General features: G+C 35.1%; 2 protein-coding genes across 2 annotated transcripts; both read left to right on the top strand.

Annotated features, from left to right (window-relative positions):
• The first annotated feature begins 5,586 nt into the window (after window positions 1-5,586).
• Window positions 5,587-57,211, top strand: LOC106621909 (casein kinase I). Its single transcript, XM_014240931.3, has 4 exons — window positions 5,587-5,773; window positions 47,592-47,702; window positions 52,704-53,478; window positions 56,847-57,211. Exons 2-4 carry the CDS (start codon window positions 47,624-47,626, stop codon window positions 57,022-57,024), a joined length of 1,032 nt encoding a protein of 343 aa, XP_014096406.1. The 5' UTR covers window positions 5,587-5,773; window positions 47,592-47,623; the 3' UTR covers window positions 57,025-57,211.
• A 6,869-nt stretch (window positions 57,212-64,080) lies between these two features.
• Window positions 64,081-64,469, top strand: LOC138857337 (uncharacterized). Its single transcript, XM_070109725.1, has 2 exons — window positions 64,081-64,183; window positions 64,294-64,469. Exons 1-2 carry the CDS (start codon window positions 64,081-64,083, stop codon window positions 64,467-64,469), a joined length of 279 nt encoding a protein of 92 aa, XP_069965826.1.
• Window positions 64,470-125,383: the final 60,914 nt, after the last annotated feature.

Genomic DNA, 125,383 nt, shown 5'->3' with positions numbered 1-125,383 from the left:
TTACATTCCATCCGAATGAAGCCAGACAAGGCAGAGGAGTGGCCATTGCTTTTTGCCAACTTTAAAGACACAACAGAAGCATTTCGCTACAGCAACCCCCAGTATCTAACGAGGTTCCATAAATGCTAAGTCGGTCAAGCCAAGTACACAGTAGCCGCGATGCTTGTATATCCAGAGGACGAACCAAACGCGATTACTGAACAAGAGTTTCATTTTGACCGATCAGATGCGCTAGTTAGAGCCAAACTAGCAAAATTCAACAGTTCGCCGAGCACAAGGTGGAACAAATATTGGCATTCTAAATCAAGACAAGAAATATCGTAACATTCTTGTGAACAACATCATGTGAACAATATCTTAACAACACCACGCTTTTGAAGCAGTTAGTATTAAAGGTGCCACCCAGCAAACAGTATGAATGGACGCGGCAAGTGGTAACTATAAAACGGTATGCAACAGTCAGGGATTATTCATAGTTGCTAAGCCGTTTCGCCAGAAAAGTGTGTCTAACGCCACCAGCAAATGCAAACAATCGAGACCAAACAGTAAGTCAGCAACAACAACATCCGCGCCGTTTGATGCTTGTTGGAAAGGAAGCGTTAAAAGGATAGTCAGGTTTGAGATGGTACGTCTGTCAAGGAATTCACTCTATTTCTAACTGAACCACTTTTAAAGGATTAGATTTTCGAGATAGCAGGCGAAAGGACTCTCGTGTTTACGAAGAGGACATAGTACACTTCATTACCTTTCGAAGAAAAAGTGCATCGTTACCTACATGAAGAACCAAATCCAAGTAAACCGCCAGACACCATCCAAAGTCAAATCGTGTTGAACTGTAGAGATGTGGAGTGCACCAGAGCACATTATAGTATAGATTTGCGAGTTCAGTCTTTTAAGAGATTACGATTGCCCCCATTTTAAGTTCTTGCTAACCTACCTTAGTTCTAAGACTACTAGCACATTAAGCCGTCATTGTTGTTGGGTCTGGACATCGCTTGTTTAGTGCGCCGTTATCAACCATTCAAGTAGACAACATCCGCGTACCATAGCCATTAACACGAACTGGGTTGAATTGTGTATAGTCCGACTGCATCAACAGTATCAGCTTCAGTCGTATTACACCTCCGAGTGAGAGAGACACATCGCTTCATGAGTTAGTCACTGGATATTTTGCCGCAGAAAATTTTGGAATGAGTGAGCCACTGAAGGAGATCGAGGCAAAATAGAAGAGCACGCCAGACGCTAGTAAAAAACACACATCGCATATGTAACGTTTTGAAAGTGAACAAACAGTTACGATATGGCCTATAAACGTCTAATAGGTATAAAAAGAAATATGAAAATAGATCCAGAGTTTAACGTCAATTACACAGAAGAAATTGCCAAATACTGACGTAGTGGTTATGCTCGACAGCGGTCACAAGAAGAAATAGGTAAAGGAGCTAATATTAATTTGTATTTAACACACATTACAGTACAAAACCAACACAAGTCGCATAAGAAGCAAATCGTGCAGCAGCACAGGTCAGTGGGGTTTCGTTGAATTCCATGCCGCTTAAAGGACCAGAATATACGAAAACATTGCTGAACATTTTATTTCGATTTCGATATGAACAAAAACCGATACGTGAATTTTGAGAAGGAAGCAAATTCTGAAAAAGTATTGGGAATTCGGTGGAACACGTCGTCAGACTCATTCGAGTTCTAAGTCAACATTCACTGTATTCGGAAACCAGTTTTGGAAGGTATTCGCCCGGTAACGAAACATGAACTTCTGTGCATCGTAATATAGGTATTCAATCCCCTTTGGAATACATGCCGACTTTCTGTTACTTGCTAAAATTTTGGTAGCAGATGTATTGAAGAGTTTAACCGAGGACGATGATACAATGGCGTTCGATACCAACCGACCAGAACACAACGTACGAAGTGGCCACCTATCGGTCGAGCGTTGCAGTCCATGGGAACAAAGTGCTGTGTTTCTGAGGTACCACGTCGAACGTTAGCCATTCGCACCATATATTATATATCTATCGGGTAGTTTATATATTTTTAACTCTCTGTCGGGACCACAATAACAGCGGTGATGTCAACTGAGGTATTCCATTAGGCATTGAGGAAATAGCTGAGGCCGAGACATAAATTGTAAGAGCCGTGCAGTATGAAGTTTACACAAGAGAACTGAAGACGTTAGGTAAGAATGAAAGTCATCGGAAGATTTGCGAGATCTCTCCATTATCGCCGTATGTAGACGACAAATGGATCATACGAACTCGAGGGGGCGAAGTCATTGTACTACCAGTTGAGGAGACCGATTTTAATACCGTATAACCTTATTGTCTCTGAACTTTAAATCCGTAATTATCACGAATCAGTCCTTGGGTGGAAACCATATTTATCTGCCTCACTACAAGACCAGCTCATTTGCAGATCGCGTATAATCTTTCGACGGATGCGTTTCTACTGTGTCTGCGAAACCTTGTTAACCGCCGTGGTACATTCATCAGAAACGACAATGACACAAACTATAATTGCGCACAAAGAGCTACAGGAGGCAGAGAGAATCTAAGATTTCGGACGTGTACTGAACGAAGTCACCACACACAATACCGATTAGAAATTCAATTGTCACCCAATCCAAGCCCTGGAGAATGCTGGGAGCGATTCTAAGGAAAGAAGACCCAAAGGAGCAAACATACAAAGCGTACTCATCGAAATTAAGAATATAATTAATTCAAGGCTGCTAACGGATAAACTGTTGTCATCGAAGGAAGATGATCCTCTAACGCCGAACCATTTCTTAATAGAGTGTCCTAACTCGACAGAAAGATGGCAGACGAATTTGTCGCAGAGAACAGTGGCGCATCGCTCATTATCTCAAGGATAGATTCTGGAAGCAATTGTACAACATTATTTGCCACAGTTACCACTTCGCCAGAAATAGTATAACAAAGTAGAGCCTATAAAAACATCTGAGTTGTTTCTAATTTGCAAGTGGAACCTATAAAACATAACCTATAACTTATTTTGCGAATTTTCGATTCTGCGACATGGAACCGAAAACTTCGGAGCATCTACTTCTAGACTGTGTAGCGCTTTGCAGATGCAGAACAACACTTTAGTCAACTCTTATTTTTGTCATGTATTTTTAATTGATACATGATACTAACTTACAACTTTGGAATTTAATATGGGAAACTTTAGTATACCATCCCACGATAAAGAATATTATAGCCGCCGGAAACTTATAGTTTTCGAGATATTTGTATTTTAAGTTGAAAGTTTCACAAATTTTTTCTCACAATTTTCCGGTTTATTTATTTTTTCTTTTATATTATGCACTTATACACTTACACTTCAGTACAATGTTTCTACATATTTATTTTGTATTCATTATTTTAATATTTGCTTTAAATAAGCACTTTATTTTTACACAATTTTCGTTATATGTGTTATATATTCTTTATCTGGAGAATCTCCTCTATTCAACCATCCCCCTTTTAACCTTGAAATAGTGGGATGGTATACCAAAGCCGACCCATTTAATAATATGTGCATACATTATTATATCGGCTACAACGATTTTCTCTCTTTTCGTTAATACATTATAATTAAACGTATACCTTAGTCCTACGAACCCGTGGAGGGAAGTTCAAGTATTATTATTATATACAATATAATAATTTTGTGAAATCTAGCATAAAAGTTAAGAAATATGTTAATCTATATATTAACACATTTTAAATTCTTCACCGGGGACGAAGCTCTTTTTGTCTAAATTTATATTGCCTCATAGTTTTTATCATAAAACCTACAGAAATCATAGTGCATCGAAAATTAGACCAAATTTTTGGGCATATATCAGCGTACCTAGAGAACATTACCAACATCACCAAATTCTTGTCGCGTGGCAAACAAATAATGATAAGGTTGAATGTCGAACAACCTCTGTCGCACGATTAGGTGCCACCCCGTAAATATTTGTTTGTCGCACAAAACGTGTGACAGCGCAACCAATGAGTTAATATTTTTTTATTTGTTTTGTTTGTTTAGCACATTTCCTGGCCTTTTTTAACGTTTATTCTGTGAAACGCGATGTAGCGGAAAAAAGTATATAATATATTTCTAAAGTTTATGGCGTTAGCGTTTCAAAATCATCGTTTTTATAGCACATCGTTGCCAGATCAAGAATTTTTGTTATTTCTATTAATATTTTACTAACATAAAAATTTTGTATTTGATTTTATACTTAGTTGAATCTGTTGAAATATTATTTTGGAATGATTTTAATACGACTGTCCCATTTTTATCGATAGAGAAACGTTAAACCTACCCGATCTTTACAACTGTCAAAATTGAGTAGGTAATTCAGGTTCTTGACTTATGGTATGAGGGTTGTATCTCTTTTTATATATTGTAACGGATTTCTCGATAAATCGTCTACCTGTAACTCACTCTTGAGTTCGATCACTGGATTGTTAAATAAAAGTCCCAATTTAATGGCTACACACTAATCTTTATTCCAACAACTTAGCACTTAGTGCTCGATATTCGAGTTTACAACTTATTGCTTATAGCTTAATTGCTTTTTACACGGCAGAACTCTAATTAGAACTGTGTCTCTTGCAAAATCCGGCACCCCTTATATAGTAAATTTTTAACAAAAGTTCGCCACTAGAACATTCTGGCAACTTCGAATTCGCTGTCTAGTTGCTTCTGGCAGTTTATCTTCGATTTTGATTTGTTCTGTTATTCGTGTTCGCAACAATATATACAAAAATTTTCATAACCCTAAACACACTATACAGTTCATTGTTTTTACGGTACATTACCGATTTCTATTTTTCTCATTCAATTTAATTGACTGAAGGCAATATATTGAAACACACCGTTATTGTGTTAGTTATCAGAAACTCTTTTGCCAAAGACAGACATAAAGTACATATTGTAATTTTTCTACGAAAACAACATGTTTGCCAACCGTTTTTTGTGTTTTAGTTCCAAAGCAAATGGAGTTCTGTACTACTATAACCTTCTAGAAACCATTGAAATTATGTTGTATTGTGTAATGTACTACGATGGATTACATTGAACACACCCAAAGCTTTAATCTTTTCTGTCACAATCATATGCTTTTTGTCATTTTGACATATGTCAAAAAATTTAAATTCCAAATAAAGCTAAAATCAAAAACAAAAATTGAATAATTGTTCCTCTCTTTAAGGCAATCTTCTTGTACTGTTTGCTCCTGTTAATTTCTTCTGCTAGTCTGAAATATTTACATCTTTTCATAGTACAATGTTATATTTTGATATTTTTTGCAGCTATAGCTAATATGGGGTCCATTTTTCAGATCCATCTGATGAGTGTCAAACTCTTAGAAAATACCATCTATGTCCCACAAGTTTTCCTGAGATTTTATAGTACTACACATTGCAGTATTGAAAACATATGTCTATCTCTAGCATAAATTATTACAGTATGATCAAACATGGAATATTCTCGGTGTATATGTTATAAAATGTATTCTCGGCCTTATGTTGAGTGTGTTGATTACCAAATTTTTTTATCATTACTATTTAGAATGGTATTGGCAATCCTGTCAGGCATGAACAATTTTCATTTGTGTGCGGTTAGAGGAAATTTCATACCCTAAAATCTTATTGCATATGTGTACACATCTCCGAAGTGTTGAAATTTAATTATTAAAAAGTGTAATATTTTATCTACAACGTTTGCAGATAGTGATCTGGGACGAAACACGGTTTGTGTGGTAAGAGTATATGTTTTGAATTCAGAGATGCAGAAAATATGAAGTTTGATTTTTCATCATTTAATAGTATTATTGTTTTTTTCTTGGAAGTAGGACCAAGTGAGTAATATTTAGATAATTATTTCATTATAAATTTTTGAAATAATTTAAAGTTACTAAAAAAAAAAAACTTGTAATCAATATAAACAACTGGTCCCTTGCTGTAGAAATATTTAATATGGACACATATTGATACTGATTGAATAAAATTTGATATACCTTATACCCTGTGGTATAGAAAGTGAATCGAGTAACTTTTATATGGTTAGTAAATACGTTCAAAATAACCTACTTATGGAAAGATGGGGTCGGCTTTAGAATAATGTCCCACGCTTTCGTGGATAAAATGGGTATGGGCGGATAGAGGAGAACCTCCAGATCAAGAATATATATAGATATAGCAGCGGGAAACTTATAGTTTTCGAGATATTTACGTTTAAAATTGAAAATTTCAACTATTTAAAGTACGTATTTTTGCGAGTTAAAATGAATTATACACTTATATTTTTCACTTTTATATCCACTAACACTTGACTAATTCGTTTTTAGAAATTATTTTTATTTTAGATGCTGCAAAAATAACTTTATTTCAATATTTAAATCATTCTTCAATTTTATTAATTTTGACAATAACAAAATGGTTGTGAATGTCAAAACATCAGTGTTGCCATACTAATATATTTGGTAAACGAAGAAAAATAAAATAAACAGAGAGATTGTACCCTAGATACAGGAAACAACGCAAAAAGAATTTCTGCGGTGTTGGATCGACCAGGGTTATTTTTTTCAAGCGCGGCCGAAGGCCGCCAACGCAAAAAGAAGTTCTGCGCCAAAAATATTTTGATACACCCCGGTGTTCGACCGGCCAGGGTTATTTTTTTTGAAGCGCGGCCGAAGGCCGCCAACGCAAAAAGAAGTTCTGCGCGAAAATTGTTTTGATACACCCCGGTGTTTGACCGGCCAGGGTTATTTATTTTGAAGCGCGGCCGAAGGCCGCCAACGCAAAAAGAAGTTCTACAAGAAAAAGTAATATTGTCATAGAGGGTATAACATAATACTTAACATCAATGCTTTGTAATAGTTTATTTCTCTAGGTTTTGGATTCCTGTATTTGGGGTATTGTCTGTTTTAATTTCTTTCAGTTCAATTACAAAAGATGTCGATAAGGTAACACTGGTTATTTGAAATTTTGCAACCCTTCTGTTATTGTCAGAATTAATAGAATTTAACAATAATTTAATTATTGAATTAAACTATTTTTGCACTATATAATGTAAAATAAATGTGTACAAACGAATTAGTGAAGTGTTAGTGGATATAAAAGTGGAAATTATAAGTGTATAACTCATTCGAAATGGGAAAAATGCGTACTTTAAATAGTCGAAATTTTGAACTTCGAAAACTATAAGTTTCCCGCGGCTATATCTATATATATTCTTGATCTGGAGGATCTCCTCTATCCGCCCATACCCATTTTATCCCCGAAAGCGTGGGACGTTATACTAAAGTTTTCCCGAAAGATGAATGTATGAATTATACAAAATGTATTCTAAAAAATTTTGGGAAAATTTTAGTATACCGTCCCAGTTTTTCGGTGATAAAATGGGTATGGGCGGATAGAGGAGATCCTCCAGATCAAAAATATATATAGATATATAGTTTTCCAGATATTTGTATTTGCCATACTAATATATTTTGCAAACGAAGAAAAATAAAATAAAAAGAGAGATTATATCCTAAATACAAGAACCATAATTGTTAATGAACACTAATAAATCTTTTAGTTTCCTTCACTTGATAAACCCTGGTGTTGGACTGACCAGGGTTATTTTTTTTTTGAAACGCGGCCAAAGGCCGCCAACGCAAAAAGAATTTCTGCTCGAAAAAAACTTGGACCACTCAGGTGCTGGACCGACCAGGGTTATTTTTTTAAAGTGCGGCCGCCAACGCAAAAAAATTTCTGCGCAAAAACATAGTGTTATACCCTGGTGTTGGACCGACCAGGGTTATTTTTTGAAGAGCGGCCGAAGGCCGCCAACGCAAAAAGAAGTTCTACAAGAAAAGGAACATTGTCATAGAGGATATAGAATAGAATAGAAAATGATTGAGGTATGCACCGCGACCTATGATCTATTGTGCCCTCCCCTAAGTCACAGCGACTCATCTAGCCCCAGCATATTGATGAACTCCAATATACTGCTAGGTGCTAGTGAGGCGATGCGATCCCTGTTTGGAAACATGGATCCTAGGGCCTTAACTCTACGTCTGCAGACTGCTGCGCAGTCCACTAGTAGATGTTCTGGGGCTTCCGAATCCATGTCGCAGAACCGGCAGTTTGAAGAGGAGACCAAACCCATGTTAAATAAATGCTTGTTGAGCCTGCAATGTCCGGTGTAGAACGCGATCAGAAGTCGGAATTTGTTCCTCGGGAGATTGATTACGGTTTTAAATCGCCTGAGGTTATAACCCCCCATTAGCAACTTGGCATGGCGCATTCCTTGGAGATGTTGCCAATGTCTCTCCCTGCCTGCTCTTTCCTATTTACGGAGCAGATCTTAGGCTGCAGAGCGGGTCAACTCGTCAGCAAGTTCATTTCCTGCTATACCCCTGTGACCAGGCACCCAGATGAGGTGCACTCTGTTGAGACTTTATAGGCTGTTGATCCGTTCTATACACTCCTGCACTAGTAGCGATTTGACCTCAAAAGTCGAGATCGCTTTAAGTGCCGCCTGACTATCGATGAGTATGGCGATGCTCTTATTGCGATAGTCGCGTTAGAGGTTTATCTCTACACACCGACTTATAGCATATCCTTCCGCCTGGAATATGCTAGGAAAACTTCCCATGGGAATGGAGAGCTTGGTGCGTGGTCCTGTGACCCATGCGCCAAACACCTCCGCCGTTTTCGAGCCGTCGGTGTACCACTTGATAGTGCTGTGCCTTAGCAGTAGGTCCAGCGTGGAATCGTTCCATTCTGCCTTACTGCCAAAGGTAACTCTGAACTTCCTAGTGGAGAGGGTATAACAATCCTTAACATCAATGCTCTCTAATAGTTTGTTTTTCTAGGTTTGGGATTCCTGTTTTTGGGGAATTATTGTTATTATCTGTTTTCATTTCTTTCAGAAATAATAGAATTTAACAATATTGTAAAATATTGAATAAAACTATTTTTGCACTATATAATGTAAAATAAATGTGTACAAACGAATTAGTGAAGTAAAAATGAAAAATATAAGTGTATAATTCATTTTAAATCGAAAAAATGCGCACTTTGTCTTTTCCCCAAGAGCTGCCGGCAAGCGACTTGAGGATTTTGTTGCGGCTCTGTATTTTGGCAGTTATCGCGGTTGTGTGAGGAGTGAATGAGCGGAATTTTTGTGCCATCGACTGAAATGTTCAGGTCCAGTCTGTACTCCTTCGTCCAATTTGTAAAGATAGTCGCTGTGGATTTAGTGGGAGAGAGTGTTAGGTTCCGGAGCGTTGATTGTTCTAGGTCCTCAAGTAGCGTTGTGTTATTGACTGTGCCAAAAGCTTTTGACAAGTCCAACGCTACGAGGATCGTCCTCTCGCAGGGTGGCTTCTGGTTCAGGCCATGAACTATCTGGGCGTTTATGACGCTAAGTGCTGTGGTGGTACTGTGCACTTTTCGGAAGCCATGCTGATGATCTGCTAGGCTCAGGTGGTGAGTGAATGACGGGAGTAACAAGGCCTCAAGTGTCTTCAGTACTGGGGAAAGGAGAGCTATCGGGCGATAAGACCCCCCTTTTGTTGGCGGGTTTCCCAGGTTTCAGTAGTGGGACCACTCGTCCGACTTTCCACACATCGGGTATTTAAAGAGTGGATATCGACAGGTTGAGGACCTTGGTGAGATAATTTACTCTCGTTGGGCCTAGGTGTTTTAGCATCAGCATGCTTATTCCGTCAGGGCCAATGGATTTAGACGATTTCGCCTTTTTGATGACGCTCTGAACCTCCCCATCGGTGAAAGTAAGTGGTGCGCAGTCTTTTGGCATTTTGCGCAGCCGTCGGGTAACACATCGTTTGGCCTTGTCAGTCGAAGGGTGCAGTGTAAATTGTCGGCTGAAATAGCTCGCGCACTTCTTCGGGTCCGAGAAGGCATGACCATCGAAAGGGCCTTGACAGTAGTCCAAAGCTTACTCACACCGGTGGAGAGGTTGCAGGACTTCAGGTGCTCTATCCATTTTGTCCGCTTATGATGATTTACCATTTGCCGAATCTCCAAATTGAGATCCCTTATTCGGGGATCACAGGGATCGGCATGGCGTAAGGTGTCGCGCTCGTTTGCTAATACAGCTGCTTCGGCTGGGAAATTAGGGCGGAGTTCCGCGATTCTTCCAGCCGGTATGAAACGAGCAGTAGCAGCAGCGATCACCTTGCGGAATTGACGCTCGCCAACGATGACGTCCGTAGGAATGGGTAGTGCGTTGAAGGTGCTCTCAGTAAATTCCGTGAAGCCGACCCAGTTAGCTTTGTTAAAGTTAACATAAATGGGGTTGTCCACAGAAATAAAGTCAGGAGGTTTCTCGATCGAGATAATTATGGGCAGATGGTCTGATGCTAGAGTTAGCATAGGTCGCCAGGTTATACTACTTATCAGACCACCGCTAGCGATGGTAATATCTGGCGAGCTATTACAGGTGCCCATAATTCTGGTGGGGGCTTCGTCATTCATTGTGCAGAATTTCGAATCGTCTATGTTCGCCAGCTCCATCCCCCTACGATCGTTTGACAGGCAGGAATGCCAAAGATCGTGATGCGCGTTAAAGTCGCCTAGCACCAAACGGTTTTCACCACGTAGTAGCGCATCTATGTTCGGGTGATATCCTGTTGGGCAACATGTAACTGGGGGGGATGTATATATTAAATATTTCGAGCTCGACATCGCCTGACCGGACAGCTATACCCTGACATTCTAGGGTAGTGTCCCTACCATCGATGTCAACATCGATAAGACGATATTGCACGGTGTTGTGCAATATGAAGGCTAGGCCTCCACCATTATCTCGCTCGCGATCCTTACGTAAGACGTTGAAACCTGCATAACTCAGAAGATCTGAGCGGCTGTTTAGCTTGGTTTCTTGGACCGCAGCTATCGATACACGTTTCCGGCTAATAAATGCAACAATCTCCTCGATCTTGCTCAGGAGTCCGTTGCAGTTAAATTCGGCGAATTATGCGCATTTCGGCGATCTAACCCTGTTTGGATCGGTAAGTGTTAGTCTTCAAAAAAATAACCCTGGTCGGTCCAAAACCGTGGTGTTCATAATTCAATCGCGTCAAACTCCTTTTCGCTGCTCCCAACCTCGATGATAATTTTCATCACGATGCAGAGTATGTGTTATTAATATCACAATAAAAGTGCACTAACATTGATATTTTAATATAAATTTTCAGAAACGTTTATGAAGAAGAGGAGTAAATACACCAAAAAACTTGAACAATATGTGATTTTTTCAAAGAAAAAAATAAAACAATTAATTGAAATATATCACAATTTTTTTATTTTGAATGCATATTTAAAAAAAATTAATGAAACGTTTTTTTTTTGATTTTTGTTTTTGAAAATATTAAACAAAAATAGAAATATTGAAAAAATTCGCTTTCCGTTCACGGATTTGTAATCTACGCGTAAAAATAAGACGAAAAAAATTCAATTTTGAGGCCTCCTTAGTTGGGGGACCTAAACTATACATTTACCTTTATTTTTTCTAGGTTTTGGATTCCTGTATTTGGGGTATTATCTATTTTCATTTCTTTTAGTTCATTTAAAAAAGATTTCGATATGGTAACACTGGTTATTTGACATTTTGCAACCCTTTTGTTATTTTCAGAATTAATAGAATTTAACAATAATTAAAATATTGAATTAAACTGTTTCAACCATATAATGTAAAATAAATTTGTACAAACGAATTAGTGAAGTGTTGTGGACATAAAAGTGAAAATTATAAGTGTATAATTCATTTGAAATTGAAACTTTGCGTAATTGAAATAGTTGAAATTTTCAACTTTAAACGTAAATATCTCAAAAGCTACAAGTTTCCCGCGGCTATATCTGTATATATTCTTGATCTGGAGGATCTCCTCTATCCGTTAAAACTTATTTTATCCCCGAAAACCTGTGACGGTATACTAAAAATTTAGCAATTATTCTTCGATTTGCTTTCAATCAGATATCATTGGCTTTAAACCTTGCTCCTCTTTCTCCTTATCACGTTCGTTGCGCTACTCAGCTTGTCCCAGTAAAATACCTGGATTTGGTTGGCCCTGATGTGTTGTTGCCTCAATATGGTCCAATAATTTACATAATCATAATGATGATTTAATATTCTAAAAAGTTTTTTGAAAGCAAAAGGAGTAATGTATTAGAAATCAAGTTTAAAATCAATATTAGTCATAATATACATCTTTGTCGCCAACAAAACGCCATTTGTGCACTTCTAATTTTTTTCAAATATTTACGAATTAAGTAAAGCTTACAATTCCAATCACAAGCTTTCACGAAGAGATATTGAGTTGAGATATGCAGATTTGCGGATTTGCGGATTTGCGGATTTTATGGCTTAGAGGCAATTACATTTGGTTCAGTAATCGAAATTACTTATTAGTCTCGTTATTCTCTGCTTTTTTTCATTTTATCATACTGTGTGGCACTAATTGCTCAATTAGAATTTAATTATCAAAACAAAAACATTGAACCTAAATTTAAATTACTCTAAGTATGAAATGCCTTTAGACAATTTAGATCTTAATTGGGCCACTGGAATGTGTTGATATATAAATTAATTGATTTCTAGAAATTACGTTGGAACTGTTCTGTTATATTATCATCACTCAATTACACAGATATTCATTGGAATATTCGAATCTTACACTACAGCTTTTAACGGCTAAGTATTACAAAAGTTTATTTTCAGCCCAAAATACTTGTAAATTGAAAGTGCAGATTTCTAGTACCCGAAAATAAAAAGGAATCCCCTACTTTAATGGATCAGTTTCAATTTCATTGCAAAAGTCTCTACCTTAATCCATATGTTAATTTTTTATTTTTTTATTTAATAACCCAACGATTACCCTCCTCCCGCCCAACCGACGCGAGGGGCGCAATCCGCATACGTGCGGAATTAGCCGAGTCAGAAAAGACAAGAGAGTTTTTTAATTGTTGAGATCTAAAACTGCTCAGCTACAGAAACAAAAATTTCAAGAGCTAAGATCTAAAGTTACAATATAATAAATTGTTACATTTTCATTTATTAAGAGAAAACAATAAAGTCTTTTTAATTTTGAAAAGTGAGTCAGATAAGTCAAATGTGCTGGAATGAGAATTAAAATCATGACATATACGGCGGAATGGCTCGTTTAGTTCAAAATTTGATCTACAGGATTTTAGCAGTAAAGGTATAAACTGCCTCGAAAGGCGAACCGGGATATTAAATTTAATTTCAGACAGGAGAAAAGAACTGCAAACAGTTACATTCAAAAGTTTCACTAAGAATATAATGCCAAGCATGTCCCTACGACTAGAAAGTGTAGGTAGATTAATAAGTTTTTAACGACTAGTGTATGGAGGTAGACTTACCCTAGCATCCCATCGGAAATGCGCTAAGGCGAAAAGTAAAAATTGTTTTTGAACCGACTCTAACTTGTCAGAATGGATTTGGTAGCTAGGGTTCCATACCACAGAGCCATATTCCAATATAGGTCTAACCAAAGTTGTATAAAGTGTTTTAGTAATATACGGATCTCTAAATTCTTTAGACCAACGTTTAACAAAACTGAGGACAGCTTTTGCTTTTAAGACCATGGTATCAATATGAAGACTGAAATTAAGCTTAGGGTCAATATTAACTCCCAAATCAACATAGTTAAAAACTTGCTCTAGAATATGGTGTTTTATTACATAAGAAGAGGGGTGCACAGATCTACGGGAAAAGAACATCGTCTTATATTTATTGAGATTCAATGGCAAATCATTTCTATCACACCATGCAACCAAATTGTTTAAGTCTGTTTGCAACAGACACCTTTCCTCAGTTGAAGTGTATGATTTAAAAAGCTTTACGTCATCAGCGTATAATAAAATTTTTGAGAATTCTATTACTGAAGGGATATCGTTAATAAACAACAAGAACAGAATCGGGCCAAGATGACTACCTTGCGGAACACCTGAAGAAACATTAATTGTATCTGAAGGTGTATCCTCAAATATCACTCGTTGTGTTCTATTATAAAGATAGGAAGATACCCATTGAAGGAATCTTGGCTGAAAGCCCAGCAGATCAAGTTTATGTATGAGAATCGAGATATTTACTTTATCGAAAGCTTTGCTAAAGTCTGTGTATATAACATCCGTATGCTTATGTTCCCTAAAACCCAATGATACATGGTTTACAAATTCAAGTAAGTTTGTTGTAGTCGAATTCCCTTTACGAAATCCATGCTGAGATGAGGAAATTAACGGAGAAATCGAAAAGGTTATATGGTCAGTGATGATAGCTTCAAAAAGTTTAGGTATAACTGATAGTTTTGCGATACCTCTGTAGTTTTCAATGTTGGATCTAAATCCACTTTTATGCAAAGGGATTCTAAAAGACTGTTTCCATATTGCAGGAAATATACCGTGTTTAAGAGAGGAATTAAATATCCTTGTCAAAGGCAGGTAAATATATTTGGCACTATTTTTTAGGAAGCATGAGGGTATCATGTCTGGGCCATAACTAAAAGATGGTTTTAACTTATTTAAATTAAGTAGAATGTCTTCTTCAGAAATAATTGGAGCGTTAATTAAAGTATTGTTGTTGTTGTTGTAGCGGCAGAATTCTACCGAGTTGACAGTCCTTGGCCGGAATAAATCCGGGTCCGTTCCGGTTACGTAGACCCGACTGTCGCGGGAACGGTTAATTAAAGTATTCGAACACAGCACTTGCTGATAAAAAAACGTTTTGGAAGAATTATTACAGTAGTTTGACTTGAAAAATTCTGCAAACATATTGGATATAATATCATTGTCACTTGAAATGATAGATTTGTAAATTTGGAAATCCTGCGTTTGGAGTTGACGAAATCATAAAACGATTTTGGATTACTTACAATATTTTTTTTAACTTTATTTGAGTAATTATTATAACATTTTTTGTTTAGGTCAAAATATTGTCGACGCAATAGAGAATATTTAGAATAGTCGACAAGTAAACCGGTTTTTTTTAAATGTTTAAAGGCTCGAGTTTTTCTGTTTTTCAATTTATATAACTCTTTCGAAAACCACGGACTTATACTTTTGCTTTTATTAACAATTACTATTGGAACATACTTTTCAAATAATTTCATAATAATGTTATTAAAATGAGAGACACTCAATTCAATGTCACCATTATAATAAGCCATGTTATTGTAGAAAGTTCTGTATTTAACTTTTTAAAATTAGCTTTTGCAAAGTTAAACCGAGTACAGAAGCACGAAGTTTGATGATTATTATCCCGTACAATGCCTGAGATTTCGACAGATATTTCCAAAGCAGGATGATATGAGTCCTTTGGTAGAACAAGAGGATTACTCTGAATAACGGAACACTTTGCAGAGGTATCAACGTATACTAAATCTAAGCATTTACCAAATTTATCCGGAATCAAATTAATTTGGTTCAGACCCAACTCTACTATTTATTAAAGAAGCATGCTGCATGTATACAGATAAGTCCGAATGGGGTGGTATATAAGATAGGGTTAAATAAATAAAGCAACTATTAACGTATACTCTAATACATTTAAATTCAAATGAGTCGGTCCCTGGAACAAGAATTTCAGATGGGATAGAGGAATGCACGCAAATAGAACACCTCCACCGATTCTGTTCAGTCGATCACATCTAAAAATTTGAAATTCGCTGTTTAAAATCTCATTATCAAAAATGTGAGGTTTTAACCAAGTTTCTGTAAATCCAATTATATGGAAATTAAAATTGGAACTGTTCAAATACAAGTTGGTTAATTTTGTATTAAGACCTCTAACATTTTGATAATAAATGCTTAGCGAATTTCTACCAATCAGTTTTTTATAGCGGTGGTTGCTTTTGGTAATTTAACAATGTTTTCCTCAGTTTGACTTCTAAGTTTAGGTTTAAATTCGCGTACAAAAGCCCCAGGTGGCCAGAATGAACTATCTAAGATCTTTTTGAATGTTTCAAGAGATACGTCTATTTTAAACGATGATATACTTCTATCATAATTGAAGTTAAATTTACGTATATTGATATCATCGATTTTTAAACGTGACGAAATGTAAAATTTAATGTCCTCCACCAAGGTATCTTTGACAATTCTGGAAATAAATATAGACTTTTTAGGTGGAATAACTATCAAATTATTAACTGATGCTACTATGTTATTAGGGGGAGCCTCTGGAACTGTGAGACACTTATTACTATTAGATAGCGCTTTAGGGGAATTGAGCTTTTTGGAAGTTGACGGCTTATCACCTTGAGGGCAAGGAGAAGACAGATTTATAAGGTCATTGGGAGGAGACGTTCTTTTCTGTACAGAAGAACTAAGTGTTACTTCATCGGAAAGACGTTTACGCTTAGGAGCAGGTTTAGAGGATTCGTGAGAATCATTCAGGCACTTAAAAGATCTGAACAATTTTTCATAGTGCTTAAATTTTTCAGTGAGGGTTACAAGTCACGACCGATCTCGTTAAAGCCATTGCGTGTCTCCCTATAAACTTTAAATAGATCGATTTCAATAGATCTACAATTTAAACAGGACCAACGCAATCCCTTACAGTCGAGAATAGAATTTAAGATTCTACCTGTCAGTCCAGCGCATTTAATATGGGCAAGCCCATCACAAAGCCAGCATGAAACGTAGCGATCTGACTCGCCTTTAATGTTACAATTGGGGAAGTTACAAGTCATAGCGAGTAGTTTTAGAAGCACTGTAACAAATAAAAAGCTAAACGTTATAATCACTAAATATTAAACTAAATCACAAAAAAATCAATTAAAGTTTAGGAAATTTTGCAAAATTACACACAATAGTTCAGAGCAAAAAAAGTACAACTTTACAGCTTGAAGTGTTGCAAATCAATTTGATTGAATTTGTTATAATATAATATAAACCAGATATGCTATTTTTCGAAATATCTTGAACCGTGTGCTCTAGAAAATTTAATTAAAAACGACTTAATGCATTCTACGTATTAAATATATTTATATATATAAAGATCCTAGTGATTTCGATAAATCGCATCTTTGTTGAAATACAATTTAAAGGGAGGATCACTCGCTTGTATGTAACCCAATGTATAATTATATATGAAAGTAACGAAATATAAGTATATAAGCAATGAAAGTAACGCAATATATATTTATATATACATTGAGGGCAGTGCGATGTATGAAAATAAATGTACCGCAATATATAAAATTGGAAATAGCGGCGAATGTCGCACGTCGATCCAAAGGACGGCAAAACTGATGTGAGAAAAAGCCTTCGCGATCACTAAAATCCATTGGAACACCAAGTAAGCCAAATTTTTATTAAAAATTGAATAGTTTTTAAATAATGCGTTTTGCAGATTCATAAGTAATTTTCGTTTAAATTATCAGTTTTTTTTTAAATCAGATGAAGGAACATTACCACAAATTCAACATATTCTTCCTGCATTTAGTTATCAAGAATACATTTTAAATGATTTTAACTTTGGACTGAAGAAACCTACGATAACTATGGCTGTTACAAAACTACTTTAAATATTATGAACACCATATTTGTGCGTTGTGGATAAAACACAAATGACTGAAGCGAAGCAAAACGCTTCAAATTTTTACTTTTACTCAAAGGTCTTTCCCTAGAAGCAGTAGATTGTATCGACTCTTTGTGTTCGAAACACTTCCCACGGTCCCTTAACTTTATTTCTACTGTTTCCACATTGTAGCTTGACTCCGCCAGTTTTGGGGCAAATTTTTCACCTTTCTAGGGATTTGTACATAATAACTGATTGAAGTAGTTTAAAATTATAAATAAAGTAGTTATTTACCCATTTTCTATTAATATTTTTCCTAAATAATGTATGTATATATATAGTATTTATATTAGAATTCAAAAAGTGCAATTATCCGCTTGATGTACATGTTTGGGCGTTTTTGGTAATACGAACTGCGCAGTATGCATGATGCAACCAGTTCGAAAAAGTATCACAACTGTGCTAGAGAAAATTCAATCTTACTGATTTACGTTAAATATAATTTTAATATCATTGTTCTATTATGGATTAAAGTATTAAAGTAAATATTATGGATGGAAGGATTTCTTAAAATTTAGAGGAAGTAACTGCGTCAAGAGTACTAAAGCTATCACATTTAAAAGTATCAATTTGACTTTAAAGGTATTCACAATTATTATTTTATTTTTTTCATTCTCTTTTGGTAGCTTTCTAATAGAAAGAATAGCTGTTATAGGCTACCCTAAGGGAAATTTGAATATTACTGTAATGAAACACTTTAATGTAGCCCTTGCGGAAGTGGCACCCGAGCGTAAAGCTTGTTTCGATCAGCCTTGCTCGATTTTAGGTACTACAGAGTCGATGCCAGATTCAGCACTGAATTCCACACGTACTTTGCTATTATACTGGTAGATATTTTCTTTTCAATTTGTTAAATTCATTTGTGCTTATGCAAGTGAAATGAGAAGAAATGGGGGCTCGAAAATACAATTTTTTTATCATCTTATTTTGACGCAAAGATTACAAATTCGTGAGCGGAAAGTTAGTTTTTTCAATAACTGAATGTTATTTTTATTTTTTACAAAAAATTCAAAAAATTACACACTTTGCACACGCTTTTTCGCGTGGTAACTCCTTTCTGCATAGGCGGCCTTCGGTCACGCTACAATAAAATAACCCTGATCGGTCTGAAAGCGTGCCGAAAGGAGTTCGACGCAAAATAAATTATGAACACCCCGGTGTTGGACCGACCAGGGTTATTTTTTTAAAAGGAAAGGAGTCGACGATCTCTTATATTCGTCCATACCATCAGATCGCGAAGTAAAAGAAATTGTGACTGTTACATATCTTCAGCATTTTTTTTTTGACAAGAAAATGTCCAACTCGTTGAACGTGTAAGTGATCTGAATTCTACAGAATTCTCCTGCTACATCAACAAAAACCACAACTAAGTTATATTTTTATATAAAAGTATACATTAATTATTGAAAAAATTCACTTACCGCTCACGGTTTTGTAATCTTCGCGTCAAAATAGGACGATTAAAAAAAATTTTTTTTTTGGGCCTCCTTCGTTGGGAGACCTAAATTATACATTTTGTAAACTGTAGGGAAAAACTTTAGGTGAAATTACGATTCCTTTGTCGACGTAATCAGATGGTACGGACGGATAGAGGAGGTACTGAGGATTAAAAAATGTATACACATATACCCGCATCAGACTCATAGTATATATTTTGGTGCTAATTTGCACAAAGACACTCACCATTTTCACTTTGACATTTAGTCCCGAATAAAATGATATGGTGGGAAAGGTTTTTGGATTTAGAATTTATTCGCTTGTTTTACCAAAATAAATTGAATTTTAACAAAATTAAATTGAAGATGTAGCTTTCCGCAGAGAAAGACTCGGAAAAAACGGTTTTCAATTCACAGGTTCATTTCTGACAGCAATCGATCGAAAAAAGAGAGCCGGATCCAGTCGTTGATCCTTTTTGTTGATTCGGCAGAGAGAGTGGTGAGATCGTGTGTGGTGTATGTTAGTTTCCTTCGGTGGTGGTGTGGAGTTGTATGTATTGGTGTCTGGTGTTTTCGGGAGTGGATTGTATTGTTGTGGTGTGTTGTGTTTATTTATTTATTGACTACGCCAATCGGCAATAGACATAATAAAAAATAGTTAGTTGAGGGTACTTGCAAAAATACAAATATATCTCTCTATTATATATAAAAGTTTTCTGCTGCTGTCGAGAATCAACTAACATAAGAGCGAGCTAGCTCGCGCTCGGCGGGGGGCGGACGTAGGCGAGCGAGCGAAGCGAGCGTCCCGGAGCGCAGCGGAGGGCGCCTAGTACATATATATATATATATATATAGTGCGCTGTGGTAGCAGTTTGGGGGAGTTGCATAGATCAAAATCCTAGATTACAAGAGTAAATGTTTTTTGGTGTTATCGATGAAAGCCGTGTATGTACCTCCGTAGAAGTCGATCTCACCCTGAAGTGAATTGATAGATTTGGCCAGTCTATGGATCACATAGTTTTTCTTGGAGTTGGAAGTTTTTAGTATGCGATTACGTTGTTGTTGTTGTAACGATTACCTAATCCCCTTTTGGGTGAGACTCATTGCACGCAGGACATGTGTTTAGTATGTCGGGGTCTATTCTGGATAAGTAGGAGTTTAACCTGCTACAGTATCCAGAACGAAGTTGCGCGAGGGTCACTCTGGTTTCGCGAGGCAACTCGAGCTCTACGTCTGCTATGGGTGGTGGTTTGACTCGTACTACGCCATTCACTGAAAGGGAGTCGGTGAAGGTGTTGATGGCTCCACTGTGAATGGCGGTCAGTGCCTGTCTGAAGTGCGTTGCGTCCGAAGTCCGGTCGGCGTACTGTCTAATCTCGTCGACGTAATCAAGAAAAGACCTCTTGTTGTTCCTAGGAGGCGGTTCCGCTACAAGCAGACGACTGCAGAAGTGGTTACTACGAAAACAACCCAGCAGAAACTGCTTGGAGAGTCGCCAGCAACATTTCTTTGTCATTTCCCAAAGAGCTGCGGGCAAGCGATTTAAGATTTTGTTGCGGCTTTGTACTTTGGCAGTTATCGCGGTCGTGTGAGGAGTGAAGGAGCAAAGACTGTCTAGTGTAACGCCTAAAATTTTAGGGTTGTTTACCGTCGAAACTTAGGTGCCAGCGACTGAAATGTTTAGATCTAGTCTGTATTCCTTCGTCCAGTTCGTAAATATGGTCGCTGTGGATTTAGTGGAGGAGAGTGTCAGACTCCTTGCAGAGAAGCGAGAAAAATCAGAGAGATAGTCGTTTATTTTCGAGCACATGCCATCCATTCCATTGCCCGACGTCAATATCGTGCAGTCATCAGCGTACGAGGCCACGGATATTCCCTCTGATGGTTGAGGGAGTTTCGAGATGTAGAAATTAAACAGTAAAGGGGAGAGGACACCACCCTGCGGAACCGCTTGTTTAATTCTTCTCTGTTTGGAGTTTTGACCTCGAAACAGTACGCATGAATGCCGACTTCTCAGGTAGTTCAGCCCTGGAGTGAGCGTTGTTCGATGTCCTCAAGTAGCGTTGTGTGATTGACTGTGTCGAAGGCTTTTGACAGGTCAAACGCTACGAGGTCCAACGCTCTCGCAGGGTGGCTTATGGTTCAGGCTTTGAACTATCTGGGCGTTTATGACGCTAAATGCTGTACACTTTTCGAAAGCCATGCTGATGATCTGATAGACTCAGGTGGTGTGTGAATGTCGGGAGTGGCCTTGCTCAAGTGTCTTCACTACTGGGAAAAGGAGAGTTATCGGACGATAAGACTCCCCTTTGTTGACGGGTTTCCCAGGTTTCAGTAGTGGGACCAGAGTGGTCCGACTTTCCACACATCGGGTATTTAAAGAGTGGTCATCGACAAGTTGAGGCCCTTGGTGAGGTAGCTTACTCCCGTCCGTTGGAGAGATTGCAGTACTTCAGATGCTCATTTTGTCCCCTTATGTTGATTTACCATTTACCGAATCTCCAAATAGAGATCCCTTATTCGGGGATCACATAGATCGGCATTCAATATTTACTCTGAGTTGCAAGCTAAGTATTCAATGTTCTTAAGTTTTGTGTATTATTAAGAAGTTTAAAATTTTGAATTTTTGGTGTCGAGTCAGCTTTTTGTTTCATTTTGTTTTATTTTATTCTATTTTCTCTTTATTTATCTCATTTACTTCTTTATTCGCAGCTGTGTTGCGTGTAGCTTTTTATTTGTTCCAGTGCATCTAAAACTGCTAGCTATATTGCATTTTCGAACTGTCTTGGTTTTGAACTTTGATTAAAAAAAAAAAAAATTGCTATTATTTTTGCCTTTGTTCTAAATTAAATTTATTATTATTAATATTTTATTAACACACTAATTTATTCTACATCTATTAAATTTTCTTTTACTTACTCTTTTATTTGATCTTCATTCTTGTTGTTTATTATGTCTTGTAACTTCTCCAATTGTAACATCGCTATGTTTCATGCTGGCTTTGTGATGGGCTTGCCCATATTAAATGTGCTGGAATCTTAGATTCTATTCTCGACTGTAAGGGATTGCGTTGGTCCTGTTTAAATTGTAGATCTATTGAAATCAATCTTTTTAAAGTTTATAGGGAGACACGCAATGGCTTTAACGAAATCGGTCGAGATCTTGAAACTCTCACCGAAAAATTTAGACTCTACGAAAAATTGTTTAAATCTTTTAAGTGCCTGAATGATTATCACGAATCCTCCAAACCTGCTCCTAACCGTAAACGTCCTTCCAATAAAGTAACATTTCGTTCTGCTGTACAGAAGAGTAAGTCTTCTACAATTGACCTAATAAATCTCTCTTCTCCTCACCCTCAAGGTGATAAGCCGTCAACTTCCAAAGAGCTCAATTCCCCAGAAGCTCTATCTAATAGTAATAAGTGTCTCACAATTCCAGAGGCTCCCCCTAATAACTTAGTAGCATCTGTTAAAAATTTGGTAGTTATTCCACCTAAAAAGTGTATATTTATTTTTAGACTTGCCAAAGATACCTTGGTGGAGGCCATTAAGTCTTACATTTCGTCACGTTTAAAAATTGATGATATCAATATCCGTAAATTTAACTTCAATTATGATAGAAGTATATCATCGTTTCAAATAGGCTTATCTCTTGAAACATTCAAAAATATCTTAGATAGTTCATTCTGGCTACCTGGGGCTTTTGTACGCGTATTTAAGCCTAAACTTAGAAGTCAAACTGAGGAAAACATTGCTAAATTACCAAAAGCAACCACCGATATAAAAAAACTGATTGGTAGAAATTCGCTAAGCATTTATTATCAAAATGTTAGAGGTCTTAATACAAAATTAACCAACTTGTATTTAAACAGTTCCAATTTTAATTTCCATACAATTGGATTTACAGAAACATGGTTAAAACCTCACATTTTTGAGAATGAGATTTTTAACATTGAATTTCAAATATTTAGATGTGATCGACTGAACAGAATCGGAGGAGGTGTTCTATTTACCGTACAATCCTCTATCCCATCTGAAGATGTTCTCGTTCCAGGAACCGACTCATTTGAATTCAAATGTATAAGAATCTACGTTAATAGTTGTTTTATTTATTTAACACTATCTTATATACTACCCCATTCGGACTTTTCTGCATATACGCAACATGCTTCTTTAATAAATAATGCTACCTCGATGGACAATAATGCAGATTCTATAATCGTTTTAGGAGATTTCAATTTACCGTGTGCTTCGTGGAAAGCTTTCGATGACTATATCGTACCGATTTGCAATCGGTCATGGTCTAATGAGTTTTTCGATAAAATGTCCGAGTTGGGTCTTATTCAAATTAATTTGATTCCGAATAAATTTGGTAAATGCATATATTTAGTATACGTTGTTACCTCTTCAAAGTGTTCCGTTATTCAGAGTAATCCTCTTGTTCTACCAGAGGACTCGTATCGTCCTGCTTTGGAAATATCTGTCGAAATCATAGGCAATGTACGGAATAGTAATCACCAAACTTCCAGCTTCTGTACTCGGTTTAACTTTGCAAAACCTAATTTTAAAAAGTTAAATAGAGAACTTTCTACAATAACATGGCATAATTATAATGGTGATATTAAATTGAGTGTCTCGCATTTTAATAATATTATTACGAAATTATTTGAAAAGTATGTTCCAATAGAAATTGTCCGTGGCTTTCGAAAGAGTTATATAAATTGAAAACAAGAAAAAACGTTAACTTCGGTTGCGCCGAAGCTATAATACCCTTCACAAATACAAAGGCCCCTTACAAGAACTTGATTCCGAACGTTCAATTTGTATGGCAGCTATATGATATAGTGATCTGATCTGACCAATTTCTGTGGAGAATAATTTGTTGCCTTAAGCAATAACTCGTGCCTAATTTCGTGAAGATACCTCGTCAAAAAAAAATTTTCCATGCAAGCACTTTACTCCGATCGTTCAGTTAATATGGCAGCTATATGGTATAGTCATCCGATCTATACAATTTCTTCGGAGATTAGATTAATGCTTTAAATAATAATACATGCCAAATTTCGTGAAGATACCTCGTCAAATGAAAGAGTTTTCCATACAAGCACTTCATTCCGATTGTTCGGTTTGTATGGCAGCTATATGCTATAGTCATCCGATCTATACAATTTCTTCGGAGATTAGATTAATGCTTTAAATAATAATACACGCCAAATTTCATGAAGATACCTCATCAAATGAAAGAGTTTTCCATACAAACACTTGATTCCGATTGTTCAGTTTATATGGCAGCTATATGCTATAGTCATCCGATCTATACAATTTCTTCGGAGATTAGATGAATGCTTTAAATAATAATACACGCCAAATTTCATGAAGATACCTCGTCAAATGAAAGAGTTTTCCATACAAACACTTGATTCCGATTGTTCAGTTTATATGGCAGCTATATGCTATAGTGGTCCGATATCGGCCGTTCCGACAAATGAGCAGCTTCTTGGTAAGAAAAAGATTTGTTCAAAATTTCAGATCGATATCTCAAAAACTGAGGGACTAGTTCGTGTATATCCAGACGGACGGACGGACGGACAGACGGACATGGCTAAATCAACTCAGCTCGTCACGGTGATCATTTATATATATACTTTGTATGGTCTCCGGCGTTTCCTTCTGGGTGTTACAAACTTCGTGCCATTTAACCAACAACATTTAAAAAAAACGGGTTCAGTTGTCGACTATTCAAAAATTCTGTATTGCGTCGACAGTATTTTGACCTAAACGAAAAATCTGATAATAATTACTTAAATACGGTAACAAAGAATATTGTACCGAATCCAAAATCGTTTTATAATTTCGTTAACTTTAAGCGCAGGATTTCCAAATTCCCGTCCGCTATGAAATACAAATCTATCATTTCAAGTGACAATGATATTATACCCAATATGTTTGCAAAATTTTTTCAAGTCAAACTAATGTAATAATTCTCCTAAAACTTCTTCCTATCAGCACGTGCTGTGTCCGAATACTTTAATTAACGCTCCAATTATTTCTGAATAAGACGTCCTACTTAATTTAAAAAAGTTAAAACCATCTTTTAGTTACGGCGAAGGCATGATACCCTCATGCTTTCTAAAAAATAGTGCCAAATATATTTTCTTGCCTTTGACAAGGATATTTAATGCCTCTCTTAAGCACGGTATATTTCCTTCAATATGGAAACAGTCATTTATAATTCCTTTGCATAAAAGTGGATTAAGGTCCAACATTGAAAACTATAGAGGTATCGCAAAACTATCAGTTATACCTAAACTTTTTGCAGCTATCATCACTGACCATATAACCTTTTCGATTTCTCCGTTAATTTCCTCATCTCAGCACGGCTTTCGCAAAGGGAAATCGACTCTAACAAACATGCTTGAATTTGTAAACCATGCATCATTGCGTTTTAGGGAATATAAGCATACGGATGTTATATACACAGACTTTATTTAACAAAGCTTTCGATAAAGTAAACCTCTCGGTTCTCATACATAAACTTGTTCTGCTTGGCTTTCAGCCAAGATTTCTTCAATGGATAGCTTCTTATCTTTATAATAGAACACAACGAATGATACTGAGGAAAGGTGTCTGTTGCAAACAGACTTATACAATATGGTTGCATTGTGTGATAGAAATGATTTGCCATTGAATCTGAATAAATGTAAGACGATGTGCTTTTCCCGTAGATCTGTGCACCCCTCTTCTTATGTAAAAAAAACACCATATTCTGGAGCAAGTTTTTAACTATGTTGATTTGGGAGTTAATATGGACCCTAAGCTTAATTTTAGTCTTCATATTGACACCATGGTCTTGAAAGCAAAAGCTGTCTTCAGTTTTGTTAAACGTTGGTCTAAAGAATTTAGAGATCCGTATATTACTAAAACACTTTATACAACTTTGGTTAGACCTATATTGGAATATGGCTCTGTTGTATGGAACCCTAACTACCAAATCCATTCTGACAAGTTAGAGGCTGTTCAAAAACAAATTTTACTTTTCGCCTTAGCGCATTTCCGATGGGATTCTAGGGTAAGTCTACCTCCATACACTAGTCGTTTAAAACTTATTAATCTACCCACACTTTTTAGTCGTAGGGAAATGCTTGGCATAATATTCTTAGTGAAAATCTTGAATGGAACAGTTTGCAGTTCTTTTCTCCTGTCTGAAATTAAATTTAATATCCCGATTCGCTTTTCGAGGCAGTTTAGACCTTTACTGTTAAAATCCTGTAGATCAAATTTTGAACTAAACGAGTCATTCCGGAATGAAAATGTAACAATTTATTATATTGTAACTATAAATCTTAGCTGTTGAAATTTTTATTTCTGTAGCTGAGCAGTTTTAGATCTCAACACTTAAAAAACTCTCTTGCCTTTTCTGGTTCGGCTAATTCCGCACGTATGGGCGGGAGGAGGGTAATCGTTGGGTTATTATTATTACAGGCGCCCATAATTCTGGTGGGAGCTTCGTCATTTATTGTGAAGAATGTCGAATCGTCAATCTGTTCCGCCAGCTCAATCCCCCTAAGATCGTTTGACAGGCAGGAGTGCCAAGTTCGTGGTGCGCGTTAAAGTCACCAAACGGTTTTCACCACTAAGCGGCGCACCTATGTTCGGGTGATATCCTGTTGGGCAACATGTAGCTGAGGGGAAGTAAATATTACATATCTCGAACTCGAACTCGCCTGACCGGACAGCTATATCCTGAGATTCAAGGGTAGTGTCGCTGCTGTCGATGTAAACATCGATTAGATGATATTGCACGGTGTTGTGCAGTATGAAGGCTAGGCCTCCACCATTACCTCGCTCGCGATCCTTACGAAAAACGTTGAAACCTGCACAGCTCAGAAGATTTGAGCGGCTGTTTAACTTGATTTCTTGGACCGCAGCTATCGATGTGCGTTCCCGGCTTATAAATGCTACTATCTCCTCGATCTTACTCTGGAGTCCGTTGCAGTTAAATTGTAGAATTCGCGTTTGTCTTGGGTGTCCGGTGGTAATCCTAGGGGTCATGGAGGTACGTGAAGGTGGTGAATGTTGCAGCTGTAATATACGCATGGGCGATTCTCGCACTGTGGGTTTGTTTGGCGACGCTATTATACGGGATTGTAGGGGTAGACTACTACAGCACGGGGCAACTCGACTGGAGTGGCGGCGCAGTGGGCAAACATGGTGCAGATTGCACAGTCGTTGAGGCAGATGTCGCAGTATTGCGTTGACAGCATAAGGCCACGTAACTCGTGGTCCACGCCCTATGTGTCTTAAGGCCTGAACAGGTTTTAAAATGGCTCCATCCATTGCATGTATTGCACCTAACCGAGGTGGAGTTTGGATGGAGCCTTCTAGCGCAAATGCATCAGTAAAATTCCTCGGGACCCGGGTTGGACTCGATGCCAGCACGGGTCAGGAGGATACGGAGCAACCCTGCTGCTAGGCGTTACTCCAATGACGACAAACTTAACCTAGAACTTACCGATCCAAACAGGGTTAGATCGCTGAAATAACAGCCCTTGGTCGGATAAAATCCGGGTCAGGTCCGGTATCGTAGAACTGGCTGTTGTAGGAATTGCGTCTTTGCGTCGAGGTCATCTAATGGGAGGCCCAGGAAACGAGCTGTTTCGTCGGACCATAGGGATTCGATTACGTCTGAGTGTTGGGCCGACTGAGGCAAATTCAAAACAGCCGAGAATGTCGGGAGCATCAATGATGTTGTTAACAATTTTGTAGAAGAAACTGAGATCAGCAACCTGTCGACGTGCAGGAAGTTTATTGATGTTAAGCGCTGGTATATCTCATCAGTGGAGTAGGTGTGAGTTGATGATGATAGTTTATAGGCCAGTGACTTGCAAAATTTGCGTTGGACCTTCTCCACTTTGTCTATCATCACATTTGAGAAAGGGGACCAGATAACTGACCCACATTCAAGGACAGGCTGGACCAAAGATTGGAAAAGTCTAGTCAGGGTGTAGGAGCTGCTGAAATCTATATCGTTTCTTTGGATGAACTCGAGGGTTTTGTATGCCTTGGATGTGATTTGATCAATATGTTTAGAGAAGGTGAGCTTAATATCAACTATGATGCCCCGGTCTTTTACGTCTTCAACCTCTGTAATCTCCAAACCGTTGATCTTGTAGTTTGCGTGAATTGGTGAATGCGAGCGGGTGAAAGATATAGCAGCGCATGTGTTGACGTTGAGGTCAAGTTTATTCACACGGCACCAATTACCAAGATTATCAATATCTTGCTGAAGCGTTAAGATGTCAGTCATACAGGCAATGGGTCTGAAGATTTTGAGATCATCTGCATACAGCAGATGGTCTGAAACAATATTATTACCAATGTCGTTAATGAAAATATTGAAGAGTACCGGGCCTAAATGAGACCCTTATGGTACACCAGATATCACTTCATATTTATAAGATAGATAGCCATCGATTCTGACCTGAAGACGTCTTTCTGTAAGGTATGAATGTATCCAGGACAATGCACTACCTCCTAGGCCGTAGCTACTCAACTTGTGCATAAGTATTTCGTGGTCAACACGATCAAATGCTTGCTAAAATCCGCGTAGATGCAGTTGCCGGAGTCCACAGTATTAAGCAATTTGTTAATATATAGAAACAAATTTGTTGTAGTGGATCTGCCTCCATTGAACCCATGTTGTTTGGTGGTTATGATGTGTTCAAAAGACTGTAATAGCTGGGGTAGCACCAATTTCTTAAATAACTTGGCAAGGGCGGACTGAATACAGATCGGACGATAATTGGTGACCATCGCTTTTGATTCTTGTGTATTGGGGTTATGTATGATAATTTCCAGTATGATGGAAAGACACCACGGCTAAGGGATTCACTGAATATATGTGACAAGGGTTTATATAGACCAATCGCACAGTTCTTTAGGAATATATTGGGTAGATCATCTGGTCCAGCACCCTTTCTGGGGTCGAGTGCAAGAAGGTGTTAAGCACTTCGTCGAAAAATACTATCAGATCGTTCATATGAGTGCATTGCGATCCCGGATTGAAATTTGCTGTATCTGGAACGATGCAGTTGTTTGGTACATAAATGCTGTGGAAAAAAGAAGCAAAAAGATTGCAGATTTCAGGCCCAGAGTCAGCCGACTGATCGTCCCATACCATGGATGGAGGTATGTCCCTACTGCAGCGGTTTTTGGCTTTAACAAAATTCCAGAAGACTTGAATATCCGATTTAATTTTACTTTCAACATTGTCTACGTAGCTCTTGTAGCACTCGGAACTCAGCCTTTTACAATCAAGTCTCAGTTTGCTGAACCGATAATAATTTGGCTTAGTTTTTCTTATCTTATACAACATTTGCGCTGACTTCTTCAATTTAATTTTGTGACTGAGATCTTTTGAGAACCAGGGTGGGTAGTTACTGTGTTTATGCGTATGTATTGGAACGAACTAGTTTACGCCTTCAAAGATTTTTACGTAGAGAAAGTCTAGCTTACTATCAATTGTTTCGAGTTTGTAGAGATCAATCCAATTTGTTCTCAGGTAGAAGGTGTTGAGCTTAACGTATTTAGCCTTTTTGAATAAGTAGGAAGAAGAGGTTTTTGGGACCAGTCCATGCTGAAAGTTAAGCGTGATATCTAGGGCAGGATGATATTTCTCTTCTGAGACCAGAGCAAGTGAGTGTTCTGGAGATGAGTCAATATCACTGAAACATAAGTCAAGGGCAGAGTTACGAGCATTGAGATTATAATTGCGTTGAGCACAGTTGAGCGAGGCGTATCCATCGTAAAGTAGCTTTTCACAGTTCACACGAGGTGAGCTGCTTGGGAGGTTAAAATCGCCGATTATCAGAGAGTTAGATGCCTGGTATTTGTCCATAATGAATGAAATGGTGGCTAGGTGGTTATTAAAGATGTCGTAAGGTGATAGAGGAGGTATGTAGATACAGCCGATGATTATGTCACGTGAGGCGCCCTTGACACGGATAAAAATTTGCTCTAAGTCATTGTTTGCAATTGATATTGGCTCAGTATGGAGATAACGTTTACAGGCAATGAAAACACCACCACCACGCACTTGTTCACTAACTTGAGATCTACGGTCTTTACGGTAAATGTTATAAGTTGAATTAATGACTTCACTATCACGTATAGATGAGTGAAGCCTGGACTCAGTGATGCAAACAATGTCGAACTGGTTAGCTGCCGTTGCGGTCTGAAAGGCGCAGAGTTTTGTGCGCAGACCTCGTACGTTCTGATAGTAGAGCTGGACAAGGTCCGGTGTGTTTTACGTGATTACCTGCCGGCGACGGCCTTACCTCACGGTGCTCCAAAGCACAACGTATTAAAACAACGCTTTGATAAGCGCCCCAAATAATACGAGCTATTTGCAAGTATTAATTTGGTTACCAGTGGTCAGTGTGTAGGGGCACACTGACCATCTTGGTAGGATTCGAGGTCTACTTAAAACCTCTTCCGTTTTAGGGTACGGAACCCAGTTGCATGTGCAACTTCGTTTTTTGAACTGAAAATTCAGTTCTTCCAGTATTTAGGTTTAAACCACACCCACCACGATACTCCCCAAAAGGCCAAACCCAATGAGCAGATTGAACCGAAGTCCAAGGGCATTCTGCTCCCCGTGGTACCAAAGTTGACTCTCCGGTAAGACTGTGTAGCCGAAGCTACTGCCAGTTGAGCTCCGCTTTACTCAATGACTGGTGACATTTGTCGCTTGAACTTCAAATGTGTTTTTATTTGGAATCTCATTTAAAGTCTATAATATCAGTTCAAGCTGAGTATTATAGCACTATTTGGGACATCATTACTATGCTGATATTTCTAGGCAAGGTAAAATAACAGTCATAGTGCATTTGGCTTTTAGTCGCCTCTCGACAGGCATGCCTTACCGCGGGTAAATTCTTACCCCTACCAGGGGGAAGTACAGCTGGACGTAGGATACCTTCTTGCTCACGATCTTGGGCACACCATGAATATACTTAATTGTCATGCTGTCGTCCCCACCTTTCACCATAGAGTCTAGATCCACTCGTAAGTTTATTAGGTGCTGTTGTTGCGAACAGGTGAGATCAGCCTTAAAGATGATATTTGTGTTTCCATCAGGAGGTCTATACTTGATGGTGGAGAGTGCGTCGGCTGCAGAGCGAGTAGTGACGTGCAGAGGACGTATATGTCCCGGTGTATGTCGTCCAAGTCTGCGTAACTTGAGTTCAGTGGCAACACTCATAAAGCTAGGAGGCAGAGCAGCTATTAAATTCACCCTGTTATCCTCTAAACGGTCTTTACCCACAGCTTTGTCTGTTTCAGGAATGTTCAGAGCGATAACGTTGGCTTTACGGCGTTTCCGTTCAGACATTTCCGTGAAAATGTCTTCTTTGCTCATGAGTAAGTTTGTCCTCGACTGATGTAAGCCTGTCATTAAGGGCAGTACATTCATTAGTGAGTGTTGTATTTTGTTCAGACAGCTTGCTTACCTCAGCCTTTAGATTTTTTACGCTACTTACGAGTGAATTTTTTAGATCTTTAAACTTACGGCCGTAATCAGCAGTAAAGCGACCAAAATACTTTTTGAAAAAAAACTCAATTTCAATAGCAGGTGACTGGTTATATGGTAGTTTGCCATCATCAGATTTCCGGAGGTCTTCACATGTCTTGACGCTAATATCATTGAGAAAGGGGGTGTAGTTCCAGACAGACTCTTTTCTCTTTATGCTAATCGCCGTAATTTTAAACTCTTCAGGTGTGAGATCAGTACATTTCGAATGAAACCAGTGACGACATGCAGCACATTGGATACGCGGCTGTGTTTTATCCTGTATTAACGCGGAGCAATAACCACAAACTTGTGATGTTGTGTTTATTTTTTTGGGTGGCATGTTTTATTTTATTTTATTTGAATTTCGCTTTTATAAGTTTTTGGAAGTTTATAAACACTTTCACAACTATATTATGTGTAACTCAATCACCATCTGCTTCAATAATGCCAACACTTTTCAAAGCTTTTATAGTGTCAGAAACAAATACCGCGAAAATTGTATACAACTTAAGTTTTTTATATGTTTCTTTATTTACTTTAGCTATTATAACATATGTATATTGCTTTTCATCAAAAATTTGACTAAATAATGTTTTTATTTTCACTCATCAATTTAGTACCCACATGTATCACCATATCATCCAGTCGTCGATCCTTTTTGTTGATTGGACAGAGAGAGTGGTGAGATCGTGTGTGGTGTATGTTACCATCCTTCGGTGGTGGTGTGGAGTTGTCTGTATTGGTGTCGGGTGTTTTCGGGAGTGGATTGTATTGTTGTGGAGAGTGTTAGTGTTGCTTGGGAGGGATGTTTGATGGGAAAGCTTATAGCTCATTTAGCCTTTCCGGCTCCCCTAGACGAATGTTTAGCCTAGTAGTCGTTGCATCTGTTGCAGCGTTGCTACAACGTTGCACAGTCCCGTGGATCGGCGATATTGCGGCCTAGATTGCCGGCGCTTCGTTTTGCTGACTCCTTAGTCGGGACGCAGGAGGTCTGCTGGTCGTTGGTGTCGTATCGCCCGAGTTGTTGGTGGTTGTCTGCTTAGAGGGCGGTTGCGCGGAGCCTACCGATGTCGCGTCTCGGATTGTGATGGAGTAACGTATGATGCAGCCTGCCGCATATTTGCCACAGATTGACGGTGCCGCTGTCAAATAATTGAGACAATGTCCATGAGCCTGGGCAATCTGCTGGCGTTGCATCGGTTGCATTCCCTGAAAATGTTGACATGATGCACCGGACGCGCTGCGGCTCCATGGTTGGTGTTGGTGATGGTCGCGTGCCACTTCGAGGAGCGGTTGCAGTTACAGCTGGGTCCGCTGGAGTAACCCTCGGTCGCGTTCCATTGATATCCGACCGGATAGCAGGCATTGCCATAGGTGCATTTGCGTCAATAGTTATCTGTGTAGATAAGGTAATCGGGTTTTATAAATTTTTTAGGTATAAGTTGAAATGGGCATTCTACACCTTTTGTGGAATGAAGGGGTGGTCATATTGATCGACGCGTTAGATTATATACGGATTGTTGTCGAGTTTACAAGTTTTTGCCTTTGCGTTTTTTTCGGTTTATTGAATCGGTTATTAATTACGTTTTCGGGATTATTATCGGTTTATCGTTAATCAATTGCTTTGCCGTTATTATTTGCGGTTGGGAGAAAGCACAGCTTCACGAGCGGTCGGGTCAGCGTTCCGTAATGTAGCTTTTCTATGCGACCAATCCGCCATTCCAGACTTTTAATTCTTTCCCAGCGATTTAATAAGGATAGCGACTTCACGCTTGGCTCAGGTATGGCCAGAATGGGTGTTCCTTTGAGAAAGTTCCTTTTAGTTAAGGCTCTGAAGTCTAAGGGATCTTGCGAGTGGATTGTGAGAGGCCGTAAATTGAGAACGGCTTCAATTCGAATCAATAATGTAGTGAATTCATCATAATTGAATTGGTATTTTCCAGCTTCTTTTTTTAAGTGGGATCTGAAGCTTTTTACAGCTGATTCCCATAAACCACCCATACGAGGATCGCTTGGGGGGATAAACTGCCAATTAATGCCTTGGGGCGCGTACTTTTGTACAATCTCAGGTGAGACTTGTTTGATGAAGTCCACAAACTGTTTTTCGGAGCGCCGATAAATATTTTACCATTGTCGGTCATTATCTTCAATGGAAAACCGCGTTGTCCGACGAAGTGAGCAAATGTCGCAAGGAAAGCCTCCTTTGTCAGATTAATACAAAGCTCAAGGTGCACTGCATTTGTCGTAAAACAGACACTCGTATGCTTGTGAAAGACTGACAAACATACGTTTGTGATTTTAATACCTGGGTTGCCAGAGGAAATTCTGACTTGGTATTTTCGGCCAATTCGTAGGATGTTCGAAAGACTAAGAATGGAGCACAGTTAACGCCAAAGGTCACTGTTTTTAATTTGTAGTCGCGTAATAGACTATTGTCTTTATGTACGACTACTTGTCTATACATTTTTTCGACGTCTCCGTTGAATACGTATTTGAATATACGCCAATTTGAAATAAGTAGCATTAAATCTGGTTGGAGTGTGGGTCCCGTAAATAGGATATCATTTAGGGAATCTTGAGGCATTGAAGTCAAATCTTACTTTAGTTGTTTTCTTGTCTGGCTTTACTACTGCATGATGTAGCAAGTAAAAATGAGTAGTATTTTCCGTTGATGATTTTTTCGCATGGGCTTACTTCCTCCATGTGGTACAAATGGAGGTATTTTTCCAATACACCATCGGTTCTGGTTTAAGCTCACATATTTTAAGTAAGTTTTTTTTCCATACTTAAAAACTGCTGTATTGCAGAGGTGCGAGATTGACCTAAGGCGAGTGTGTTGGGAAATTGTTGGTTTAGTGGTAGTCGTACGTCGTACCGACCATTATATGATATAGTATTGTCTTCATAATACTGATCTTCAGGGGTTGTAATTGAAATGGGGGGAGTTCTTCTAACTTAGGTGTGAAACCTTTTGCCAATGCTTGCTATGTATGTGATAACTTGGAAGCATATTTGTTAGTTGCGGTCAGACAATAGCTTCTGCTTGAATGCGTTTATATTTATTTGAGTTTTGAACTACTCTTCCGCCCAATCCCGTTATTTCAATATTGGCTAATTTTGTTTTCAATTTTAGCCTATTTTGTGCCCTAGACGCTATAAATGATCTTGTGATCCTTGGTCTATTAAGGCCCTAAGCTTAAATAGTTCTCGGGGTTCGGTGGAGACGACTGCTGTCGGTAGTAACACTCTACTTTGATTTTCGCTGTGAAGCGTTTGAGTTTTTAATACCTTTGAGCAACATAACATGATGTCATTTGGAAATTTTCGGAATTTTGGTTTTCGGGATTTGCTGTTGCAACTAAACCCGTAGCTCTTTTCATATTTGCGCTGTTTGGTGGTGAGTTGGAAAATGTGCTATAATGAAGCATTGAATGATGTCGTTTATGACAATAAACGCAATTAAATTTGCTTTGCACTCATTAAGTGCGCGCATGTGACAGGCAGTTTCTACAAAGTCTTTTTGTTTTTACAAAATTGTTTCGGTCGATAATATTAAATTTTTGTGGCATATGCGGTGCATATGTTTACCAGTATAGGTCCAAACTGTCTGGGAGATTATTCTCGTGACGATAAACCGACAAACAATTTGAAACAGTGGATTAAAGTTTGATAAATTCTTCACTTGTTTCCTTTTGAATTTATGGCAAGTTCATTAATATCCATATATGTTTATCGATCAATATTCTTTTCTTTTCGTATCTTGATTTAAGAGCTTCCCAAGCCAAATTGAAATTATCCTCATTTAGGGCGAACTGTTCAACTATTACGCCTGCTTGACCTTTTGTTTTGTATCGGAGGTGATATTTTTTGCTTTGTAGCACCTTGTCTTGAGCGTGTAGCTTTTGCAGGCGTACATGGGCTTTTATCATTCGAAATCATCTTTGGTACTTTTACCAACTGTGATATTTTTGATTCTTTTGAGTCTGAGCTCATTTAAAAAGGTATGCCGAAATAAATTAAAATATTTTCAGTGGAAGAAATATATACAAATGGCAGAAAAAGTCTGCGTTCACTTACGCAAATTTCCTTTGTACTATGAAAAATCGGAAAAAAGATGATCAAAAAAATTTGTTTACAGTATTTTATTTAATTGAATAGAAAGTAACTATTTTACAAAATAACGTACCAATAACGTAATTGAATTCAAAATAATTTCATGTAAAAATAAAAAAGTCAAGCCGAGCAGAAAAAGTCTGCGTTCACTTCAAGAATAAAGGAATAAAAGGCTAAAGGTTAAAAAATATATAAAAAATCAGTAATTAGTTGGATATCCACGTCTTTTAATGACTTCTAGTAGGCGATTTTTCATTGAACCAACTAATTTGGCTGTTGTTTCTGGACTTATAGCTTCCCATTCTTCTTTAAGCATTTCTTTGCTGGTGATAACACGCTGCCTAATTTTTCTCTCTAGTAGGTCCCATAAGTGTTTAATCGGGTTGAGGTCAGGCGATTGCGGGGGTGTACGAAGTTGTTTTGGAATATTATAGAGTAACCACAGCTTCACAATCTCTGCTGTGTGCTTCGGGTCGTTGTCTTGTTGGAAAATAAATCGCTCACCTAGTCCCAACTTTACTGCACTTTCTTTTAAATTTATTTTTTAAATATCAAGATAGCCATATTTATTCATTATCGACTCAATAAACTGAAAATTTCCAACTTCCGAACTTGCCATACACCCCCACATCATAGCACCTCCACCACTATGCTTTACCGTAGGTACGAGATTTTGCTTATCCAGTGCTGTTCCACTTTTCCTCCAAACAATCTTATGACCTTTTATTCTAAAGATGCAGAACTTACTCTCATCTGAAAAAATAACGCTTTTCCAAAACTTTGGAGGCTTGTTTAAGTGCTCTTTTGCAAAAGCCATCCTCTTAAGTCGATTTACTCTCGATAGGAAAGGCATAGGGCTTTCTACGTGCCACTATGCCGTAAAATCCGGCTCTTTTTAGAATTTTTCGTACTGTATCTGGTCATAACTTCTTTTGGCATTTAAATTCTGTCTTTTGAAATTTGGCTTGCTGTCAGTGGTGGATTACACTTCACAGGAGAGGTTATATTGTAATTCTACAAAATTTCGCCCATACACTCATCGAACAATTGTCTTCAAAAAGAAAAGAAATTAATGAAACTTTTAAGTTGCACATATTTTTTTTGCTGAATGCTTAAATACAGTGGATGAACGCAGACTTTTTCTGCTATGTGTATGTTTGAAAACTTTTTTAAGGAAAGAAGATTTATTTTTTTTTTGAATAAAATTAATAAATCAATCACGGTTTTAATCTTCATATATACTCGTATGAGTAACTGAAAAATTTTAAGATAATAAGAGTTGTTTAATTTGATTATTTTTTTTTTAATAAAATATGTTCCAATTGTATGTAATTTAATTACCAACCCGCACTTTATTAACAGTTTTTATGTCCTTATATAGGGGTATATAGATGCACCCTAATATTAGGTAAAGTAAAAAGTTCGTTCGGTTTTTTATTGATTTTTCAAAAGATGACAACTTTGTGTACATTTGTCCGATTTAAGTCAAATATGCGCCGTTTCGTTCGTAGCTTCTGGCGCGTCACCAAAGACGTGTGTGGCCTGGCATTGTTCTGATGGAACACAATTCGGCCGCTGTTGATCATAGATGGCCTCTTCTGGATGAGTGCTGCCTTCAAGCGGTCTAGTTGTTGGCAGTAGAGAGCGCAATTGTGCGTTTGGCCATAGGGGAGCAGCTCGTAGTAAATGATTTCTTGCGAATCCCACCAAACACGCAGCAAAACCTTCCTGGCAGTCAATCCGGTCTTGGCCACCGTCTGGGCCGCTTCCCCGAGCTTTGACCACGACCGTTTGCGCTCGATATTGTCGTAAGTGACCCATTTTTCATCGCCAGTCACAATCCGCTTCAGAAACGGGTCGATTTTGTTGCGATTCAGCAGCGATTCGCAGATGGAAATTCCGTCCCTCATGTTTTTTGCGTTAGTTCATGTGGCACCCAAACATCGAACTTCTTTTTGAATCCAAGGTTATGCAAATGGTTCCAAACGGTTTTCTGGCTTATCTTTATTTCCTCAGCAATTAAATAAGTGCTCACGTGACGGTCTGTTTCCACTATTTCCATGATTTTATCGCAATTTTCAACCACAGGCCTCCCGACGCGTGGTGCATCTTTGACATCGAAATTACCGGAACGGAACCTAGTAAATCACTTTTGTGCTACACGTTCGTTTACAGTATCGGGCCCATAAACTAAATAAATTTTTTCAGCCGCTTTGGCTGCTTTTTTGCCTTGATCGAAGAAAAATTGTAAAATGTAGCGAATTTTCTCTTTGCTGGTGTCCATCTTTGACGAGCGCTCACAACGTACTGAGTCAATCAATCGAAAAACTGTCAAGGACAAACTTTTAGGGCGAATAAACACGTTTTCAGCGCCGTGTAGTATGACATGATGCGACACGTAACACTAGTACTATGGACAATAACGCCATCTCTTAGATAAAAACCGAACGAACTTTTTACTTGACCTAAGTGTAGGTAAGTACTTATGGGCTGGTGCAATTGAGAGCTCGTTGAAGAGATCAATGCGCTTTATACAATACATAAGCATGCATGAATTATTTGTGCTTTAATCTTTGTACGCAACCCTGCTTGTTTTTGCAAGGGGTATTGTGGAATATGTGCCAATGTGCATTTTGAATGTATAATATACGCGAACCTACTTGTTTTCCAAAGGACAAGGGGTATTGCGGTATGTATGCCAATATGGACTTTGGATATAAAATGTACAAACGTATTTTGTATATGAACCAATATGTATGTATGTATTTATATGATTCACAAAATTATTAAAACCTTTTATTTTTATTTTTATTTTTTGTTATTAATAATCCGTATGTTATTTACCGCACCGTTTATGTAATAGTGTATTTGACGATAAATTTTTAGAATCTTTTTTTTTTTTTATTTTAATAGTACCGTATTTAGGGTATTAAGCGATAGGCAGATTTTCTGCTTTATGTATTTCCAAATGTCCGTATATGTATGTTCGCAGTGCGGAAAGAGCGAGAATTGAAATTGGTAATGTGCCGGTATTTTAAGATATAAGTGTATATAAGTGTACACTCGCCAGAAAAATTATCCGTACACCTCGACACCGAAACAATAAACTGAGAAATTTGTGATGAAATAACTTATTATATATAAAAATAGTATCCAAAAGTTTTATTCAGTATTTTTACTACACTTTCCATGAGTTTTTTTTTTAGACATACACTTTAAAAAAAAAATTTCACAGAACAAAAACAAAAAAAGCTCACATAATGAAACAGAAAAAGTATTCGTACATTTTGATTATAATTAAATATAATTAAATTATTTTGGAAAAATTTAATATCCTAATAACTAGTAGGATAGCCCTTACGTTTTAGGACCTCGGCAAGTCGATGTGGCATTGAATGAACTAGTTTGGATAGGTCATGATTTGTAATTTTCGCCCATTCATTTATGATCACATTTTTGAACATTTCTCTGGAGGTTATGGTGTGTTGGCGGATTCTGCGCTACAGTAAATCCCACAAATGCTCGATGGGGTTGAGGTCTGGAGATTGAGGTGTCGAGCGCAATTGATTTTTTATGTTATAAAGCAACCAAAGCCTGGTATTGTGCGCCGTGTGCTTTGGATCATTATCCTGTTGGAACCAAAAATCATCACCAAGCCCCAACTGCCGGGCACTTTCCTTCAAATTATTTTTTAAAATACTTAAATAGCCGAATTGATCCATTATTGTATCTATAAAAACGAGTTTGCCTACTCCTTCTGCCGCCATACACCCCCATACCATCACACCTCCTCCGCCATGTTTGACGGTGGGTAAAAGATTTTCTTTATCAAGTGCAGTACCACTCTTACGCCACACCAACTTTTTTCCTTTAATGCCAAAAGTACAAAACTTGCTTTCGTCGGTGAATAAGACACGTTCCCAAAACTCCCGAGGCTTGCTGATATATTTGTTTGCAAAATCCATACGTTTCTGTCTATTTACTTCGGATATAAAGGGCTTCCTACGCGCTACACGTGCTTGATACCCATCTTTCTTAAAAAATTTTCGTACAGTATCTTCATGGAGATCCTTGTCGAACAAATTTTTAATATTTTCACATATTTTCAAGGCAGTAAGTCGAGGATTTGCTTTTACTGACTGTAATATTGTTCGTTTTTCTCGAACGATTAATATACTTGGTCGACCAGACCGTGGCTTTGGCACAATCGACTTAGTTTTTTTGAATGCTTCCATAACATACTGCACAGAAGAATGTGTCCTTCCTATCATTTTAACTATTTCTCGGAATGATTTACCTTCTTTTCTGAGTTAAAAATAATTTTTCTTTCGCCAGCACTAATTTCTTTAATTTTAAGGGTCATCGCGAATTTATGCACAATGAAAAATTATAATAACTTTAAGGTCAACCGTCAAGTTCGAGATCAATTATACAATACAATATAAGCGCTTAAGGGAATGTATTTGTCACCATATTACAAGGGAAATATCCCGTTTTGATATGTACGGATACTTTTTCCGTTGAATTTAAGTAACTGTGTTTAGTTTTTGTTCTGGGAATTTTTTTAAAGTGTTTGTCTAAAAGTAAAAAACGTATGGAAAGTGCAGTAAAAATATTAAATAAAACTTTTGTATACTATTTTTATACATAATAAGTTATTTGATCACAAATTTCTCAGTTTATTGTTTTCATGTCGAGGTGTACGGATAATTTTTCTGGCGAGTGTATATATGTTTTTATCAATTTATAATATTGTACAAGTGTATTGAAATATATAAAATTGTATTTATGTTTCTAGATGTATTGCTCTTGGCTATTATATAAAATATATTTTCAAATGTACATAATATGTGATATGTACGTCTGTATATGTTTTTTGTAAATTAATATGCATATATGTATGTATGTAAATTTCTGGATGATTTTTTGTTTTTTTTCTTTCTCTGTTAAATTCTCAATTTGCGTTAGCTTCCTTGTATTGATGCAATCCTGCTTATTGCTTTGTTAAGCATAGGGGGTATTGCCGAAAAAGTGTGCAAGTAAATACTTGAAATATTTTGGTATGTTGTTGGAAAAGTAAATTGTGTTTGAATACGCAAATGTAAGCATATAAGGCACAAATGTAATATATATACAGTGGCGGTCAATGAAATGTTACCACTCTTGAAATAGAAATCAAATTCCCCAAATATTTGTCTTTTTATTGCTCTTACATAACCGTGTTTTGAAGAGCAGGTGTTATTGCATAAAAAATTATAATTTTTAAAGTTCTTATCCTAATGTAGGTGTTAATTAGAAGAAAAAAACACAATGGCTCGCTGGCGTATAAGTATCATTTAATTATATGTTCTATGTATTGGATGAAATTTTTCGTTGTTCTGACAAAAATAGGTTTTATAACTAAAAATAAATGTTTAAAATATATGTTAGTATCCCTCGAGCTTTCAGAACAGCTGTCGGGCATGGATGCAATCAATTTCCGACAATCATCAATTTTTATGTCGGTATTCCATGCTTCAATTATGCATAATTTTAGCTCTGCTTTGTCATAGGAGTTTTCCTTGCAACATGTTTTTTCAAAATAACCCAGCAATTCGCGATAGGATTTAAATTTGGGCTATTTCCTGGCCATTTAAGAGTTTTTATACCGCCTCGCTCCAAATATCCTTTCATTTTTAATATAAGACATTTTAAAAAGTTTTTTTTATTGTTTATCTGAAAGAAAAAAGAAGAGTGGTTATAACTAACATAATACTTACGCTTTTTGCGCGGTGGCATGGCGCAGAATCATCCTGAAAGATTGGGTCGATGATTACAGGAAACACGGCGTCCATTGCTGGCTCCAAAAAGTTCTTGATAATGTCAATATATCCAGAAGCATTTAAGGATTCATTTTATAAATGCCAATTCACTGCAATCATAGTAGGAAATTCCACCCCAAACCATGTAACTCATTGGAAATTTGTTTCTGGTTATCACAGTACTTTTAAGCAATTCTTCTTGTGCTCTCCTCCAAACGTACGGGATTCCATCGGACTGATTAAAATTTATTTTCGATTCAAAAGTGAAGATAACCCTTTTCAAATCTTCTAGAGTCCAATTTCGATACTCTCGGGCAAAAATCAGGCGTGCCGGGCGCATTTTTGCATTTAGAAGAGGCTTTTTTCTTAGTCTTCTCGCTTTGAGGCCAATATTGTAGAGCCTCCTTCGTACCGTGCGTGCACTTATATTCACCAAATATCGCTCCTTCAACTCTGAGCTTAGCTCCACTGAAGCTAAAAATCGGTTCCGCATGCTTAAGTTCTTTAAATTTCGGTCCATCCTAGTAGATTTTTTTCTTTGCGAATCCACTTCCAAGAGCTCTGTCCAAAGATTAAGTTGCGTCGTATAATCTATAAAACTTCAGAATGGACACTTGGCTACATCCTATGCGTTTTGCGATCGCCCTCGCGCTGTAATTTTCTTCTTTTAAAGTAGGAATTCCACTTTTTTGAGCACTTGTCAGCGTCTTCATACTTGCAGTATATTTACCATAAAGCAAATTAAACGAAAAATCGCAAGCAACTGTAATTAACGGAATCGTCGACAGTTACTCAGACGAATTATAATTAAGTGCTTAACACATAAGAGGAGCAAACGTTGGATAATATTTAAAAAAAATTGTACTTTGAATATAGAAATATAAAATTTTCAACCGTGGTAACATTTTATTGGCCACTATTGTATATATATAATATACCAAACTGTTTTCGGTTTTTCCCGTAAATTAAAACAGTTTTGTGACCGTTCTATCTAAGTATTATTTCAGGTTTTTATTTGGAAAAAACGCAATTTGACATACATATGTACATATAAATATAAGTAATAAGAGGAAGCGATACAACTAGCTCTGGTTTCCTGCAGGGGGTGTGGGAGATATACAGTGATGTGCGTTGAAATAGAGTCAGTACTATAGATATATTTTAAATCAATATATTTCAAGAAATTTTTTTTTTTCAAGTTTTTTTTATTGGTAGAAAAGAAACAACGCATGGAGTATATATTAAGATACCAATTAAAAGTCTTAAGTCTAAAATCAAAATTAAAAACTCATTAGCATGTCCCGTTTTGGCTGTGCTTTGAAATAGAGCCAAAAGACGTTGTTTAAATTTATTTGTTTCCTTTGATTTGATTAATTTTTAATGAAATAATCAATAGAAAGGATAAAGAATAATAACTGTTACATTAATATTGAATTTAGTGCAGTATTCATTGTTTTTTTATAATTGCTATGCAAAGTCTGGGCATATAAACAACTAAATTCTGGCACATAACAGTTGGAATTTTATGCCATGCGGCCTTCACTAGCCTCCAAAGGTCCTCTTTATTGGATGGATTTTGGCCTCTCAGAGCCACTTTAACCTCCCGCCATAAATTTTCTATAGGATTGAGGTCTGGTGATTGCAATGGCGGCTAGCTTAAAACTGCGATGCCGTTTTGTCTCAATTATTCCTTTGCCCGATTCGATGTGTGTTTCGGGTCATTATCTTGTTGAAAGACTCATTGAAGGGGCATATTAAAGGTAAAGGTCCGCATAAGGTAATATGGTTTCATTTAAAACCTTGGTGTACTGGAATGCATCCATTCTATCCTCTATCTGAAATAGCGGACCTGTTTTATAATATGCGAAGCACCCCCCAACCATTATACTCCCACCGCAATGTTTTATCGTATTTTTATTGGGTTGTGAAAGGAATTCGGTATTGGGCGGTCTTCGCACAGAAAGACTACCTTGGTTTGAGTTGAATAAATTCACTTTGGTTTCTGACCCAAGAATGTTTCGCCATTAACTAACTGGTCATTCAGCACAATCTTCGGCAAATTTTAACCGTTTTTTTTATATTGACTATGGTCAGTACCGTTTTTGACGAGCAACTTTAGCTTTCAAATTGTTTTTGATTAATAGTTTTCGAATGGTTGAAGCATCCACATCCAAAGAATACTGCTTCTTAAGGGCAGAAGAGCTCACAAAGTCATTTTTTCTCACCCGACGCAGGATTCGCCTTTAAAAACCGCACTGATATTGGATTTTTTTCCTCTATTCTCTGGTTTTTCTTTATAATTTATTGCATTCTCAATCATTTTTTTTAAGCAGCCAGCTATTCGAACTATTTCCCTTTGGCTTTTTGATTGTAAACTCAATTACTTTTATCAGTTTTCGGCATTCAGGACTGCAGTGCTTGGCTCTTCTCATTTTTATACCTAATTTATATGAAACAACAAAATTTACATCAAATCTTTAAGATTACAATTTTTTACTCATGGTTTGTTGAAAATTTTATCTAAAGAAGTTTTTTCGCTTCGCAAAATGTTTAATTTTATCGTTTGGCTCCATTTTTATGCACACGTCATTGCACAGTCAATAGCACTCTTTCACTGATTTGCAAACGCACAATTGACTTCAGAAATAACTGTACAATGTTCACAACTGTACAATATACACAGACAGGTTCTTTGTTGGTTTTGTTTTATGGGACATTTAGAAAATTTTTATATACCTATGTATATGTATGTATATATTATATATATTTATTATTTTTCCCTCGTTTTTTTGTTTTTAACTGATTTTTATTCTGCAATGTGTGTTTCACAGTAATTCACTCTAGTTAATTATTTTTTAAGGGATTACCCCTAAATCAGAATTTTCAAAGAATAAATTTTTGCATTTTTTGAAAATTATCTGAAAATTTCAAGTTGATCCCATAGTTACTTTTTGAGTTATTTGACAAATACAACTGCAACTCGAAAACCGGCCTGATTGAATGATTTTTTTTTTCAAAAATTTCGATTTTTTAGACCAATTTGATTGATTTTTTCCCAAAAATCTAGAAAAAAATTTTCTGAGGCCGCTATTTTGTTAATTTTTGAAAAAAAAAGCTTCCATCAGGCCCAGGATTATCTATTTATGAAACAAATTTTTTTTTGTCCGATTAATTTTAGATGAATCTCCAAGGACTTATGACCCCTAACCCCTTAACATCCCATAGTGCCGTCCGCTAGTGCTCGAAGGATCATATATATTTTGGTGGTAATTTGCACAGGGACACACACCACTTTCATTTTAACACTTGTAGCTTTCCACAGAGAAAGACTCGAAAAACGGTGTTCAGTTGGCATGTTCATTTCTGACGGCGATCGATCGAAAAAAGAGATCCAGTCGACGATCCTTTTTGTTGATTAGGCAGAGAGAGTGGTGAAATCGTGTGTGGTGTATATTGGCATCCCTCGGTGGTTGTTTGGAGTTGTATGTATTGGTGTGTGGTGTTTTCGGGAGTGGATTTTATTGTTGTGGTGTGTTGTGTTATTGTGGAGTGTGGTGATGTTGATTGTGAGGAATGTTCGATGGAAAGGCTTATAGCTCATTTAGCCACGTTTTGAGATATTTGTATTTAAAATTGAAAAATTTGTTAAGGTAATGCACGCTTTTACGCTTTGTTAAACACACTTTCCACACGTTTATCAACTCATATATATTTATAATTACACTGTTATTATTAAAATATAGATTTATTGTGCCTTTAAAGATAAATATACTACAAAAATTACTATGCACACTCTCAGTTTCAAATAATTGGTATGATTACATTCATGACAAATACCAGTGTTGCCGCATATTGTGTTGTGAAAAATAATGAAACAATTTTCTGGTTATCAATGTTTGAGTTATAAAGAGACAATGGTTCAAAACGAGCACTTGTTTCATACATAAGGATTAAATATTATTTCATAAATAGGGATAAGAAATGTTAAACAATAATGAGTAATTACCGTTTTCAGTATTTCTCTTCTTTCGCTTAACAGAGGTGTTCGATCGACGAGGGTTTTTTAAGCGCGGCCGAAGGCCGCCAACGCCGAAAGGAATTCTACTCGAAAAAACTAATATTTTAATTCTTGTCATCTTTATTTCTTTCAGTTCATTTACAAAAGATGATAATGTAAAATAAATGTGCAAACGAATTAGTAAAGCGATAATAGATATAAAAATCAAAAATGAAAGTGTAAAATCCATCTTAAATCTTTCGAAAACTATAAGCGGCTATATTTATATATATATATTTGTGTGAATAAAAAGAATTGAACAGAAGTTAAATATTGAATTAAAGTTATTTTTGCACCATTTAATATAAAATAAATGTGTACAACGAATTAAGAAAGTGTCAGTGGATATAAAAGTTAAAAATATAAGGGTAAAATTCATTATAAATCAAAGAAACACGCACTTCAAATGCAAAATTCTAAAATTTACGCCTGAAGCGCGATAATGTTTGGCTATGTTGATCTCAAGAAAACTTAAGTACAAGCTGTATCAAAGCAGTGCACAAAACATAAATATTGCCTTTGAAAATATCAAAACAATTAACGAAAAAGTCAGATCTGACAACATGAAAGAAATGTATCGATTACCTGTAGGAGCTATAGATTGCAGAAAAATCTGTTTGGAACGATTTAAATAAGGCTGGATACAAAAAGAAGATCGATGTATGGGTGCTACATGAGTTAACGAACAAAACCCGCACGCGAATTGCTGCTGAATCGGAGCAAAATCTTTCCATTTTTCTAGTGGATGATTACTGCTGATGAAAAGTGATTCACTTACGACCACGTCAAGCGAAAACGGTCGTGTGTTGGGAGATTAGCAGGGAATCATCGGCCAAAGTTTTGATTTGGACCTGTGCTGCCGACAATTGCACGGTTTGGGTGAAGCACTTGTCCCGAAGTGAATAGGAGAGGAATTGTGTTCCCTTAGGACAATGCCAGGCCTTATATAGACACAGTGACTTGCCAGAAGCTCTTATGCATCCACCTTATAGTCTGTCCGTGTCTCTGTCTATGTAAAATGAATTCGCTGTGTATGAAAAATTTACCTCAAGAGAAACTTCGAATTAATTTAAAAATAATTTCTTTAAACTATACGGAGTGATATGTGGTTGGGGTATATAAATTCTCTAATAAATTTAGCTGAGATTAAACTTTATGAGATTAATTAGATCATTAAGCTGGCTCACTTATTTCAGAAGTTAATCGTTGCTCAAGCTGATATACAAACGGATAGATATTGAAAAATCACCCTTATCGTTCAGTCCGGTCGTTTTGATATATATGTATAATATATATGTACGTACATATATATTGGCATCGTTTTTTTTTTGACGTATCACAAACAACACTAATGTGAACAAAATTAAAAAACTTTTTGTGAAAAACGATTCAGACCCATAAGGATTTTCTGTAGCAGGTTACGATATTTTTTAATACCCTCATACCTCAAAAGGTATTCGAATTGGGGGAGAGCCGCCAAATGATCGGTTCGCTATAATTTATATGCTATGTGGTTTACTTGGCAATATTGAAATCAGGGTCGAATTTTCACTTTCATTGAATTGTTTTAAAATATTGTGCACCTCTGCCTGTGGTCTTTTTTTATTGTTGAAAGTGAAATCATGTTAAATTCTAAAACGAATGGTTTTTGAATGTATGTGTCACGGCATTCGATAATATTATCATTGCTTTACCTTAATTTCGAAATAACAAATTTCTTTGTATTTTTAATTTCGCAAAAATCAAAAATTTATAATTCAAGAATTGCTCTCTAAGATTAAACTATTCAAATAAAAAATTTATTACAAAAAGAGCTGAAAGTTTTGCGGCAAAAAAGTCTTTTTATCTGCGTCCTTGTAAATATTTTGTATAACCACTGTCTTATTTTATATGAAAAGCAACATGTGTATGCTCATATGAAAATAAATTTAATTAACTTTGATTAAAAATCTTTTAAATATTTTTTGTTTTTTTACATTTTAGGATTGGAAACTGGTAAAATACAACTAATCGCCATGGAGAAGTTACGTCTCATGAAGGACAATCGTTCTGAAATAATTGTTGGCGGAAAGTACAGAATTATTCGGAAAATAGGTAAATATTGATTAATATATACTACAAATATATGACTGTTCCCACGACAATCGAGTCTAAGTAATGAACAGATTTTTGTTCGTTCAAGGACGGCCAATAAAACAGTGCCCCTTACAGTTATTTGGTGATTATGTTTCTTCGCTCGAAATATAATTTTTATTCAATATAATCTCCGTTAACTTCAATACACTAATTTCTTTCGGGAGTTCTGCAAATACCCGTCTACGGCTTCTTCATTCGACGAAAAACGTTTTCCACGAAGGAATTGCAATTCAGGTTTCTGAAGAGGTAGTATTCGCTGGAAGCCAAACCTGGTGAATTCGGTGGATGTTCAAGCAATTCGAACTTTAATTCGTTGAATTTTCTCATTGTTAAAACACCTTTGTGAGCAGTAAAATGTCTTGATGAGAAATGCTTTTTTTGTGTTGCAAACCAGGTATTTTCTATCGATATTTTTCTTCCAGGTGATCCAAAAGTCTGCAATAATATTCAGAATTGACTCTTTTACCTTTCTGCAGATACACAATCAAGAAAATTCCTTTTGCATTCCAAAAAACTGATGCCATAACCTTCTTTGCTGATCGTTGTGACTTCACCTGCTTTGGAGCTGAACAACCAGCTTTAGTCCACTGTAATCGTTCTTATTTCAATTTAGAATCATGGGGGTAGATCCAAGTCTCATCCATACTTATAAAATGACGCAAGAAATCGGTTTTATTCTGTTAAACCGTTTTTTTTTATTAAACGCTCCAAATTACGCTGAGAAATTTGTTTTCGATCCAGTTTTTGTTGAATTGTTAACGTGTGCGGCACTAACTTTCCAAACAGATTTTTCATATGTAATTCTCCATGTAAAATATGAAGTACTCGTTCGTCTGAGATGCCTATGCATTAGCAATTTCACGCTTAGTCAAGCTTGGATCTTCACTAACAATATAATGAACTTGCTCTATGATTTCTGGTGTGGTTGCGGTTTTTGGTCTTCCTTCGCGTGATCGTTTTCAAGCCTAGAATGACCACGTTTAAATTCACCAGCCCAAAATTCGACGGAGTTAATATCGTTTACACGATATGAGTAGATAGAAATATACTTTTGAGCTGCACCGAAATGTGTGCTCTTTATTGATATTCTTAAGACTAACTTGTTACATAGATCTTACTGCTATTTATACTAACTAGTGTTACTTATTACTAGTTGATAGTTTCTTTACATATAACATATTGTTTGTTTAAATACATTTGCCTTGTTCTAAGATAAGGTTTTTTTGATGTATTTTTCATACATTCTGTTCATTCAGAGATGAGGTTGTTTTGATGTTTGTTTGTTTAGGATATTGGTGATATAATGTGATAAGTAATACGTTCCTTAACTACGGTGAGTTTTGAAGGCACTTCTAACAATTGTTCATAAATTTCCTCTGCTTTAAAACCTTTCAAAACAAAGAATCTAATCACTGCGCGATATCAAAATTTTTTCTATTTTAAAAAAATACTCGGACACTTCAAATTATTGGCGATCACAAGGAGTCGATACGATGGGTCTAAGCATTCATAAATATTGTCCATCGAAAATTTTCATGCAATCATTGATACCTGTTTTACCATAAGTAAACTATTTTATCGATATCGAAACAAAACGGAAAGAATTTTCGATCGAAAATTTTTATAAGCGTGTTTAGCACTTTTGAAAAATTTTCCTCGCATCTTTTTCCGAATAAGCTTTTTTTCGCTTTGTGTCTTTTGAACGGTGTACAGGATACATCACTATGTGCATTAGTTTCTATTGTCTGGTCCGACGTTAAATATAAAGATTAATTTTTTTATGTGGGCCTGGGAATAAATTGCATCAAATACTGGTATTTTTAGAAGGAATCTCATCCGAAATTCTTGTTGTAGTTATTGGTGAACATCCAAAACTTTGAATGTATTTGTGTACCCTCTTTTAAATTCCAATTTAGATTTCGAAAAATATTCATGATTTTACGATTACGATACGACAACGATTAATATGGATTGCGCGGCCCACGACATTTTGTAAGTAAATTCGCGATACGACGGAACACATTATTGAAAACAATTAAAATCGTGCGATTGTTATTAAAAACGTACAATTTAATTGTATTTGTATAATTACTAGTATTTTTTGCTCCAATTCTTTTTTTTTTGAATATTATTTTTGAAAACCATAGAAACTTTTCAGTTTTCTTTTAACATCTCATTAAAAAAACCGGACATAAAATTAAACAAATAATAAATCAAAACTATTTTTAACTTCCCGCTAAGAAAATTGAACATTTTCTAAAAATCGGGAAGATATTGGTTTCACCCCATTTTGCAAAAATCGAGTTCTCAACAGATCTCGACGTTTTGAGGGTCGAGGAAGCTTCCCCGAACATTTCTACGATGATGTCCGTATGTCTGTATGTATGTGTGGATGTATGTGTGTGTGTGTGGATGTATGTGACCCTCTTATGACTTTTAAACGGCTCAACCGATTTGAATAAACTAAACGGCATTCCAAAGGGTTTCATTGCACTTGAATTTCGTGTGAGTTTGGACCCAATCGGACGAGTAGATTTTGAGAAATCTCAAAAATAAATTTTTTTGAAAAATCGTTTTCGAATTTCTTCCAAACGACTTGACCGATCAACACCAAAAACTAATCAGTTCTAAACCTTGAAAAAACACATCGTTTGCCGCAAACCGGGTCAAAATCGGTTGATTTACTTGCGAGATATTAAAAACGAAAAATTTCGAAGAGCTCAAAAGCAGTGAAAAAAGCGAAATTTGAACGTTAGCGTATGAAATTAGCGGGAAGTTGCAGGGATGGCCCTTGAGGCCAACCGTTTTCCACATTTTTTTAACGTGTTTCTTCTGAAAACTCGATTTATTTCGAATATATACTGACGTGATAAGTATTGAACGTGTAGTACTCGCGATTCATCAATCTTCAATGGGAATCACGATCCAAATATCACAATAAATATTAGACGAGTGACAATGATTAACTCCATATATTACTCCTAAGAAATTACTTTTAAAATAAAATTTAAATTTTGAAAAGTTCAGCTAAGCTTACAAGGACCTCAGTGATTTAGTAAACACCAGACAACTGCACGGGAGCCTAATTTTCTCACTTTTATACTTACTTAAAAATCGGTGGCGATGACCACTCACACTCACAAACATGTATGCTGTGTAAATACCTACTCATAGAAATATGAGCGAGAGAAGCAAATGATATTTATGAACTGCTGTGAGCATGACAAATAAGTTAATACAGTTAAATATTATTTCTATATATATAGAGTTTTCTCTCTTACCCAGTTCTCTCTTAATCAGGTTTGAATGAATGAATGATTCACTATACATCCATACTGTTCACTCTCATGCCTTTTCTTGAGTCATTGCTGATCATAAATCCATCAAAGCTGACTTCACTTCTGACTGAAAAGCTATCAAAGCTGCAATTTGTCAGTTATGACTGTAAATCTATCACAAGTGAAAAATTCTTTTGCACAATATATAATACAATTTTATTTCTTTAATACATTCAAAACTTTTACAACATGTTGCTCTAGAGTATAATAGTTTAGTTCACTTAACACAACGGAAAAATTATATTACTTAATAAGACCAACGTAATATCCTAAGTCTTATAATTAATAAATAAATCTGTTTCTTATTGTTTAACAAATTTCTTTCTAATTCACTTTGTTTACAACACATCTACATACCAGAGAACTGAAATGGAGCACCCCAACAAAGAGTGTACCTCATACTTACTTGGGTATTTGTGCACCGCTGCAGGTCTCTGGTAAACACCAAAATTTTTTCGTATTTAAACGAAAATGGTGATCTGATGAATTATTGATCTTCATCAAGAAAGTTTGACTACTAGAAAAGTTATGTATAAAGTCGTTAAATATCTTATTTGTATTTGCAAAACGCCCATAATTTGTGTTTGGACCTTATATGAAGATGGGTGTTCGCCGAGAAAAATACAAGCTTGGAATCGAGTCATTGGTGAAGTTCTTTTAAATTTTTTTTTTTTTTTATAACTTTTCCTAAGACGAAAATATATATTAAAGTATTATTTTTTTATATATGTAATTGACTTGAATGGTCCATTTGAACTACGCGCGCAAAGTGAATCGATTAGATTGTTTTTTCCTAGATTGGTACTTCGTGGGAAGTTTGATCTCCATATGTCAATTGGTGAGCGTTTTGCACCTAAAAATTCGCGACCCGAAAAGTATGTGGTTCCAATTAAATCACGATTACTGAATCGGAGAAAATGAATGGCACAATGCCTTCAGTCAAGGTTGTGAAGTCCTCGAAAACTTGCCTCATGCGAGATATTCATCCAGCTCTGTTAATGACGGTAACATCGATAAAGTTAAAGAAACATTTCTTGCAAATCATAGTGTTAATAGTAGAGAGATAGCAGAGGATATCACTATCTGTTATGGATCGAGTTACTACATATTACATATATTATTAGAGATGCTGGACAACGTACATAATTGAGAAATACATCCATCAAACGCATCATTATTGGTTTTGAAAAATGGGTTTATGAACTTGTCGTCAAAATTGTCTAACAATCTAATTAATGGCGCTCAGAAAATGAGCCGAAACAAAAATAACCACGACTTTTTGGCCAAACACGAAACGAGAGTCATCGTTCAGCCACCGTATTCGCCAGATTTGGCTTCCTGTGACTTTTTTCTGCTTTCCAAACTGAAATATTTGCTTCGAGGAACGCGCCGTGAGTCCATTAAAGCTATTAAAAATATTCACTGTAAGCACTGCAGACCAAGGCAGTCGAGGCTTATTACAAATGTATGAAAAATTTAATTAAGCGTTGGCATGCTGGTATGGTTCAATAGGAGCCTATTTTGAAACCGATGACAAAGATTATGTACATACATATTTAACCGATTTTATGTTACTGTTATAAATACTTAATGTAATATTATATATCTTGTTCTATTTTAGGCAGTGGATCATTCGGAGATATTTATTTGGGAATGAGTATACAAAGTGGTGAAGAAGTAGCCGTAAAAATGGAAAGTGCAAATGCACGGCATCCACAACTCTTATATGAAGCAAAATTATATCGAATTCTAAGCGGTGGAGTGGGAATTCCCAGGATCCGATATCACGGCAAAGAAAAAAATTTTAATACTTTAGTAATGGATCTTCTCGGACCATCCTTGGAAGACTTGTTCAATTTTTGTACACGCCATTTTACTATTAAAACGGTGCTAATGCTGGTGGATCAAATGATTGGACGCCTTGAATATATTCACTTAAAGTGCTTTATTCACAGAGATATTAAACCTGATAATTTCCTAATGGGAATCGGACGTCATTGCAATAAGTTGTTTTTGATAGATTTTGGTTTAGCTAAAAAATATAGAGATCCTGTTTCCCGCACTCATATACAATATCGTGAAGATAAAAATTTAACGGGAACAGCACGTTATGCTTCAATAAACGCTCATTTGGGCATTGAACAGTCTAGAAGAGATGACATGGAATCATTAGGATACGTTATGATGTATTTTAATCGTGGAGTTCTACCATGGCAGGGAATGAAAGCCACTAATAAACAACAGAAATACGAAAAAATTTCCGAAAAGAAAATGTCTACTCCTATTGAAACTCTATGCAAGGGATTTCCAGCTGAATTCGCAATGTATATAAATTATTGCCGCAGTTTGCGATTTGAGGAACAGCCCGATTATATGTATCTCCGGCAACTTTTCAGGTAAGCAATTCAAAACTTAAAATACAGAAACTGCTAAATCGAAAAAAAAAATTAATTACTTTTAAAATATAGAAACTGCAAAATGGAAAATGTGTTTCACACAGACGTGCGAAGCCATGTACAGTCATGTAAAAAATATTAGGGACATATTGCGGTATGCCTAATCTAATAATAAAATAATTGGGTTGAATTCTATTCCAAAGAAAAAAAAACCTCTTTCAGTCGCTCATCTCATTTTATGCTGTGAAAAAAGAGTGACATTTATAAATATTGAAGTTCTATATAAAACAAAAGTTGAATTATAAATTTTTCCTAACATTCTTTGATTGTTAACGTATTTTCATTATATAATTTTTTGTTGTTAAGCATTTATTATGTATAACTATTTGACATCCACGAGAAATAGATTCAACCATGGCCCCTGGGGGCACAAGGTGGTTTTTTACCCCCTAAAGCTTCTTTCAACTATCGCCACAAACTCTCAGTTGAATTAAAATCAGGCTGTTGATCAGGCCAACTGAATGTGCTAATGTTGTTATCTGTGAACCATTTTTTAAACAGCTTTAATTCTGCTTTGGGTAATTGGTATAAAATTGTGTAAAACTTATTATATCTCATCTGAGGGGATATTACTCCATTTCTCCAGAGTGCAGTGCTCTGACATGTCTGAAGATTCTTCCATACTGCTGGCAAGCGCTTTGAGCATTTTGTTGCGGTTCTGTAATTTGGCAGTTAATGCGGTCGTGTGAGGAGTGAAGGAGCACAGGCACCTGTAACACCTAAAATTTTGGGGTTATTGACCCTCGGAATTTTAACGCCATCGACTGCGTTTAGATCCAGTCTGTACTCCTTCGTCCAGTTTGTGAATATGGTCGCTGTGGATTTAGTGGGTAAAAAAGTTAAGCTCCTTGCAACGAGAAAGGTCGGAGAGATAGCCGTTTACTTTCGAGCACATGTCATCGATTAAATTGCCCGACGTCAATATCGTGCAGTCATCAGCGTACGAGGTCATGGAAATTTCCTCTTGTGTTTGAGGGAGTTTCGAGATGTAGAAGTTATACAATAGCGGAGAGAGGACACCACCCTGCGGAAGCCCTATTTAATTATTCTTTGAAATATTGACCTCGAAACAGTACGGATGACTGTCAACCCCTCAGGTCCTCGGGTGTGTCAGGAATGTCCGCATGACACTCTTTGCTTGTCCAACGAACCCCACTCATCTAACACCCCCCTCTCCCGTTACATGACCTCACACGACACGACAAAAACTAAAACTTGCCACCCAAGCGGGGATCAGATAACCGTTACAACAACAACAAAAAACGCATTTCTCCACTGGCCAGATGGCATGCTCTTGAACAAAAAATAGGATTTTAGTAACATTTTGTTTTAACAGAAAAGGTACTTTCCTCGTTTTTTCGGTTTATTTTAATTTTAAATATTTTGCTTTATGCGAATGTTAGTATAAAAAATAATTTAATTCAAGTTTTTTGTCGTTTGAAGATAAGCGTATTTTTTTTTTACAAATCTTATTATATTGTTTTCAATAATTCGAAAAATGTTTGGTTTTCATCCGCGTTTTTCCTTTTCAGTTCTTATTTTATTGCATTTTCTACCATTCTCATAAAAAATTTGAACGTCTCGCCAATTTTTCGGTTGTAAATCTATTTTTGTGAAGGTGTTTTATTTGTTCTTGAAGCTGAACGCTACAAAGCAATTTAAAGGACCATCGCTGGCCTAATTACAGTTGAACTGAAAAACATAGAGGACCAGTAAAACGCACCACTTGGACAGTTGAGTAGCTCTCTACACATATAATCTCAAAAAATAAAACGTTTGTATGCGTAAAAATGCCGACCACTGGTCTAAATCAAACGTACAACTAAATAACACCGCGTTATGGGTTTTAAAAGGCAATGAAAAAAAAAAAGTTTGAAACAAAATAATTATTGACGATTAACGCTTCTTACTTCTTCTTTGTCATTTCGTATATTTCGTCGACATGTTTTTACTTTGTAAGGTCGAACGTGTTTTTCAGATGAGACTAAAAGTTCTTGATATGGTTTAGATCTAAACTGCTTTCAAAAATAGTTACCAAATTCTTATGAAGCCACTGGTACATCCATGTTACGAACTTGTTAGCTGTGGCAAATTGCACCATAATGTCGTTCATAATCAAAATGTATTTAAATTGGTAAATTTCTCCATCAATTTTAAATATAGACACGATTCCACTTCATGGCAATGCACCCCAAAAAAACATTATATTGCCTCCACCATGCTTCAGTGTTGGAGTAGTGTACCTAAGGTCCAGCTCTTTTCGTTTGGGCGCGTAACATAACTTTTCCCATCTGAATACACTGTGTTTTGCGATTTTACTGTATGACTTATCGTTTTCACGCAACTGGACGTATCAGCCTTAGTATTCTCACATCTGTTTTACTAAAATTTTTCAATAAATAATTTCAATAACAATATAAGAAAAGCTTTGTAGAAAATATTTAAAATTTGCAAAAACAGAAACTAAACATAAGAAAAAACTTTAATTTCGGAGATTGTACCTTGTCATATGAAAAGGGTTTTCATACAAGCACTTGATTCCGATCGTTCAGTTTATATGGCAACTATATGCTAAAGTGGTCTGATATGGACGGTATCGACAAATGAGCAGCTTCTTGGGGACAAAAGGTTTCCTTTTATGTGATACAAACTTCGGGGCAAACTTAATATACCCTGTTTAGGCTATATATATACCGGCGGTGCACGCCCGTTTTTCGGATTTCAATAAAAATCAGAAATCTGCATTTTCAATTTATTTTGGGCTGAAAATATACTTTTGTAATATTTAGCCGGTAAAAGCTGTATTGTAAGATTCAAACATTTCAATGAATATCTGTGTAATTGATATAACTGTTCCAAGGTAATTTCCAGATATTAATTTATGTATATATTATCACATGCGAGCGGACCAGTAATGATACAATTAAGATGTAAATTGTCATAATGTATTTGATATTCAGAGCAATTAAAATTAGGTTCAATGTTTTTTTTCGTTTTTTGATAATTAAAATGCAAATGGAGCAACTAGTGCTTCACAGAACGATAAAATTAAAAATCAGAGACTAACGAGACTAGTAAGTAATTTCGATTACTGAACCAAATGTATATGCTTCTAAGCCATAAAACCGCAAATCTGCAACTTTCAACTCAATATCTGTTCGTGAGAGCTTGAGATTGGAATTGTAAGCTTTTTTTTAATTCGTAAATATTTGAAAAAAATTAAAAGTGCATTGTGTTTGCGACAAAAATGTATATAATGACTAATATTAATTTTGAACTATCTAATGCATTACTCCTTTTGCTTTCAGAATCCTTTTCAGAACATTAAATCATCATTATGATTATGTATATGATTGGACCATGTTAAAGCAAAAAACACATCAGGGCCAACCAAATCCAGCTATTTTACTGGGACAAGCTGAGTCACGCAACGAACGTGATAAGGAGAAAGAGAAGCAAGGCTTAAAGCCGATGATATCTGATTGAAAGCAAATCGAAAAATAATTTGTGAAATAACAAGCGTATTTTCTAGGATTAGAACTGGAATTTGATCGTAATAAATAATGCAAATACATTTTGCATATCTGAGGATATTGATATATTATATAATTTACATTAATTACTGTACACATTTTGAATTATGTCAATAAAGACTAATTGTTTTAAACCTGAAGTCCTCCATTTATTTTGTAATTTTTGTGTATGATGATTTATAATATAGATTATACTATGTTCGCACCGACACAAAATTCGTGTTTTCATAGACAAAAGAGGTTTTCACGCGAAAACTTGTGTTTTTATCCATACAAAATCTGTCAAACGAAAACAAAGTTTTCGCAGAAACCCCTTGAAAACTTAAATTCCACTCATTATAATCGGTGCTTGCTCTAGTTTAATCGATATTATTAGAAGACATATTTTGTCAGCCCTAAATGTCAGTTGACAATTTGTTTGCATTCCATATTTGGCCTAAACGTACTTTACAAGAAACTGCTGATGGGTTCACCAATACACTCACATATGATATGACAGTACTGTTAATTTACATTTGCATTTTTAAATTCAGAACTATCCACTGATTGGAGAAAGACGTACACAGAGCTATTGAGAGGAGGAGATGACATCCAAGTGAAAATTTATTTTTATATTTTCATATTTTATTATATTTTTTGTTGCATTTCTTGTTATATTTAAGTATATTATTATAACTAATTTTGATTAAAAGTTTGAAATTTATTAAAGAAATAAAAATTATATTATCTACTGTGCAAAATAATTTTTCACTTCTGATAGCGTTTCAGCCATAACTGACAATTTTCAGCTATGACGAATTTATGGTCAGCAATGACTCAGAAAAAACAAAACAAACAAACAAAAAGAAAACAAGGATCGTAAGAAAATTATAGAAACTTTGTTCTGCGCGCTGACAAAATTTTTTCAGCTATGACTGTCATATTACCCATCAGATGACCGTCACTGTTCTTGTAGGGTACATAACAAATGTAAACAAATAGATGTGTGAACTGTCAATGAAAACTCATCGAAAAGACACAATGTCGGTCAGAACGACTTTGGTTCCACAATCCACAAATTGAGTTTTCAAGAGGATTTCAATTCGGTGCGAACATAGTATTACAGCGAATCAAAACGTAAAAGATAACGAATAGTTATCGATTGTTCGCCTCCATCGTCATCATTCCTTAAGGCCCATTCACATACAACTTTCCTGGCTTTGCGTGACAGTTCATACTGAAATAACAAAGCGAAAAAAACAAGGCTGCGTTCAGTGTTTCTCTGTAATAAAAATGGCGCGCATCGCTTGGCAAAGCGTAAAAATATGAGAGTTGCCCGACATTTTGCTGGTCTTCGAGTCGATAACTTTTTATGTGAACGTTTTCATATAAAAGCGTACATCGAACATTTATTCAAAAGAAATGTCTGACGGAAAGCGCAGCAAAGTTCTATATGATTTGGCCATTAGGGGGCCTGCAGAGTGGACGCTCAAGTTCGAGCCGAGCGCAAAGCTGACGAATGCGAGAAATAAGCTTCGCAACTGTGCGTACTCATTTTTACGAAATCGCAAAGGCACCGCAGAGTGGAAACCGAAACCGAGTATAAAGTAGTTCAATGGGGGAAAACAGTTTTTAAGCGTTTTTCGGCGCCGAGTGGAGTTGGAAGGCGCATATGTTAAATATTTGCGGATAAGGTCTTAAATCTTTGTACAAATGGTGATATTCGCCAAATTCATCTTATTTACTATGTTTCGATGTTTTCCATACTTTTTTTAATATTTAACACAGAGCTGCAAAATATTCTTTATCTGAGGAACCCATTTCTTCTCATATCACTTACATAAGCACAAATAAAATTAACAGATTGAAAAGCAAATATGTACCAGTATAATAGCAAAGTACGCGTGGAATTCAGTGCTGAATCTCGCATCTACTCTGTGGTACCTAAAATCGGCTTGGCTAATGATTTGGAACATTTATGTATGTTCTTTCAATGTATTGGAGTTTCAGGGATTCGCGACTTTCTGGAACACAGTGTTCCTTTATTATAATTATGTATTATTATAATAACTGTAAATATGTATATGTTATATATTTAAGTTTTTATTAGTATTACGGTAATATTCAAATTTCCCTTAGGGTAGCCTGTGACAGCTATTCTTTCTATTAGAAAGATACCAAAAGAGAATGAAAAAATATAATTAATAATTGTGAATACCTTTAAAGTCAAATTGATACTTCTAAATGTGATAGCTTTAGTGCTCTTGACGCAATCCTTCTTCTAAATTTTAAAAAAATTCTTAAACATAGTAAAACAATATTAAAATTAAATTTAACGTAAATCAGTTAGAATGAATTTTCGCTAGCACAGTTGCGATACTTTTTCGGATTCTCAATTTTGGCAATGATGCCAGATTTGCTATTTCGAACTGGTTGCATCATGCATACTTCGCAGTTTACATTATCGAAAACGCCCAACAATGTATATATAATATAAATATTATATAATATATTAACATATTATATAATATATTATTTAGGAAAAATATTAATAGAAAATGGGTTAAAATAACTACTTTATTTATAATTTTAAACAATTTTAATCAGTTATTATGTACAAATCCATAGAAAATTTGTCCCAAAACAGGCGGAGGCAAGCTACAATTTGAAAACAGTAAAAATAAAATTAACGTACTGTAGGAAGTGTGTCGAACACAGAGTCGATACAATTTTCGCACATCAGTTTTGGCATCAACATTTTTGTCATCGTACATAATATAAACAAAAGTAATGTCCGTTTAAGTAATTATTCGCCTTTCGTGAACAATAATAGCATTGAATGTTTGAATTTTGGCTAAACGAGTTAAGCCGTCCTAACAAAACAACACCATACAAGGCTACATACGGACGCACAACATTCACTTCATCAACACACCATACGTCCACACAAATTTACTGCACCACGCTACCCACATTACACTTGCACACCACACAGGATCACAACACACCTCACCATAAGAATATGGATAAAATGAGTTGTCATCTTGATCTTCGTTTCGAGACCGCAAACGCAGCATCACGCACATTCGTTCGACGGGCGACATTCCCCGATATTTCCATTTTTATATATTGTGATACATTTATTTTCATACATTGCGCTGCCCTCAATATATATTGTGACGAACACGGATGATAAAACGAAATCGAATCGAGGATAAATTGCTAGAAGCAAATAGACAGCGAACTCGTAGTTGCCAGAATGTTCTAGAGATGAAGTTTTGTTAATGATCTACTATATATGGACTGCTAGACTGTGCATCATAGACAGTTCTAGTTAGGGTGTTGTCGTGTTCAGAACAATGGTGACATAAGTAAGAAGTTGTTAGCTCGTATAACGAGCAATAAGTGTTAAATTGTTGGAATTAGAAATAAAGATTAGTGTATAGCCATTATTGGGACTTTTATTCAACAATCAAATCAAGAGTTATAGGTAGACGATTCATCGAGAAATCCGTTACAATTGGTGTCCGAAGTGGGACTAAATTTCCAAAGAGATAATTGTTTTAAAATGTCAAAGTTTAACGATTTAAAGATTCCACAACTGAAAAAGTAGCTAGAAAACGTGGTTTAGCAACAAATGGAGTAAAGTCCGAATTACAATCACGGTTAGACGGAAAAGATCCGGATGCACGTATATCGTAGACGTCAACTCAAATATCGACACTGTTTAAAGAGCAGAATGCACGTATGACCCAACAAATAGCAGAGGTGTCATCACAAATGTTGGCACAGCAATCCCAAATGTTCTCGTTAGAAACGCGGTTGTGAACGCAGCTGGAAGTGCAGTTCGCAGCGCAAGATTTACGTATATCACAGATGTTATCCCCGCAGTTGAAAGAGCGGTTGACAGTGAAAGATTCGCGCATATCAGCACCAGTGTCCTTACAGTGAGAAGAGCAGGAAGCGTGTATACCAGTACAGGTGGAAGAGCAAGATAAAATTAAAGCTGAAACGGATGACTCCTTGCTAAAAGATCCAGAATCGCAAGGTGTAATGCATGAAGTGGAGAGGAACAAATGCACAACGAGTGGAGAAATAACTACAGAAAGACCATTCGCACAAGCATATTGGCCAGAGCGGAGCAGTTTAAAGTTGGTGTGTGGCTGCTTGCATCGATATAGAAAAGCGAAAATGGGCAAACCTTCCGAGTACTTCTGGTTGTTCCAAGGGTTAGAATTCCTGAATTCCTTAACGTGCAGTACAAAGATCCAAGATGAGGGCATTTAAGAAACACGAAAACCTTGGAAAAATTGAAGCATAGGTTTTATTGAACTAGTTGTCGTTGTAATTTGTGAAATACCAAGCGTATTACCTAGGATTAGAACTGGAATTTGACAGTAATAAATAATGCAAATATATTTTGCACATCTGAGGATATTGATATATAATTTACATTATTAAAGGTCACATTTTGAATTATGTCGATAAAGACTAATTGTTTTAACCTAATTCCATTGAAGTCTTTTATTTATTTTGTAATTGTTGTATAAGGTGATCGATAATATAGATTAGAGCAAATCAAAACGTATAAGACAACGAAAAGTTATCGATTGTTCACCTTCATCATTTTTTCAGGCCGATTCACATTTAATAGTTTTTGTTTAAATGAGCTAAGTCTCAGTAATGCAACACACCACACCTGAAAACACTCACAGGTTCTCCCCACATACAACGCACCACACCACACTCAACATTTGAGAACACTACACGTGATAACACCATACACGAACATAACAAGAAGGATTCACCGCCCGCACGGCTTTCGCTTAAACGTATCAGATTGAACAGCTGGAACGAATGCTGCAACTTTATACGTCAGTCATCGCGATCACGCAACACGATTGTTTCGCAAACGTAATTTTTATAAATATTATATAATATATTAACATATTATATAATACATTATTTAGGAAAAATATTAATAGAAAATGGGTAAAAGTAACTACTTTATTTATAATTTTAAACAATTTTAATCAGTTATTATGTACAAATCCATAGAAAGGTAAAAAATTTGTCCCAAAACAGGCGGAGGCAAGCCAAAATTTGGAAACAGTAAAAATAAAATTAACGTACTGTAGGAAGTATGTCGAACAATTTTCACACATCAGTTTTGGCATCAACATTTTTGTCATCGTACATAATATAAACAAAAGTAATGTCCGTTTAAGTAATTATTCGACTTTCGTGAACAATAATAGCATTGAATTGTTTGAGTTTTGGCTAAACGAGTTAAGCCGTCCTAACAAAACAACACCATACAAGGCTACATACGGACGCACAACATTCACTTCATCAACACACCATACGTCCACACAAATTTACTGCACCACGCTACCCACATTACACTTGCACACCACACAGGATCACAACACACCTCACCATAAGAATATGGATAAAATGAGTTGTCATCTTGATCTTCGTTTCGAGACCGCAAACGCAGCATCACGCACATTCGTTCGACGGGCGACATTCCCCGCTATTTCCATTTTTATATATTGTGGTACATTTATTTTCATACATTGCGCTGCCCTCTATATATATTGTGACGAACACGGATGATAGAACAAAATCGAATCGAAGCATAGACAGTTCTAGTTAGAGTGTTGTCGTGTTCAGAACAATGGTGACATAAGTAAGAAGTTGTAAGCTCGTATAACGAGCAATAAGTGTTAAGTTGTTGGAATTAGAAATAAAGATTAGTGTATAGCCATTATTGGGACTTTTATTCAACGATCAAATCAAGAGTTATAGGTAGACGAATTATCGAGAAATCCGTTACAAGTGGTGTCCGAAGTGGGACTAAATTTCTAAAGAGAGAATTGTTTTAAAATGTCAAAGTTTAACGATTTAAAGATTCCACAACTGAAAAAGTAGCTAGAAAACGTGGTTTAGTAACAAATGGAGTAAAGTCCGAATTACAATCACGGTTAGACGGGAAAGATCCGGATGCACGTATATCGTAGATGTCAACTCAAATGTCGACACTGTTTAAAGAGCAGAATGCACGTATGACCCAACAAATAGCAGAGGTATCATCAAAAATGTTGGCACAGCAATCCCAAATGTTCTCGTTAGAAACGCGGTTGTGAACGCAGCTGGAAGTGCAGTTCGCAGCGCAAGATTTACGTATATCACAGATGTTATCCCCGCAGTTGAAAGAGCGGTTGACAGTGAAAGATTCACGCCTCGATCCTCACCGCCTTCTATTTTCGGTCCGAAAATTTATAGCGTCTTCTAAACATCAATTTAATCTATTAATAAATAATTTAAAGTTTGTAAACTCCCCACCAATTATAAATGAAATTAGTTTATTTATACCCATTACATAGACATTTTTATTTACGATGTTTTGTGCAAGTGTCTAAATTATTCATGGTCCCTCGAGCCTTAACGAAAGGTACCAAAAACGAAGTGCGTGTCAACCACATCTAAATTTTCAAACATGTTAAACAAACAAAAATTCACAAACCTAAGCACAAAACATAAATAACAACAGAGGACGCGAAATTTTAAACAAAAACCAACAATACAACATACCTGTTGACATATTTATACATACGGCATAGAATCTATGCCTATGCTTATAGTATGTTTACATATAACACGATTATCTCCATTTACGAGTTTATCTCGATAATCTGTAATTAAGACACGAGATTTACCATACACAATGCTCTTTTCAATCAGAGATAAATTTCAATCTCCGATTATACAACTAGATTTGCGGTGTTCTTCCTAGTTTTATCGATAACTTTTACGAAGAGAGGAGAAATGTCAAATGACAAAGTAATCAAAAATGGCCGACAACGAGGGAAAGAGGTTTGTAAATAAATTTTTAATAACACAATAATTTAAAACATACATAAATTTGTTATTGTATCGGAAAATAGAGGTCAAAGTGGAACAGGGAAGAAGTTGAACTTCTCCGCAGCTTCGTGGCGTTAAATGCAATTTCCATGTGCTTAAAGATATGTCGGTAGAATTGGCTACAAGAGGATATGTTTATTCCGCCAATGAAATTCGAATAAAGATACACAATTTTTATAAACTAATTTATTACAATTCACGAACTTGTAGAAGAATTTGAAGCATCGTTTAATAGTTCTTCTCTGATTGGATTCGATTCACAGGAAGAATTACCGCTTTCAAAGATTGCAGACGAGCAAAGCAAAATAAAAAAAAACAAATGTAAATGTGAACATTCAAAATGAGTTTTTGGAGGAATTCCGGGCGGAAAGTAGGAGAATAGCGACAGAAATTGAAGCAATTAAAGAGGATGGCAGGGAGGCTCTGCAAATTGAAAGAGAGAGAAGTGCCATCCTCGAAAAATTTATGGAAGCCTTTAAGCAAAGCATATAATCACGAATTTCATTTGCGGGATATACATTTATATCTTTAAAAACATACGATTTGCGATTAACGCCAACGAAGCTGCAGCAATTTCTCTTCTCTCTTGTCCAGGAGAAGTTCAACTTCTTTATTATAAAGTAAGAAATTTAATATTTAAATTTTAAGTACAATATTTTGTTTTGTTAATGAATTCATTTTATTTCGTTGTTTCCTATCCTTCTAAACCTTGCTTTCAGATGGCCAAATGCGTTCTCCACAACCCTTCGAGATTTAGGTAGGCAAATGTTTTTTAACTCATTACACAAAATTGTGAATGATTCCCTACTCATCCTAAAGCTTTCCTTGAAAAATTGGTCACTATTGCAACAACGTCGAGCTCCCAAATATTATCATATCTTTCCTACAGTTCAACATCAAGCGGGTAACTTGTTTTGGAAATTAAAAAAAAAAGTAATGTAATTGCTTACGTGTTTCCACAAACGTTTCGGTTTATTATTATTTAATACAAAAGGCAATAGCGCATTTTGCATGTGCATACCTACAAGTATATAATTTTTTTTTCAGTCTGAGTTGTCGTCTTTTTCGTTGTTTTTATCACCTTAAACTAATCGACGAGTTGAAATCCGGGTGACTGTCTGTCCGTCCGTCTGTGCAAGCTGTAACTTGAGTAAAAATTGAGATATCTTTATGAAACTTGGTACACATGTTTCTTGGTACCGTAATACGGTTGGTATTGCAGATGGACGTAATCGGACCACTGCCACGCCAACAAAACGCCATAAATCAAAAAAAAAATTGCCTTAACTAAGCTCCACAACAAGATACAAGACTCTTATTTAGTACACAGGATCACCAGGAGCTGGATAACGGAACTGTTAAAAACTACTAAAAGCGCGATAAATCAAGCACTTAACAAGCCAGAGACATTAAATTTTATCTCTGAGATGGTATAAGATTATTTTTACACTTTTAGGTGAAAACCCATATCTTGGGATCTACTTAACCGATTTCAACCAAATTCGGTACATAATTTTCTTCTCATGTTTTTATGTTATAATACGAAAATCGGATTACAACCACGCCTATTTCCCATATAATATCATTTTAAACTCCATCTGATTTTTTCACTTTCCAGTGTGCAAATCAAGCAACAATGATTATATCGGCGTAAAACTTTGCATGAATAATACGTTTAAAATATGCCACCTTGTGACCAAAAATTATCTAAATTGAACCAAAACTGTTCAAGCCCCTAGGTACTGAATATGTGAGCCCCAATGCCTATAGTTGACTTTTCACCGATAATATCGGTCAACATAGAATTGCCGTCCTGTTGAGCCAGAAAGAAATCTAAAAGGAGTATACCATTTGACTTTGCGAGTGTAGAAAATGTTCGGTTACATCCGAACTTAGCCCTTCCTTACTTGTTTTCATATGTAAACGTAGTTTCATATACCCTACATACACTGGGTCAATTATACTTTGCAAATTTACAAAATTATATAAAAAGTTGTAAAATTACAAAAAAAAAAAAAATTATAACAAACGTTGCAGTAAAATTAACAAAAAAAAAATATAGTTTATTAAAAACAAAAATATAAAAAGCGCATTTAAGCAAAACTTATTAATTTGAACAGGATGCGTTCATACATATTAAAACATATACAATTGTAGTTGTACATCTTTTCAAAGTCCACATTGGCAGGATTACATACATACGCACAAACAATTCATGCATACTTATGTAAAAAGTGTATTGATCTCTTTAACGAGCTCTCAATTGCACGAGCACATAAATATATACATTCAAGTCTACTCTACTATACTCTCAATCTGATACATTGACGCACCTAGACTTACAAAAAGCAAAGGTCGCATTTATCGCATCTACAATATATAATATAAACGCTCCTTATATGGGTGGTTTATGGGAATAAGTTGTAAAAGTTTCAAATCCAACGTCAAAAGGGTAGCTTACAAATCTAACTATTACGAATTTACCATATTACTAACTCGAAATGAAGCCGTTCTCGATTCGCGGCCAAACATTGTACTCTCGCAAGATCCGTCTGATTTCACAGCCCTAATCTCAGGGTATGTTTCTAAGGGAACATTTTATACTCTCGCGTAGCCAAATGGCATACTCGTTTGAGATTTCTTTATATATAATATTTTAATAATTAGAAGTAGGAACTGTTGCCTCAGTTATTTACATTCACAGTGAGATTAATTTGAACAATTTGTAAATCGTTCTTGTGTTTTGTTGTATACGCTTATAATTGATTTTATATAGAATGAAGAATTACAACTGTATTGAGGAGTATGAAAAGAAATCGCTTTTTGACAATGAATGGCATTTTTTATTTATTTAATAAATTTTATTTATTTTTAAAATAATTAACCTTAACAAAATTATATTTTTATATTAATTTGTATATAATACTTACAATATTAAACATTAATTTTTATAGAGCTTCTTATATAATGTCTTATATAATAACAAATTATACATATAGCTTAAATATTCTTAATTAGATTATTTACATATTTTTCTTAAAATTGTCTTAAAAACTATTGTCAAAATTGCTATACCATTCTAATTCGATTATATATGAAAAAAAATATGAAGAACTGTTGCAATAAGTCTGAAAACTTTAGTTCGAAGTAGAGATACAAATACTGTTATGATAGCTGTGTGCTGTCTCAAAAGTAATTGCATTAACATGGGAAAGATCCATGTTTGAAAAAGCCCAATCAACTTGGGCAGGTGTAGTTAAATATTCTACACCAAGCAGGGAACTAAAGTTTTTTTCTTGGAGCAGATTTCCTATTGTAGTCCCTGCAGACATTAAACAAATGTTAAAATCTCCAAAAATTAGCACATTTTGATTGAATAACTCAGGGTGCGTTCGAGATGGCAATCACGACAGCAGTGTTGCAAATTTGTCAAAGTATCACGTTCTGCGTGAATTTTTGGCAACACTTGCAACACCATCACGTTCTACTGTCAATTTTTGCTAATAATCGGCAACACTAAATATTTGTCTTCACATCAGCAGAGTGTCAGCAAATATGCCACACAGCAGCTGTACTTCTGCAATTATTACGTAGATCGAACGCACCCAGACTTCTTGAAGTTCTACAATTGAATGTCCGACAGAGTAAGCTGAATTTCTATATAGAACCAAAATATTAATATTGAAACATTTAAAGAAAACCGCTCCTAAAACTTTGCACAGAACATAAAATATCTGAAGATAGCATCAAAAAGTCGCTTTTTTATAATTAATGGGAGCCTGAAGACTCTGAACATTATGGAATAAAATTTGATGTCATGATGGTCGGGAAATATATATAAAATTGAAACTTGTTGTCAGAGCTTTATAGAATGTTCTCAGTTCCCTAAATACAGGATCCGATTCATAAAATTTCTAAAATAAAATTTCTTATGATGAACAGACCTTCTGCAGTAACAGCTCGACTTCAGACGAGATATGTTGCAGCTCTAGGAATTGTGGGTCGAGTATGAACTACAACTTTATTATATGTGGCACCCTTACTTTTATGAATGGTTATTCCCTCCGCCGGAACAACTGGAAACTGATTTCTTTCAATTAAAATTTGTTCATTTCTTTCAGATTGAAAAGATTTTAGAACTTTTTCAATTGATGTTCAAGAACTTTCTAGAGGATGAAGCATTTTTGATCGTGCTATCAGACCAACTAAAAATTTATTCCACAGAGAATTTGCATAAGTTGTCGAACTGCCCCATTAACCAAGCCATCACACGTGTTTTATTCACTGTAATCATATATTTGGCGGATGTTTTTAGTGTCAACTCATAGGGCAGTCCCTGCGTTTCAGAAGTTTTGAAAAGTTTAACTCTTTCCAAAATATTCTCATTTTCACTTATACCAATTCCTTTAACTGAGTCTTTTGCAGTTGAAAGGATGGCGGCATTGAAATTATTTGTCTCTTCACCAAAAATAAATGTATGGCATCATCGGGAACTTCTTCGAAATTAACTACTCGAGTTTCAATGAGTGATATGTCTTCATTTGTCATAGTACCAGATGCGATTGCAAAGTCTCATTATTTCTGTTAATTCAAAGTATTTAAATAACTCCTACAAAGGGAAACCAACAAAAGTGCTGTATGCATCATTGGGATTATGAGAGAATATCCATTTATCTCCAACAGGTGAGAGTTGTTTCAAATCACCAAACACGATGATCGGTATACTGAAGGGGCAGTCTGCTTTGAAAATTTGTTTTAATCTCGCATCAACAGAGCTAAACATAAGAGCACCTACCATCGATATTTCATCAATTATGATTAATTTTAAATCGATAAGTCTGGAATACAATGAATTAACTGTGTCATTGCTAAGTGGCCTCAGCTCTCTATTAAATTGATTAACAGGTAAAGAGAATGTTGAATGAACCACCTATTCCGAATGCTGCTTTACCCGTAGGTGCGCAAAGAAGAACTTTTAAGGAACTTGGATTGGATCCAGGTGTAGAATTGTAACGATGCTTAAGTGCTTGATATATTGCAGATATCAAACTACTCTTTCGTACACCTGCACCGCCGCCAATGAACTCATAAAATGGGCGATTTGTTTTTAGCTGGTGCGTCAAATGTGTCAAATAGGTTCTTTGCTTAGTATTTAGACTTTGAATTAAAAATAATAATTCCTCAACTGGAATTAAAGGGGGTAGTTTAATAAGTCTAATATTGTAATCAGATTCAGTGCCATTATCTGGTGAATCTTCACCATGCAAGTCCAGCAAATTTATATTTGGGTTTATTTCTGGAAGTGCCAACACTCTGAACTCATTTTCCACTATAGGTAGTTCATTTTGATCACCTTTCTCTAAGTCTATTTCATTATAAAGACTTTTTGAAACATTTTTAAGTTCTCTTTGCTCAAAAACATCATATTTTATTTGATTTTCCTCAATTAGAATACGATGTGTTATGCAAGTTTGCTCATTATCGTTTACAATGAGACCTTGCTGTTCATTCCACCATGGATAGTAAAGCATTGCCGTTTCGAGGAAATACTCAACTCTGGCCAAATCTGGGTTAAACCTTCTATACCGAATAATACAAAGTTTGGTACGTTTTTTCACAAAACCGCTACCGTCTTTAAGAGGCATGACAACCCCGCTTTTTGGTAAATTATCGTTTTCCCTCTCTTCTTCTTCATGATCACTGTCTTGTGCTGTTCTACTAGATTTAACATATTTATACAATTTATACATAGATGCAAAATCAGCTAAACAAAGAGTTTCTAACTGATCGGATCTTTGAACAGAACGGTCTAAAATACCGGCTACGAATATTTCAGTCGAACCTGAAGGAAGGTTCTGAAGTTCTGCTCTAGGTTTCACCATTCGAACGCGTTCTTCAGGTCGAGAGCTATTTATAAATATTTCTGCATTACTTGCTTCCGAAAGATTGAGCCCAATGCAGCAATATACTGCTTCTTGTGCAGATATTTCTGTGCCTGATATAAATTTGTGACCTATATGTTTAAGTTTTTGCTTAACAGTATAATTTCCAGCATTTACCTCTGATATAGCTTCATTTAAGAGCCTAGAAACTCCCCTGTTAGACTTGTTAATATAATTAATTATATATGAACAGCAAGCATATGCATCCAGTATATATTGGATATCCATATTTGCTCTATAGAGTTCCAAAATCAGAGGATTATACGCGTTTATAAAACGATGCTGCAATTTAAGAAAAATGTTGGGTTTTGTTAATCTTGATCTAAGGGCTAACCAGTAGTCATCAAAAGACATATTTATTCTACTATCAGACAGGAAATGTTCAAAAATCTCTTAAATTAGAAATGTTTTCTGTAGTCATATTTGAATTTAAAAGGCTTTGAATTTTTAAAAAGTTTTCCTTGTGTCTTTCTGAGTTTTGACTTGTTTCTGCAAGAGGTAACAGTATTTGCGTTGAAGGCATTGGTGGATATGGTATACTAAAACGACAAAACTGTTGTCCTCTTATTTCCCTAGTACAAGACTGACTGTGGTTATGCTTTTGGTAACCCAAATAAGTTTATAAGTGGCTGACCGAACCAACTGTAGAAATATAATTGTCAATAAAACTAATGACATCAGGGAATGTCTGAGGATCTTGAAGGTTGATCCTGGGAGCATTATTAAGCCAATACATGCCATGTACATGGGGAGAACCTCTCTGTTGAAACTCCACTCTCCAGTAGAAATTTGTGACAAAATGCTCTCCAAAAATGCCGGCATTATCTTTAAAAAGCTTAAGAATTTGTCGATTGCGGTAGTCAAAATATCTAGCACAAGTAGCCGCGTCTGACCGAATTAAGCCATATCTATCTTGGGTTGTTAAACTGTTGGCTTCGTCTTCCGAAATATCTTTAGAATCAACAGTTTTAGAGAGGATAACCAAAAGCTCAACCCACTGAGGTTCTGCTTTTTGGCGAATTATAGCGATTGCCTTTTTCTTCTCAGCTTCCCAGTGCGCAGGAGAGGATCTAACGCCTTTCAAAATCTTGTAACCATCATCGTGTTGAATCAAGTTTTGAACAAAGTTTTCGTTTAATAGATTTTAGGCTGTAACTTGGTTGCGGCCTGAAAACTTTCTAAGGCAAATGTATGTACTATTCTTAATTTGTAGCTGCTCAAATTTTATGTAATCATATAACAACTTTTTGGAATGTTCCAAATGACAACTCTTCTGAATTATTGTCTTGAATTATGTCAATTGGTCTTTGTCCTTCATCTGGCGCTATGACTAAACGGTTAGAGTCCAAGTTTTCTACAGGAATATTGTCCAAAAGGGTTTCTTGACCGACTGGGTTTAGCTCGGAAGGTAAAAGACCCCTGGGAATATTATTACCTGAAGGATTATCATGAGAAGTTTGTGCCGCACGAAACGATTGAACCAATTGGGAATACTCCGCAGATGCAACAAACGGAACTTCTCCTTGGTTATTAAATTCTGAAATCCAGTTCTCATTAATATGTATATTGTGCTCACGATACAGAGGGGTATTTACTAAGAATTGCAAAGCTTCCATAATCTTTGCGGGGCGTATGGTATCGATCATGTGATCATGATTGTACTCCAAACGCCTTCTTAAGTGAATTTGTATCACATAAGCCTCATCACAGGACCTTGGTAGAGATGTCACAATATTGTTAACAGAAATTGGTATATTAACAACAGCACCTTTAAGAGAACTCTGACCTTGATATCCTAACGGACGTATTGTCATAAAAGGCAATCTAGGCATTATGAGATGTTCTTCAATTGGGGTTAAATCTTTCAAAAAATCCGGTATTTCAGGAAAGTTTAGACCGTTAGCTAAAAATATTTTTGGAACGTTCTTTTTAACAATCGCAATTTTGCAAGTAGCACAAAAATAGTAATTTCCATTCTTGCAGCATTCGGGTGATCTTGCGCAATAGTTTCGAAATTTAATTTGCGAACGTGGTGTGAAAACCATAATCCGCCGCAGCAAATACATATTTCAGTAGGGCTCTTATATATATTTTGGAAATAAGTGTTTTTGAAATCTGTTGAATTTCCACTATAATCATTTTCTATAAAATTATTTTCTCTCGTTAATCGGATGCGTTGGGACTGTCTTTCGTTTTCAATTTGCCTATTGACCGGGTTATCTCTACGACGGCGAACTTGACTTTGTCTAAGACGTCTCTGATTCAAAATTTCTTCCCTCATACCCCCCCATACGAAGCTGTCGATGTTTTGTTTCTCTATCACGCTCCTCTCTCCTTATTTCAGGGCTTCTTCTTGCATGTTCTCTTTGCATTTGATCACGAGTGCGCTCTAAATTCCTATACTCAGGATTTCTTGCGCGAAATTCTCTATGATCCCTAGTGTTCCTACTTTGCTCATCATAACGTACCTCGAGATTTTACCGCCTGGTTCTATGTTGATTTGTATTGATAATTTGTTCGGACAGACGTACATCGGAATCTAATCTACGATTAACGTGACTTACAGTATCTTGTGACTGCTCACTATCTCTATATAAAGAGTTTGAAGACGACTTAGTAATACAGATTTTCAACTTAATTTAGGCATAATTAGTAAATAATAAATGGCTTAGTATATAAAATACTTATATAATTCTATCCGTCCGGGTCTGAAAAGTTGGATCCTGGGTGCTGCCCTCTTTCACTGTAATTGAATCCTTGCTATGACTTCTTTCCTGTTCGGTGTATAGATACTATCGTATACTGGTGCACATATGTATATGTGTTTGTTCGCCACTGTATATAATATGGTTATATTACATAGATACTCACTAACATAATAATACAGATTATTTAGTTATATTTATATTTTAGAAATAAGTAGTTTATTTCATTGTAATGAACAACTGAAATAATAGATCAAAGCATTTAAACCGATGAGGTCCACAAATAAATCTAAAAGGAGTATACCATTTGACTTTGCGAGTGTAGAAAATGTTCGGTTACATCCGAACTTAGCCCTTCCTTACTTGTTTTCATATGTAAACGTAGTTTCATATACCCTACATACACTGGGTCAATTATACTTTGCAAATTTACAAAATTATATAAAAAGTTGTAAAATTACAAAAAAAAAAAAAATTATAACAAACGTTGCAGTAAAATTAACAAAAAAAAAATATAGTTTATTAAAAACAAAAATATAAAAAGCGCATTTAAGCAAAACTTATTAATTTGAACAGGATGCGTTCATACATATTAAAACATATACAATTGTAGTTGTACATCTTTTCAAAGTCCACATTGGCAGGATTACATACATACGCACAAACAATTCATGCATACTTATGTAAAAAGTGTATTGATCTCTTTAACGAGCTCTCAATTGCACGAGCACATAAATATATACATTCAAGTCTACTCTACTATACTCTCAATCTGATACATTGACGCACCTAGACTTACAAAAAGCAAAGGTCGCATTTATCGCATCTACAATATATAATATAAACGCTCCTTATATGGGTGGTTTATGGGAATAAGTTGTAAAAGTTTCAAATCCAACGTCAAAAGGGTAGCTTACAAATCTAACTATTACGAATTTACCATATTACTAACTCGAAATGAAGCCGTTCTCGATTCGCGGCCAAACATTGTACTCTCGCAAGATCCGTCTGATTTCACAGCCCTAATCTCAGGGTATGTTTCTAAGGGAACATTTTATACTCTCGCGTAGCCAAATGGCATACTCGTTTGAGATTTCTTTATATATAATATTTTAATAATTAGAAGTAGGAACTGTTGCCTCAGTTATTTACATTCACAGTGAGATTAATTTGAACAATTTGTAAATCGTTCTTGTGTTTTGTTGTATACGCTTATAATTGATTTTATATAGAATGAAGAATTACAACTGTATTGAGGAGTATGAAAAGAAATCGCTTTTTGACAATGAATGGCATTTTTTATTTATTTAATAAATTTTATTTATTTTTAAAATAATTAACCTTAACAAAATTATATTTTTATATTAATTTGTATATAATACTTACAATATTAAACATTAATTTTTATAGAGCTTCTTATATAATGTCTTATATAATAACAAATTATACATATAGCTTAAATATTCTTAATTAGATTATTTACATATTTTTCTTAAAATTGTCTTAAAAACTATTGTCAAAATTGCTATACCATTCTAATTCGATTATATATGAAAAAAAATATGAAGAACTGTTGCAATAAGTCTGAAAACTTTAGTTCGAAGTAGAGATACAAATACTGTTATGATAGCTGTGTGCTGTCTCAAAAGTAATTGCATTAAATAATAGATCAAATATTGAAATAATAGATCAAAGCATTTAAACCGATGAGGTCCACAAATAAATCTAAAAGGAGTATACCATTTGACTTTGCGAGTGTAGAAAATGTTCGGTTACATCCGAACTTAGCCCTTCCTTACTTGTTTTCATATGTAAACGTAGTTTCATATACCCTACATACACTGGGTCAATTATACTTTGCAAATTTACAAAATTATATAAAAAGTTGTAAAATTACAAAAAAAAAAAAAATTATAACAAACGTTGCAGTAAAATTAACAAAAAAAAAATATAGTTTATTAAAAACAAAAATATAAAAAGCGCATTTAAGCAAAACTTATTAATTTGAACAGGATGCGTTCATACATATTAAAACATATACAATTGTAGTTGTACATCTTTTCAAAGTCCACATTGGCAGGATTACATACATACGCACAAACAATTCATGCATACTTATGTAAAAAGTGTATTGATCTCTTTAACGAGCTCTCAATTGCACGAGCACATAAATATATACATTCAAGTCTACTCTACTATACTCTCAATCTGATACATTGACGCACCTAGACTTACAAAAAGCAAAGGTCGCATTTATCGCATCTACAATATATAATATAAACGCTCCTTATATGGGTGGTTTATGGGAATAAGTTGTAAAAGTTTCAAATCCAACGTCAAAAGGGTAGCTTACAAATCTAACTATTACGAATTTACCATATTACTAACTCGAAATGAAGCCGTTCTCGATTCGCGGCCAAACATTGTACTCTCGCAAGATCCGTCTGATTTCACAGCCCTAATCTCAGGGTATGTTTCTAAGGGAACATTTTATACTCTCGCGTAGCCAAATGGCATACTCGTTTGAGATTTCTTTATATATAATATTTTAATAATTAGAAGTAGGAACTGTTGCCTCAGTTATTTACATTCACAGTGAGATTAATTTGAACAATTTGTAAATCGTTCTTGTGTTTTGTTGTATACGCTTATAATTGATTTTATATAGAATGAAGAATTACAACTGTATTGAGGAGTATGAAAAGAAATCGCTTTTTGACAATGAATGGCATTTTTTATTTATTTAATAAATTTTATTTATTTTTAAAATAATTAACCTTAACAAAATTATATTTTTATATTAATTTGTATATAATACTTACAATATTAAACATTAATTTTTATAGAGCTTCTTATATAATGTCTTATATAATAACAAATTATACATATAGCTTAAATATTCTTAATTAGATTATTTACATATTTTTCTTAAAATTGTCTTAAAAACTATTGTCAAAATTGCTATACCATTCTAATTCGAGTATGTATGAAAAAAAATATGAAGAACTGTTGCAATAAGTCTGAAAACTTTAGTTCGAAGTAGAGATACAAATACTGTTATGATAGCTGTGTGCTGTCTCAAAAGTAATTGCATTAACATGGGAAAGATCCATGTTTGAAAAAGCCCAATCAACTTGGGCAGGTGTAGTTAAATATTCTACACCAAGCAGGGAACTAAAGTTTTTTTCTTGGAGCAGATTTCCTATTGTAGTCCCTGCAGACATTAAACAAATGTTAAAATCTCCAAAAATTAGCACATTTTGATTGAATAACTCAGGGTGCGTTCGAGATGGCAATCACGACAGCAGTGTTGCAAATTTGTCAAAGTATCACGTTCTGCGTGAATTTTTGGCAACACTTGCAACACCATCACGTTCTACTGTCAATTTTTGCTAATAATCGGCAACACTAAATATTTGTCTTCACATCAGCAGAGTGTCAGCAAATATGCCACACAGCAGCTGTACTTCTGCAATTATTACGTAGATCGAACGCACCCAGACTTCTTGAAGTTCTACAATTGAATGTCCGACAGAGTAAGCTGAATTTCTATATAGAACCAAAATATTAATATTGAAACATTTAAAGAAAACCGCTCCTAAAACTTTGCACAGAACATAAAATATCTGAAGATAGCATCAAAAAGTCGCTTTTTTTATAATTAATGGGAGCCTGAAGACTCTGAACATTATGGAATAAAATTTGATGTCATGATGGTCGGGAAATATATATAAAATTGAAACTTGTTGTCAGAGCTTTATAGAATGTTCTCAGTTCCCTAAATACAGGATCCGATTCATAAAATTTCTAAAATAAAATTTCTTATGATGAACAGACCTTCTGCAGTAACAGCTCGACTTCAGACGAGATATGTTGCAGCTCTAGGAATTGTGGGTCGAGTATGAACTACAACTTTATTATATGTGGCACCCTTACTTTTATGAATGGTTATTCCCTCCGCCGGAACAACTGGAAACTGATTTCTTTCAATTAAAATTTGTTCATTTCTTTCAGATTGAAAAGATTTTAGAACTTTTTCAATTGATGTTCAAGAACTTTCTAGAGGATGAAGCATTTTTGATCGTGCTATCAGACCAACTAAAAATTTATTCCACAGAGAATTTGCATAAGTTGTCGAACTGCCCCATTAACCAAGCCATCACACGTGTTTTATTCACTGTAATCATATATTTGGCGGATGTTTTTAGTGTCAACTCATAGGGCAGTCCCTGCGTTTCAGAAGTTTTGAAAAGTTTAACTCTTTCCAAAATATTCTCATTTTCACTTATACCAATTCCTTTAACTGAGTCTTTTGCAGTTGAAAGGATGGCGGCATTGAAATTATTTGTCTCTTCACCAAAAATAAATGTATGGCATCATCGGGAACTTCTTCGAAATTAACTACTCGAGTTTCAATGAGTGATATGTCTTCATTTGTCATAGTACCAGATGCGATTGCAAAGTCTCATTATTTCTGTTAATTCAAAGTATTTAAATAACTCCTACAAAGGGAAACCAACAAAAGTGCTGTATGCATCATTGGGATTATGAGAGAATATCCATTTATCTCCAACAGGTGAGAGTTGTTTCAAATCACCAAACACGATGATCGGTATACTGAAGGGGCAGTCTGCTTTGAAAATTTGTTTTAATCTCGCATCAACAGAGCTAAACATAAGAGCACCTACCATCGATATTTCATCAATTATGATTAATTTTAAATCGATAAGTCTGGAATACAATGAATTAACTGTGTCATTGCTAAGTGGCCTCAGCTCTCTATTAAATTGATTAACAGGTAAAGAGAATGTTGAATGAACCACCTATTCCGAATGCTGCTTTACCCGTAGGTGCGCAAAGAAGAACTTTTAAGGAACTTGGATTGGATCCAGGTGTAGAATTGTAACGATGCTTAAGTGCTTGATATATTGCAGATATCAAACTACTCTTTCGTACACGTGCACCGCCGCCAATGAACTCATAAAATGGGCGATTTGTTTTTAGCTGGTGCGTCAAATGTGTCAAATAGGTTCTTTGCTTAGTATTTAGACTTTGAATTAAAAATAATAATTCCTCAACTGGAATTAAAGGGGGTAGTTTAATAAGTCTAATATTGTAATCAGATTCAGTGCCATTATCTGGTGAATCTTCACCATGCAAGTCCAGCAAATTTATATTTGGGTTTATTTCTGGAAGTGCCAACACTCTGAACTCATTTTCCACTATAGGTAGTTCATTTTGATCACCTTTCTCTAAGTCTATTTCATTATAAAGACTTTTTGAAACATTTTTAAGTTCTCTTTGCTCAAAAACATCATATTTTATTTGATTTTCCTCAATTAGAATACGATGTGTTATGCAAGTTTGCTCATTATCGTTTACAATGAGACCTTGCTGTTCATTCCACCATGGATAGTAAAGCATTGCCGTTTCGAGGAAATACTCAACTCTGGCCAAATCTGGGTTAAACCTTCTATACCGAATAATACAAAGTTTGGTACGTTTTTTCACAAAACCGCTACCGTCTTTAAGAGGCATGACAACCCCGCTTTTTGGTAAATTATCGTTTTCCCTCTCTTCTTCTTCATGATCACTGTCTTGTGCTGTTCTACTAGATTTAACATATTTATACAATTTATACATAGATGCAAAATCAGCTAAACAAAGAGTTTCTAACTGATCGGATCTTTGAACAGAACGGTCTAAAATACCGGCTACGAATATTTCAGTCGAACCTGAAGGAAGGTTCTGAAGTTCTGCTCTAGGTTTCACCATTCGAACGCGTTCTTCAGGTCGAGAGCTATTTATAAATATTTCTGCATTACTTGCTTCCGAAAGATTGAGCCCAATGCAGCAATATACTGCTTCTTGTGCAGATATTTCTGTGCCTGATATAAATTTGTGACCTATATGTTTAAGTTTTTGCTTAACAGTATAATTTCCAGCATTTACCTCTGATATAGCTTCATTTAAGAGCCTAGAAACTCCCCTGTTAGACTTGTTAATATAATTAATTATATATGAACAGCAAGCATATGCATCCAGTATATATTGGATATCCATATTTGCTCTATAGAGTTCCAAAATCAGAGGATTATACGCGTTTATAAAACGATGCTGCAATTTAAGAAAAATGTTGGGTTTTGTTAATCTTGATCTAAGGGCTAACCAGTAGTCATCAAAAGACATATTTATTCTACTATCAGACAGGAAATGTTCAAAAATCTCTTAAATTAGAAATGTTTTCTGTAGTCATATTTGAATTTAAAAGGCTTTGAATTTTTAAAAAGTTTTCCTTGTGTCTTTCTGAGTTTTGACTTGTTTCTGCAAGAGGTAACAGTATTTGCGTTGAAGGCATTGGTGGATATGGTATACTAAAACGACAAAACTGTTGTCCTCTTATTTCCCTAGTACAAGACTGACTGTGGTTATGCTTTTGGTAACCCAAATAAGTTTATAAGTGGCTGACCGAACCAACTGTAGAAATATAATTGTCAATAAAACTAATGACATCAGGGAATGTCTGAGGATCTTGAAGGTTGATCCTGGGAGCATTATTAAGCCAATACATGCCATGTACATGGGGAGAACCTCTCTGTTGAAACTCCACTCTCCAGTAGAAATTTGTGACAAAATGCTCTCCAAAAATGCCGGCATTATCTTTAAAAAGCTTAAGAATTTGTCGATTGCGGTAGTCAAAATATCTAGCACAAGTAGCCGCGTCTGACCGAATTAAGCCATATCTATCTTGGGTTGTTAAACTGTTGGCTTCGTCTTCCGAAATATCTTTAGAATCAACAGTTTTAGAGAGGATAACCAAAAGCTCAACCCACTGAGGTTCTGCTTTTTGGCGAATTATAGCGATTGCCTTTTTCTTCTCAGCTTCCCAGTGCGCAGGAGAGGATCTAACGCCTTTCAAAATCTTGTAACCATCATCGTGTTGAATCAAGTTTTGAACAAAGTTTTCGTTTAATAGATTTTAGGCTGTAACTTGGTTGCGGCCTGAAAACTTTCTAAGGCAAATGTATGTACTATTCTTAATTTGTAGCTGCTCAAATTTTATGTAATCATATAACAACTTTTTGGAATGTTCCAAATGACAACTCTTCTGAATTATTGTCTTGAATTATGTCAATTGGTCTTTGTCCTTCATCTGGCGCTATGACTAAACGGTTAGAGTCCAAGTTTTCTACAGGAATATTGTCCAAAAGGGTTTCTTGACCGACTGGGTTTAGCTCGGAAGGTAAAAGACCCCTGGGAATATTATTACCTGAAGGATTATCATGAGAAGTTTGTGCCGCACGAAACGATTGAACCAATTGGGAATACTCCGCAGATGCAACAAACGGAACTTCTCCTTGGTTATTAAATTCTGAAATCCAGTTCTCATTAATATGTATATTGTGCTCACGATACAGAGGGGTATTTACTAAGAATTGCAAAGCTTCCATAATCTTTGCGGGGCGTATGGTATCGATCATGTGATCATGATTGTACTCCAAACGCCTTCTTAAGTGAATTTGTATCACATAAGCCTCATCACAGGACCTTGGTAGAGATGTCACAATATTGTTAACAGAAATTGGTATATTAACAACAGCACCTTTAAGAGAACTCTGACCTTGATATCCTAACGGACGTATTGTCATAAAAGGCAATCTAGGCATTATGAGATGTTCTTCAATTGGGGTTAAATCTTTCAAAAAATCCGGTATTTCAGGAAAGTTTAGACCGTTAGCTAAAAATATTTTTGGAACGTTCTTTTTAACAATCGCAATTTTGCAAGTAGCACAAAAATAGTAATTTCCATTCTTGCAGCATTCGGGTGATCTTGCGTAATAGTTTCGAAATTTAATTTGCGAACGTGGTGTGAAAACCATAATCCGCCGCAGCAAATACATATTTCAGTAGGGCTCTTATATATATTTTGGAAATAAGTGTTTTTGAAATCTGTTGAATTTCCACTATAATCATTTTCTATAAAATTATTTTCTCTCGTTAATCGGATGCGTTGGGACTGTCTTTCGTTTTCAATTTGCCTATTGACCGGGTTATCTCTACGACGGCGAACTTGACTTTGTCTAAGACGTCTCTGATTCAAAATTTCTTCCCTCATACCCCCCCATACGAAGCTGTCGATGTTTTGTTTCTCTATCACGCTCCTCTCTCCTTATTTCAGGGCTTCTTCTTGCATGTTCTCTTTGCATTTGATCACGAGTGCGCTCTAAATTCCTATACTCAGGATTTCTTGCGCGAAATTCTCTATGATCCCTAGTGTTCCTACTTTGCTCATCATAACGTACCTCGAGATTTTCCCGCCTGGTTCTATGTTGATTTGTATTGATAATTTGTTCGGACAGACGTACATCGGAATCTAATCTACGATTAACGTGACTTACAGTATCTTGTGACTGCTCACTATCTCTATATAAAGAGTTTGAAGACGACTTAGTAATACAGATTTTCAACTTAATTTAGGCATAATTAGTAAATAATAAATGGCTTAGTATATAAAATACTTATATAATTCTATCCGTCCGGGTCTGAAAAGTTGGATCCTGGGTGCTGCCCTCTTTCACTGTAATTGAATCCTTGCTATGACTTCTTTCCTGTTCGGTGTATAGATACTATCGTATACTGGTGCACATATGTATATGTGTTTGTTCGCCACTGTATATAATATGGTTATATTACATAGATACTCACTAACATAATAATACAGATTATTTAGTTATATTTATATTTTAGAAATAAGTAGTTTATTTCATTGTAATGAACAACTGAAATAATAGATCAAAGCATTTAAACCGATGAGGTCCACAAATAAATCTAAAAGGAGTATACCATTTGACTTTGCGAGTGTAGAAAATGTTCGGTTACATCCGAACTTAGCCCTTCCTTACTTGTTTTCATATGTAAACGTAGTTTCATATACCCTACATACACTGGGTCAATTATACTTTGCAAATTTACAAAATTATATAAAAAGTTGTAAAATTACAAAAAAAAAAAAAATTATAACAAACGTTGCAGTAAAATTAACAAAAAAAAAATATAGTTTATTAAAAACAAAAATATAAAAAGCGCATTTAAGCAAAACTTATTAATTTGAACAGGATGCGTTCATACATATTAAAACATATACAATTGTAGTTGTACATCTTTTCAAAGTCCACATTGGCAGGATTACATACATACGCACAAACAATTCATGCATACTTATGTAAAAAGTGTATTGATCTCTTTAACGAGCTCTCAATTGCACGAGCACATAAATATATACATTCAAGTCTACTCTACTATACTCTCAATCTGATACATTGACGCACCTAGACTTACAAAAAGCAAAGGTCGCATTTATCGCATCTACAATATATAATATAAACGCTCCTTATATGGGTGGTTTATGGGAATAAGTTGTAAAAGTTTCAAATCCAACGTCAAAAGGGTAGCTTACAAATCTAACTATTACGAATTTACCATATTACTAACTCGAAATGAAGCCGTTCTCGATTCGCGGCCAAACATTGTACTCTCGCAAGATCCGTCTGATTTCACAGCCCTAATCTCAGGGTATGTTTCTAAGGGAACATTTTATACTCTCGCGTAGCCAAATGGCATACTCGTTTGAGATTTCTTTATATATAATATTTTAATAATTAGAAGTAGGAACTGTTGCCTCAGTTATTTACATTCACAGTGAGATTAATTTGAACAATTTGTAAATCGTTCTTGTGTTTTGTTGTATACGCTTATAATTGATTTTATATAGAATGAAGAATTACAACTGTATTGAGGAGTATGAAAAGAAATCGCTTTTTGACAATGAATGGCATTTTTTATTTATTTAATAAATTTTATTTATTTTTAAAGTAATTAACCTTAACAAAATTATATTTTTATATTAATTTGTATATAATACTTACAATATTAAACATTAATTTTTATAGAGCTTCTTATATAATGTCTTATATAATAACAAATTATACATATAGCTTAAATATTCTTAATTAGATTATTTACATATTTTTCTTAAAATTGTCTTAAAAACTATTGTCAAAATTGCTATACCATTCTAATTCGAGTATGTATGAAAAAAAATATGAAGAACTGTTGCAATAAGTCTGAAAACTTTAGTTCGAAGTAGAGATACAAATACTGTTATGATAGCTGTGTGCTGTCTCAAAAGTAATTGCATTAACATGGGAAAGATCCATGTTTGAAAAAGCCCAATCAACTTGGGCAGGTGTAGTTAAATATTCTACACCAAGCAGGGAACTAAAGTTTTTTTCTTGGAGCAGATTTCCTATTGTAGTCCCTGCAGACATTAAACAAATGTTAAAATCTCCAAAAATTAGCACATTTTGATTGAATAACTCAGGGTGCGTTCGAGATGGCAATCACGACAGCAGTGTTGCAAATTTGTCAAAGTATCACGTTCTGCGTGAATTTTTGGCAACACTTGCAACACCATCACGTTCTACTGTCAATTTTTGCTAATAATCGGCAACACTAAATATTTGTCTTCACATCAGCAGAGTGTCAGCAAATATGCCACACAGCAGCTGTACTTCTGCAATTATTACGTAGATCGAACGCACCCAGACTTCTTGAAGTTCTACAATTGAATGTCCGACAGAGTAAGCTGAATTTCTATATAGAACCAAAATATTAATATTGAAACATTTAAAGAAAACCGCTCCTAAAACTTTGCACAGAACATAAAATATCTGAAGATAGCATCAAAAAGTCGCTTTTTTTATAATTAATGGGAGCCTGAAGACTCTGAACATTATGGAATAAAATTTGATGTCATGATGGTCGGGAAATATATATAAAATTGAAACTTGTTGTCAGAGCTTTATAGAATGTTCTCAGTTCCCTAAATACAGGATCCGATTCATAAAATTTCTAAAATAAAATTTCTTATGATGAACAGACCTTCTGCAGTAACAGCTCGACTTCAGACGAGATATGTTGCAGCTCTAGGAATTGTGGGTCGAGTATGAACTACAACTTTATTATATGTGGCACCCTTACTTTTATGAATGGTTATTCCCTCCGCCGGAACAACTGGAAACTGATTTCTTTCAATTAAAATTTGTTCATTTCTTTCAGATTGAAAAGATTTTAGAACTTTTTCAATTGATGTTCAAGAACTTTCTAGAGGATGAAGCATTTTTGATCGTGCTATCAGACCAACTAAAAATTTATTCCACAGAGAATTTGCATAAGTTGTCGAACTGCCCCATTAACCAAGCCATCACACGTGTTTTATTCACTGTAATCATATATTTGGCGGATGTTTTTAGTGTCAACTCATAGGGCAGTCCCTGCGTTTCAGAAGTTTTGAAAAGTTTAACTCTTTCCAAAATATTCTCATTTTCACTTATACCAATTCCTTTAACTGAGTCTTTTGCAGTTGAAAGGATGGCGGCATTGAAATTATTTGTCTCTTCACCAAAAATAAATGTATGGCATCATCGGGAACTTCTTCGAAATTAACTACTCGAGTTTCAATGAGTGATATGTCTTCATTTGTCATAGTACCAGATGCGATTGCAAAGTCTCATTATTTCTGTTAATTCAAAGTATTTAAATAACTCCTACAAAGGGAAACCAACAAAAGTGCTGTATGCATCATTGGGATTATGAGAGAATATCCATTTATCTCCAACAGGTGAGAGTTGTTTCAAATCACCAAACACGATGATCGGTATACTGAAGGGGCAGTCTGCTTTGAAAATTTGTTTTAATCTCGCATCAACAGAGCTAAACATAAGAGCACCTACCATCGATATTTCATCAATTATGATTAATTTTAAATCGATAAGTCTGGAATACAATGAATTAACTGTGTCATTGCTAAGTGGCCTCAGCTCTCTATTAAATTGATTAACAGGTAAAGAGAATGTTGAATGAACCACCTATTCCGAATGCTGCTTTACCCGTAGGTGCGCAAAGAAGAACTTTTAAGGAACTTGGATTGGATCCAGGTGTAGAATTGTAACGATGCTTAAGTGCTTGATATATTGCAGATATCAAACTACTCTTTCGTACACCTGCACCGCCGCCAATGAACTCATAAAATGGGCGATTTGTTTTTAGCTGGTGCGTCAAATGTGTCAAATAGGTTCTTTGCTTAGTATTTAGACTTTGAATTAAAAATAATAATTCCTCAACTGGAATTAAAGGGGGTAGTTTAATAAGTCTAATATTGTAATCAGATTCAGTGCCATTATCTGGTGAATCTTCACCATGCAAGTCCAGCAAATTTATATTTGGGTTTATTTCTGGAAGTGCCAACACTCTGAACTCATTTTCCACTATAGGTAGTTCATTTTGATCACCTTTCTCTAAGTCTATTTCATTATAAAGACTTTTTGAAACATTTTTAAGTTCTCTTTGCTCAAAAACATCATATTTTATTTGATTTTCCTCAATTAGAATACGATGTGTTATGCAAGTTTGCTCATTATCGTTTACAATGAGACCTTGCTGTTCATTCCACCATGGATAGTAAAGCATTGCCGTTTCGAGGAAATACTCAACTCTGGCCAAATCTGGGTTAAACCTTCTATACCGAATAATACAAAGTTTGGTACGTTTTTTCACAAAACCGCTACCGTCTTTAAGAGGCATGACAACCCCGCTTTTTGGTAAATTATCGTTTTCCCTCTCTTCTTCTTCATGATCACTGTCTTGTGCTGTTCTACTAGATTTAACATATTTATACAATTTATACATAGATGCAAAATCAGCTAAACAAAGAGTTTCTAACTGATCGGATCTTTGAACAGAACGGTCTAAAATACCGGCTACGAATATTTCAGTCGAACCTGAAGGAAGGTTCTGAAGTTCTGCTCTAGGTTTCACCATTCGAACACGTTCTTCAGGTCGAGAGCTATTTATAAATATTTCTGCATTACTTGCTTCCGAAAGATTGAGCCCAATGCAGCAATATACTGCTTCTTGTGCAGATATTTCTGTGCCTGATATAAATTTGTGACCTATATGTTTAAGTTTTTGCTTAACAGTATAATTTCCAGCATTTACCTCTGATATAGCTTCATTTAAGAGCCTAGAAACTCCCCTGTTAGACTTGTTAATATAATTAATTATATATGAACAGCAAGCATATGCATCCAGTATATATTGGATATCCATATTTGCTCTATAGAGTTCCAAAATCAGAGGATTATACGCGTTTATAAAACGATGCTGCAATTTAAGAAAAATGTTGGGTTTTGTTAATCTTGATCTAAGGGCTAACCAGTAGTCATCAAAAGACATATTTATTCTACTATCAGACAGGAAATGTTCAAAAATCTCTTAAATTAGAAATGTTTTCTGTAGTCATATTTGAATTTAAAAGGCTTTGAATTTTTAAAAAGTTTTCCTTGTGTCTTTCTGAGTTTTGACTTGTTTCTGCAAGAGGTAACAGTATTTGCGTTGAAGGCATTGGTGGATATGGTATACTAAAACGACAAAACTGTTGTCCTCTTATTTCCCTAGTACAAGACTGACTGTGGTTATGCTTTTGGTAACCCAAATAAGTTTATAAGTGGCTGACCGAACCAACTGTAGAAATATAATTGTCAATAAAACTAATGACATCAGGGAATGTCTGAGGATCTTGAAGGTTGATCCTGGGAGCATTATTAAGCCAATACATGCCATGTACATGGGGAGAACCTCTCTGTTGAAACTCCACTCTCCAGTAGAAATTTGTGACAAAATGCTCTCCAAAAATGCCGGCATTATCTTTAAAAAGCTTAAGAATTTGTCGATTGCGGTAGTCAAAATATCTAGCACAAGTAACCGCGTCTGACCGAATTAAGCCATATCTATCTTGGGTTGTTAAACTGTTGGCTTCGTCTTCCGAAATATCTTTAGAATCAACAGTTTTAGAGAGGATAACCAAAAGCTCAACCCACTGAGGTTCTGCTTTTTGGCGAATTATAGCGATTGCCTTTTTCTTCTCAGCTTCCCAGTGCGCAGGAGAGGATCTAACGCCTTTCAAAATCTTGTAACCATCATCGTGTTGAATCAAGTTTTGAACAAAGTTTTCGTTTAATAGATTTTAGGCTGTAACTTGGTTGCGGCCTGAAAACTTTCTAAGGCAAATGTATGTACTATTCTTAATTTGTAGCTGCTCAAATTTTATGTAATCATATAACAACTTTTTGGAATGTTCCAAATGACAACTCTTCTGAATTATTGTCTTGAATTATGTCAATTGGTCTTTGTCCTTCATCTGGCGCTATGACTAAACGGTTAGAGTCCAAGTTTTCTACAGGAATATTGTCCAAAAGGGTTTCTTGACCGACTGGGTTTAGCTCGGAAGGTAAAAGACCCCTGGGAATATTATTACCTGAAGGATTATCATGAGAAGTTTGTGCCGCACGAACAGATTGAACCAATTGGGAATACTCCGCAGATGCAACAAACGGAACTTCTCCTTGGTTATTAAATTCTGAAATCCAGTTCTCATTAATATGTATATTGTGCTCACGATACAGAGGGGTATTTACTAAGAATTGCAAAGCTTCCATAATCTTTGCGGGGCGTATGGTATCGATCATGTGATCATGATTGTACTCCAAACGCCTTCTTAAGTGAATTTGTATCACATAAGCCTCATCACAGGACCTTGGTAGAGATGTCACAATATTGTTAACAGAAATTGGTATATTAACAACAGCACCTTTAAGAGAACTCTGACCTTGATATCCTAACGGACGTATTGTCATAAAAGGCAATCTAGGCATTATGAGATGTTCTTCAATTGGGGTTAAATCTTTCAAAAAATCCGGTATTTCAGGAAAGTTTAGACCGTTAGCTAAAAATATTTTTGGAACGTTCTTTTTAACAATCGCAATTTTGCAAGTAGCACAAAAATAGTAATTTCCATTCTTGCAGCATTCGGGTGATCTTGCGCAATAGTTTCGAAATTTAATTTGCGAACGTGGTGTGAAAACCATAATCCGCCGCAGCAAATACATATTTCAGTAGGGCTCTTATATATATTTTGGAAATAAGTGTTTTTGAAATCTGTTGAATTTCCACTATAATCATTTTCTATAAAATTATTTTCTCTCGTTAATCGGATGCGTTGGGACTGTCTTTCGTTTTCAATTTGCCTATTGACCGGGTTATCTCTACGACGGCGAACTTGACTTTGTCTAAGACGTCTCTGATTCAAAATTTCTTCCCTCATACCCCCCCATACGAAGCTGTCGATGTTTTGTTTCTCTATCACGCTCCTCTCTCCTTATTTCAGGGCTTCTTCTTGCATGTTCTCTTTGCATTTGATCACGAGTGCGCTCTAAATTCCTATACTCAGGATTTCTTGCGCGAAATTCTCTATGATCCCTAGTGTTCCTACTTTGCTCATCATAACGTACCTCGAGATTTTCCCGCCTGGTTCTATGTTGATTTGTATTGATAATTTGTTCGGACAGACGTACATCGGAATCTAATCTACGATTAACGTGACTTACAGTATCTTGTGACTGCTCACTATCTCTATATAAAGAGTTTGAAGACGACTTAGTAATACAGATTTTCAACTTAATTTAGGCATAATTAGTAAATAATAAATGGCTTAGTATATAAAATACTTATATAATTCTATCCGTCCGGGTCTGAAAAGTTGGATCCTGGGTGCTGCCCTCTTTCACTGTAATTGAATCCTTGCTATGACTTCTTTCCTGTTCGGTGTATAGATACTATCGTATACTGGTGCACATATGTATATGTGTTTGTTCGCCACTGTATATAATATGGTTATATTACATAGATACTCACTAACATAATAATACAGATTATTTAGTTATATTTATATTTTAGAAATAAGTAGTTTATTTCATTGTAATGAACAACTGAAATAATAGATCAAAGCATTTAAACCGATGAGGTCCACAAATAAATCTAAAAGGAGTATACCATTTGACTTTGCGAGTGTAGAAAATGTTCGGTTACATCCGAACTTAGCCCTTCCTTACTTGTTTTCATATGTAAACGTAGTTTCATATACCCTACATACACTGGGTCAATTATACTTTGCAAATTTAAAAATTACATAAAAAGTTGTAAAATTACAAAAAAAAAAAATTATAACAAACGTTGCAGTAAAATTAACAAAAAAAATATAATTTATTAAAAACAAAAATATACAAAGCGCATTTAAGCAAAACTTATTAATTTGAACAGTATGCGTTTATACATAATTAAATATATCCATTTGTAGTTGTACATCTTTTCAAAGTCCACATTGGAGGCTTACATACAAAAAACAAATAAAAGCACATTGATCTCTTCAACGAGCGCTCAATTGCATTCGAATATAACCATACATACGCACAAACAATTCGTGCATACTTATGTGCAAAGTGTATTGGATTCTTTAACGAGCTCTCAATTGCACGAGCACATAAATATATACATTCAAGTCCGTGTATTAGGGTGTACCTCAATTCATCAACATAAGGACATAAAAAGTATTGTTAAATTGAAAGTGCGGTTCTTAATAAGTAATATATTTTTTTCACCTAAAAGAGTATTTGATAACAATTATCACTTATCGCTTCATATACATAAATCAGTTTACACTGAGAAAATTCATTCGTTTTGACGAATATTTAAACATACTACAAAACTGATAAATGTGAATAAGAATTGAGATATATAATTTATCAAGACAGGTTGCTACAATGAGAATAAAAGGTAAATATTTTTTTGCCCCCAAATTCAGTTCGAATCGTTATTAGAAATAAAAAAGCAAAATCTTAACAATTTTTGAACTCGTCTCCAAGCGGCTCATGACGCAATAGTAGAAACTGAGTCATCAGATCTACCATGAAATTTTAAATCATCGGCTTACGTAATATAAAAAACTGCTTAGACCAATATGAAGCCACAAAAGCTATGATCTCCGATCAATTAAAGCTAAGAAAAGCAATTGCACTCCACATCGCAGAGTAGAGCTGCCACAAGTACAAAGTCAAGAGGCAAGTTCAGGCATCCACCTCGAGGTGCCCGTATGTAACAAGAAACATTTTATGGAGGTCATGAAGAATAGCCGTCTTTCTGGACATGTTTACAGCCGTATACAACAATCATCCAAAATTATCAGAAGCACAAAACTTGTATCACCTACAGTACAAAACAAAAGGTCAAACAGGCATAATAGTCAAACAGTTCGCTTTTAATGACGACAATTTAAACTTGGCTTGGGAAGCTCTAAAATGTAGATATGAAAACGAAAGAATATTGGTCGATAAACAAGTAACGGCACTAATAAACATGCCTAAAATTCAAAAAGAAGCAACTGAAGAATTTGTTAAACTACTATCCACTGTTTCAAAATTTTTTGAGGTTCTATCGACACCAAATATCCCCTCAGACAGTTGGGAGCCAATACTGATAAATATATGCACCGCCGCTTTACCAGAAAAGTCGTTACTTTTATAGGTGCAATAGCTCGCATCACGAAAGAAATGCCCCACGTGGCAACAAATGAAAGATTTTTTTACTACCCAGTACGAAATTGCTGAAAGGGTAGCTGATAAACTAATTAAAACAAATATTGTTCAACACGACCTAAATTGAAGCTTCAATAGACCCAAGCTAGCAGCAAAATAATATTAAACAGAAGCCTTTACAAAATGCATTCGTTCACATCTGAACAAAAAAAAACCTACGTCATACGAACTAGGCATAAGCTATAATCTTTCAAATAATTAAAAAAATTGTATATTATCGACCGAAACAGTTTTGTAAAAACAAAAAGACTTTGTACAAATTGTTTGTCACATGCGCATACCTATAAAAATTGTAAAAGCAAATTCAATTGCTTTTATTATGATAAAAGACACCACTCAATGCTTCATTACAGCAAATTTCCTATCTCACCCCAAAGAAGCGCTTATACAATCCAAAAAGATCAGTATTGTAAAGACTTATACAAAGCCACAACTACTCGATCAGATAATGGTCGGTACGTCGTACGACTACCACTAAATTCACAATGTTCCAACACTCCACGAATTAGCAGAAAAAACAAATTCAGAGTCCCTCTCATGTATATAACAATTCAAAGATAAAGTTAAGGGATCACTATACTCTCAATCTGATACAGTGACTCACCTAGACTTACAAAAAGCAAAGGTCGCATTTATCGCATCTACAATATATAAACGCTCCTTATATGGGTGGTTTATGGGAATAAGTTGTAAAAGTTTCAAATCCAACGTCAAAAAAGTAGCTTACAAATCTAACTATTACGAATTTACCATATTACTAACTCGAAATGAAGCCGTTCTCGATTCGCGGCCAAACATTGTACTCTCGCAAGATTCGTCAGATTTCACAGCCCTAATCCCAGGGTATGTTTCTAAGGGAACATTTTATACTCTCGCGTAGCCAAATGGCATACTCGTTTGAGATTTCTTTATATATAATATTTTAATAATTAGAAGTAGGAACTGTTGCCTCAGTTATTTACATTCACAGTGAGATTAATTTGAACAATTTGTAATTCGTTCTTGTGTTTTGTTGTATACGCTTATAATTGATTTTATATAGAATGAAGAATTACAACTGTATTGAGGAGTATGAAAAGAAATCGCTTTTTGACAATGAATATCATTTTTTATTTATTTAATAAATTTTATTTATTTTTAAAATAATAAATATTAACAACTTAACAAAATTATATTTTTATATTAATTTGTATATAATATTTACAATATTAAACATTAATTTTTATAGAGCTTCTTATATAATGTCTTATATAATAACAAATTATACATATAACTAAAATATTCTTAATTAGATTATTTACATATTTTTCTTAAAATTGTCTTAAAAACTATTGTCAAAATTGCTATACCATTCTAATTCGATTATATATGAAAAAGAAAATGAAGAACTGTTGCAATAAGTCTGAAAACTTTAGTTCGAAGTAGAGATACAAATACTGTTATGATAGCTGTGTGCTGTCTCAAAAGTAATTGCATTAACATGGGAAAGATCCATGTTTGAAAAAGCCCAATCAACTTGGGCAGGTGTAGTTAAATATTCTACACCAAGCAGGGAACTAAAGTTTTTTTCTTGTAGCAGATTTCCTTTTGTAGTCCCTGTAGACATTAAACAAATGTTAAAATCTCCAACAATTAGCACATTTTGTTTGAATAACTAAGGGTGCGTTCGAGATGGCAATCACGACAACAGTGTTGCAAATTTGTCAAAGTATCACGTTCTGCGTGAATTTTTGGCAACACTTGCAACAGCATCACGTTCTACTGTCAATTTCTGCACGCAATTTTTGCTAATAATCGGCAACACTAAATATTTGTCTCCAGCAGAGTGTCAGCAGATATGCCACACAGTTGCTCTACTGCTGCAATTATTACGTAGCTCGAACGCACCCAGACTTCTTGAAGTTCTACAATTAAATGTCCGACAGAGTAAGCTGAATTTCTATATAGAACCAGAATATTAATATTGAAACATTTAAAGAAAACCACTCCTAAAACTTTGCACAGAACATAAAATATCTGAAGATAGCACCAAAAAGTCGCTTTTTTTTATAATTAATGGGAGCCTGAAGACTCTGAACATTATGGAATAAAATTTGATGTCATGGTGTTCGGGAAATATATATAAAATTGAAACTTGTTGTCAGAGCTTTATTTGTGTTCAATGTTCTCAGTTCCCTAAATACAGGATCCGATTCATAAAATTTCTAAAAAAAAATTTCTTATGATGAACAGACCTTCTGCAGTAACAGCTCGACTTCAGACGAGATATGTTGCAGCTCTAGGAATTGTGGGTCGAGTATGAACTACAACTTTATTATATGTGGCACCCTTACTTTTATGAATGGTTATTCCCTCCGCCGGAACAACTGGAAACTGATTTCTTTCAATTGAAATTTGTTCATTTCTTTCAGATTGAAAAGATTTTAGAACTTTTTCAATTGATGTTCAAGAACTTTCTAGAGGATGAGGCTTTTTTGATCGTGCTATCAGACCAACTAAAAACTTATTCCACAGAGAATTTGCATAAGTTGTCGAACTGCCCCATTAACCAAGCCATCACACGTGTTTTATTCACTGTAATCATATATTTGGCGGATGTTTTTAGTGTCAACTCATAGGGCAGTCCCTGCGTTTCAGAAGTTTTGAAAAGTTTAACTCTTTCCAAAATATTCTCATTTTCACTTATACCAATTCCTTTATCTGAGTCTTTTGCAGTTGAAAGGATGGCGGCATTGGAATTATTTGTCTCTTCACCATAAATAAATGTATGGCATCATCGGGAACTTCTTGAAGTTAACTACTCGAGTTTCAATGAGTGATATGTCTTCATTTGTCATAGTACCAGATGCCATATGGTTTAATGCAATTGCAAAGGCCTAATCCTCCCGTTGTCTTATTATTTCTGTTAATTCAAAGTATTTAAATAACTCCGACAAAGGGAAACCAACAAAAGTGCTGTATGCATCATTGGGATTATGAGAGAATATCCATTTATCTCCAACAGGTGAGAGTTGTTTCAAATCACCAAACACGATGATCGGTATACTGAAGGGGCAGTCTGCTTTGAAAATTTGTTTTAATCTCGCATCAACAGAGCTAAACATAAGAGCACCTACCATCGATATTTCATCAATTATGATTAATTTTAAATCGATAAGTCTGGAATACAATGAATTAACTGTGTCATTGCTAAGTGGCCTCAGCTCTCTATTAAATTGATTAACAGGTAAAGAGAATGTTGAATGAACCACCTATTCCGAATGCTGCTTTACCCGTAGGTGCGCAAAGAAGAACTTTTAAGGAACTTGGATTGGATCCAGGTGTAGAATTGTAACGATGCTTAAGTGCTTGATATATTGCAGATATCAAACTACTCTTTCGTACACCTGCACCGCCGCCAATGAACTCATAAAATGGGCGATTTGTTTTTAGCTGGTGCGTCAAATGTGTCAAATAGGTTCTTTGCTTAGTATTTAGACTTTGAATTAAAAATAATAATTCCTCAACTGGAATTAAAGGGGGTAGTTTAATAAGTCTAATATTGTAATCAGATTCAGTGCCATTATCTGGTGAATCTTCACCATGCAAGTCCAGCAAATTTATATTTGGGTTTATTTCTGGAAGTGCCAACACTCTGAACTCATTTTCCACTATAGGTAGTTCATTTTGATCACCTTTCTCTAAGTCTATTTCATTATAAAGACTTTTTGAAACATTTTTAAGTTCTCTTTGCTCAAAAACATCATATTTTATTTGATTTTCCTCAATTAGAATACGATGTGTTATGCAAGTTTGCTCATTATCGTTTACAATGAGACCTTGCTGTTCATTCCACCATGGATAGTAAAGCATTGCCGTTTCGAGGAAATACTCAACTCTGGCCAAATCTGGGTTAAACCTTCTATACCGAATAATACAAAGTTTGGTACGTTTTTTCACAAAACCGCTACCGTCTTTAAGAGGCATGACAACCCCGCTTTTTGGTAAATTATCGTTTTCCCTCTCTTCTTCTTCATGATCACTGTCTTGTGCTGTTCTACTAGATTTAACATATTTATACAATTTATACATAGATGCAAAATCAGCTAAACAAAGAGTTTCTAACTGATCGGATCTTTGAACAGAACGGTCTAAAATACCGGCTACGAATATTTCAGTCGAACCTGAAGGAAGGTTCTGAAGTTCTGCTCTAGGTTTCACCATTCGAACACGTTCTTCAGGTCGAGAGCTATTTATAAATATTTCTGCATTACTTGCTTCCGAAAGATTGAGCCCAATGCAGCAATATACTGCTTCTTGTGCAGATATTTCTGTGCCTGATATAAATTTGTGACCTATATGTTTAAGTTTTTGCTTAACAGTATAATTTCCAGCATTTACCTCTGATATAGCTTCATTTAAGAGCCTAGAAACTCCCCTGTTAGACTTGTTAATATAATTAATTATATATGAACAGCAAGCATATGCATCCAGTATATATTGGTTATCCATATTTGCTCTATAGAGTTCCAAAATCAGAGGATTATACGCGTTTATAAAACGATGCTGCAATTTAAGAAAAATGTTGGGTTTTGTTAATCTTGATCTAAGGGCTAACCAGTAGTCATCAAAAGACATATTTATTCTACTATCAGACAGGAAATGTTCAAAAATCTCTTAAATTAGAAATGTTTTCTGTAGTCATATTTGAATTTAAAAGGCTTTGAATTTTTAAAAAGTTTTCCTTGTGTCTTTCTGAGTTTTGACTTGTTTCTGCAAGAGGTAACAGTATTTGCGTTGAAGGCATTGGTGGATATGGTATACTAAACCACAAAACTGTTGTCCTCTTATTTCCCTAGTACAAGACTGACTGTGGTTATGCTTTTGGTAACCCAAATAAGTTTATAAGTGGCTGACCGAACCAACTGTAGAAATATAATTGTCAATAAAACTAATGACATCAGGGAATGTCTGAGGATCTTGAAGGTTGATCCTGGGAGCATTATTAAGCCAATACATGCCATGTACATGGGGAGAACCTCTCTGTTGAAACTCCACTCTCCAGTAGAAATTTGTGACAAAATGCTCTCCAAAAATGCCGGCATTATCTTTAAAAAGCTTAAGAATTTGTCGATTGCGGTAGTCAAAATATCTAGCACAAGTAACCGCGTCTGACCGAATTAAGCCATATCTATCTTGGGTTGTTAAACTGTTGGCTTCGTCTTCCGAAATATCTTTAGAATCAACAGTTTTAGAGAGGATAACCAAAAGCTCAACCCACTGAGGTTCTGCTTTTTGGCGAATTATAGCGATTGCCTTTTTCTTCTCAGCTTCCCAGTGCGCAGGAGAGGATCTAACGCCTTTCAAAATCTTGTAACCATCATCGTGTTGAATCAAGTTTTGAACAAAGTTTTCGTTTAATAGATTTTAGGCTGTAACTTGGTTGCGGCCTGAAAACTTTCTAAGGCAAATGTATGTACTATTCTTAATTTGTAGCTGCTCAAATTTTATGTAATCATATAACAACTTTTTGGAATGTTCCAAATGACAACTCTTCTGAATTATTGTCTTGAATTATGTCAATTGGTCTTTGTCCTTCATCTGGCGCTATGACTAAACGGTTAGAGTCCAAGTTTTCTACAGGAATATTGTCCAAAAGGGTTTCTTGACCGACTGGGTTTAGCTCGGAAGGTAAAAGACCCCTGGGAATATTATTACCTGAAGGATTATCATGAGAAGTTTGTGCCGCACGAACAGATTGAACCAATTGGGAATACTCCGCAGATGCAACAAACGGAACTTCTCCTTGGTTATTAAATTCTGAAATCCAGTTCTCATTAATATGTATATTGTGCTCACGATACAGAGGGGTATTTACTAAGAATTGCAAAGCTTCCATAATCTTTGCGGGGCGTATGGTATCGATCATGTGATCATGATTGTACTCCAAACGCCTTCTTAAGTGAATTTGTATCACATAAGCCTCATCACAGGACCTTGGTAGAGATGTCACAATATTGTTAACAGAAATTGGTATATTAACAACAGCACCTTTAAGAGAACTCTGACCTTGATATCCTAACGGACGTATTGTCATAAAAGGCAATCTAGGCATTATGAGATGTTCTTCAATTGGGGTTAAATCTTTCAAAAAATCCGGTATTTCAGGAAAGTTTAGACCGTTAGCTAAAAATATTTTTGGAACGTTCTTTTTAACAATCGCAATTTTGCAAGTAGCACAAAAATAGTAATTTCCATTCTTGCAGCATTCGGGTGATCTTGCGCAATAGTTTCGAAATTTAATTTGCGAACGTGGTGTGAAAACCATAATCCGCCGCAGCAAATACATATTTCAGTAGGGCTCTTATATATATTTTGGAAATAAGTGTTTTTGAAATCTGTTGAATTTCCACTATAATCATTTTCTATAAAATTATTTTCTCTCGTTAATCGGATGCGTTGGGACTGTCTTTCGTTTTCAATTTGCCTATTGACCGGGTTATCTCTACGACGGCGAACTTGACTTTGTCTAAGACGTCTCTGATTCAAAATTTCTTCCCTCATACCCCCCCATACGAAGCTGTCGATGTTTTGTTTCTCTATCACGCTCCTCTCTCCTTATTTCAGGGCTTCTTCTTGCATGTTCTCTTTGCATTTGATCACGAGTGCGCTCTAAATTCCTATACTCAGGATTTCTTGCGCGAAATTCTCTATGATCCCTAGTGTTCCTACTTTGCTCATCATAACGTACCTCGAGATTTTCCCGCCTGGTTCTATGTTGATTTGTATTGATAATTTGTTCGGACAGACGTACATCGGAATCTAATCTACGATTAACGTGACTTACAGTATCTTGTGACTGCTCACTATCTCTATATAAAGAGTTTGAAGACGACTTAGTAATACAGATTTTCAACTTAATTTAGGCATAATTAGTAAATAATAAATGGCTTAGTATATAAAATACTTATATAATTCTATCCGTCCGGGTCTGAAAAGTTGGATCCTGGGTGCTGCCCTCTTTCACTGTAATTGAATCCTTGCTATGACTTCTTTCCTGTTCGGTGTATAGATACTATCGTATACTGGTGCACATATGTATATGTGTTTGTTCGCCACTGTATATAATATGGTTATATTACATAGATACTCACTAACATAATAATACAGATTATTTAGTTATATTTATATTTTAGAAATAAGTAGTTTATTTCATTGTAATGAACAACTGAAATAATAGATCAAAGCATTTAAACCGATGAGGTCCACAAATAAATCTAAAAGGAGTATACCATTTGACTTTGCGAGTGTAGAAAATGTTCGGTTACATCCGAACTTAGCCCTTCCTTACTTGTTTTCATATGTAAACGTAGTTTCATATACCCTACATACACTGGGTCAATTATACTTTGCAAATTTAAAAATTACATAAAAAGTTGTAAAATTACAAAAAAAAAAAATTATAACAAACGTTGCAGTAAAATTAACAAAAAAAATATAATTTATTAAAAACAAAAATATACAAAGCGCATTTAAGCAAAACTTATTAATTTGAACAGTATGCGTTTATACATAATTAAATATATCCATTTGTAGTTGTACATCTTTTCAAAGTCCACATTGGAGGCTTACATACAAAAAACAAATAAAAGCACATTGATCTCTTCAACGAGCGCTCAATTGCATTCGAATATAACCATACATACGCACAAACAATTCGTGCATACTTATGTGCAAAGTGTATTGGATTCTTTAACGAGCTCTCAATTGCACGAGCACATAAATATATACATTCAAGTCCGTGTATTAGGGTGTACCTCAATTCATCAACATAAGGACATAAAAAGTATTGTTAAATTAAAAGTGCGGTTCTTAATAAGTAATATATTTTTTTCACCTAAAAGAGTATTTGATAACAATTATCACTTATCGCTTCATATACATAAATCAGTTTACACTGAGAAAATTCATTCGTTTTGACGAATATTTAAACATACTACAAAACTGATAAATGTGAATAAGAATTGAGATATATAATTTATCAAGACAGGTTGCTACAATGAGAATAAAAGGTAAATATTTTTTTGCCCCCAAATTCAGTTCGAATCGTTATTAGAAATAAAAAAGCAAAATCTTAACAATTTTTGAACTCGTCTCCAAGCGGCTCATGACGCAATAGTAGAAACTGAGTCATCAGATCTACCATGAAATTTTAAATCATCGGCTTACGTAATATAAAAAACTGCTTAGACCAATATGAAGCCACAAAAGCTATGATCTCCGATCAATTAAAGCTAAGAAAAGCAATTGCACTCCACATCGCAGAGTAGAGCTGCCACAAGTACAAAGTCAAGAGGCAAGTTCAGGCATCCACCTCGAGGTGCCCGTATGTAACAAGAAACATTTTATGGAGGTCATGAAGAATAGCCGTCTTTCTGGACATGTTTACAGCCGTATACAACAATCATCCAAAATTATCAGAAGCACAAAACTTGTATCACCTACAGTACAAAACAAAAGGTCAAACAGGCATAATAGTCAAACAGTTCGCTTTTAATGACGACAATTTAAACTTGGCTTGGGAAGCTCTAAAATGTAGATATGAAAACGAAAGAATATTGGTCGATAAACAAGTAACGGCACTAATAAACATGCCTAAAATTCAAAAAGAAGCAACTGAAGAATTTGTTAAACTACTATCCACTGTTTCAAAATTTTTTGAGGTTCTATCGACACCAAATATCCCCTCAGACAGTTGGGAGCCAATACTGATAAATATATGCACCGCCGCTTTACCAGAAAAGTCGTTACTTTTATAGGTGCAATAGCTCGCATCACGAAAGAAATGCCCCACGTGGCAACAAATGAAAGATTTTTTTACTACCCAGTACGAAATTGCTGAAAGGGTAGCTGATAAACTAATTAAAACAAATATTGTTCAACACGACCTAAATTGAAGCTTCAATAGACCCAAGCTAGCAGCAAAATAATATTAAACAGAAGCCTTTACAAAATGCATTCGTTCACATCTGAACAAAAAAAAACCTACGTCATACGAACTAGGCATAAGCTATAATCTTTCAAATAATTAAAAAAATTGTATATTATCGACCGAAACAGTTTTGTAAAAACAAAAAGACTTTGTACAAATTGTTTGTCACATGCGCATACCTATAAAAATTGTAAAAGCAAATTCAATTGCTTTTATTATGATAAAAGACACCACTCAATGCTTCATTACAGCAAATTTCCTATCTCACCCCAAAGAAGCGCTTATACAATCCAAAAAGATCAGTATTGTAAAGACTTATACAAAGCCACAACTACTCGATCAGATAATGGTCGGTACGTCGTACGACTACCACTAAATTCACAATGTTCCAACACTCCACGAATTAGCAGAAAAAACAAATTCAGAGTCCCTCTCATGTATATAACAATTCAAAGATAAAGTTAAGGGATCACTATACTCTCAATCTGATACAGTGACTCACCTAGACTTACAAAAAGCAAAGGTCGCATTTATCGCATCTACAATATATAAACGCTCCTTATATGGGTGGTTTATGGGAATAAGTTGTAAAAGTTTCAAATCCAACGTCAAAAAAGTAGCTTACAAATCTAACTATTACGAATTTACCATATTACTAACTCGAAATGAAGCCGTTCTCGATTCGCGGCCAAACATTGTACTCTCGCAAGATTCGTCAGATTTCACAGCCCTAATCCCAGGGTATGTTTCTAAGGGAACATTTTATACTCTCGCGTAGCCAAATGGCATACTCGTTTGAGATTTCTTTATATATAATATTTTAATAATTAGAAGTAGGAACTGTTGCCTCAGTTATTTACATTCACAGTGAGATTAATTTGAACAATTTGTAATTCGTTCTTGTGTTTTGTTGTATACGCTTATAATTGATTTTATATAGAATGAAGAATTACAACTGTATTGAGGAGTATGAAAAGAAATCGCTTTTTGACAATGAATATCATTTTTTATTTATTTAATAAATTTTATTTATTTTTAAAATAATAAATATTAACAACTTAACAAAATTATATTTTTATATTAATTTGTATATAATATTTACAATATTAAACATTAATTTTTATAGAGCTTCTTATATAATGTCTTATATAATAACAAATTATACATATAACTAAAATATTCTTAATTAGATTATTTACATATTTTTCTTAAAATTGTCTTAAAAACTATTGTCAAAATTGCTATACCATTCTAATTCGATTATATATGAAAAAGAAAATGAAGAACTGTTGCAATAAGTCTGAAAACTTTAGTTCGAAGTAGAGATACAAATACTGTTATGATAGCTGTGTGCTGTCTCAAAAGTAATTGCATTAACATGGGAAAGATCCATGTTTGAAAAAGCCCAATCAACTTGGGCAGGTGTAGTTAAATATTCTACACCAAGCAGGGAACTAAAGTTTTTTTCTTGTAGCAGATTTCCTTTTGTAGTCCCTGTAGACATTAAACAAATGTTAAAATCTCCAACAATTAGCACATTTTGTTTGAATAACTAAGGGTGCGTTCGAGATGGCAATCACGACAACAGTGTTGCAAATTTGTCAAAGTATCACGTTCTGCGTGAATTTTTGGCAACACTTGCAACAGCATCACGTTCTACTGTCAATTTCTGCACGCAATTTTTGCTAATAATCGGCAACACTAAATATTTGTCTCCAGCAGAGTGTCAGCAGATATGCCACACAGTTGCTCTACTGCTGCAATTATTACGTAGCTCGAACGCACCCAGACTTCTTGAAGTTCTACAATTAAATGTCCGACAGAGTAAGCTGAATTTCTATATAGAACCAGAATATTAATATTGAAACATTTAAAGAAAACCACTCCTAAAACTTTGCACAGAACATAAAATATCTGAAGATAGCACCAAAAAGTCGCTTTTTTTTATAATTAATGGGAGCCTGAAGACTCTGAACATTATGGAATAAAATTTGATGTCATGGTGTTCGGGAAATATATATAAAATTGAAACTTGTTGTCAGAGCTTTATTTGTGTTCAATGTTCTCAGTTCCCTAAATACAGGATCCGATTCATAAAATTTCTAAAAAAAAATTTCTTATGATGAACAGACCTTCTGCAGTAACAGCTCGACTTCAGACGAGATATGTTGCAGCTCTAGGAATTGTGGGTCGAGTATGAACTACAACTTTATTATATGTGGCACCCTTACTTTTATGAATGGTTATTCCCTCCGCCGGAACAACTGGAAACTGATTTCTTTCAATTGAAATTTGTTCATTTCTTTCAGATTGAAAAGATTTTAGAACTTTTTCAATTGATGTTCAAGAACTTTCTAGAGGATGAGGCTTTTTTGATCGTGCTATCAGACCAACTAAAAACTTATTCCACAGAGAATTTGCATAAGTTGTCGAACTGCCCCATTAACCAAGCCATCACACGTGTTTTATTCACTGTAATCATATATTTGGCGGATGTTTTTAGTGTCAACTCATAGGGCAGTCCCTGCGTTTCAGAAGTTTTGAAAAGTTTAACTCTTTCCAAAATATTCTCATTTTCACTTATACCAATTCCTTTATCTGAGTCTTTTGCAGTTGAAAGGATGGCGGCATTGGAATTATTTGTCTCTTCACCATAAATAAATGTATGGCATCATCGGGAACTTCTTGAAGTTAACTACTCGAGTTTCAATGAGTGATATGTCTTCATTTGTCATAGTACCAGATGCCATATGGTTTAATGCAATTGCAAAGGCCTAATCCTCCCGTTGTCTTATTATTTCTGTTAATTCAAAGTATTTAAATAACTCCGACAAAGGGAAACCAACAAAAGTGCTGTATGCATCATTGGGATTATGAGAGAATATCCATTTATCTCCAACAGGTGAGAGTTGTTTCAAATCACCAAACACGATGATCGGTATACTGAAGGGGCAGTCTGCTTTGAAAATTTGTTTTAATCTCGCATCAACAGAGCTAAACATAAGAGCACCTACCATCGATATTTCATCAATTATGATTAATTTTAAATCGATAAGTCTGGAATACAATGAATTAACTGTGTCATTGCTAAGTGGCCTCAGCTCTCTATTAAATTGATTAACAGGTAAAGAGAATGTTGAATGAACCACCTATTCCGAATGCTGCTTTACCCGTAGGTGCGCAAAGAAGAACTTTTAAGGAACTTGGATTGGATCCAGGTGTAGAATTGTAACGATGCTTAAGTGCTTGATATATTGCAGATATCAAACTACTCTTTCGTACACCTGCACCGCCGCCAATGAACTCATAAAATGGGCGATTTGTTTTTAGCTGGTGCGTCAAATGTGTCAAATAGGTTCTTTGCTTAGTATTTAGACTTTGAATTAAAAATAATAATTCCTCAACTGGAATTAAAGGGGGTAGTTTAATAAGTCTAATATTGTAATCAGATTCAGTGCCATTATCTGGTGAATCTTCACCATGCAAGTCCAGCAAATTTATATTTGGGTTTATTTCTGGAAGTGCCAACACTCTGAACTCATTTTCCACTATAGGTAGTTCATTTTGATCACCTTTCTCTAAGTCTATTTCATTATAAAGACTTTTTGAAACATTTTTAAGTTCTCTTTGCTCAAAAACATCATATTTTATTTGATTTTCCTCAATTAGAATACGATGTGTTATGCAAGTTTGCTCATTATCGTTTACAATGAGACCTTGCTGTTCATTCCACCATGGATAGTAAAGCATTGCCGTTTCGAGGAAATACTCAACTCTGGCCAAATCTGGGTTAAACCTTCTATACCGAATAATACAAAGTTTGGTACGTTTTTTCACAAAACCGCTACCGTCTTTAAGAGGCATGACAACCCCGCTTTTTGGTAAATTATCGTTTTCCCTCTCTTCTTCTTCATGATCACTGTCTTGTGCTGTTCTACTAGATTTAACATATTTATACAATTTATACATAGATGCAAAATCAGCTAAACAAAGAGTTTCTAACTGATCGGATCTTTGAACAGAACGGTCTAAAATACCGGCTACGAATATTTCAGTCGAACCTGAAGGAAGGTTCTGAAGTTCTGCTCTAGGTTTCACCATTCGAACACGTTCTTCAGGTCGAGAGCTATTTATAAATATTTCTGCATTACTTGCTTCCGAAAGATTGAGCCCAATGCAGCAATATACTGCTTCTTGTGCAGATATTTCTGTGCCTGATATAAATTTGTGACCTATATGTTTAAGTTTTTGCTTAACAGTATAATTTCCAGCATTTACCTCTGATATAGCTTCATTTAAGAGCCTAGAAACTCCCCTGTTAGACTTGTTAATATAATTAATTATATATGAACAGCAAGCATATGCATCCAGTATATATTGGATATCCATATTTGCTCTATAGAGTTCCAAAATCAGAGGATTATACGCGTTTATAAAACGATGCTGCAATTTAAGAAAAATGTTGGGTTTTGTTAATCTTGATCTAAGGGCTAACCAGTAGTCATCAAAAGACATATTTATTCTACTATCAGACAGGAAATGTTCAAAAATCTCTTAAATTAGAAATGTTTTCTGTAGTCATATTTGAATTTAAAAGGCTTTGAATTTTTAAAAAGTTTTCCTTGTGTCTTTCTGAGTTTTGACTTGTTTCTGCAAGAGGTAACAGTATTTGCGTTGAAGGCATTGGTGGATATGGTATACTAAACCACAAAACTGTTGTCCTCTTATTTCCCTAGTACAAGACTGACTGTGGTTATGCTTTTGGTAACCCAAATAAGTTTATAAGTGGCTGACCGAACCAGCTGTAGAAATATAATTGTCAATAAAACTAATGACATCAGGGAATGTCTGAGGATCTTGAAGGTTGATCCTGGGAGCATTATTAAGCCAATACATGCCATGTACATGGGGAGAACCTCCCTGTTGAAACTCCACTCTCCAGTAGAAATTTGTGACAAAATGCTCTCCAAAAATGCCGGCATTATCTTTAAAAAGCTTAAGAATTTGTCGATTGCGGTAGTCAAAATATCTAGCACAAGTAACCGCGTCTGACCGAATTAAGCCATATCTATCTTGGGTTGTTAAACTGTTGGCTTCGTCTTCCGAAATATCTTTAGAATCAACAGTTTTAGAGAGGATAACCAAAAGCTCAACCCACTGAGGTTCTTTTTGGCGATTTATAGCGATTGCCTTTTTCTTCTCAGCTTCCCAGTGCGCAGGAGAGGATCTAACGCCTTTCAAAATCTTGTAACCATCATCGTGTTGAATCAAGTTTTGAACAAAGTTTTCGTTTAATAGATTTTAGGCTGTAACTTGGTTGCGGCCTGAAAACTTTCTAAGGCAAATGTATGTACTATTCTTAATTTGTAGCTGCTCAAATTTTATGTAATCATATAACAACTTTTTGGAATGTTCCAAATGACAACTCTTCTGAATTATTGTCTTGAATTATGTCAATTGGTCTTTGTCCTTCATCTGGCGCTATGACTAAACGGTTAGAGTCCAAGTTTTCTACAGGAATATTGTCCAAAAGGGTTTCTTGACCGACTGGGTTTAGCTCGGAAGGTAAAAGACCCCTGGGAATATTATTACCTGAAGGATTATCATGAGAAGTTTGTGCCGCACGAACAGATTGAACCAATTGGGAATACTCCGCAGATGCAACAAACGGAACTTCTCCTTGGTTATTAAATTCTGAAATCCAGTTCTCATTAATATGTATATTGTGCTCACGATACAGAGGGGTATTTACTAAGAATTGCAAAGCTTCCATAATCTTTGCGGGGCGTATGGTATCGATCATGTGATCATGATTGTACTCCAAACGCCTTCTTAAGTGAATTTGTATCACATAAGCCTCATCACAGGACCTTGGTAGAGATGTCACAATATTGTTAACAGAAATTGGTATATTAACAACAGCACCTTTAAGAGAACTCTGACCTTGATATCCTAACGGACGTATTGTCATAAAAGGCAATCTAGGCATTATGAGATGTTCTTCAATTGGGGTTAAATCTTTCAAAAAATCCGGTATTTCAGGAAAGTTTAGACCGTTAGCTAAAAATATTTTTGGAACGTTCTTTTTAACAATCGCAATTTTGCAAGTAGCACAAAAATAGTAATTTCCATTCTTGCAGCATTCGGGTGATCTTGCGCAATAGTTTCGAAATTTAATTTGCGAACGTGGTGTGAAAACCATAATCCGCCGCAGCAAATACATATTTCAGTAGGGCTCTTATATATATTTTGGAAATAAGTGTTTTTGAAATCTGTTGAATTTCCACTATAATCATTTTCTATAAAATTATTTTCTCTCGTTAATCGGATGCGTTGGGACTGTCTTTCGTTTTCAATTTGCCTATTGACCGGGTTATCTCTACGACGGCGAACTTGACTTTGTCTAAGACGTCTCTGATTCAAAATTTCTTCCCTCATACCCCCCCATACGAAGCTGTCGATGTTTTGTTTCTCTATCACGCTCCTCTCTCCTTATTTCAGGGCTTCTTCTTGCATGTTCTCTTTGCATTTGATCACGAGTGCGCTCTAAATTCCTATACTCAGGATTTCTTGCGCGAAATTCTCTATGATCCCTAGTGTTCCTACTTTGCTCATCATAACGTACCTCGAGATTTTCCCGCCTGGTTCTATGTTGATTTGTATTGATAATTTGTTCGGACAGACGTACATCGGAATCTAATCTACGATTAACGTGACTTACAGTATCTTGTGACTGCTCACTATCTCTATATAAAGAGTTTAAAGACGACTTAGTAATACAGATTTTCTACTTAATCTAGGCATAATTAGTAAATAATAAATGCCTTAGTATATAAAATACTTATATAATTCTATCCGTCCGGGTCTGAAAAGTTGGATCCTGGGTGCTGCCCTCTTTCACTGTAATTGAATCCTTGCTATGACTTCTTTCCTGTTCGGTGTATAGATACTATCGTATACTGGTGCACATATGTATATGTGTTTGTTCGCCACTGTATATAATATGGTTATATTACATAGATACTCACTAACATAATAATACAGATTATTTAGTTATATTTATATTTTAGAAATAAGTAGTTTATTTCATTGTAATGAACAACTGAAATAATAGATCAAAGCATTTAAACCGATGAGGTCCACAAATAAATCTAAAAGGAGTATACCATTTGACTTTGCGAGTGTAGAAAATGTTCGGTTACATCCGAACTTAGCCCTTCCTTACTTGTTTTCATATGTAAACGTAGTTTCATATACCCTACATACACTGGGTCAATTATACTTTGCAAATTTAAAAATTACATAAAAAGTTGTAAAATTACAAAAAAAAAAAATTATAACAAACGTTGCAGTAAAATTAACAAAAAAAATATAATTTATTAAAAACAAAAATATACAAAGCGCATTTAAGCAAAACTTATTAATTTGAACAGTATGCGTTTATACATAATTAAATATATCCATTTGTAGTTGTACATCTTTTCAAAGTCCACATTGGAGGCTTACATACAAAAAACAAATAAAAGCACATTGATCTCTTCAACGAGCGCTCAATTGCATTCGAATATAACCATACATACGCACAAACAATTCGTGCATACTTATGTGCAAAGTGTATTGGATTCTTTAACGAGCTCTCAATTGCACGAGCACATAAATATATACATTCAAGTCCGTGTATTAGGGTGTACCTCAATTCATCAACATAAGGACATAAAAAGTATTGTTAAATTAAAAGTGCGGTTCTTAATAAGTAATATATTTTTTTCACCTAAAAGAGTATTTGATAACAATTATCACTTATCGCTTCATATACATAAATCAGTTTACACTGAGAAAATTCATTCGTTTTGACGAATATTTAAACATACTACAAAACTGATAAATGTGAATAAGAATTGAGATATATAATTTATCAAGACAGGTTGCTACAATGAGAATAAAAGGTAAATATTTTTTTGCCCCCAAATTCAGTTCGAATCGTTATTAGAAATAAAAAAGCAAAATCTTAACAATTTTTGAACTCGTCTCCAAGCGGCTCATGACGCAATAGTAGAAACTGAGTCATCAGATCTACCATGAAATTTTAAATCATCGGCTTACGTAATATAAAAAACTGCTTAGACCAATATGAAGCCACAAAAGCTATGATCTCCGATCAATTAAAGCTAAGAAAAGCAATTGCACTCCACATCGCAGAGTAGAGCTGCCACAAGTACAAAGTCAAGAGGCAAGTTCAGGCATCCACCTCGAGGTGCCCGTATGTAACAAGAAACATTTTATGGAGGTCATGAAGAATAGCCGTCTTTCTGGACATGTTTACAGCCGTATACAACAATCATCCAAAATTATCAGAAGCACAAAACTTGTATCACCTACAGTACAAAACAAAAGGTCAAACAGGCATAATAGTCAAACAGTTCGCTTTTAATGACGACAATTTAAACTTGGCTTGGGAAGCTCTAAAATGTAGATATGAAAACGAAAGAATATTGGTCGATAAACAAGTAACGGCACTAATAAACATGCCTAAAATTCAAAAAGAAGCAACTGAAGAATTTGTTAAACTACTATCCACTGTTTCAAAATTTTTTGAGGTTCTATCGACACCAAATATCCCCTCAGACAGTTGGGAGCCAATACTGATAAATATATGCACCGCCGCTTTACCAGAAAAGTCGTTACTTTTATAGGTGCAATAGCTCGCATCACGAAAGAAATGCCCCACGTGGCAACAAATGAAAGATTTTTTTACTACCCAGTACGAAATTGCTGAAAGGGTAGCTGATAAACTAATTAAAACAAATATTGTTCAACACGACCTAAATTGAAGCTTCAATAGACCCAAGCTAGCAGCAAAATAATATTAAACAGAAGCCTTTACAAAATGCATTCGTTCACATCTGAACAAAAAAAAACCTACGTCATACGAACTAGGCATAAGCTATAATCTTTCAAATAATTAAAAAAATTGTATATTATCGACCGAAACAGTTTTGTAAAAACAAAAAGACTTTGTACAAATTGTTTGTCACATGCGCATACCTATAAAAATTGTAAAAGCAAATTCAATTGCTTTTATTATGATAAAAGACACCACTCAATGCTTCATTACAGCAAATTTCCTATCTCACCCCAAAGAAGCGCTTATACAATCCAAAAAGATCAGTATTGTAAAGACTTATACAAAGCCACAACTACTCGATCAGATAATGGTCGGTACGTCGTACGACTACCACTAAATTCACAATGTTCCAACACTCCACGAATTAGCAGAAAAAACAAATTCAGAGTCCCTCTCATGTATATAACAATTCAAAGATAAAGTTAAGGGATCACTATACTCTCAATCTGATACAGTGACTCACCTAGACTTACAAAAGGCAAAGGTCGCATTTATCGCATCTACAATATATAAACGCTCCTTATATGGGTGGTTTATGGGAATAAGTTGTAAAAGTTTCAAATCCAACGTCAAAAAAGTAGCTTACAAATCTAACTATTACGAATTTACCATATTACTAACTCGAAATGAAGCCGTTCTCGATTCGCGGCCAAACATTGTACTCTCGCAAGATTCGTCAGATTTCACAGCCCTAATCCCAGGGTATGTTTCTAAGGGAACATTTTATACTCTCGCGTAGCCAAATGGCATACTCGTTTGAGATTTCTTTATATATAATATTTTAATAATTAGAAGTAGGAACTGTTGCCTCAGTTATTTACATTCACAGTGAGATTAATTTGAACAATTTGTAATTCGTTCTTGTGTTTTGTTGTATACGCTTATAATTGATTTTATATAGAATGAAGAATTACAACTGTATTGAGGAGTATGAAAAGAAATCGCTTTTTGACAATGAATATCATTTTTTATTTATTTAATAAATTTTATTTATTTTTAAAATAATAAATATTAACAACTTAACAAAATTATATTTTTATATTAATTTGTATATAATATTTACAATATTAAACATTAATTTTTATAGAGCTTCTTATATAATGTCTTATATAATAACATATTATACATATAACTAAAATATTCTTAATTAGATTATTTACATATTTTTCTTAAAATTGTCTTAAAAACTATTGTCAAAATTGCTATACCATTCTAATTCGATTATATATGAAAAAGAAAATGAAGAACTGTTGCAATAAGTCTGAAAACTTTAGTTCGAAATAGAGATACAAATACTGTTATGATAGCTGTGTGCTGTCTCAAAAGTAATTGCATTAACATGGGAAAGATCCATGTTTGAAAAAGCCCAATCAACTTGGGCAGGTGTAGTTAAATATTCTACACCAAGCAGGGAACTAAAGTTTTTTTCTTGTAGCAGATTTCCTTTTGTAGTCCCTGTAGACATTAAACAAATGTTAAAATCTCCAACAATTAGCACATTTTGTTTGAATAACTAAGGGTGCGTTCGAGATGGCAATCACGACAACAGTGTTGCAAATTTGTCAAAGTATCACGTTCTGCGTGAATTTTTGGCAACACTTGCAACAGCATCACGTTCTACTGTCAATTTCTGCACGCAATTTTTGCTAATAATCGGCAACACTAAATATTTGTCTCCACATCAGCAGAGTGTCAGCAGATATTCCACACAGTTGCTCTACTGCTGCAATTATTACGTAGCTCGAACGCACCCAGACTTCTTGAAGTTCTACAATTAAATGTCCGACAGAGTAAGCTGAATTTCTATATAGAACCAGAATATTAATATTGAAACATTTAAAGAAAACCACTCCTAAAACTTTGCACAGAACATAAAATATCTGAAGATAGCATCAAAAAGTCGCTTTTTTTTATAATTAATGGGAGCCTGAAGACTCTGAACATTATGGAATAAAATTTGATGTCATGGTGTTCGGGAAATATATATAAAATTGAAACTTGTTGTCAGAGCTTTATTTGTGTTCAATGTTCTCAGTTCCCTAAATACAGGATCCGATTCATAAAATTTCTAAAAAAAAATTTCTTATGATGAACAGACCTTCTGCAGTAACAGCTCGACTTCAGACGAGATATGTTGCAGCTCTAGGAATTGTGGGTCGAGTATGAACTACAACTTTATTATATGTGGCACCCTTACTTTTATGAATGGTTATTCCCTCCGCCGGAACAACTGGAAACTGATTTCTTTCAATTGAAATTTGTTCATTTCTTTCAGATTGAAAAGATTTTAGAACTTTTTCAATTGATGTTCAAGAACTTTCTAGAGGATGAGGCTTTTTTGATCGTGCTATCAGACCAACTAAAAATTTATTCCACAGAGAATTTGCATAAGTTGTCGAACTGCCCCATTAACCAAGCCATCACACGTGTTTTATTCACTGTAATCATATATTTGGCGGATGTTTTTAGTGTCAACTCATAGGGCAGTCCCTGCGTTTCAGAAGTTTTGAAAAGTTTAACTCTTTCCAAAATATTCTCATTTTCACTTATACCAATTCCTTTATCTGAGTCTTTTGCAGTTGAAAGGATGGCGGCATTGGAATTATTTGTCTCTTCACCATAAATAAATGTATGGCATCATCGGGAACTTCTTTGAAGTTAACTACTCGAGTTTCAATGAGTGATATGTCTTCATTTGTCATAGTACCAGATGCCATATGGTTGAATGCAATTGCAAAGGCCTAATCCTCCCGTTGTCTTATTATTTCTGTTAATTCAAAGTATTTAAATAACTCCGACAAAGGGAAACCAACAAAAGTGCTGTATGCATCATTGGGATTAAGAGAGAATATCCATTTATTTCCAACAGGTGAGAGTTGTTTCAAATCACCAAACACGATGATCGGTATACCACCGAAGGGGCTGTCTGCTTTGAAAATTTGTTTTAATCTCGCATCAACAGAGCTAAACATACGAGCACCTACCATCGATATTTCATCAATTATGATTAATTTTAAATCGATAAGTAAATACAATGAATTAACTGTGTCATTGCTAAGTGGCCTCAACTCTCTATTAAATTGATTAACAGGTAAAGAGAATGTTGAATGAACCACCTATTCCGAATGCTGCTTTACCCGTAGGTGCGCAAAGAAGAAGAAGAAGAGGTGTAGAATTGTAACGATGGTTAAGTGCTTGATATATTGCAGATATCAAACTACTCTTTCGTACACCTGCACCGCCGCCAATGAACTCATAAAATGGGCGATTTGTTTTTAGCTGGTGCGTCAAATGTGTCAAATAGGTTCTTTGCTTAGTATTTAGACTTTGAATTAAAAATAATAATTCCTCAACTGGAATTAAAGGGGGTAGTTTAATAAGTCTAATATTGTAATCAGATTCAGTGCCATTATCTGGTGAATCTTCACCATGCAAGTCCAGCAAATTTATATTTGGGTTTATTTCTGGAAGTGCCAACACTCTGAACTCATTTTCCACTATAGGTAGTTCATTTTGATCACCTTTCTCTAAGTCTATTTCATTATAAAGACTTTTTGAAACATTTTTAAGTTCTCTTTGCTCAAAAACATCATATTTTATTTGATTTTCCTCAATTAGAATACGATGTGTTATGCAAGTTTGCTCATTATCGTTTATTCCGCCATGGATAGTAAAGCATTGCCATTTCGCGGAAATACTCAACTCTGGCCAAATCTGGGTTAAACCTTCTATACCGAATAATACAAAGTTTGGTACGTTTTTTCACAAAACCGCTACCGTCTTTAAGAGGCATGACAACCCCGCTTTTTGGTAAATTATCGTTTTCCCACTCTTCTTCTTCATGATCACTGTCTTGTGCTGTTCTACTAGATTTAACATATTTATACAATTTATACATAGATGCAAAATCAGCTAAACAAAGAGCTTCTAACTGATCGGATCTTTGAACAGAACGGTCTAAAATACCGGCTACGAATATTTCAGTCGAACCTGAAGGAAGGTTCTGAAGTTCTGCTCTAGGTTTCACCATTCGAACACGTTCTTCCGGGCGAGAGCTATTTATAAATATTTCTGCATTACTTGCTTCCGAAAGATGGAGCCCAATGCAGCAATATACTGCTTCTTGTGCAGATATTTCTGTGCCTAATATGAATTTGTGACCTATATGTTTAAGTTTTTGCTTAACAGTATAATTTCCAGCATTTACCTCTGATATAGCTTCATTTAAGAGCCTAGAAACTCCCCTGTTAGACTTGTTAATATAATTAATTATATATGAACAGCAAGCATATGCATCCAGTATATATTGGATATCCATATTTGCTCTATGGAGTTCCAAAATCAGAGGATTATACGCGTTTATAAAACGATGCTGCAATTTAAGAAAAATGTTGGGTTTTGTTAAACTTGATCTAAGGGCTAACCAGTAGTCATCAAAAGACATATTTTTTCTACTATCAGACAGGAAATGTTCAAAAATCTCTTAAATTAAAAATGTTTTCTGTAGTCATATTTGAATTTAAAAGGTTTTGAATTTTTAAAAAGTTTTCCTTGTGTCTTTCTGAGTTTTGACTTGTTTCTGCAAGAGGTAACAGTATTTGCGTTGAAGGCATTGGTGGATATGGTATACTAAAACGACAAAACTGTTGTCTTCTTATTTCCCTAGTACAAGACCGACTGTGGTTATGCTTTTGATAACCCAAATAAGTTTATAAGTAGCTGACCGAACCAACTATAGAAATATAATTGTCAATAAAACTAATGACATCAGGGAATGTCTGCCAATACATGCCATGTACATGGGGAGAACCTCTCTGTTGAAACTCCACTCTCCAGTAGAAATTTGTGACAAAATGCTCTCCAAAAATGCCGGCATTATCTTTAAAAAGCTTAAGAATTTGTCGATTGCGGTAGTCAAAATATCTAGCACAAGTAACCGCGTCTGACCGAATTAAGCGATATCTATCTTGGGTTGTTAAACTGTTGGCTTCGTCTTCCGAAATATCTTTAGAATCAACAGTTTTAGAGAGGATAACCAAAAGCTCAACCCACTGAGGTTCTGCTTTTTGGCGAATTATAGCGATTGCCTTTTTCTTCTCAGCTTCCCAGTGCGCAGGAGAGGATCTAACGCCTTTCAAAACCTTGTAACCATCATCGTGTTGAATCAAGTTTTGAACAAAGTTTTCGTTTAATAGATTTTAGGCTGTAACTTGGTTGCGGCCTGAAAACTTTCTAAGGCAAATGGATGTACTATTCTCAATTTGTAGCTGCTCAAATTTTATGTAATCATATAACAACTTTTTGGAATGTTCCAAATGACAACTCTTCTGAATTATTGTCTTGAATTATGTCAATTGGTCTTTGTCCTTCATCTGGCGCTATGACTAAACGGTTAGAGTCCAAGTTTTCTACAGGAATATTGTCCAAAAGGGTTTCTTGACCGACTGGGTTTAGCTCGGAAGGTAAAAGACCCCTGGGAATATTATTACCTGAAGGATTATCATGATAAGTTTGTGCCGCACGAACAGATTGAACCAATTGGGAATACTCTGCAGATGCAACAAACGGAACTTCTCCTTGGTTATTAAATTCTGAAATCCAGTTCTCATTAATATGTATATTGTGCTCACGATACAGAGGGGTATTTACTAAGAATTGCAAAGCTTCCATAATCTTTGCGGGGCGTATGGTATCGATCATGTGATCATGATTGTACTCCAAACGCCTTCTTAAGTGAATTTGTATCACATAAGCCTCATCACAGGACCTTGGTAGAGATGTCACAATATTGTTAACAGAAATTGGTATATTAACAACAGCACCTTTAAGAGAACTCTGACCTTGATATCCTAACGGACGTATTGTCATAAAAGGCAATCTAGGCATTATAAGATGTTCTTCAATTGGGGTTAAATCTTTCAAAAAATCCGGTATTTCAGGAAAGTTTAGACCGTTAGCTAAAAATATTTTTGGAACGTTCTTTTTAACAATCGCAATTTTGCAAGTAGCACAAAAATAGTAATTTCCATTCTTGCAGCATTCGGGTGATCTTGCGCAATAGTTTCGAAATTTAATTTGCGAACGTGGTGTGAAAACCATAATCCGCCGCAGCAAATACATATTTCAGTAGGGCTCTTATATATATTTTGGAAATAAGTGTTTTTGAAATCTGTTGAATTTCAACTATAATCATTTTCTATAAAATTATTTTCTCTCGTTAATCGGATGCGTTGGGACTGTCTTTCGTTTTCAATTTGCCTATTGACCGGGTTATCTCTACGACGGCGAACGTGACTTTGTCTAAGGCGTCTCTGATTCAAAATTTCTTCCTTCATACCCCCCCATACGAAGCTGTCGATGTTTTGTTTCTCTATCACGCTCCTCTCTCCTTATTTCAGGACTTCTTCTTGCATGTTCTCTTTGCATTTGATCACGAGTGCGCTCTAAATTCCTATACTCAGGATTTCTTGCGCGAAATTCTCTATGATCCCTAGTGTTCCTACTTTGCTCATCATAACGTACCTCGAGATTTTCCCGCCTGGTTCTATGTTGATTTGTATTGATAATTTGTTCGGACAGACGTACATCGGAATCTAATCTACGATTAACGTGACTTACAGTATCTTGTGACTGCTCACTATCTCTATATAAAGAGTTTGAAGACGACTTAGTAATACAGATTTTCTACTTAATCTAGGCATAATTAGTAAATAATAAATGCCTTAGTATATAAAATACTTATATAATTCTATCCGTCCGGGTCTGAAAAGTTGGATCCTGGGTGCTGCCCTCTTTCACTGTAATTGAATCCTTGCTATGACTTCTTTCCTGTTCGGTGTATAGATACTATCGTATACTGGTGCACATATGTATATGTGTTTGTTCGCCACTGTATATAATATGGTTATATTACATAGATACTCACTAACATAATAATACAGATTATTTAGTTATATTTATATTTTAGAAATAAGTAGTTTATTTCATTGTAATGAAATAAAGTGCTCGAAAAACCCCTCCGTAAATTGCTTTTGTCTAACGCTTTTTAAAACAGGGATATATAAGGGTCCTATTTTGAAAGGTCTGCTCATGAAGGCTAAATTGTAGATCAGGTATTTAGATTTTCTTCTTTCTGTCTTAATATCTAAACCTTTCATAAGCTGCAAACGGCGCTGGGTAAATCCCAAAAAGTACTTAAATGTAATTTTCTTGAGTTTACACTTCTCCTCTCATATTAAAATGTGTCGCATAACTGAAATAATAGATCAAAGCATTTAAACCGATGAGGTCCACAAATAAATCTAAAAGGAGTATACCATTTGACTTTGCGAGTGTAGAAAATGTTCGGTTACATCCGAACTTAGCCCTTCCTTACTTGTTTTCATATGTAAACGTAGTTTCATATACCCTACATACACTGGGTCAATTATACTTTGCAAATTTAAAAATTACATAAAAAGTTGTAAAATTACAAAAAAAAAAAATTATAACAAACGTTGCAGTAAAATTAACAAAAAAAATATAATTTATTAAAAACAAAAATATAAAAAGCGCATTTAAGCAAAACTTATTAATTTGAACAGTATGCGTTCATACATAATTAAATATATCCATTTGTAGTTGTACATCTTTTCAAAGTCCACATTGGAGGCTTACATACAAAAAACAAATAAAAGCACATTGATCTCTTCAACGAGCGCTCAATTGCATTCGAATATAACCATACATACGCACAAACAATTCGTGCATACTTATGTGCAAAGTGTATTGGATTCTTTAACGAGCTCTCAATTGCACGAGCACATAAATATATACATTCAAGTCCGTGTATTAGGGTGTACCTCAATTCATCAACATAAGGACATAAAAAGTATTGTTAAATTAAAAGTGCGGTTCTTAATAAGTAATATATTTTTTTCACCTAAAAGAGTATTTGATAACAATTATCACTTATCGCTTCATATACATAAATCAGTTTACACTGAGAAAATTCATTCGTTTTGACGAATATTTAAACATACTACAAAACTGATAAATGTGAATAAGAATTGAGATATATAATTTATCAAGACAGGTTGCTACAATGAGAATAAAAGGTAAATATTTTTTTGCCCCCAAATTCAGTTCGAATCGTTATTAGAAATAAAAAAGCAAAATCTTAACAATTTTTGAACTCGTCTCCAAGCGGCTCATGACGCAATAGTAGAAACTGAGTCATCAGATCTACCATGAAATTTTAAATCATCGGCTTACGTAATATAAAAAACTGCTTAGACCAATATGAAGCCACAAAAGCTATGATCTCCGATCAATTAAAGCTAAGAAAAGCAATTGCACTCCACATCGCAGAGTAGAGCTGCCACAAGTACAAAGTCAAGAGGCAAGTTCAGGCATCCACCTCGAGGTGCCCGTATGTAACAAGAAACATTTTATGGAGGTCATGAAGAATAGCCGTCTTTCTGGACATGTTTACAGCCGTATACAACAATCATCCAAAATTATCAGAAGCACAAAACTTGTATCACCTACAGTACAAAACAAAAGGTCAAACAGGCATAATAGTCAAACAGTTCGCTTTTAATGACGACAATTTAAACTTGGCTTGGGAAGCTCTAAAATGTAGATATGAAAACGAAAGAATATTGGTCGATAACCAAGTAACGGCACTAATAAACATGCCTAAAATTCAAAAAGAAGCAACTGAAGAATTTGTTAAACTACTATCCACTGTTTCAAAATTTTTTGAGGTTCTATCGACACCAAATATTCCCTCAGACAGTTGGGAGCCAATACTGATAAATATATGCACCGCCGCTTTACCAGAAAAGTCGTTACTTTTATAGGAGCAATCGCTCGCATCACGAAAGAAATGCCCCACGTGGCAACAAATGAAAGATTTTTTTACTACCCAGTACGAAATTGCTGAAAGGGTAGCTGATAAACTAATTAAAACAAATATTGTTCAACACGACCTAATCTGAAGCTTCAATAGACCCAAGCTAGCAGCAAAATAATATTAAACAGAAGCCTTTACAAAATGCATTCGTTCACATCTGAACAAAAAAAAACCTACGACACACGAACTAGGCATAAGCTATAATCTTTCAAATAATTAAAAAAATTGTATATTATCGACCGAAACAGTTTTGTAAAAACAAAAAGACTTTGTACAAATTATTTGTCACATGCGCATACCTATAAAAATTGTAAAAGCAAATTCAATTGCTTTTATTATGATAAAAGACACCACTCAATGCTTCATTACAGCAAATTTCCTATCTCACCCCAAAGAAGCGCTTATACAATCCAAGAAGATCAGTATTGTAAAGACTTATACAAAGCCACAACTACTCGATCAGATAATGGTCGGTACGTCGTACGACTACCACTAAATTCACAATGTTCCAACACTCCACGAATTAGCAGAAAAAACAAATTCAGAGTCCCTCTCATGTATATAACAATTCAAAGATAAAGTTAAGGGATCACTATACTCTCAATCTGATACAGTGACTCACCTAGACTTACAAAAAGCAAAGGTCGCATTTATCGCATCTACAATATATAAACGCTCCTTATATGGGTGGTTTATGGGAATAAGTTGTAAAAGTTTCAAATCCAACGTCAAAAAAGTAGCTTACAAATCTAACTATTACGAATTTACCATATTACTAACTCGAAATGAAGCCGTTCTCGATTCGCGGCCAAACATTGTACTCTCGCAAGATTCGTCAGATTTCACAGCCCTAATCCCAGGGTATGTTTCTAAGGGAACATTTTATACTCTCGCGTAGCCAAATGGCATACTCGTTTGAGATTTCTTTATATATAATATTTTAATAATTAGAAGTAGGAACTGTTGCCTCAGTTATTTACATTCACAGTGAGATTAATTTGAACAATTTGTAATTCGTTCTTGTGTTTTGTTGTATACGCTTATAATTGATTTTATATAGAATGAAGAATTACAACTGTATTGAGGAGTATGAAAAGAAATCGCTTTTTGACAATGAATATCATTTTTTATTTATTTAATAAATTTTATTTATTTTTAAAATAATAAATATTAACAACTTAACAAAATTATATTTTTATATTAATTTGTATATAATATTTACAATATTAAACATTAATTTTTATAGAGCTTCTTATATAATGTCTTATATAATAACAAATTATACATATAACTTAAATGTTCTTAATTAGATTATTTACATATTTTTCTTAAAATTGTCTTAAAAACTATTGTCAAAATTGCTATACCATTCTAATTCGATTATATATGAAAAAGAAAATGAAGAACTGTTGCAATAAGTCTGAAAACTTTAGTTCGAAATAGAGATACAAATACTGTTATGATAGCTGTGTGCTGTCTTAAAAGTAATTGCATTAACATGGGAAAGATCCATGTTTGAAAGAGCCCAATCAACTTGGGCAGGTGTAGTTAAATATTCTACACCAAGCAGGGAACTAAAGTTGTTTTCTTGTAGCAGATTTCCTTTTGTAGTCCCTGTAGACATTAAACAAATGTTAAAATCTCCAACAATTAGCAAATTTTGTTTGAATAACTAAGGGTGCGTTCGAGATGGCAATCACGACAACAGTGTTGCAAATTTGTCAAAGTATCACGTTCTGCGTGAATTTTTGGCAACACTTGCAACAGCATCACGTTCTACTGTCAATTTCTGCACGCAATTTTTGCTAATAATCGGCAACACTAAATATTTGTCTCCACATCAGCAGAGTGTCAGCAGATATGCCACACAGTTGCTCTACTGCTGCAATTATTACGTAGCTCGAACGCACCCAGACTTCTTGAAGTTCTACAATTAAATGTCCGACAGAGTAAGCTGAATTTCTATATAGAACCAGAATATTAATATTGAAACATTTAAAGAAAACCACTCCTAAAACTTTGCACAGAACATAAAATATCTGAAGATAGCATCAAAAAGTCGCTTTTTTTTATAATTAATGGGAGCCTGAAGACTCTGAACATTATGGAATAAAATTTGATGTCATGGTGTTCGGGAAATATATATAAAATTGAAACTTGTTGTCAGAGCTTTATTTGTGTTCAATGTTCTCAGTTCCCTAAATACAGGATCCGATTCATAAAATTTCTAAAAAAAAATTTCTTATGATGAACAGACCTTCTGCAGTAACAGCTCGACTTCAGACGAGATATGTTGCAGCTCTAGGAATTGTGGGTCGAGTATGAACTACAACTTTATTATATGTGGCACCCTTACTTTTATGAATGGTTATTCCCTCCGCCGGAACAACTGGAAACTGATTTCTTTCAATTGAAATTTGTTCATTTCTTTCAGATTGAAAAGATTTTAGAACTTTTTCAATTGATGTTCAAGAACTTTCTAGAGGATGAGGCTTTTTTGATCGTGCTATCAGACCAACTAAAAATTTATTCCACAGAGAATTTGCATAAGTTGTCGAACTGCCCATTAACCAAGCCATCACACGTGTTTTATTCACTCTAATCATATATTTGGCGGATGTTTTTAGTGTCAACTCATAGGGCAGTCCCTGCGTTTCAGAAGTTTTGAAAAGTTTAACTCTTTCCAAAATATTCTCATTTTCACTTATACCAATTCCTTTAACTGAGTCTTTTGCAGTTGAAAGGATGGCGGCATTGGAATTATTTGTCTCTTCACCATAAATAAATGTATGGCATCATCGGGAACTTCTTTGAAATTAACTACTCGAGTTTCAATGAGTGATATGTCTTCATTTGTCATAGTACCAGATGCCATATGGTTTAATGCAATTGCAAAGGCCTAATCCTCCCGTTGTCTTATTATTTCTGTTAATTCAAAGTATTTAAATAACTCCGACAAAGGGAAACCAACAAAAGTGCTGTATGCATCATTGGGATTAAGAGAGAATATCCATTTATTTCCAACAGGTGAGAGTTGTTTCAAATCACCAAACACGATGATCGGTATACCACCGAAGGGGCTGTCTGCTTTGAAAATTTGTTTTAATCTCGCATCAACAGAGCTAAACATACGAGCACCTACCATCGATATTTCATCAATTATGATTAATTTTAAATCGATAAGTCTGGAATACAATGAATTAACTGTGTCATTGCTAAGTGGCCTCAACTCTCTATTAAATTGATTAACAGGTAAAGAGAATGTTGAATGAACCACCTATTCCGAATGCTGCTTTACCCGTAGGTGCGCAAAGAAGAAGAAGAAGAGGTGTAGAATTGTAACGATGGTTAAGTGCTTGATATATTGCAGATATCAAACTACTCTTTCGTACACCTGCACCGCCGCCAATGAACTCATAAAATGGGCGATTTGTTTTTAGCTGGTGCGTCAAATGTGTCAAATAGGTTCTTTGCTTAGTATTTAGACTTTGAATTAAAAATAATAATTCCTCAACTGGAATTAAAGGGGGTAGTTTAATAAGTCTAATATTGTAATCAGATTCAGTGCCATTATCTGGTGAATCTTCACCATGCAAGTCCAGCAAATTTATATTTGGGTTTATTTCTGGAAGAGCCAACACTCTGAACTCATTTTCCACTATAGGTAGTTCATTTTGATCACCTTTCTCTAAGTCTATTTCATTATAAAGACTTTTTGAAACATTTTTAAGTTCTCTTTGCTCAAAAACATCATATTTTATTTGATTTTCCTCAATTAGAATACGATGTGTTATGCAAGTTTGCTCATTATCGTTTATTCCGCCATGGATAGTAAAGCATTGCCATTTCGCGGAAATACTCAACTCTGGCCAAATCTGGGTTAAACCTTCTATACCGAATAATACAAAGTTTGGTACGTTTTTTCACAAAACCGCTACCGTCTTTAAGAGGCATGACAACCCCGCTTTTTGGTAAATTATCGTTTTCCCACTCTTCTTCTTCATGATCACTGTCTTGTGCTGTTCTACTAGATTTAACATATTTATACAATTTATACATAGATGCAAAATCAGCTAAACAAAGAGCTTCTAACTGATCGGATCTTTGAACAGAACGGTCTAAAATACCGGCTACGAATATTTCAGTCGAACCTGAAGGAAGGTTCTGAAGTTCTGCTCTAGGTTTCACCATTCGAACACGTTCTTCAGGTCGAGAGCTATTTATAAATATTTCTGCATTACTTGCTTCCGAAAGATGGAGCCCAATGCAGCAATATACTGCTTCTTGTGCAGATATTTCTGTGCCTAATATGAATTTGTGACCTATATGTTTAAGTTTTTGCTTAACAGTATAATTTCCAGCATTTACCTCTGATATAGCTTCATTTAAGAGCCTAGAAACTCCCCTGTTAGACTTGTTAATATAATTAATTATATATGAACAGCAAGCATATGCATCCAGTATATATTGGATATCCATATTTGCTCTATGGAGTTCCAAAATCAGAGGATTATACGCGTTTATAAAACGATGCTGCAATTTAAGAAAAATGTTGGGTTTTGTTAAACTTGATCTAAGGGCTAACCAGTAGTCATCAAAAGACATATTTATTCTACTATCAGACAGGAAATGTTCAAAAATCTCTTAAATTAAAAATGTTTTCTGTAGTCATATTTGAATTTAAAAGGTTTTGAATTTTTAAAAAGTTTTCCTTGTGTCTTTCTGAGTTTTGACTTGTTTCTGCAAGAGGTAACAGTATTTGCGTTGAAGGCATTGGTGGATATGGTATACTAAAACTGACTAAACTGTTGTCTTCTTATTTCCCTAGTACAAGACCGACTGTGGTTATGCTTTTGATAACCCAAATAAGTTTATAAGTAGCTGACCGAACCAACTATAGAAATATAATTGTCAATAAAACTAATGACATCAGGGAATGTCTGAGGATCTTGAAGGTTGATCCTGGGAGCATTATTAAGCCAATACATGCCATGTACATGGGGAGAACCTCTCTGTTGAAACTCCACTCTCCAGTAGAAATTTGTGACAAAATGCTCTCCAAAAATGCCGGCATTATCTTTAAAAAGCTTAAGAATTTGTCGATTGCGGTAGTCAAAATATCTAGCACAAGTAACCGCGTCTGACCGAATTAAGCGATATCTATCTTGGGTTGTTAAACTGTTGGCTTCGTCTTCCGAAATATCTTTAGAATCAACAGTTTTAGAGAGGATAACCAAAAGCTCAACCCACTGAGGTTCTGCTTTTTGGCGAATTATAGCGATTGCCTTTTTCTTCTCAGCTTCCCAGTGCGCAGGAGAGGATCTAACGCCTTTCAAAACCTTGTAACCATCATCGTGTTGAATCAAGTTTTGAACAAAGTTTTCGTTTAATAGATTTTAGGCTGTAACTTGGTTGCGGCCTGAAAACTTTCTAAGGCAAATGGATGTACTATTCTTAATTTGTAGCTGCTCAAATTTTATGTAATCATATAACAACTTTTTGGAATGTTCCAAATGACAACTCTTCTGAATTATTGTCTTGAATTATGTCAATTGGTCTTTGTCCTTCATCTGGCGCTATGACTAAACGGTTAGAGTCCAAGTTTTCTACAGGAATATTGTCCAAAAGGGTTTCTTGACCGACTGGGTTTAGCTCGGAAGGTAAAAGACCCCTGGGAATATTATTACCTGAAGGATTATCATGATAAGTTTGTGCCGCACGAACAGATTGAACCAATTGGGAATACTCTGCAGATGCAACAAACGGAACTTCTCCTTGGTTATTAAATTCTGAAATCCAGTTCTCATTAATATGTATATTGTGCTCACGATACAGAGGGGTATTTACTAAGAATTGCAAAGCTTCCATAATCTTTGCGGGGAGTATGGTATCGATCATGTGATCATGATTGTACTCCAAACGCCTTCTTAAGTGAATTTGTATCACATAAGCCTCATCACAGGACCTTGGTAGAGATGTCACAATATTGTTAACAGAAATTGGTATATTAACAACAGCACCTTTAAGAGAACTCTGACCTTGATATCCTAACGGACGTATTGTCATAAAAGGCAATCTAGGCATTATAAGATGTTCTTCAATTGGGGTTAAATCTTTCAAAAAATCCGGTATTTCAGGAAAGTTTAGACCGTTAGCTAAAAATATTTTTGGAACGTTCTTTTTAACAATCGCAATTTTGCAAGTAGCACAAAAATAGTAATTTCCATTCTTGCAGCATTCGGGTGATCTTGCGCAATAGTTTCGAAATTTAATTTGCGAACGTGGTGTGAAAACCATAATCCGCCGCAGCAAATACATATTTCAGTAGGGCTCTTATATATATTTTGGAAATAAGTGTTTTTGAACTCCACTATAATCATTTTCTATAAAATTATTTTATCTCGTTAATCGGATGCGTTGGGACTGTCTTTCGTTTTCAATTTGCCTATTGACCGGGTTATCTCTACGACGGCGAACGTGACTTTGTCTAAGGCGTCTCTGATTCAAAATTTCTTCCTTCATACCCCCCCCATACGAAGCTGTCGATGTTTTGTTTCTCTATCACGCTCCTCTCTCCTTATTTCAGGACTTCTTCTTGCATGTTCTCTTTGCATTTGATCACGAGTGCGCTCTAAATTCCTATACTCAGGATTTCTTGCGCGAAATTCTCTATGATCCCTAGTGTTCCTACTTTGCTCATCATAACGTACCTCGAGATTTTCCCGCCTGGTTCTATGTTGATTTGTATTGATAATTTGTTCGGACAGACGTACATCGGAATCTAATCTACGATTAACGTGACTTACAGTATCTTGTGACTGCTCACTATCTCTATATAAAGAGTTTAAAGACGACTTAGTAATACAGATTTTCTACTTAATCTAGGCATAATTAGTAAATAATAAATGCCTTAGTATATAAAATACTTATATAATTCTATCCGTCCGGGTCTGAAAAGTTGGATCCTGGGTGCTGCCCTCTTTCACTGTAATTGAATCCTTGCTATGACTTCTTTCCTGTTCGGTGTATAGATACTATCGTATACTGGTGCACATATGTATATGTGTTTGTTCGCCACTGTATATAATATGGTTATATTACATAGATACTCACTAACATAATAATACAGATTATTTAGTTATATTTATATTTTAGAAATAAGTAGTTTATTTCATTGTAATGAAATAAAGTGCTCGGAAAACCCCTCCGTAAATTGCTTTTGTCTAACGCTTTTTAAAACAGGGATATATAAGGGTCCTATTTTGAAAGGTCTGCTCATGAAGGCTAAATTGTAGATCAGGTATTTAGATTTTCTTCTTTCTGTCTTAATATCTAAACCTTTCATAAGCTGCAAACGGCGCTGGGTAAATCCCAAAAAGTACTTAAATGTAATTTTCTTGAGTTTACACTTCTCCTCTCATATTAAAATGTGTCGCATAACTGAAATAATAGATCAAAGCATTTAAACCGATGAGGTCCACAAATAAATCTAAAAGGAGTATACCATTTGACTTTGCGAGTGTAGAAAATGTTCGGTTACATCCGAACTTAGCCCTTCCTTACTTGTTTTCATATGTAAACGTAGTTTCATATACCCTACATACACTGGGTCAATTATACTTTGCAAATTTAAAAATTACATAAAAAGTTGTAAAATTACAAAAAAAAAAAATTATAACAAACGTTGCAGTAAAATTAACAAAAAAAATATAATTTATTAAAAACAAAAATATAAAAAGCGCATTTAAGCAAAACTTATTAATTTGAACAGTATGCGTTCATACATAATTAAATATATCCATTTGTAGTTGTACATCTTTTCAAAGTCCACATTGGAGGCTTACATACAAAAAACAAATAAAAGCACATTGATCTCTTCAACGAGCGCTCAATTGCATTCGAATATAACCATACATACGCACAAACAATTCGTGCATACTTATGTGCAAAGTGTATTGGATTCTTTAACGAGCTCTCAATTGCACGAGCACATAAATATATACATTCAAGTCCGTGTATTAGGGTGTACCTCAATTCATCAACATAAGGACATAAAAAGTATTGTTAAATTAAAAGTGCGGTTCTTAATAAGTAATATATTTTTTTCACCTAAAAGAGTATTTGATAACAATTATCACTTATCGCTTCATATACATAAATCAGTTTACACTGAGAAAATTCATTCGTTTTGACGAATATTTAAACATACTACAAAACTGATAAATGTGAATAAGAATTGAGATATATAATTTATCAAGACAGGTTGCTACAATGAGAATAAAAGGTAAATATTTTTTTGCCCCCAAATTCAGTTCGAATCGTTATTAGAAATAAAAAAGCAAAATCTTAACAATTTTTGAACTCGTCTCCAAGCGGCTCATGACGCAATAGTAGAAACTGAGTCATCAGATCTACCATGAAATTTTAAATCATCGGCTTAC

This window comes from Bactrocera oleae, chromosome 5 (genome assembly GCF_042242935.1).
Source record: "Bactrocera oleae isolate idBacOlea1 chromosome 5, idBacOlea1, whole genome shotgun sequence".
Lineage (NCBI taxonomy): Eukaryota > Metazoa > Arthropoda > Insecta > Diptera > Tephritidae > Bactrocera > Bactrocera oleae.
Note: the sequence above shows the minus strand (reverse complement) of the source record. Positions and strands in the feature narration are given on the sequence as shown.

Coding starts and splice junctions, on each gene's coding strand:
- LOC106621909 (XM_014240931.3), top strand. CDS start 47,624: ATGGAGAAGTTACGTCTCATGAAGGACAATCGTTCTGAAATAATTGTT. Junction 47,703..52,703: donor CAGAATTATTCGGAAAATAG/GTAAATATTGAT, acceptor GTTCTATTTTAG/GCAGTGGATCATTCGGAGAT. Junction 53,479..56,846: donor TATCTCCGGCAACTTTTCAG/GTAAGCAATTCA, acceptor TTTTGCTTTCAG/AATCCTTTTCAGAACATTAA.
- LOC138857337 (XM_070109725.1), top strand. CDS start 64,081: ATGTCGGTAGAATTGGCTACAAGAGGATATGTTTATTCCGCCAATGAA. Junction 64,184..64,293: donor TTATTACAATTCACGAACTT/GTAGAAGAATTT, acceptor AATAAAAAAAAA/CAAATGTAAATGTGAACATT.